The sequence below is a fragment of the Ranitomeya variabilis genome, chromosome 2 (assembly GCF_051348905.1).
Source record: "Ranitomeya variabilis isolate aRanVar5 chromosome 2, aRanVar5.hap1, whole genome shotgun sequence".
Taxonomy (NCBI): Eukaryota; Metazoa; Chordata; class Amphibia; order Anura; family Dendrobatidae; genus Ranitomeya; species Ranitomeya variabilis.
The window spans coordinates 1,087,066,228-1,087,210,406 of record NC_135233.1 but is presented as its reverse complement, the minus strand read 5'-3'; the positions used below and the strand labels follow the sequence as shown (position 1 = coordinate 1,087,210,406).

The 144,179-nt window shown below is 45.5% G+C and overlaps 1 protein-coding gene across 1 annotated transcript; it reads left to right on the top strand.

Annotated features, from left to right (window-relative positions):
* Positions 1-35,938: 35,938 nt before the first annotated feature.
* On the top strand, positions 35,939-100,556 carry BLK (BLK proto-oncogene, Src family tyrosine kinase). Its single transcript, XM_077291706.1, has 13 exons — positions 35,939-36,093; positions 71,866-71,968; positions 72,205-72,259; positions 76,635-76,728; positions 77,835-77,936; positions 78,954-79,057; positions 82,234-82,383; positions 84,231-84,380; positions 85,622-85,801; positions 87,296-87,372; positions 92,809-92,959; positions 96,844-96,975; positions 98,979-100,556. Exons 2-13 carry the CDS (start codon positions 71,867-71,869, stop codon positions 99,179-99,181), a joined length of 1,500 nt encoding a protein of 499 aa, XP_077147821.1. The 5' UTR covers positions 35,939-36,093; position 71,866; the 3' UTR covers positions 99,182-100,556.
* The last annotated feature ends 43,623 nt before the right edge of the window (positions 100,557-144,179 follow it).

Sequence of the window (144,179 nt, the reverse complement as noted above, 5' to 3'; positions counted from 1 at the left end):
TAACCCACAATTTTTTATTTTCCCAAGGGTAACAGGAGAAATTGGACCCCAAAAGTTGTTGTGCAGTTTCTCCTGAGTACGCTGATACCCCATGTGTGGGGGTAAACCACTGTTTTGGCACACGTCGGGGAGCGGAAGGGAAGTAGTGACGTTTTGAAATGCAGACTTTGATGGAATGGTCTGCGGGAATCATGTTACGTTTGCAGAGCCCCTAATGTGCCTAAACAGTAGAAACCCCCCACAAGTGACCCCATTTTGGAAACTAGACCCCCCAAGGAACTTATCTAGATGTGTGGTGAGCACGTTCAACCCCCAAGTGCTTCACAGAAGTTTACAACGCAGAGCCGTGAAAATAAAAAATAATTTTTCTTTCCTCAAAAAAGATGTTTTAGCAAGCAATTGTTTATTTTCACAAGGGTAACAGGAGAAATTGGACCCCAATATTTGTTGCCCAGTTTGTTGTGAGTACGCTGATACCTCATATGTGGGGGTAAACCACTGTTTGGGCGCACGTCAGCGCTCGGAAGGGAACTAGTGATATTTGAAATGCAGACTTTGATGGAATGGTCTGCGGGCGTCACGTTGCATTTGCAGAGCCCCTGATGTGCCTAAACAGTAGAAACACCCCACAAGTGACCCCATTTTGGAAACTAGACCCCAAAAGGATCTTATCTAGATGTGTGGTGAGCACTTTCAACCCCCAAGTGTTTCACATAAGTTTATAACGTAGAGCCGTGAAAATAAAAAATAATTGTTCTTTCCTCAAAATTATGTTTTAGCAAGTAATTTTTTATTTTTGCAAGGGTAACAGGAGAAATTGGACCCCAATAGCTGTTGCCCAGTTTGTCCTGAGTACGCTGGTATCCCATATGTGGGGGTAAACCACTGTTTGGGCGCACGTCGGGGCTTGGAAGGGAGGGCGCACCATTTGACTTTTTGAACGCAAGATTGGCTGGAATCAATGGTGGCGCCATGTTGCGTTTGGAGACCCCTGATGTGCCTAAACAGTGGAAACCCCTCAATTCTAACTTCAACACTAACCCCAACACACCCCTAACTCTAATCCCAACTGTAGCCATAACCCTAATCACATCCCTAACCCCAACACACCCCTAACCACAACCCTAACCCCAACACACCCGTAACCCTAAATCCAACCCTAATCCTAACCCTAATCCCAACCCTACCCACAACTGTAACCCCAACACAACCCTAACCCTATCCTTAACCCTAACCACAAGCCTAATCTTAACCCTATTTCCAACCCTAGCCCTAATTCCAACCCTAAGGGTACCGTCTCACATAACGATTTACCAACGATCACGACCAGCGATACGACCTGGCCGTGATCGTTGGAAAGTCATTGTGTGGTCGCTGGGGAGCTGTCACACAGACCGCTCTCCAGCGACCAACGATGCCAAGGTCCCGTGTAACCAGGGTAAACATCGGGTTACTAAGCGCAGGGCCGCGCTTAGTAACCCGATGTTTACCGTGGTTACCAGCGTAAAAGTAAAAAAAAAAACGTACATACTCACATTTCGGTGTCCTTCAGGTCCCTTGCCGTCTGCTTCCCGCTCTGACTGAGTGCCGCCGTACAGTGAGAGCAGAGCGCAGCGGTGACGTCACTGCTGTGCTGTGCTTTCACTTTCCGGCCGGCAGACAGTCAGAGCGGGAAGCAGACGGCAAGGGACCTGAAGGACACCGAAATGTGAGTACGTATGTTTTTTTTTTTCTTTTACGCTGGTAACCACGGTAAACATCGGGTTACTAAGCGCGGCCCTGCGCTTAGTAATCCGATGTTTACCCTGGTTACAAGTGAACGCATCGCTGGATAGCTGTCACACACAACGATCCAGCGATGACAGCGGGAGATCCAGCGACGAAAGAAAGTTCCAAACGATCTGCTACGACGTACGATTCTCAGCAGGGTCCCTGATCGCTGCTGCGTGTCAGACACAGCGATATCGTATGGATATCGCTGGAACGTCACCGATCGTACCGTCGTAGCGATCAAAGTGCCACTGTGAGACGGTACCCTAACTCTAATTCCATCCCTAACCCTAAGGCTATGTGCCCACTTTGCGGATTCGTGTGAGATTTTTCCGCACCATTTTTGAAAAATCCGCAGGTAAAAGGCACTGCGTTTTACCTACGGATTTACAGCGGATTTCCAGTGTTTTTTTGTGCGGATTTCACCTGCGGATTCCTATTGAGGAACAGGTGTAAAACGCTGCGGAATCCGCACAAAATTGACATGCTGCGGAAAATACACAGCGTTTCCGCACGGTATTTTCCGCACCATGGGCACAGCGGATTTGGTTTTCCATAGGTGTACATGGTACTGTAAACCTGATGGAAAACTGCTACGAATTCGCAGCGGCCAATCCGCTGCGGATCCGCGGCCGATCCGCTGCGGATCCGCGGCCGATCCGCTGCGGATCTGCGGCCGATCCGCTGCGGATCCATGGCCGATCCGCTGCGGATCCGCGGCCGATCCGCTGCGGATCCGCGGCCGATCCGCGGCAATCCGCTGCGGATTCGCAGCCAAATCCGCACTGTGTGCACATGCCCTAACCCTACCCCTAACCCTAACCCTAATTCTAACCCTAATTCTAACCCTAGTTCTAACCCTAACCCTAGCAGAAAAAAAACAAATAATATTTTATTTATTTTTATTATTGTCCCTATGGGGGTGATAAAGGGGGGGGTCATTTACTTATTTTTTTATTTTGATCACTGTGATAGGCTATATCGCAGTGATCAAAATACTTCTGAAATGAATCTGCCAGCCGGCAGATTCGGTGGGCGCAGTGCGCATGCGCCCGCCATATTGGAAAATGGCGGCGCCCATGGAGAAGCCGGACGGACACCGGGAGGCCCGGTAAGTATGAAGGGGGGGTGATCGGATCACGGGGGGGGGACCGGAACACAGGGAGGGGGCACCGGAGCACGGGGGCAGCGGACAGGAGGACGGAGGAGCGGACAGGACGAATTAGGGGGGCGGCCACGTAACGGAGCACTGGGGGGGCGATCGGTGGGGTGGGGGGGAGGCAGATTAGGTTTTCCAGCCATGGCCGATGATATTGCAGCATCGGCCATGGCTGGATTGTAATATTTCACCGTTTTTTTGGGTGAAATATTACAAATCGCTCTGATTGGCAGTTTCACTTTCAACAGCCAATCAGAGCGATCGTAGCCATGAGGGGGTGAAGCCACCCCCCCTGGGCTGAAGCACCACTCCCCCTGTTCCTGGAGATCGGGTGAAATTGGAGTTAACCCTTTCACCCGATCTGCAGGAGCGCGATCCCTCCATGACGCATACGCTGCGTCACAGGTCGGGAAGGCACCGACTTTCATGACGCAGCGTATGCGTCAAAGGTCGGGAAGGGGTTAAAAGGCAAACTGAAGAAAGTGAAAGGAAACTGGAGGGAAATGTGGGCTGAGCTACCATAATGCATTGCAAGGGAGGAGAATCAGACATGAATAATGCAAAACAGAAAAATAGAACTGTAAACATATCTCTGACCGCTAGAGGGAGCCAAAGCACTACAAATAAAGGTATGAATATATCAAGTCCTGTATACTGGATGAGAAACTGCAAATTATGCAAACAGATAATTGGAGGTAACAAATTAGATGGCGGAGACAGAACACTCCCCGTCTGACATCAACGGATGTCACTACTCCTTTCTTCCGAAGGCAACAATAGGACCAGTTCAGATACCGGTCTGGAAAATGTCTTAGGTTCATTCCCTTTGGTCATCCTTAGTTCAACTTTGCGGACGTTGCCGTCCTTGCTGGGGAACGTTGCGGTAACTCGCTCGACCAAGTGGCCACTGGTTCCGGTGAATTTGACAGTCTTTCACAAGAACAAGGTCACCTACATTCAGATTAGGTTTAGTAGATTGCCACTTCGTACGTGGCTGCAGGGTAGACAAATATTGTTTGCGCCACCTGTCCCAGAAAGTATTTGCAAGACTTTGTACCTGTCTCCATTGGCGCTTGTAGAGGTCCTTAGTGTCGAATCCTCCTGGAGGGGCACTGGACAGTCCCATTTTCTGGGAAGTAGAATAGCTGGAGTCAATAGCAAGGGCTCCTCAGGGTAGTTAGGAACTGGAACCAAGGGTCTGTAATGCCACTGCTTCGGATGAACTGATCTCCTGATACGTAGCACTCTGTTATTGACATAAAAGTAGAATCGCCTGGTTTCGTTGTGGATATATCCCAGGACTACTTTGCTGTCTGAGTAGAACTTGGTCTGTGTCAGGTCGATATCCATTTCGGATGTGATGAACTCCGCTAACTCAACAGCTAGGACTGCGGCACAAAGCTCTAACCTGGGTATAGTGTGCTCTGGTTGTGGTGCGAGTTTGGCCTTTCCCATAATGAAACCAATGTGGCACTGACATTTGGAGTCTACAGTTTTGAGGTAGGCAACAGCGGCAATTGCTTTGACGGAAGCATCTGCAAATACGTACAGTCTTTGGCTCTGTATCTCGGTAGATGGCACAGGGGCGTATGGTCTTGGCACATTCAGGTTGGAGAGTGCCGCTAACGAGTTCTTCCACTCTTCCCACTGGATCCTCTTATCAGGTGGCAGAGGTGCATCCCAGTCAGATGTTTCCCTAGTTAAGTCTCTTAGTAGGGCCTTGCCTTGTATAGTAACAGGAGCTGCGAAACCCAAGGGATCGTACAGACTGTTGATGGTAGACAGGACGCCTCTACGTGTGAAAGGCCTTTCTTCCTGGTTGACCTGAAAGGTGAAAGTGTCTGACTGTAGATTCCAGAGAAGCCCAAGGCTGCGTTGCATTGGTGTGGGGTCTGACCCCAGGTCCAGGTCTCTGAGACCATTACATAGGTCCTGAGAAGGGAACGCTTCCATGAGTTCTTGGCTGTTTGAGGCTATTTTATGAAGCCTAAGGTTCGAGCAGGCAAGCATGTCCTGGGCTCTCCTGAGAAGACTGATGGCAGTCTCATTTGAAGGCATGGCTTTCAGACAGTCGTCGACATAAAAGTCCTTTTCTATGAATCGTCTGACATCTGCTCCGTATTCTGCTTCTCCTTCCTGAGCCGACCTTTTGAGTCCATAAATGGCGACTGCAGGGGAAGGACTGTTGCCAAAGATGTGCACTCTCATGCGATACTCTGTGACTTCTTTAGTAGGATCATTGTCTCTGTACCAGAAGAATCTTAGGAAGTTCCTGTCTCTCTCTCTCACAAGGAAACAATGGAACATTTGCTGGATGTCAGCGATGAAGGCAATGGAATCCTTACGGAAGCGCATAAGTACTCCCAGCAGTTTGTTATTGAGGTCTGGTCCTGTCAGTAGAACGTCATTCAGGGAGACATCATTAAATTTAGCACTGGAATCAAACACGACTCTGATCTGGCCTGGTTTTTTAGGGTGGCATACTCCGAACATGGGTAGAAACCAGCATTCTTCAGAGTCTTTGAGAGTGGGAGCTAGTTCTGCGTGACAGTTTTCGAAAATCTTTGACATAAAGGAGAAAAAGTGATCTTTCATCTCTGGTTTCTTTTGCAGATTACGTTTGAGAGAGGAGAAACGTTGTAATGCCTGATTTCTGTTGTTCGGTAGACGTGGTCTGTGGGTTTTGAAGGGAAGAGGTGCGACCCAGCTGTTGGTCTGACATCTTTAACGAGTCCCTTGTCCATTACCTCTAAGAACAACTTGTCCTCTACCGACATTGCCACTTGGTTGTCCTGCTTAGTTCTCTGGAAGACTGTGCACCCTAACTGATCCTCATAGCTTCCCGACACTATGCTGCTGTCGTGAGTAAAGTCTATTAAATGGTTGGGCAGTTGGATGCTGTGTGGCAGTTCCCTGACATGGAACTCATTGTTACAAGGTTGAAACAGAGATGGTCGTCCTTTCTCCAATGTATTTGTCAGCATGCTTGTCACAGAAGATGGGGCGTGCATGCGTCCCAAGCATACGTTGCCAATTATGACCCATCCTAGGTCTAGCTTTTGGGCATAGGGAGCATTGTGGAGTCCATTGATATGACGTCTCACTTTATGAACCTGCAGGATATCTCTCCCCAATAGCAGAATTATCTGGGCCTGATGGTCGAGTTCTGGTATAAGGTGTGCTATTCGTTTTAAGTGAGCGTGATGGATTGCTACATCTGGCGTAGGGATTTCAGATCTGTTGTCTGGGATCTGGTTACATTCGATGATCATAGGTAGCGGTAGGCAGAATTGTCCGTCTAATGCCTCGATTTGGTAGTCAGTAGCTTTCCTGCCTGCTGTTGTCACAGTACCTGCACATGTCTTTAATGAGTAGGGAGTGCTTGGCCCTTTGATGTTGAATAGGTCAAAGAATGTTGATCTTGCCAAGGATCGATTACTTTGATCATCCAAGATAGCATACAGTCTTACAGCTTGGTCTCTATGGCCTTTTGGGTATACTCTGACAAGGCATATTTTTGAACAGGACCTACTGTCTATTGTCCCTTTGCAGACCTCGGTACATTGTGAAGTGATCTCTGGCGTAGCTGTATCAGTGTTCCTTTCCTCCCCGCCATGCTCACTGTCAGCTGGCGTGTTTTGTGCACTCCATGGAGCCGGGCCAGGGTGTAGAGCAGTGTTATGGTCTGTGGTGCCACATTCTGTGCATTTTACACTGACCTTGTGCAGCGCCCCAGAGTCCTGGTCGTTGCAGTACTGTGGCTCCGCCACTATGGGGAGCCATGGTGCGTCTGATGGCACTGAAGGAGTTCATCTGACCAGGTATCACAGACACCAATACATTTCACAGCCGGGCCTCCGGGGGGAGCTAAGGGTTCTATTCACTAGGCCACTCCCCACCATAGTGGGTAAACTGGGGGTCAGGCAGGAAGTGAGAAGAGAAGCTGACTGGGTTGGAACCAGGCAAAACCTTGTGGCAGAGGGTGTTGCGGGGGAAGATACAGTAGGGTCTCTGTCAGGGGTGGGATCCTGACAGAGGCTTGGCAACTTGAACGAACGTAACGGGACCGTGCCTGCTCAGGATAGCGGCGGTGCCCAAGAAAGGATCAGAAGCGAGATAGATTGTGCTGAGTGAGAAACGAGATCATAGCAATAGGAGAATACCAGTAGGAGTCGTGCTGTAAGACCAAAGCAACATCCTACTGAGGCGCACAGCCGGCGGCCGGAACGCCGAGAGAGTATCATAATATCCAGCTTCAAGCAATACTCTAAACAGCGGCAGGACAGTCAGTCTAAGGCGGGCTGTCTAACTCAAATCACCTATGCAGTCTTGGGGGGCAACTTGTGGAGAGGGGCGACTCTAGGGTCCCGGAAGAGCTCCGAGCCTACCCGTCAAACGGGTGCCGTCCCGACCAGAACATCAGGGAGGGACGGAGGATTAGCAGAACATCATCTAATCGAGTTGTGAGGGAACTTAAGAAACAGACACAACAGTTGTGGGGTACTTTCCGTAAGCACAGCAGGGAAGGACTACAACACATAGCGCTAGGGGGAAGGCACAGATTTCCACCTGCAAAGAGAACTCTGGAGGTGCCATTAGACCGGCCGGACTTGCGCAGCCTGGTGAACCGTATTCCGGACTGAGGACCCAGAGATCTTCAGTAAAGAGGTAAAGAGACTGCAACCTGGTGTCCTCGTTATTTACCGCGACCTGCACCCCACAACTGCACCATTACCGTCACCACCATCTACATCTACCTACCTATTCACTGTGCGCCCCACGGCAGGGTCACGGACCGGGGCCTAGCCGCCGTGACAACCCCAGAGCAGAGACTCAGAGGCCCGGTACCGGGTACCCCTCGGCCCTGCGGCGGTGGGGGCGCTACACTTGCAATCCTTGGCGAGATGAGTTGTGGACGAGCAGCACTTGTAGCAGATACCGTTCTCTTTCAGAAAGCTTCTGCGGTCTGGCATAGATTTTCCTCTGAAGGCTCTGCATTTCAGGAGAGGATGAGGCTTCTGATGAAGTGGGCACTGCTTGTCAGGGTCCTGCACCTTTGTCTCTGATTGGGAGCAGCCAGCAGACCTGTAATTAGAACCTGGAGAAGAAACATAAGTCTTGTGTACTGCCACAGATGTTCTGCGTGGATTTGCAGGTGGTGACGGTGTGGCATATGGCATCGCAAAGTCAAAGCTGGGATCGTTTCTAATTCTCGCTTGTTGGTGTATAAAGTCTACAAAAACGGAGAAGGGAGGAAATGGAACACTGTGTTTGTATTTGTACATGGAACCATGTGTGAGCCACCTCTCCTGTAGATTGTAGGGCAACTTCTGGACTATAGGGTTAACACCTCTGGCTGTGTCGAGAAATGCAAGTCCCTGTAGGTCGTCTTCATATTTGGCAACTTGGACTTCCTTTAGTAGGTCGCTTAGCTCTCTAAGTTTCTGGAGACCTTTGTTAGATATTTTAGGAAAGTCATCGATTCTTTTGAACAATGCTCTTTCTATTACTTCTGCTGAGCCGTAACACTCATCCAGCCTCTTCCAGATCTCTTTGAGGCCGGTCTCAGGGTGGTTTATATTAATGTCTCTGATTCTTACTGCGTGTTTGACTGACTCTTCTCCCAGGTATTTGACTAACAGGTCTATCTCTTCCCTGTGTTGTAGCCCCAAGTCTCTAATGACATTTTGGAAGGAAGCTTTCCAAGCTCTGTAACCTTCAGCTTGGTCAGTGAATTTCATGAGTCCCTTGGCAACCAGTTCACGTCGTGTGAAGAACTTGGCAAATTCTGTTGTGAACCGGTTGTCAGCAGAGTAAGCTGGTGATGGGTCGCCCTGATAGTGATGTGAGGTGCGTTCATACCTGTTAGTGTCCTCAGGGTGGCGCCAGCCGGTGTCGTATTGCTTCGGTCTGACGTACGGTGTGTCAGCAGGGTGATCCACATTGGTTACCTGGTGAGGGGCAAGGTAGTCATTAGCAGAGTTGTTTTGTCTCACGTTTTCGAGTTTGTTTCTGTCCTGGAGCTGAGCCTCGTGATGACTCTCGCTCACTTCGCTGGAGACGTCGTATTCTCGTTTTGGTGCTGGTTCAGGGTTATAGTTTGGATCGGGAAGTTCATTAACATACTGAGATGTGCGTTGTGTTGAGTCTTGTAGTGGAAACTCCAGACTCGACGTACTGCTTTGGCTATGCAGCTTGGGACTTTGCGCGGCTTCTAGCAATTCCGCTTCAGCGAGGGCTGCGGCAGCTTCCCTTTTTGCTGCTAGGCTTTCTAAGGCGGCATCCACGCGTGCCTTTTCTAACTGCGTCCTTCTCTCTTGGTCGGCTCTCTCATCATCTATGCGTGCCTTTTCTAATTTAAGTTGCATCTCTTGGTCAGCAAAGCTCGCTCGTATTTTGGCGGCTTCAGCATTTGCGCGGGCAATGGCGACCGCGCTGCTGATGGATGTTGTCTTTGAGGAGATGGAAGTAACAGATCTTGTTCTATGCGATTTGTGAGACATGGTGTCTTGGGAAAGTGCTTGGCTGTGCAGAGATTGCTGTAGCTGTATTTAGTCTCTGAGTAGCCGGTGACTTGAATCCCACTAGTTGGATGGCTGCCGTTTCACTGTTCTGTCCTCACTAAATGAGGCAGGCTCATTGTAGCTATCCAGTCAGCTAAACCGCTATACCGGGTCCAATAAGGAGACTGTGGTTGAGTCTGTGCTTTATTAAACGTAGTGGTATATTGATGCGGTGAAACTGATATACATGGAATCAGTACATGGTATAGAACGATACATACTACACATGATAAACGTTATGCATGACATTTAGAAGGCTAGTAACTGAACTAGGAGTACAACTGGTTAGGCTAGGCTAATATAGAGCAGGAATTATCTAGAGAAAAACATAAAGACATACCGGCAATGCAATCGCAAGGGGGATGAAGTGCAAGCATCCTTCCTTGAAAGGCAAACTGAAGAAAGTGAAAGGAAACTGGAGGGAAATGTGGGCTGAGCTACCATAATGCATTGCAAGGGAGGAGAATCAGACATGAATAATGCAAAACAGAAAAATAGAACTGTAAACATATCTCTGACCGCTAGAGGGAGCCAAAGCACTACAAATAAAGGTATGAATATATCAAGTCCTGTATACTGGATGAGAAACTGCAAATTATGCAAACAGATAATTGGAGGTAACAAATTAGATGGCGGAGACAGAACAATTTTGTTATTTTGACCTAGTGATCTAGTCAGTTGCTGATCCACTGAGTAAGTATCTAGCCAGTTGGTGGTCCACTGAGTAAGTATCTAGACAGTTGGTGGTCCACTCAGTAAGTATCTAGACAGTTGGTGGTCCACTGAGTAAGTATCTAGCCAGTTGGTGATCCACTGAGTAAGTATCTAGACAGTTGGTGGTCCACTGAGTAAGTATCTAGACAGTTGGTGGTCCAGTGAATACAGGAATCTATAGCTTGGAGAGTCTCCCTTGACAATGTCTAAAATATAACCTTTATTAATTCATTATAAAAAGTTTATCAACCCCAGACATAACATAAGAAAATGTGATACACAATTGCAGTAAACACATACATAAAGTGCTTGTGCTCAACCAGTGCTCAGTAAAAGAATGGTTTGGTCTCACCCATCCGTAGACTTCTGTTGGTAGAAGGATCACATGCAACAGGAGCAATTAATAGATGTGTATGGGGGAAAGTTTCCCATACTCCCTGTCGTGCCCCAGCATTGCTCCTGTCCTTACAAGGATGATACCCAAGTATAAACTGCTACTGATTCCTCACCATATATGTACAAATGGTTATTCTTCCTACGCGTTTCCTCCCCAATGGAAGGGATTCATCAGGGGAGCAAAAATAGAACATTTTTTAGTGGGTGTGGATGGACCCCGCAGTGGCAGGAGCCCTATCTATCAAATATGATCAGTTGTGTCACAACCCATTAGAGATAGATGGTACCATCTATCTGAATCCCTTCCATTGGGGAGGAAATGCAAGATGGGGGTCACAGGGGGTCGGTGCATCACTGAAATGGTGGAGGAGAAGAAAAGTAGAAAGGAGTGGGCGAAGGCCTGTAGCGATGCTCCGGAAGGGGGCAAAATGGAACACCAACTAACCTGTGGGATGGTTGTGTGGTTTTGATAAGGAGAGGGGGTATGACTTCAGAGAGGATGCACACACTAGGTATATTGTCTATGTGAACCACTGCTCTATCGGCAGACATTACCGGCCCTCTCACCTTCATAGTTTACAGGCCAGTGTGTGGGGGAGGTTTCCGAAAGAAGATGAGCCCAAAGGAAAGTATGGAATGGCTGTCTCTCTTGTGAAAATGGGGTCGGACAAAGAGGAGAAGACCCAGGAGGTGAAACCATTGCCGCCGTGAGAGGTGTTCCTTATTGCTGGTCCCCAGGATGGTGGACAACTGCCACTGTACCAGGTTGTATGCCCGGCTGAGTCCTCTGATGAAGGAAGGTCAGAATCCTGCTCCCCATCAAAGAATCAGGAGCCACAGGAGAAGTTACTCCAAGTCTGCCAGTCCCTGTGTCCAATCCTGTGGTTGTCTATGTGGCTCAGGGTGACCATTCAGCAATTTATGTCCGAGAGGAGTGGCCAAGGAGAACCTGGGTCTAAGAGGAGTTCTATGTGAGTCGGAAGCTGGAGAAGATAATGTTGTGCTTGTTGCACTCCCATTCCTGGGATAGTTCAAGGCTCCAGAGTAGCAACAACCAGCTGACCAGCAGTCCAATAGTCCGGGACTCTGCAAAAAAGAAGACTGCCTAGTGTCAGGACTCCTGGGTATAACTGCTGCGCACCAAAGCAAGGGAACTGAGAGCAGAGCGCCAGGGAACTCACCAGGTAGCAAACAGGACCTGAACCACGTGACAGGGAAGGAGGTGGTTGAGGGTGGGGCCAGACGCCAGAGTGCAGAGGAGACAATGTACACTGGAGAGTAGATAAATGTCCCAAGATCAAACCAGGAGATAATAGTAACCAAGGATGAGGCAGAGGAATAGTTGGAAAGGGAGGCAAAGGTCAGAAAACAGCAGAACAAACAAGCAGAGTAAAGCACGGAGCGCAAAGCAAACAAATGCAAACCGAGCACACACTCAAGGGGTCAGACACAGACTAAACAAAAGTATAGCTGACAGGGAATCCTAGCCTGGAGTGAGTATAAATACCCCTCCCAGATCCAAAGAGAGGCCAGCAATATTAACCAAGAGAGCAGGACATGAACCATGTCCTATACCATGACACCTAGCCTATGGCTGACTTGGCCCCTGTTCATTAAATTGTACATGTTCTAGATGGCCGAGGACAGCCTTCAGTTTACAATAGCCTGGGGATGAACTACTACTGCAGTGTTTTTTTATAGTGCCTACAGTGCTTTTTTTCTGCTGGATTACAAGGCGTTACAGTGGATGGAGGGTCCCACACCCTCAGTTATGGATTAAGCCACATCCAAAACTAACACTGCACTTTATGGCCTATACTCCTGTCCTAAGGACTGTTGATGAGCTAATGAACTGTATTTCTGTCTTATGGACTGTGTCTTCAAATTAAAGGACTGTGTTGCTATTGTTCCGGGTGCTTACCGAGAAGGACCAGATATACAGTCATATGAAAAAGTTTGGGCACCTTTATTAATCTTAAGCTTAATGTTTTATAAAAATTGTTTTTTTTGCAACAGCTATTTCAGTTTCATATATCTAATAACTGTTGGACACAGTAATGTTTCTGCCCTGAAATGAGGTTTATTGTACTAACAGAAAATCTGCAATCTGCATTCAAACAAAATTTGACAGGTGCATAAGTATGGGCACCCTTATCATTTTCTTGTTTTAAATACTCCTACCTACTTTTTACTGACTTACTAAAGCACTTTTTTTGTTTTGTAACCTCATTGAGCTTTGAACTTCATAGCCAGTTGTATGCAATCATGAGAAAAGCTACTTAAAGTGGCCACTTGCAAGTTGTTCTCCTGTTTGAATCTCCTCTGAAGAGTGGCATCATGGGCTCCTCAAAACAACTGTCAAATGATCTGAAAACAAAGATTATCCAACATAGTTGTTCAGGGGAAGGATACAAAAAGCTGTCTAAGAGATTTAACCTGTCAATTTCCACTATGAGGAACATAGTAAGGAAATGGAAGAACACAGGTACAGTTCTTGTTAAGGCCAGAAGTGGCAGGCCAAGAAAAATGTCAGAAAGGCAGAGAAGAAGAATGGTGAGATCAGTCAAGGACAATCCTCAGACCATCTCCAGAGAGCTGCAGCATCAACTTGCTGCAGATGGTGTCACTGTGCATCGGTCAACTATACAACACACTGTGTTTTTTTTGCCGCCATGCATAACGCCTTTTTGCATTACCAAACACCTCAATCTTGGTTTCATCAGTCCACAGGACCTTCTTCCAAAAAGAAATTGGCTTCTCCAAATGTGCTTTTGCATACCTCAGCCGACTCTGTTTGTGGCGTGCTTGCAGAAACGGCTTCTTTCGCATCACTCTCCCATACAGCTTCTCCTTGTGCAAAGTGCGTTGTATAGTTGACCGATGCACAGTGACACCATCTGCAGCAAGTTGATGCTGCAGATTTCTGGAGGTGGCCTGAGGATTGTCCTTGACTGATCTCACCATTCTTCTTCTCTGCCTTTCTGATGTTTTTCTTGGCCTGCCACTTCTGGCCTTAACAAGAACTGTACCTGTGTTCTTCCATTTCCTTACCATGTTCCTCACAGTGGAAATTGACAGGTTAAACCTCTGAGACAGCTTTTTGTATCCTTCCCCTGAACAACTATGTTGAATAATCTTTGTTTTCAGATCATTTGACAGTTGTTTTGAGGAGCCCATGATGCCACTCTTCAGAGGAGATTCAAACAGGAGAACAACTTGCAAGTGGCCACTTTAAGTAGCTTTTCTCATGATTGCATACACCTAGCTATGAAGTTCAAAGCTCAATGAGGTTACAAAACCAAAAAAAGTGCTTTAGTAAGTCAGTAAAAAGTAGGTAGGAGTATTTAAAACAAGAAAATGATAAGGGTGCCCATACTTATGCACCTGTCAAATGTTGTTTGAATGCAGATTGCACATTTTCTGTTAGTACAATAAACCTCATTTCAAGGCAGAAACATTACTGTGTCCAACAGTTATTAGATATATGAAACTGAAATAGCTGTTGCAAAAAAGACAATTTTTATAAAACATTAAGCTTAAGATTATTAGGGGTGCCCAAACTTTTTCATATGACTGTATCTTAGACTGTCACCAGATTAATGGACTTTGATGGGTGCTGTTCCAGGGTCCTTACTGAGAATGACTGGATCGGCTTAAGAGACCGTTGCAGCTTAAAGAAGAACATATTCCAGAATTTGCCAAGTTTAAGAAAGTATTATATATTCTGTGGTAGTGTGTTTGCCTTTGGTGTTTTACAGCTTCGGATGGCCTAGGACGACCATCATTAAAGAAGGGGGAAATGTAAGGAAGTGGACATGTGAGATTCTAGTGAGGAGTCTGACGTACCTCATGCAGTGAGGTCCTCATTAGTCAGTTAAGAACTGAAAGTAGCTGTGGTCGGCCGTAGTGTTACATCTTCTTGACCCGTGCGTCTCCCAAAATCGTTTGCTGGATTGTCATGAGATGCAAGAGTGTGAAGTGCAGGAGAAATGAAGTGTCATTAAATGTAACCGAGAAGTGCTGCTTAATGCAGGGGAAACCTTTTTAAATAAATGTGCCTATTATCTGGTGTACACAGTTGCTATCAAGTTCATGTTCAGTAAAAAGAAGTTTCTTGTTGGACTTTGGTCTCCCTTAGTTCGTTCTCTAACATCTGGTCCTGGCCTGCCTGATATAGCGGCACCGTGCAGTCTGCAGAGGGATATCGCCCATGTAAGAAGAGCACACACAGTCTGGACCCCCATTTTCATGTAGCATTCCAGGGCGTGGAAGGCGAGTACTTCGTCCACAGCTACCGCCGCATGCCGCGTTACAGTGGGTAAATATCCTGTCCTTTTCTCCAAGTGGTGTATTGTCTTGTCATGGAGAGCCAAGTGTAGTATTCTGTGTATCTAAAGGCCAAAATAAAGCAGTTGAGGGTGAGTGGGCAAAGCCGAAAAAAAACATTTTGGTGCACCCTCTGCTTCTTTATTGCAGAGAGAAAAGGAGAAAAGTGTAGAAAATGAGCAATTAGGATTGTTTTGTTGTTTTTATGGCGTTTTGCCTTTGGATCAAAGCTGCAGGATCATAGGGTGAACTCAATGCACCTGTGTAGTTTATCCTAATCAACTATGTAACCGTATATCATCACTAGGACTGCTTTTTAAGGTGGATTTCGCCCAGAATTTTGCCTGAAAAAGCACCAACAAACTGCTGCAAAAAATGAACATATTGCACATATTCCAGGTTTCCGAACCATGAAGCGGTTTAAAGGAGTAACATGTTCATTCATCAGGTTGCTTCCAGATATAAGGAAAAAGATGCCGCAAAACCGACAGCAAAAATTACAACAAAGCCGCTTAAGGAAAACCCCTTCTATCCACTGCATAATGGCTGGTGGAGGTCCTGGGACAGCTGCTCTTTCTTCTCTCATTTTTTATGTCCCTTTAGTTACTTCTTATTCTATAACCCACAGGCTCCCCCCCAATCACTGACATTTACAGCTACGTGATGAAAGCTCGCGCTTCTTCAGCTCCCATCATAGGATCAGTCGTCAGCAGGAATGTCCCTTCTTTACAATACATCTGTCGGATTACAATAATGACAGGTCTCCGAGTGCAGACGGAGGCAGATTTTCAAGTCTGACGAGTCATAAAACACAATTAGAAGGAAATGTTTTTTATGTGAAGAGCCTTTGATATTGAAATCTTTAAGCCCCATGCGCATGGGAGAATATAAATAATAGTCACCCTTTATGTCTTCACTAACAGGGATCTGCAAGCAGACCCCAAAACACTGTACATGCAATACTAATTATCACCACAAGAGGTCACTTGTTCCAAACAAACTTGTCACTTAGTTACAGTATAAATATACAAAGTAACAAACTGCTAACAAATATTACATGTTGTTAGTATTTAGCATACTGTGCTTCTTGCCAAAAGTGTGCCCTGGTGCGGAAAACCCATTTAATAAAAAAAATATTGCAGCTCAGTGACTTCTAACAAACTTTGCTTTATTGTTACATGCTGCTGCAGAACTTCTTGAAGAGTAAAACTAGCCATTAGTTCTTAGGATAGTGCATCAGTATATGTGAAGTTTTACTTGCTGCACTGTCAGATGACACAGGATTATGGAAACCATTTTGTAAAATGAACGGCAGGTATACTGTATAAAGTCAGTGAGAATGATTCATGCACATAGCTATGTAATAACATGCAAGAAACTGTCTCCTGATAGTCATAGGTTGGTACCAAGCGCCCTCTGCTGTTCATTTTGAAATTGGTTTGCTCAGGAATAGATTCCATGGCTTTAGTTAAAGTTTTCTTTTTTCGGTCAAAAATGAAATGAACCCAGCTGCTTCATACTTCTGAATGCTGGTCGAAAATAAAATGCTTTTCATTCGTATTCTCCATTCTGTCTGTTACACTGGTGGATTTGGACACACTGCGCCACCTTGGAGTGGTGTAACTAAGTGACTACCGGGTATTCACCAGAGCCTCTGATGGTGAGGATAGTCTTTGCCGCCGGCAGTCATCAGGTGCCACTCCAGGGTGATCCCCAGGTCTCCACCAGCTGACCAAAGAGTCAGAGACACGGGTACGAAGTGCAGGTGGTCGGCAGCAAAGACGTGGTCAGACAATACGGGGTCACGGCAGGCAGCACGGGTTCCATGTATGTAGCCGAGATCAAGAGCGGAGAGGTCAGGATAAGGGCTCGTTCACACTGGCGTATAAATCAGACGAGTGCAATGTGAGAAAACATCGTATTACACTCTGACCAATATTATACGGTGAGTCAGTGCTCATCTGCATGTCTTTTCTCGGCTAAGATCGGACTGAGAAAAAAGAATCGCACCTTGTCTGCAAGAATCGGATCACACTCACCAATGCAAGTCAATGGATGCGAGAAAAAAAAAATCACACGGTACACGGACCATGCATATTACATCTCAAATGAAACCTGACATTTCATCAGCCAAGTACAGTAAATTCGCAGCCCGAACTGTCAGAATAGAATAAATGAGATATAGAATAGATCGATAGATAAATAGATAATATGTCAGTGAGATATATAATCAGTGCTTTGCGTGTGTAGTTTTTTGTACTTGTATTCAGGTAATAATAATAAAGAAATAATTCAATTTAAAAAATGGTGTGGGGTCCCCCTTATTTTTAATAGCCAGCTAAGGGAAAGCAGACAGGTGCAAGCTGGTCTTATTAGTCTGTGAAGGGGCCAATAAACATGTAGCTTCCGTGGCTATTAATATCAGATCACAGCTGTCTGCTTAGCCTTCACTGGTTATTAAAATGGGGGATCCTAAAAAAATGATGTGGGTTCCCCCCTATTTTTATTAACAAAAGACAAACAGACAGCTGCAGGCTCATATTAATAGGTAGGGAAAGTCCATGGATAATTACCCCTTCCAATTGTAATAACACCAGCCCTCATCCTCCCCAGAAATGGTGCATCTATTATATGCTCAAATTATAACGCTTAGCCTCAGCTCTCCCTGATTGCCTTGGTGCATTGACAATTGGGGTAATGGTTTTGGTGTTGATGTCAGCTGTGTTATGTCCTCTGGCTGACATTAAGACCAGGGGTTAGTAATAGATAGGCGTCTGTCAGACACCCCCATTACAAGTCCAGTAGTCAAAAGAAACACACACACAAAGGTCCTTTATTTATAAAAATCACTCCTCGACAATTCCCCTCTTTCACCCATTTATTGCCATTAAAAAAATCAACACAGTCTGTCATAATCCAAGTGGAGGTTCCGTGACGATCTCTGTCTTCTTCGTCCAGTGTATGGAACCCTATTCAGAGAACGCAGCTCCACAGACTTGAGCAGCAGCCGCTGCCAGTTCTCACGATGCATAGAGTGAAAACCCGGCAGCTGTGAACTGAGGTGATGTCAGTAAGGTTATCGCAGTTCACAGCTGCTGAACTGCGATAACCTTACTGACGTCACCGCTCATCACAGCAGGTGAGTTCTTATGCTATACAGTGTGAGACCCGGTAGTGGCTGCTGTTCCAGCCTATGGAGCTGTGTACTCTGAACGGAACTCTATACACTAGATTTTATTATGGTAATAAATGGGTAAAAGGGTAATTGTCGGGGAGTGCTTTTTACAGAAAAAGGACTTTTGTGTGTGTTTCTTTCTTTTGACTATGGGGTTAGTAATGGGGGTGTCTGACAGACACCTCTCCATTACTAACCCCTGGGCTTGATGTCAGCTGACATTACACAGCTACCATCAACCCCAAACCATTACCTTAATTGCCAATGCACCATCAATTGGGGTAGAGCTGAGGCTATGCACCAGATTTATTAGGCTGGGAAGGGGACAATATCCATGGACCTTCACAGCCTATAAATATCAGCACGCAGCTGTCTGCTTAGCTTTTGCCTGTTATTAAAAATGGAGGGACCCCACGTCATTTTTTTAGGATCCCCCATTTTAATAATAGCTATCTGCTTAGCCTTTGCTTCTTATTAAACATAGGAGGGACCCCACTTAATTTTTTTTTCAAGGGTCCCCCTTTTTAATAACCAATAAAGGCTAAGCAGACTGCTGTGAGCTGATATTAATAGGCTGGAAAGCTCCATTGTTATTGTCCCCTTCTCAGACTAATAAGATCAGCTCGTAGCTGTCTGCTTTCCCTTAGCTGGTTATTAATAATAGGGGGGGGGACCCACAGAGCTTATTAAATATCTATCTCTTTGTCTCTATCTATTTATCTATCTAATGATCTATCTACATCTGTATGTAAGATTGCTCTATTAGGTTCATAAACTAGCTTGATGTTAAAAAAAAAAAATTGAGAAAAATTGCATTATACTCCCATGACACCTCACATGACACTCATCCTACTTTTCTAGAGCAACATTGGACCACTTTTTTATATGCTAGTGTGACTCCTGCCTAAATGTGTAAGCAGGAGAGACAATACAAGATCACACTTTATAGGAATCTAGACAGAGACTGAAAAAGAACCTTAGAGCAGGAGAGGAGTGGTGGGAGCCACCTATTAAACCCCCTGCTGCTTTGGGATTGGCCAGAGAATCTCACCTCTGGAGGACACGATGGGGTTAAATGCCTGCAGAAAGTGACTGTACCTCTCTATAGCCAGGAGGAGACTTACCAGCAACAAGAGGGTGCAGCATTGTTGGAAATGTTACAAGAAGCAGCTCAGCGAGACATCCCGCAACTGGGAAGAGCAGAACGTTGGCCACAGCGAGTAGCGCGAGTTGCCAGTGTGATACTGTGGTTCCGACAGTTTGTCACGTCAGATACAGTTTGACCATCAGATACAGTGTTCTCTTTATCCGGTCACTTAACAACTGATCTTGTCACTGTTCTATTTCTACATTGTCAACGGGTGAGTCATGTGAATATACAGTATAAGTGAGAACTTATAGGGGCCTGCACATATATTTTAGGTCAATATGATACGAGGAACATCTAAAACTAATGCATACAACCAGCCATTGTTTAGCAATTGCATGCATGAATCCAGCTTTATAAGGATATTGCCTGGATCACATGCAGCGCCCCAGAGTCCTGTTCGTTGCAGTAATGTTGCTCTTCCACCAGGGGGAGTTATATTACGTCTGATGGTACTAAAGGAGTTCACCTTGCCAGGTATCACAAGTCACACACTACACTTCACACTTCTGTCCACCAGGGGGAGCCATGCTCCTATCTATTAGGGCACTCTTCACAATAGGGTAAAACTGGTGGGTTGGATAGAAAGTGAGTGAGACACTGCCTGGGTCTTGACCCAGAGAGTTCCTGTCAGGCAGACAGGGGGAAAAGGAGGAACATCGGAGCTGCAGACAGAGGGTCCCTGTCAGGGGTGGGATCCTAACAGAGGCCTAGCACGAGACAGAAAGTCACGGAGCTGCGCCTGCCCCACGTGCGGCAGCATCCTAAGGAAGGACAAGAAAGGAATTGTGTTGTGGAGAGTGAGAAACGAAGTCACAGCACAAGGAGATAATACCGGGAGGAGTTCTGCCCCGAGATCGGCAGCCTCCTTCTGAGGCGCGTAGCCGGTGGCCGGAATACCGAGGAAGTAATAGACTCTACGCTTTACTTCAGAGACCGGCAGGACAGTCAATTCCAAGTTGGCTGCCCAACCTTAATACCTAAGAAGACACGGTGGCAAATTGTGGGAGAGGGGCGTCTCTAGGGTCCCTATAAACAAGCCTCAGGCCATCAGTCATACGGGTATGTCCTATCCATACCATCTGGGGGACCGAGAGGAAGAAATAACATCTAGAACATCTACAAAGGTTGTGAGGACTATCCCATGGTGCTCAGCAGGGAGGTACTACAACATACAGGCGCTAGTAGGAAGGCACAGATTTCCACCTGGATAAGGGAACTCTGGATTTGCCTTCGGACCCGCCGGACTCAGCCAGCCCTGTGAACAGTACCCTGGACTGTGGATGCTGAAGCCTTCAGTAAAAGGTAAAGAGACTGCAACCTTTGTGTCCTCGTTATTCACTGCGCCTTACATCGTCCATCACCAACACCTACACACCTGGGAATATACTTCACCTGTGGGAAGGTATACCATCTAGCTGCCATAACATCACCCCAGCGGACCCCTAAGCAGCGTCGGTCACCCTGACCGAGTACCACAGGTGGCGTCACGAACACCGTACAAACTACACCTTTAATTGGGCACCCCTCAAAAGGGCCACGGACCGGGTCGGGCCACCGTGACATACCCCGAACCGAAGGACCCGGTACCAAGTACCCCATTGCCCTTAGCGTGGGGGCGCTACACACACATAATACAGACCTATAGTCCACAAGCATGGCTGACTTTTGGGCATCACCTAACCATCATTACAGATGCACTCCTGCTCCTCCTCCTCACATCAAAGTCTGTATCCTCTTAATATATGGCAATCATCATATTATACAGCACTGCGTACTTACAATTGCTCATTTTGCCTTTCTACCCAGATTATTGTTCTTTTTTTCATTCGGTCTATGACATCATATGATTAAAACTGACGAGCTGAATCCTTCTTGGCTCTATGTAGATCAATTTTCCCTGCGCGACTCATCAGTCACTGCAAAATTCTCTGGAGGGGGGGAGGAATGGAGCAGCTTGGTCAAGAGCTGAAGAGGGAAATGACAAGTGCAGGGACAAGAAACAGACTTCCTGTTTCTACATAGAGCAGATTAAACAGAAGAATTATCTGGGTAGAAAGCAAAATGAGCAATTGTAAGTACACAGTGCTGTATAATATGATGCTTGCAATATATTAAGAGGATAAAACTTTGATGGGTGTGCTGTTTTAAGGGTAGCACTGATGCATAGTCATTACCTGAAATGTTAATTTCAATTATGTAACAGACTGATTTAGACACTGTACAACAGTATTAGTAGGTTACTATATGTATAGAGCGGCTATTCAATTACAGTACTATTGGCGCAATGTCTGGTGGCTTTTTGGCATTGCATGGCGCTGTTACTAATGCACAATACTGTATATTAATTTTGCAGTGTACTAGTGGAAGCATTTGATACTTGATATTTAGACATACCTTGGTTATTTGCACAATGCATCATATAATAATAATAATAATAATTTTTTATTTATATAGCGCCAACATATTCCGCAGCGATTTACAACTTATCATATGGAGAAAGGTCCTTCCGACGATTTAGCATAAGGCACCAACCTTTGCTCGGATTCCAAGATTTGCCATGTGTATGTAAACCTTGAAACTGTATGGATCAAAAGCTAAGAATGTACATATTCATAAGAAGTAAATGTGACACTGACACAGCCGTAAGACAGGAAGTCAGAAGTCAGATACCAGGAGGGCTCATAGTACAGAGGGGCAAGACAAAGACGTCGTCAAGTCAGAGTCCGGGGTCAAATGCCTGGAGTAGATAAAAGGATAAGAGAAATGGATAGTCAGAGGCCAAGTCCGGGGTAAAGAACCTGAGATCAGAGAGCGTCAAGAGCAAAAGGGATAGTACACACACAGTCAAGACAAATTCAAGATCCGGCAACAAAGATCAGGAAATCGGACATATAGTACAGAGCACACACCCCACTAGACAAAACCACAACTGACAATGGTCTGCTCATAGTCAGATGAAGCAAACAAGGTTCTACCCATGCCGGCAAAGTGGGCAGAACCAGCGTGCACCTTGGAGGTGCCAAACTATTTACAAGAAAAGTCTTTGGGCAAGCATTGTCCATTACCGCAATGTCCATTTTTAAACCTGTAACAAAGATAAGCAAACAATTCAAACATGTAACAGCAATTATTGACACTTTTAATCCCTGTAACGAGCTGGGATTTGACCTTCGGTACTACGAGTAAATCTGCGTAGTTCCTGATCTACCATGTCCGCTGTTACTGTAGTGGACCCACTAATGTGTGTACTATTTGTAGGTCTGCATTGTGTAGGTAGATTGGGCAAGAGTCTGCATCTTCTTAGATACACCATAGGTCTGACAGATTCACCAATAGCAGAGGGTGGATTCTCTGGTTCCACTGCTGGGGTGACATTTGCTGCGTGAACCTGTTAGTGCAGAGTCTCTTCTGGTTCAGGATGGTCTGGAATCACATTTTGTTCTGGTATTTCCAGCTGGGGAAACGTCAAGACAGGTATCACGATGGCCTGATGTACTTGAGTCCAAGACTGGGGAAAATCTCCAAAAACAGTGTGAATTCTCTTTTCTTCTTCTTCTATGGGTAGAAATGTTCCTGGATCTGTTTCTTTGTTCCTTGGTTTATCAGGGCATTTCTTGAGATGGTCTCTGGATACTGCCGTTGAAGTTTCTCCTCCATCTTTGCTGATAAGACAGACTTTAGTATTGTCAAAGTTAGACGGCAAGATGGTATATGCTTCTGTTTCCCACTGATCATCAAGTTTGTGCATTCTCCTTTTACGCTTTAACACTTGTTCACCTGGTGACAAGGGAATTACAGGGGCACGTTGGTTATAGTCTCTCTCTTGTTTTTGTCTGACTTGGGATAGACTTCTTTCGATGCACTCTTGTACTTGGCGGTACTTTTGCTGTCTTTCTGTATCCCAATCTGCATCAGTTGAGGTATTTTCTGGGATTAGGACTCCCATGTCTTGATCAACAGGTAGTTTGCTGGATCTTCCTCTCATCAGGTATGCTGGAGTACAGTTGGTGGAATTCACTGGAATGTGGTTGTACAAGTCTACCAAGTCTGGCAACTTTTCTGGCCATAAGTTCCTTTCCTGTATAGGTAAGCTTTTCAGTAGGTCAATCACTACTTGGTTCATCTTTTCGCACATTCCCTTGGTTCGTGGGTGATACGGAGTTGTTCTGATCTTTTTGCATCCGTACAGGTTGCAGAATTCTTGAAACACTTCCGCTTCAAAGGCTGGACCTTGATCAGTAAGGAACTTTGATGGGTATCCGTGTGGTCTACAGAAGTACCGTTTTAAGGCCTTGGCTGCTGTTCTTGCTGTCAGATCCTTGACAGGTACAACTACCAGGAATCTGGAGTAGTGATCCACGATGGTCAGAGCGTAGACATAGCCTGACCGGCTTGGTGTTAGCTTCACGTGGTCTAAGGCCACCAGTTGAAGTGGCTGTTTGGTGACTGTGGGCTGTAGGGGAGCCCTCTGGCTGTCACGGTCCCGTCTGCTCAGGCTACATGGGCCACACTCTCGACACCACTTTTCGATGGCTTTTCTCATGCCAACCCAGTAGAACCTTCCACGAAGTACACTCTCCAACTTCTTCCATCCGAAGTGTCCTGCTCCATCATGGTACACTTCCAGAACCATTGGCGCATCTTGTCTTGGGACTACTATCTGCCAAACTAACTTATGAGTGCGTGGGTCGAAGTTTCTTCGGCACAGCTTACCATCATAGATAAATAGTTTGCCTTTCTCCTTCCACAGTTGTTGCGCCTCTTGTGGATCATCTGGACCAAGGTGTGAACTGGCCTGTGTCAGTAGCTTTTTGACTAGACGGACCGCAGGGTCTCTGTCCTGTGTCTCTGCCCATCCATGGTGGGGCAATGGGTTCAGCGTGGCTTCTGGCTTGTTTCTGTGCCTGTTCCTCACATGATGAGAATACTGAGTTGCCTTGGGGCGATGGAAAGCTGGCCATTCTATTTCTTCGAGTGTTTCCGAATCTTCTCCCATCTCTGGCAAGTTGGGCATTCTGGACAATGCATCGGCATTTGCATTCTTCTGCCCTGCCCTGTACTTGATGGGGGAACTCCAGCTTAAAGGAATTGTAGTTTTCAGGGTTCCTTTCAGTGGGACGAAGTTTCCTGCTGGCGTAGGCGATTACCCTTTCTTTGCCTTTCTGGACCTGGGACAACACGGCTCCTAGTCCCATGTTGCTGGCGTCCATGTACAGCACAAACGGTTGGTCATATTCAGGGTAAGCCAGTACCTCATCTCCCGTCAGAGCCAACTTCAAACCAGTGAAGGATCTCTCCAGTCCATCGTCCCAGTCAAATGGGGTATTCTTACCCTTGGTTTTCTTGGATTGGCCCACTAGCAGGTCTTGTAGTGGCACAGCTTTCTTGGTGAAGTCTTTGATAAATCTTCTGTAGTAGCCTACCAACCCGAGGAACTGCCAAACTTCATGGAGATTGCTGGGCTTCGGCCAGTCTCTGATCACAGTCACCTTATCAGGATCTGGTGCCACCCCTTCGGCGCTTAACACATGGCCCAGGTACTGCACTTTGGGTTTCAACAGATGGCATTTGGATGGTTTTACCATTAGACCAAAGTTAGACAGAGCTTCGAACACCTCAGCCAGGTGCTCCAGATGGTCCTCATAAGTCTTGGAGAAAACGATGACATCATCCAGATACAGCAAGACGGTTTCAAAATTCTTGTGCCCAAGACAGCACTCCATCATCCTCTGAAACGTTCCTGGGGTGTTGCACAGTCCGAACGGCATGTAGTTGAATTCACAGAGACCCATCGGTGTGGTGAAGGCTGTCTTTTCCTTATCTGCCTCTGCTATGGGAACCTGCCAGTACCCACTGGTGAGATCCAAGGTAGAAAAGTAGTTAGCAGATTTTAAAGCAGCTAGTGACTCTTCTATCCTAGGCAAAGGGCATGCATCCTTGTGTGTAATGCGGTTTATCTGCCTATAATCTACACACATTCTTATGGTGCCGTCCTTTTTCCTGATGAGGACTAAGGGAGCTGCTCAGGGGCTACAACTATCTCTGACTACCCCAGCCTCCTTCATCTCTCGTAACATATCTTTGGCACACTGATAATGAGCTGGAGGTACGGGACGGTATCTCTCTTTAATGGGTGTATGATTTCCCGTGGGGATATGATGTTGAATCCCTTTTACCTGCCCAAAATCTAGGGGGTGCTTGCTGAATACCCGCTCATACTCATGGACCACCCTGTAAGCCCCTTGTTTTTAGTGTGATGGTGTAGAGTCAGTGCCCACGTGTAATTTCTGACACCAATCTTCCATTTGTCCTGCAGAGCCCTTGTCCTCCACCTGGTTGGACGGGACCAAGGGTTCTGTTGCCTGTATCACATTATTATCGACAGTAAACAGTTTGGCAATTGTAGCATATTTGGTTAGGTGCACCTCTTTCTCTCCACAGTTAAGGACACGTACTGGCACCCTCCCCTTGCGGACTTCAACCACCCCTCTGGCTCTCAGGATTGTGGGCCTACTATCTGAATACACCGGTTCTACCAGGGCCTGGTAGTCTTTACCTCTGAGGCCTATTGCTGCCCGACACCATATTAACATTTCACTCATGGGGGTATTGCGATGGGGATTGAATCACTCACTGTGACATGGCCAATTTCTCCACCAGATAGTTCTACCTGCTGTCTCTGTACCAGAGCTCTGATTTCTTTCTGCAAAACACGTTGCTCACTGGAACCAGCAGTTTCAGCCACCTGTTGTAATAAGACAATAACCTCTGCAAGACAATTTTCTATGACATTAGTACCAATGGTCATCATGGGGTTACGTTCACGTCGGTCAATATCAACAATCACCATTCGTTGGGCCTTCAATTCTACCCAACCCACCTTAATGGCGACCTCTTTGTATCCCACTTGTGGTAACGGCTGACCATTTCTGGCTACTATGGTGAAATCATCATCAGGGCCACGAGTAATGTCTGTGTCAGCCCAATAACATTTATATAGAATGTAAGGCATAGTTGTCACCTGAAAACCAGTGTCCAACAAAGCGTTCATGGGGATGCCGTCGATCACAATTGGGAGAACAGGCCGTCCTCCCACGTATTTGGCTCGCTAGTTGTTTGGGCCTGGTCGTCCTACTCCTGGGGATTGGCCCTCTGCGCCAGGGGCTGCTCGTTTAAATGACAGTATCTTGCAATGTGGCCTGCCTGATTGCAGCGGCAGCAGATGGGTCGTCCGTCCTGATGATAGCGATCGTCGTCTCTTCCTCTGGTCGGCGGGATCCTCTTCTGTCGTCGCCAGGGAACATCCTCCGGTCTGGAAGCCAGCTTGATCTTCACCTCGGAGGCCTCCTGTAGGGACTGCATGGTCTGGGCTAATGCAGCAAAGTTCTTGGTCAGTTCCTGCATCTGGAAGCGTAGTCCTGCGGGAGAATCATCATCAAGGACCTGGGCATCAGCCTCAGCAGGGACTTGAGGGTCTGGCGCCACCTCCTGGTGGTATCTGAGGGCTGGACGCCTAGGAGGTATTGCACAGCTGGTTGGAGATTCGTGCAACACCCAGATGATGTTGTCCTTAAATTGCGCAAAGTCTAGGTTAGGGTCCTGCAAAGCCAGGATACGTAATTGCGCCCTATGGGTGGGGGACAGGAGCCCCTCAATGAACTGCTCTTTCAAAAGTTTATCTGCATCCTGTACGCTGTTAGGGTCTACTTGATTAAAAGCCCAGAGTGCCTCTTGCAAATTAAGAGCATAATACTATACTATACTAATACTATACTGTCTTGGGCTTCTTGTTTACACCTGAAGAACTTCATTTTTATCTCTGCAGCGGTGTGGGTGTCAAAAGTAACTTTGAGCTTAGCAAAGATCTGCTGCACAGTCCCTTTATCCACCGCTGGCCAGGATTTCACCTCCCTCAGGGCTGCTCTGGACAGTTGGCCAGTTAAAATGTTAATCTTCTGATGTTCTGTCAAGGTATAAACTTCAAACAGGCTACAGAGTCTTTCTTTAAAGTCATCTAATGTATGCGATTCTCCAGAATATTGTGGGAGCCAGGCTGCTCCTAGTATGTATGACATGGACAAGGGCATGATGGCCGCTGTAGCTGTGGCGGTGTCTGGCCGGTCTATGGGAGCTGCGGCCTTGACTGACGGTAAGGGGACTGCTGCTGCATTCTCCGCGGGGCTCAGGGGCGTCACTGGGCCTGCGGGCACGTCCGCTGCGAGGCCAGGGGGTGCTATTAGGTCTGTGGCTGCGACCGCCGCCAACTCCCCTTCCGGATTAGACATGGCTCTTTCCCCTCGCTAACCTGATAGATGCCAGCGTCTCCTCTTGCGGCTCCGCTGTATGACGTCTTCACTTCCGGCGTTCCAGGCAGCAGGGCGGCACCCATTCTTCCTGCTTCACGCTCTTTTTGGCTAGCTCCGCCCATGAAGGTATGTCTCCTCCCCCTCGCGCTCCACGCGGCGTGGCAATGGCGGATTTTGGCTGCAATTTTTTGGCGGCAATGCGCAATGCACAGTTTTTTAGCACAAATCAGTTAGGCACAGTCTTTTAGGCGCACATGACCCGATTTATGGGGTTTAGTAGATCCTGTTCGTGATGCCAAAATTGGATCGCCCCCATGGGGCCATGGGGTACTCAGTACCGGGTCCTGCGGTTCACAGGGGGATGTCACGGTGGCTGACCCGGTCCGTGGCCCTAGGACGTCCCTGTAAAATGGAAAGGTCTTTAAAGGGAATGTTCGTGACGCCACCTGTGGTATTCGGTCAGGGTGACCAACGCTGTTTTAAGGGGTCCGCTGGGGTGATGTTATGGCAGTTAGATCGTATATCTTCCCACAGGTGAAGTATGTCCCCAGGGCTTCCCGGTGTGTAGATGGTGGAGGTGAGGGGCGCAGAGAAGAACGAGGACACAAGGTTGCAGTCTCTTTACCTTTACTGAAGACTTCAGCATCCACAGTCCAGGGCACCAGATCACAGGACAGGCAGAGTCCAGCCGGTTTGGAGACAAGTTCTTAGTCCCCTTGTCCAGGTGGAAATCAGTAGCCTTCCCTTGCGCTGTGGTGGTGTAGTCACTTACTGCCTATGGCTTCACATAAGGGTCTCACAGATGTAATGTCTCTTTCTCTGTCCCCCATAGTCGGATAGGACAATACCCGTATGACTGGTGGCTTGAGGCTGTCTGTAGGGACTCTAGCACACCGCGGCCTCTAAGGGGTGCCTCTGTGATTCCTGGGTGTAGGTGCGGACAGGTAACTTGCAATTAGCTGTCCTGCAGGTCTCTGGAGTAACACATAAAGGTCCTTACTCCCTCGGTGTTCCGGCTACCGGGATTCTGCACCTCAGAAGGAGGCAGCCTGTGCAGGGCTGGTCCCCCTCTGGTATCCTCTCCTTTGCTCTGACTTCCTTCACGCTCACTGCAATATGTTCGGCTTTCTGAGTGTCTCTTCCCAGGAGCTGTAGCACTTCAGGCTACTCGGCTCCTCGGCTTCCTTTCCCTCTCTCTCTGACAGGAACTGAACCTTTCCCTCCAGATCAGGATGTTCTTATAGGGGTGTTCACTAAAACAGGCTTAGAGCTCCCCCTTCTGGTCTGGAGTGTGAACATGTTGCATGCATTGTGTTACCTGGATGCAGTTATCCTTCATTGCCTCCAAACGTAGCATCACTCTCCCCGAGAGGAAAGCAATACCACTGCGACGACCGGAACATTGGGGCGCCGCATGAGCATGTATTCTTAACCGTGATTTTGTTCAGTTCTCGGAATTCGAGGCGAGGATGAGGACCCCATCTTTATTTATAACAAAGAAAAATCCAGCAGCCAAAGGGGAGGAGGAAAAGATGAATATGACCCTTCTGTAAACTTTCACTCACATAATTTTTCATGGCGGTACGTCCAGGCCCAGATAAATTATACAGTTGAGCTTTAGATAATTTGTCATTAGAGACAAAATTAATAGCACAGTCATAAGGATGATGGGGAGGTAATGTCTCCACCTCTTTTTCTGAAAATACATCTCCAAAGTATTTCAGGTACCCCAGCAGACCCTCCAGACTAGCAGAGTATACTTATACAGAACTCCGATATTTCTCATTACAATTGTGGCCCCACTTAACAATCTCCTCCTTCTTGCATCAATAACAGAATTGTAGATGAGCAGCCATGAAAGCCCCAGAACCACCCCAGCAGGTACTACCAAGACAAAACAGGAGATGTATTCTGAGTGAAGTGCTCCTACTTGAAGCGTGAATTCTACAGTTATCAACTTGACAAAGTTCTGAAGTAGCTGTGTCTTGTCAATCGCAAACATTTGAATGGGTTTTTCCAGACTAACTGTCCCTAATCCTAAACAGAGAATCAGTCCAGAATTAATAAAGTTATCTGCAGTCTTGCAGTCAATGAAATCCAATGCTGGCAATACCTGGTCATTGAAAGTTAAAACATTACTCTATCTGAGGAGAAAAGGGTACATGGAAGTCTGAGCAACCTCCTTGACTATCACCCAGACTTAGATGTTTCATGACTGCTTGCTTGCTTGAGGGCAAGTTGAAGCGTCCTTCAAAAAATGTCCTCCAAGACCACAGTAGAAGCAGAGTCCAAGATCCTGTCTACGTTTTTCCACATCAAACCTTTCCGCTGAACCTCCATTGGCTCACAGGTAAACGGGCCTGTGAATACAAGGCATCTCCCTGCCCACCATGCCTCTCACAAATTCTTTGGTCCATCTGTATGGCCTGGGTTATGGCCTCCACCAAAGAACAAAAGGGATCATGCAGAGCAAGTGTAAGAGTGGCGGACGAGACGTGGAACAAGAGTGGACCCTCTGGGTCACGGCACTGATGTTCCCACGGGGGAGCGGACCTGGAAGACCAAGCCCTATATAGAGATCATAAGGAGCAGGCCCGAGGGAGTCAGAAACGGCAACAGCTGGAACCAAGCGGGATGACTCAGGAAGAAGGGAACACAGGACAGAACTCTAGTGTAGACAGACAAACAGATCCGAACAAGAAAGTTAGGAAGAACCAATTAAACTGAATGGGTCAGATAATCAGGCGTCGCCAGAATGGTGGAGCCGCCTGATATACCCAGTGCTGCAACCTGATTGGGACGCAGGGGCTGCTGGGAGGAAGCAGAGAGGGTTAAAATGAGAGAGGAGCGTGCACCCGTGACCTATATGGAGCAGAAACAGGTCAGGAAAATGAATGAGAAAGAGCACCACGCTGAAGCCCCCTAGTGGCAGAACGAGGGGACGGGGGATCAGCGTGGCGCCTGGAGCGAGGAGGAGAAGGCAGGACAGGAAGCAGAGGAATCAGCGGCAAGATGAACAGTGCGGCGGGGAGGAAGCAGAGCAGCGGACCCAGGAGCGGAACCTGCAGCAGGCACGACCACAATGGAAGAGGAGACGGTGCGCCACGGGGGCGGTAAGTAGATACAACAGAAGGAGCAGCAGTCGTAACAGCAAGGGCATCTTTCATGGATTCAGACAGACCTCTATGAAATTGGCAATTAAGAGCCAAATCATTCCACTTCACATCAGTTGACCACTGTTGGAATTCAATACAATAGCCCTCAGTCTTCAGCGGTGCGGCTCCCCTGTGTCAGGTTCATGATCCCAGTCTCAGCGACCTGGATTCTGATGGGTTCGTCATAGATAACCTCTAAGGCATCAAAGAAGGCGTCAACCGAAGACCGTTCTGCAGCTTGTGAGGACAAAGCAAATATCCAAGTCTGAGGGCCGCCCTCGCATTAGAGACCTAACTATTCCCATTCGCTGGGACTCATCCCCTGAAGACAGGGGTGATAGGGTAAAAAATCACACTCTGAACTGGTATTTCTCACCGAAAATGTATAAGGAAGGGCCATTACAGGTTTGTTGGAGACCAACTGAACATCATAAGATGCAGACATCGTAGTCTCTACTGGCAGTGAAGAGCTGTGGGGAGTTTTCATAAAGCTAGCCATCTTCTTTTGCTACAGGGACTATGAAGATTCAAGGTTCTGGTGCTTTTCGACCAGATCTTGAATCACTAGCGTCAGATGGACAACATGATCACCAAGTGTGTGAATGGGATCCATGGTGGCAAAAAATAGTAAGGGTCAATTGTAATGTGATCCTCAGTCACTACTCACAGATAAGCCATGAGACAGGGTATTAAGGAGGTCCAAGGTCAGATAACAGGAGGGCTCGTAGTACAGAGGGATAAGACAAAGGCGTGGTCAAGTCACAGTCCAGGGTCAAGTGCCAGGAGGTTAAGTCACGGTAAAAGGATAAGAGAAACTGATAGATGATGATAGGTGTTGCTCAACTGTTAGTGATGGTGTGCTCAGAAGTATGACAAGAAGTCGCATTAAATAAAATAAAAACTTTGGCACCCCAAATTGCAAGTAAATGAAAGTTTATATGTAGACTTGTATTACAGACATTCAGATTAAGCCAACATTTCGGCCCATATGTGGCCTTTATCAAGGTAAGTCTGTATGGTAGAAACACAAAATACAAAAGAAAAAGTAAAATAAAGAAAACAAATCATATGGTTTAACTATACTGTAATTTGGTTTAACAGTAATTTAAATGGAAAATATGGAAACTGCTAAACATAAACATCATATCTAGATCAAATATGTACATGCCCAATACAAGAAGGTTGATGGAAGCATGGTAGTCATGAGTAGCTTAGAGAAGGAGGTGCTGGAGGGTATGCGGTGGGCTCCAAATAGAAGCCAAGGGGAGCGTTGTGTATTAAGGGGAAGATCAAGAATGAAAGAGGAAACAAAAAAAATGTGGAAGGGAAAACGACAAAAAATAAGGGCTATGTGTCCTTTTCCCTTCCACATTTTTTTTGTCCGGGCTCAGGTACCTAACGTCAGTAAGCGTCAAAAGCAAAAGGGAAAATACAAACATATAGTCAAAATACATCCAAGATTCGGCAACAAAAATCAGGAAATGAGACACAGAGCACATAGTCCACTGAGCAAAGCTACAACTGACAATGGTCTGCTCATAGCTAGTCAGTTAAATAGCTAGCAAAGTATTAAGGCCAAGAGACACCTGGAGGAAAGCCCGCAGGGTAGGCCGGATTCAGCAGCAAGGCTATCAATCAAAATACTGACAGCCCAACATGTCCCAGCCTCACATTGGATGACTGGGCTGTCACTCACCATAGTGACAGGCCGGACACTCCAGATCCTATAGGGCAGCTGAGCTGTCAATCTTACCGTCACTAGGACACAGTGAGTGATGACACTGTGACAGTAACCAAGGAGGTGTAGAAAAGCCAAAAAAAGGACTAATATAACTAAAATCAATGTGCAAGGAAGATACTGAACTTTGCTGGAAAAAGAAACTTAGCACCTTCCCTTTACCTGAAAACGCTGTAGGAAAGCAGAAGCGGTAACTACAAACTTTCTGTTCCTTGTTACCCATATAGGAACACATGGAAACTGGTTATGATTAGTGTATTTACATGTATAAAACATCTAAAAGACTCCCATGACACAATCATGGGGCATAAGTGGCTTAAAGGGAACCTGTCACCAGAAATAACTCTGTTAACCTGCTGATATATGGTTAATCCACATCCACAAGAAAGAAAAATGACCGGCACTGAAAAAGCTGTGTGATGAATGAAACAGTCTGTGTGTGATCTTAAATGGAGTGGACGAGCTTGGTTTCCCATGAGACCTGAGTGGTGCTCAGCATATGAAATCCATTATCCAACAATGTGAGTAGAAGAAAGAAGAAATGCAGCACTCACCATCGGTCTTCAGCAAAACTTGTGTCCTTTATTTAGCAAATACAGCCATCACGGACATAACGCGGCATCGGCAGGAGTGTGCAGGGGAGCGGGAGAGTGTAGAGACGGGACGACGGCAGTTTCGCGCACAAGCGCTTCTACGGGTCCATGTGTGGATATATGGTTAATCTGCAGGTTAACAGCGTTATTATTATTATTATTATTATTATTATTTATTGTTATAGCGCCATTTATTCCATGGCGCTTTACATGTGAGGAGGGGTATTCATAATAAAAACAAGTACAATAATCTTAAACAATACAAGTCATAACTGGTACAGGAGGAGAGAGGACCCTGCCCACGGGGGCTCACAATCTACAAGGGATGGGTGAAAATACAGTAGGTGAGGATAGAGCTGATCGTGCAGCGGTTGGTTGATCGGTGGTTACTGCAGGTTGTAGGCTTGTCGGAAGAGGTGGGTCTTCAGGCTCTTTTTGAAGGTTTCGATTGTTGGTGAGAGTCTGATGTGTTGTGGTAGAGAGTTCCAGAGTAGGGGTGATACGCGAGAGAAATCTTGTATGTGATTGTGGGAAGAGGAGATAAGAGGGGAGTAGAGAAGGAGATCTTGTGAGGATCGGAGGTTGCGTGCAGGTAAGTACCGGGAGACGAGGTCACAGATGTATGGAGGAGACAGGTTGTGGATGGCTTTGTTCGTCATGGTTAGGGTTTTGTACTGGAGTCTCTGTGCAATGGGGAGCCAGTGAAGGGATTGACAGAGGGGAGAGGCCGGGGAATAGCGGGGGGACAGGTGGATTAGTTGGGCAGCAGAGTTTAGAATAGATTGGAGGGGTGCGAGAGTGTTAGACGGGAGGCCACAGAGCAGGAGGTTGCAGTAGTCAAGGCGAGAGATGATGAGGGCATGGACTAGGGTTTTTGCAGATTCTTAGTTTAGGAATGTACGGATTTGTGAAATATTTTTGAGTTGAAGTCGGCAGGAAGTGGAAAGGGCTTGGATATGTGGTTTGAAGGAGAGATCAGTGTCAAGGATAACCCCGAGGCAGCGAGCTTGTGGGACTGGGGAGAGTGGGCAGCCATTTACTGTAATGGATAGGTTCATTGGGGGGGTCACGTGAGATGGGGGAAAGATGATGAATTCTGTTTTGTCCATGTTAAGTTTCAGAAATCTAGCGGAGAAGAAGGATGAAATAGTGGACAGACATTGAGGGATTATGATGCTGTCTGGCACATGCACGCAGCCGAATGCAGTTAGGAGAAAATTATCTTTATTCTCCATGCCAGCATTCGATATTCAGTCATTGGGGCGGGGACGGCGGCGGTTCAGTCAATGCTCTGAGTATACAGTGTGGCTGCTGTAACCGCGCTCACAGCTCTGATTGACAGCCAACCGCAATGTAGAGCCCAGTTACAGGAAATGTCCTCAGAAGCATTGTGGTACCGTGCTGGAAAGCATGGACCACTTCCTGCTTTGTTGCCCCTTCAATACAGAGGTGTACAACAGGATGGGCGCTTCCATTAGCCGGTCTCGGCTGGTCAGTCTCTCCTATGCGGAATGGGCCTATGGAGCTGGTGGGGTCTGGGAATGTGGGAGATCAGGACTCTGCCAAGGAATCTCCTTGACAATAGGGTTCTGTTGACCCATTTCCAGAGGCCTCTGGTGCTCAGGGACTGCCCAAGTCGGGATCTTGGGGTGGGTTTGCATCTTTTGAATTCTATCAGGATCTCCACAAAGTTTTCCGACTTGTCTTGGCGCTGCTTCCATGGGAAACTGTGTGTGAGGGACAATCTGAAGTGTAGGAGCTCTGAGGACAGGAATTGTCCTCAGGAGCATTGTGGTACCTTGCTGGAAAGCATGGACCACTTCCTGCTTCATTGTCCCTTCGACAAAGAGGTGTACAACAGGGTGAGCACCTTTATTGGCTGGTCTCGGCTGGCCGGTCTCTCCTATGCGGAATGGGCCTATGGAGCATTCGGAGACCTTGGTGGTCGGGACCGCTGCACCTTATTTCTAGTTAGCGCAGTGGTTAGGTATCACACGTGGAATGCACGGTGCTTAGTATCGACGCAATGAAAAATCCTCCCAGTGGACGATGTGTTTAGGACCATACTCGGTGGCCTGGTGAAGGTGCGCTCTCTGGAGTATGGGAGACTGGGCACACGGAGGGCCGCTCTCCTCTGGAGGGGTTTTTCTTTTAGTGTGCCCTAGTCTGGTCATCTCCTTTCCTGGTGGTGGGCTGCTGCTGACACTGTAGATTTTTGTTTTGTTTGATCGGTATACAGTGATGTAGGGCTGCAGGCGCCGAACTTGGGCTTTGTGATTTGTGGTTATTGTAGTGTTTGATTCTGCATATATTGTATATAAGGATCTATATTTGTGTGTAGGTGCTAGGTTGGGTGGTGGGACTGTGGGACACTGAGGCCTGATCTGGCCTATGGACATTGGAACTGGACTGAGGCATGAGACGCAGCTCTCAGGTCAGTGCGGTGGTTGGGAATGGTGGACTTGAGTGTGGGGTGCTAAACTTACTCTTGTATATATTTAAATAGTAAAAATTTGATAGGCTTATATTCATTAACTGTTCACTTTAAAACTATAATCCGTTGGTTCGTGTTGTTCAACATTTCTGGACTGATTCACACTGTAGTGGAAGTACAAAAATAAAATTCTAGATATGAAACCTGTAGACGTTTCCCTATTCTCTAAAACAATATTTTGCCGTCTGGTGGACTGATACACTGCCACCATCAGATGTTTCCTCTTTAGTTTATTATGTACAATTACAAGGGGCGAGAAAAACAGTAGATGTTCTGCGACGGATTGCGGTATTATAAAGTGGGAACGGCGATAACCAGTGACACCCTGGGGGGCTATTTTTGGTGTATGCGAACGTCACCGACAACAAATTTATCACAACAGGGCTGGCAGGAAACAGGGGTCGTGTCTTAGAGAAACTGGCAGATCACAAGCTACACGGCAGTGCGCGGTGCTGACCCGGCCGCGGAGGATAACCCACAGCAGCTTCTTCTGCATGACTGCTGTTTCCTATGGACTTTATGACTTCTATGAACTCAATAAACTGACCAGAGAGGTAAGCGACGCTCAGTTTATAAGGATTTTATAGGACATAAAGGCTCTGCAACAGCAAAAACTATGGGGCTGCATAAAGGGTCCACAAAGCAAGTGCGCTAACTAAATGTGGGAGCGATGTAAAAAAATGCATCAAATATTACAGAAAAGTATTTGTAAAAAACGCAAAAAAAAAAATTAAAAGCTATAAGTAAAACAAGTCATTTTTAGAAAATGGGCAGATGGGGCAAATGTTCTCAGAGAGGAGATTGGTAGCTTACTTGTATGTTTTAGGTTTATTTTTTTCTGTTCTTACTATTAATACAATTTTTTTTATTATATAAATTATTCTACTATTAAACAAAAATATTATTTTTAATTTTTTTATGATTTTATTTATTTCTTTTTTCATGTTATTATTAGATTTAAAAGCAAATTATAGAAAATGTACAGTACATGAATAAGGGAAAAAAATATAGAAAAAAATTGCCATGTTTCCCAAATATAGATTAGACCAAGTACTGGTAAATGAGGCTGTTTTTTTCTGTGGATGTTATTATTAAAAAAATCACTAAAAAAAAAGGCAGAGATACCTGCCTTTTTTTTTAGTGATTTTTGTATAATTTTGGAGGATTTTTAGTCCTTTTTGTGTCAGTGAGGTTTTGATGTTATTATTACCTTAGTATTAGTGTTGTATTATTATTATTATTATTATTTTATATTGTTATGTTTGCTATTTTATTACTATAATATTATTAAAATCATATTGTTATTGTTGTTCTTTATATTTTTATATTTTCTTATAATTAGTAGTAATAGTATTTTTGTATAAAATTATTAGGAATAGTTTGTTGGATAAAAAAAATCCCACCCTTGTTAAATGCTTTCTGTCATGTAAGAAAATTCATGGCAAAAATAATAATTTCAGAACTTTTTTACCCTTTTAATGCCGCCCATAATCTGTATATATTATAATCTGTACAAAAACAATCGAGAAACACACGGAAAACTTCTCAGGGGGGTAAAAGAAAAGAACCAAAATAATATGACTGCATAAATCTGCACACCCTTACACTAATACTTTGTTGAAGTCCCTTTTGAATTCCAGATACCATTTAGTCTTTTTGGGTCAGAGTCTATCACATCTAGTTTTGGCGATATTTGCCCACAGTAGCTCCACATCTGCCAGATTACGGAGCATCTCCAGTGTACAGCACCCTCTTCGGGTCACCCACAGATTGTCACTTGGATTCAAGTCTGAGCTCAAGTTGTGTCTTTCCAGAACTCTGATGTTCTTCTGGAGAAGGCATTCTTTTGGTGATTTGCAGGTCACTTAGGATAAGGAACCTGAAGATTTTGTTGCAAAATCGACTGATATTTGAAACTGTTCATAATTCCCTCCACTTTGACTAGAGCCTCAGGTCTAGCAGCTGAAAATGGCCCCAAAGCATTTTGCTGCCTCCACCATGCTTCACTGTGAGGATGGTGATCTTTTGGTGATGCGCAGTATTGTCTTTGCACCAAACAAACCTTTTGGAATTGTGGTCAAAAATTTCACCGCTGATGTCATCAGGCTATGACATGTTTCCTACTTCCTTTTCACAGACTGCATGTACATTTTGGCAAAAAATTGCCGGGCTTGGATATTTGTTTTCCATCTTACCACCCGTCCCTATATGCCAGACATATGAAGAATACATGAGATTGATGTCACACACAGTACACAATCAGTACTTGCCAGAAATTCCAGAAGCAACTTTAATGTTGCTGGTGGCCTCTAGACAGACTCCCAGATCAATTTTCTTCCATCATAGTCATCAATTTTTGAAGGATGTCCAGTCTTAGGTAATGCCACTGTTGTATCAAGTGTAAGCCACTTCTTCACAATGTTATATGATGTATCTAATGCCTTGGAAAAACTTTTATACGCATCAACTGACTGACAATTTCAATAATCACATCCCTTTGCTGTGTTGTTAGCTGTTTTGGAACCAGATGGGCCTAATCAGAATCAGTGTAAATGATGGCAGCTGTGTATTGACTGCTATGTAACATGAGTTTAAATATGATTGGTCAATTCTGGACACAACTACATCTCCTATAATAAGTGGGCTATCAAACAAAAGTGTAGAATACAAAGTACAGAATTTGGGGTCTTCATTTAATCCCTTGCATTAGGACTTGATTGGTCTGTGAAACCTACTGTATTTGGTTATTTTTTATTTTGGATGTTTGTTTTTATGTTTGTCTTTAGAATTTGGAACAAACTTTATGAAATTTTTAAATATTTTTCGAAGGGAAATTCCAACTAATTGTATTTTCTAATGCGTGTTTGTTTCTTGGCGTAGTGCCTATCTACAAATCAAAAGGCTCTGGGGTAAATAAAAGTGTTTCTTGACCAGTTCGGGGTTCCTTGGTCCCATCAAAGTTGATTCTGAGGTCCATTATTCAAATAGAAATGTGCACGTCCATCTTTACTTGGTTTGTCATCTCAAACACAGAGAGAAGTTCATCTTCAAGTAATTTTTCCCAAAAATTTGATTAGCTGTGAATCGAAAGTACTGCAAAACCCCCAATTGCAAACAAAGGACGTGCATGACACTCAGAGGTCTCATAGGACAGTATTCATCCCATTTCAAGCTCTTTAAAGAGCATTTCTCAGTGGAATCTTCCGTCCTAAATCGTCTGCTTAGACATGTAGGTTATGGAAAGCTGAATCAAATGATACCTTGATATCTGTGATCTGATGAACGGTTCTCAAGAAATTTACATTTTTCTTATATGCAAATGAGCTGAAAACATCTCTGGAGGCGGAGTAATCTAAAGAAAAGTGGATTTCTCCAGAATAAGACATCGGATCGCAGATATCAAGGTATCATTTTATTCAGCTTCCTATGACCTACATGCCCATATAGACAGCTTAGGAGAGTGGTTCCTACTGACAGATGCCCTTTAAGGCAAATACAGCCATTGGAGAGCACTGTTATTTGGGCATTATATGGCACTGCTACATGGATGTTGTATGAAAATATAATGATGGCTTTGTATAGTAGTGTAATGTGAGCACTATATGTCATTGTTATATGGGTGCTTTATGGAAGGTACCAGAACTCTACCAGAACTTTAACCAGAACCCCATAGAAGTCAATGGGGACCCAAACTTTGATGTTGTAAATTGGTCTCACTCTCTCTCTCTCACTTTAACTGCTGGTAATAAATAGACTGTTCCTCACACACTAACCTTCTTCACAGCTGAGCTGTCACACACAACCTTATAAACTCTCAGATATGCATGTCGGTTACATAATACTGGCATGTTGTAACATAGCAACTCGGAATGTCAGATAACAAGGAGAGAAAATGGAATCCTCAAGCTGTATAAAAATAAAAAAAATCTTTAATTCATTAAAAACATGATTATTAGTCAATATGTCATCAAGACAATATTAGTGGTTTCAGAGGACCACATCAGAACCATACGGTTAAAATAAGTATTGAGTACTAAATAATAAATATATTGTATCAAATACTTATATTTCCCATATATATATATATACATCCACAAATGAAGATGAAGATAAATATAATACTACAGTACCAGTGCTATGACAGGTACAGGGACTACATTGACGTTGCAGCCATATATGTATCTTTAGCGTCTATACACATTTGTCAGTACATACAGTATGTAAGTTGATAAAAATATCTGAAAATTGTGATGTGCATTTGTATTCATCCCCCCGTTTTAATACTTTTTAGGACCACCTTTCACTGTACTGTAATTACTGCTGTAGGTCTTTTGGGGACGTCTCTACCAGCTTTGCCCATCTATGAATTTAACAGAGCTTCATGACATGTTCAGAGCTTGGGCTTTTTTTTTTTTTTATAACCTAACCCTGCTTTCCTCTTCTCCACTACTTTATCCCTGACCTGTCTGGTGGGCTCCTTGGTTTCCATGATGCTGTTTGATCCCTAATGTTCTCACACAAACCTCTGAGGCCTTCACAGAACAGCTGTAGTTATACTGAGAAGAAATCGCACACAGGGGTACTCAACTTACTAATTATGTGACTTATGGAGATAATTAGACTCCCAAGAATTTATTTAGGGGTATCAGACTGCAGGGGGTGCTGAATACAAATGCACCTCACAATTTTCAGATTTTTTCAACTAATTAGAAAACCCTGTATCATTTCCTTTACACTTCACAAATACTTGTTACTTTGTGTTGGTATCAGATAAACTCCCAATAAACCACATGTAAGTTTGTGGGTGTGAGAAAATGTAATAAAAAGTTCACTGGTGTGAATACTCTTTTCAAGACAATGTATTAATGTATATATCACCAAGCATGTATAACAAAAAAAAATCAAACACCTAATTGTATTGTATAGTAATGAAATGCTAGTTCTAGATTTACTATCATGTTGATTTGTGCATTCTTTTATTATATATATATATAGTTATCACCTTATTATTAGCACACACAATCTGTACAGTTTCTACAGTTTATGACTTTCTCTCCCTATATCTATTTAAGCTGTTAGTGTTCACAAGTTCTCACTATCCAGATTCACCCCAAAATAGCTGCTGCGTTAACTGCCCCGGCTTTTATACTGGCTATGATAGCCTTTCCTGATTGGCTGTGCTATACCATAAGATGTGATAGCGGCAGGGCATTATGGGAAACCTCACTTGGCTGCATCCAATGTCATGTGATCCTTCTCAGGCTGATACAATTTTCTGCAATATGTAAAATGTTGCAAACCATTGTTAAAAGAATACTGTCACCAGGCTTTCCCAAAATAAACTACAGCCATCACTTTTAATGACTCAGTTTAGCAACCTGTATATAAGTTCCCAACCCACTTGCCTATGAGAGGGTTGATTTAATATATCCCACCGTTTGGTGTATGCAGCTCCAAGGCAGATTTATGTCCTTCTGTGACTGCAGTCTGCATACAAGTAATTAACCTTCTATTTTTCACAGCACAATAACCCAATATAAAGTAGGATTTCCCCTGTGGCCTCCATTGTAACCCTAAATACAATTTGTAGCCGATACATCTAGGTACTTAGAGCTGATGTTTTTAGTCTGGGAGGGGTCCAATATCCATGGCCACTTCCTAGCTTATTAATATCAGCCCACAGCTGTCTGTTTAGTCTTTGCTGGTTATTTATTATAGGGGGCCCACTTAATTTTTTTTGGGGGGTCCCCCATTCAAATAACCAGTAAAAGCTTAGTACACAGCTGTGAGCTGATATTAACCCCTTCATCCCCGTGCCATTTTCCGTCTCTGCGTTTCTGTTTTTTGCTCTAATTCTTCCCAGACCCATAACCTTTTTATTTTTCCTTCAATATGGCCATGTGATGGCTTGTTTCTTGTAAGATGAGTTGTACCTTTGAAGGACACCATTGGTTTTAACATATAATGTACTTTATTTTTACCATGGTCCCTAAATGCTAAAACTGACCTGCTATTATGATTCTCCAGGTCATTACGAGTTCGTAGACACCAAACATGTCTAGGGTCAGTTTTTTTTAAGTGGTGAAAAAAATCCGAAGATGGTTAAAAAAAAAATTGTGTAATTTTTCGAGACCCGTAGCGTCTCCATTTTTGGGGATCTGGGACTGGATGAGGGCTTATTTTTTTGTGTGCCAAGCTGATGCTTTTATTGATGTATTTTGGTGCAGATACAATGTTTTGATCGCCCATTATTGCATTTTAGCGCAATGTTGCGGTGACCAAATAAAACGTAATTCTGACGTTTTTACTTTTTTTTCTCGTTACGCCGTTTACCGATCAGATTAATTCTTTTTATAGCTTGATAGATCGGGCGATTTTGAATGCGGCGATACCAAATATGTGCATTTTTTTTGTTTGTTTTATTTTGAATGGAGCGATGGGGGGGTTGATTTGAACTTTTTTAATATTTCTAAAAACATTTTTTTCTTACTTTTCACTTGCTTCAGTAGTCTCTATGGGAGATTAGAAGCTGTGATCATCCGATCGCTTGTGCTACACAGAGCAAGGGTTTCAGCCCTGCTCTGTGTAGCTAAAATGATCACATGCTAAGAGCGCCAGCGGCTGGGCGGCACTCATAGCAATCCGAAAATGACAACCACAGGGGTCTCCTGTAGACCCCGGGTTGTCATGCCAACTGCTTAGCGACCCGCGGTCATGTGACATGGGTGCCGATGGGCAGGATTATTGATGCGCTTCCAGCGCGATCATGTTAAATGCCGACATTTAACAGCCGTGGATGGATCACGATTCCACCCGTGGCTGTTAGGGAATAATTAATAAATGATTTTCCCATAAATGATTTATTTGAATTTGTGATGGTTGAAGGGTCCATCCCCGACATCTTACTCCTCCTATGAAGCCAAGCCACCGCAGACCGTGATTTTTGCTAAATGCTGCAAAATAGAAGTATTGCCGACGATCACAGGTTCAAGTTTCCTACAGACCTAAAAGATAACATGAATTTAAAAAAATATATATTAAAATAATAAAAAAATTTAGACACTTGAATCACGACTCGTCTTCCCCTTTAAAAATAAAGAAAAAAAAAGAAACATATTCAGTATCATTGCATCAACAAAAGTCCATTGTATGAAAATATAAAATGATTTAAGTCGTACAGCAATCAGCGAAAAGAAAAAAAAATCAAAACGCCAATGTTTTTCCGTCACCGCATCTCCGCCAAAAAACAAAAAAAGCTGTAAAGACATCATCTATGTTCCTAGATTATATAAAAATATCCCCATACAGCGCACCATGCAAGAAGCAAGTGGTGGCACAGATCAAAATAGAAGAATGGAAACAAGGACGGGTCTCAGAAAGCAGCAACACTAACCAATTTTTTTATTTATTTATTTTTTACAAATGTCAGCATTTTTTTGCCACTGAAATAATAATAAAAAGTCTATACAAGTTTGGCATTGCTGTAATTGTGCTGACCCGGATAATCATATTATACCATGTTACTATTACTGCAAAATTAATGCAATAAAATAAAAAAATTAAAAAAAAACAATGGCAGAATTGTATTTTTTTCACTAATTCACTGCAATGAAATATTTTTCACACATTTAGGTCGGTTTCACACATCAGTGTCTCCGGTACGTGCGGTGACAGTTTTCTCACGTATCGGAGACACTGACATGCGTAGACCCATTCAAATGAATGGGTCTTTGAACATGTCACCGTGTTTTCACGGACCGTGTGTCCGTGTGCAAAACACAGAGACATGTCCGTTTTCACCCAAACACACGGGCCGCAAAATGGGCCACACACGTGCACACGGAGAACAGTGCACACTGTCCTCCGTGTACATGGACAGCCGCTGGGGAAGTAGCGCTATTGTAAGCCGCTGTTACCCAGCGGCTGGTGCTGTATGCGGCTTTCAGCCATTCTCCCCTGCTGTGCTGGCGAGCAGGGTGAGCAGGGGAGAATGAATGAATGAAAAAACTGACGTGGGGTCCCCATATGCTGTTAAACCAACCTGGCAAAACTCAGGTGTGGGCTGCTATTCTCAGGCTGGTAAGGGACCATGGATATTGGCCCCCTCAGCCTAAAAACATCAGCCCACAGCTGCCCAGAAAAGGCACATCTATTAGACGCACCAATTCTGGAGCCTTGCCCGGTTCTTCCCACTTGTCCTATAGCGGTAGCAAGTGGGGTAATGGGGGGGTTAATGTCACCTTCCTATTGAAAGGTGACATTAAGCCCGGTTTAGTAATGGAGAGGTGTCAATAAGACACCTCTCCGTTACTAATGTTATAGTTGGTAAATGGTTAAATAAACACCACACAGTCAGAATAAAGTATTTTAATGAAATCAGACACCACACAGTTTTGCCATCTTTATCATACTGGTAATCCAAGTGACGCCCTCGATCTCCTGTAAAAAAAATAAAAATAACAAACCAACAATATACCCATACCTGTGCGGCATTCAGTCAGTCCCACGCCGTAATCTATATCTGGGGAATGAACAGTTTACAACCGGGAGCGATGCTAAAGCGACCAGCCCGGCTGTAAACTACTGGGGAATGAATGATACGCAGCGGGCGGAGACTCAGAAAGTAGTGGTGACGTCACTGAGTCTGTGCTCGCTTGCTGGCATGAACTCCTGTGACTTCAGGACCATGGGAGAATGCAAGCGATGAGGTCACGGCAGTTCAAGCTCTGTCACAGTGACCTCATCACTTGCATTCTCCCACGGTCCTGAGGTCACACGAGTTCATGCCAGCAAGGGAGCACAGACTCAGTGACATCAGCGCTAGTAACTGAACCTGTGCCCGCTGCGTATCATTCATTCATTCTCCCCTGCTCGCGCTGCTCGCAGGCAGAGCAGGGGGGAATAGTGACAGCCGGCTTCAGCACCACATGCAGGGGAACAGCGCTTACAGTAGCGCTACTTCTCCGGCGGCCATCCATGTGGTACTGATGCGGGACACGGTTGCCATGCGTGTGCCGCACGTAGTACACACACGGACACTGATATCTCCGGTACCATTTTTTCCGGTACTGCAAAATTGTAAAATGAATGCTATAAAACTTCAACTAGTGCCGCAATAAAAAAAGTTATGACTGAAAAAAAGGAAGGAAGGAACAAAATCGCAAATGCGAAAATTGGCCTCAGCAGTGAAGGTTAATGCTCCCTTATTTGGGTAGATTAGTTTATAAGTCGTTTCCTTCACTGGAGGTAAAAGGTTTTGTACACTGCCCTAGTTCTGTAAGTGTCCTGCTCGCAGTTACTGAAATGGACTTTTTATTTTTCAATTCTAGAGAATGAAATGATTTTGTGGTCACATAATGCTCACACACAGCTGCAGGGTTTGTTACAGTTGATTTGTTTTAAAAAAAACCGATATAATCATGATGTCACCAGGACAGATATTTATTATTTACCCATGAAAATGACAAAAAAGAGGACTAAAAGCAGAGATTCACATAATTTTTGCATCTTTTTTTTTACTGTACATTGGGTTTCATTTTTATGTTATCAATTATCATTAGATTGCATTTTTTACTGTTTTTTTTTTTTTTTTAAATAGAAAAAAAAATAGAAAACACGTGTTCATCGTCCACATTGTTTTAAGACCACAAAGGCTTGCTAAGAAACATTTCATCCTAAATTGTGTTCCCTTTTACAAATAAATAATTTTTCTATATTTTACATTTTTTTTACTGGGATGGGGCTAGAAACAACGATTCTCATTTTGTTTATCTTTGTTTTATTTCTTTATTGTTTCAAACACTCTGCCCCCTCATCCCTCAATTTCCTATAAAGGTCTTAAAAGACCTTTAAGGAGGGCATTTTAACATATTAATACTGTCAAGAGTGGGTCAGATCCTCCTGGGAGACCTGAGGTTAGAAGATCACTACATATTGTGAATCACAGACCTTCCATTTAGCCGGTGTGTTTGTGTCTCATCTTAAAATGTTTTCATTTGCAAAAACCCTAGTCCATGCCCTCATCATCTCTCGCCTTGACTACTGCAACCTTCTGCTCTGTGGCCTCCCCTCAAACACTCTCGCACCCCTCCAATCTATTCTAAACTCTGCTGCCCGACTAATCCACCTGTCCCCCCGCTATTCTCCGGCCTCTCCCCTCTGTCAATCCCTTCACTGGCTCCCCATTGCCCAGAGACTCCAGTACAAAACCCTAACCATGACGTACAAAGCCATCCACAACCTGTCTCCTCCTTACATCTGTGACCTCATCTCCCGGTACTTTCCTACACGCAACCTCCGATCCTCACAAGATCTCCTTCTCTACTCCCCTCTTATCTCCTCTTCCCACAATCGCATACAAGATTTCTCTCGCGTATCACCCCTACTCTGGAACCCTCTACCACAACACATCAGACTCTCGCCCACCATCGAAACCTTCAAAAAGAATCTGAAGACCCACCTCTTCCGACAAGCCTACAACCTGCAGTAACCACCGATCGACCAAACCGCTGCATGACCAGCTCTACCCTCACCTACTGTATTCTCACCCATCCCTTGTAGATTGTGAGCCTTCGCGGGCAGGGTCCTCTCTCCTACTGTACCAGTTATGACTTGTATTGTTCAAGATTATTGTACTTGTTATTATGTATACCCCTCCTCACTTGTAAAGCGCCATGGAATAAATGGCGCTATAACAATAAATAATAATAATAATAATAATTTCCTTTGGTGCAAAAGAGGTAAACGACTCTTTCTATGCTGGTCAGAAACTTGCAGCTCCATCTCTCAGCTGTTTCTGACCTGGTCATTTCCTCTCCCTATAAAATCTGGCCAGACCTTCTCTTCCTTGCTAGTGAAAGTTTTTCTTTCTAGCTCCTTGGAGACGCTGTGCTGAAGTTGCAGATCATTGTTGCTACTGGAGATTGTTGCTCGTTTTGGTGTATGCTTTCCTCATTGTCCTAGTCCCATGTGGTTGTTACATTCATACCCTTCCCTATATTCTTCTCTACCATTGGATGAGTGTTTTGCATGTTTGTTGATTTCTCTTATCCCTGTTTGCCTTATGTGTTTATACACTAGCCTTTCTGTCCAAGGCCTCCAGGAAGGGAGGTGATGGCACAGCTTAGGGTATAACAGGAGAACAGTAAGACTGATGGCCCAAACCTCCTCACCATTAGAGGTACCTTTGGTAGCAGGGATAGTTAGGGTCCCAGCCCTAGGGACAGTGCAGGGCTACTTTCCCTATTTATGTACAGTCACAACGTAACAAATTTTTGAATGTCAGTACAAAGTAAAGAGTGGACCACCCAGAGGTATAAAGTCTATGGACCATCTGTAACTGTTTAAACAGCTGAAATTGGAGATTACACTGATCCTAGTTGTTGCAGTTTGGATGTTGGCTGAATATCACTAGACTTAATCTTATAATCTATTTAAATAAATGCTAACAATGTGATTACTTTTTATATCTTTCTCTAATTGGATTTTTTTTTGTAAAACAATATAAAAACGGATTATAGAGAACATACAAACTCCCTGCAGATGTCGTCCTTGATGGGATTTGAACCCAGGATCCCAGTGCTAACCACTGAGCCAACATGCTGACCACTGAGCCACTTGTCTTCTGCAGTGCAACCAGGAGGAGTGTGTCTGGCCATGGCAGGGGCTGGCTGGCAAATTTTGGGCACACAGCAGTGGCCTATGAGGAACGGCCCATCCTTGTGTTCACCTCTGGCTGCTTCATAAAGGGATAAATCCAGGTGTAATGATGGGATAGCGGTGGTCACATGCCAACTAGATTCTCATCCGCGTCCCTCAGTGTGCTGAGACTCTAGTCGGCACTATGTAAATGCAGTCACTACGCTGGGAATCGAGAGGAATGGTGACAGTGTGATCATGGCACATGACGATTGAGCAGTCTGCAGTCACCGAGGGTGTAACTATAGGAAATTGTCTAGAGCCTGGAAAACCCCTTTAATCTATAGATGTGACAGAGCAGAACCAAGTTTACAACTTATAGATACTGTAACTGAGCCAACAATACTGCAAAGGTAGGGGGAAAGTGTTGGAGGAAAAAGTGTGTGTTTTGGAAATTACATGTTTTCCTTAAAGGGATATTCCCATCTCCAAGATCCTATCCCAATATGTAGTAGGTGTATTTATAATAATATTAGCAAATACGTCCAATTAGAAATGTAGTATAGTTGTTCTGATTGGCTATGTCTCTTTCCTCATGTGCAGACATTGCAGGACCTTAGGTATCCATGGTTACGACCACTAGCTGCTAGCTAACAGTCATTATATCAGTGGTCACTGCCCTCTTTGTGACACGGCGGGTCTGACTGGTAACGTTACTGACGTCACCGCTCTTTAGAGCCGCTGAGTCTCGCGTGATTTGGGATTGGCTGCTGCTGGAGACTATGGAGCCTCAGAACGAGTCTCCATAGGGTTTGAATGACAGAATCGGGGACATTGTGGGAATTCTGGGGTGGCATTTGTACTTAAATGCACCGGTCTTCGAAAGCAGCGGATGACCCAAAACATCTGCTGGGGGACCTGGTTGTGGGTAATATTTGAGGTTAATTGGAGAAAAGATTATCTCTGTGACTTTCCAAGGTGAAGAAAATTGTACCAGCTCGTTAGGAAAGGAGGATAATTACCACCATAGCAAAGAGTCATCCCATAGTGATAAAAAAAAAGTTTGGGGCTGTCACGAACCCCTGACTGCTTCCACCAGTATGTCAGTGATCCACACCGTGACCGTCACCCCTACGTCACGGATCGGGGTGACTTTAGGCCAACAGACGGCTATCACATGTGCAGGGGGCTTATCTTTGTTATCCCTCCACTCCACACTGTGATAAAAAGACACACACGAGGCTATTGACCTCTTAGTTTACAGCAGGGGCTTATTCTAGGTATCCCACTGCTCTTCAATATACCATGAACTGCAGGGACTTATGTATCCCGCTTACAGTTCCACTTAACCCTTGCAGCTCTCTGGCGCCCCCCTTACTCTCAGGTCAGATTAGGTACTGCACCTAGGGTAATTGGTCGCCAGAAAGGCTGCCTGCTATGTACTGGCTATTGGGCACGCTGCAGCGATGTGATAAACTACTCCCGCTCAGGCAGGAACAATAATTATAAACGCCGCAGTCGCTACACATCACCCAAAAGCCTGCACACTATCGCTGCCACCAGCTCCGATTAAACGGGTCCGAAGCTAACCCAACACAGTAGCGTAATTCCCTTCAGGAGACAGGGTACGTTCAGAGCATGGAGAATGAACTAGTATTAAATATTATACTCCGTAAAGTTTAGGCAGTGCTTTATAAAAATATTTTACAAAGATGTTACAAATGAGACAATTGCAAATATGTACAAGGTAATTATAACATAAAGAGGATTAAAGGAGAAAAGATAACACTCACATGTTCTTAGTTCATATCAGTTCAGGCAAAAACCATGCTGGTGGGCGGAGCTCCCAAAAATCCCAATGCATGAGGTACAGCTCTTCAGATCAGACTCACATGTTCTTCAGGCAGCAGACTCCTTGAATCTGGCCAAAACAGTTATAGCTCAGCTTGGTGACATCACCAAAAAGGGCTGGCTATCCCAGACCCTCCTACCTTTTCAGTCTAAGTAAATGTAAGCTAAATTAGTCTAAGACTTGTAATTCCGCTACAAAATATGTCATAGTCCTAACAAACCCAGCATTCATCTCGTGTTATCGCTGGCATTCTAGTGAGATCAAATATGTCCTATTTGGGATGTATATTTACAGAGAAATCCCTACTTCTTTACCTGATGGAGTTAGAAGCTCATGTTTAGAGTGCTGGATAGATGCTCCGATGGAGATTAAGAATATATATTTTCGTGTTCTTAACTTAAATGATTTACCTAATATCTTACAAAAACAGAACAAAGGACTTTCATGATTCTGGAAGTTTCTAATCCAGTTAAAGCTGGTCACTTTCCACTACAGGAAATGCCGGTCGTAAATACCTTGGCGAGGGGGATGAAGGCTTGTGAGCTGAAAGTCAGGAATTTGCAGCTTCAAGCTGCAGAATCACTCCAAGAAGGGGGGCTTAGCCCACAGCATGCTAGCAAGAGAACTAAACTTATATGATATTTCATACCATATCGTAACAGGGGCAGAGAAATGAGGGCAGGCGAGGAGAATTTGATCCTTGTAGAGACATGGAGGTGCAGTCACCAAGCGGGAGGTTGGCATCTGAAGAACTCACAAGCCAAAAGTCCAGGTGGCAAAAGACCAGGTGAGCAGAACCGAAACCCAAGAGTGACCTTACTGAGGTATGAGATTGAGATAGTTGCTGGGAGTAAAAGTCAGCCATGCCTCGGAGCATCCAGACATGTGGGAGAGTGTTGGCCATAGATTACTAGGAAGACAGTCCTGATGTAGCATCTGTGATGGAAACTCTGGAGGACAGATGGAGCCTGAAGTAAGTGGAGAAAGACACCAGACACGACCCTACATCCTTTGATGAGAAGACGGAGACCCTATTTTAATTCTCATCTCAGATAGCAGAAAAGCTAGAATCCTCCCTGCCCCTAAACTAAAAAGAACTGAACAATTACAGCATCCATCCAGACCCCTAAAACCAGTATATACATATCAATTTAGATCCTCGTGTGTGCTTCTGTGCTGCCCCAAAACGGGCAGCACAGATTCATTATGCAAAGTGCACTGTAAGTGTAGTTTCTTGTACTAGATGATCAGAGATGGAAACACTGATTTTCTCTGAGGAGCCTTTGCAACTTGTGGTGAAGCTCTCATGAACAGTCGGTTTGGGTTGGGTCTTTCACACTCATCCGGTGCACTTCTTACAAGTAGTAGGATAACTATAATGGGTACAAAGATGCCTGAGAGGTGCCAGAGGCTCCTCAGTCCTGTAAATGGTGCATGGTAGGTTACAAGCATTAGACTATTCTACCCCTTGTTTCCCCTTCTGAAACTTACTATACCCCTCACCAATTTATGTAACGTACTATACTGAATTTTCTCTTAGAAATAGAAACCAATACATAGCTGTGAACTGCCAGATCCCTAAACTAATATACACCCCTGACCAAACCCCCTAAACAAACATCGACCCTGGACCAGAGATTTAACAGCCCCAAATAATACAGAACCCAAACTAAAACCCCTAAACTAATAGAGACACCGAACGAGACACTTTATAACCAGGGGTGGGGAACCTTTTTTTTCTGCCAATCGCCTTTTGGATATTTATACCATCATTTGCGGCTGTACAAAATTATCAACTTGTCATTTATCCTGCTATATATGGTTTAACAATTAATTAACGACCTCCCTTAATGTGATGGCTGCAGCTGCTTCTCTTAGGTGCCGCTGTGATGTTAGGTGGTATGGATGATGTTGTTACTTGTAACTGCTTTCCCAGGTTTACATCAGTCTGGAGCACAGTCAATTCTTTGTGTTGATACATTTTGTAAAGAACTTGCAGTAGAAAGTTCTGAACACAGATGTATATTATACTGCAGGTCTCCTCACAGTGGGAAATCCATCACTGCTCATGTTACATTTATAGAACTCAAGCAGTGGGAGATCTGCCATTTATACATCACATAGGAGACACTGAGACAGCTGTATATAAATCACATAGGAGACACAGACTACTGGATATACATCGTATATTAGATACCTGAGGCTGCTGTATACATCACATAGGAGACACAGAGACTGCTGTCTAAATCACATAGGAGACACTGAGACAGCTGTGTATACATCACGTAGGAGACACTGAGACTGCTATATATACACATAGGAGACACAGACTACTGGATTTACATCGTATATCAGATACCTGAGGCTGCTGTATACATCACATAGGAGACACAGAGACTGCTGTCTAAATCACATAGGAGACACTGAGACAGCTGTGTATACATCACGTAGGAGACACTGAGACTGCAATATATATACACATAGGAGAAACTGCGACTGCTGTATACATCACATAGAATACACATACTGCTGTATACATCAAATAGGAGACACCAAGACTGATGGCTATACATCACATAGGAGACATGGACTCTGCTGTATATACATCACATGGTATATACCAAGACTGCTGTCTGTACATCACATAGGAAACAGCAAGACTACTGTTTATACATCACATAGGAGACACAAAGGCTGCTGTATATACATCACATAGGATATACCAAGACTGTGATATATAAATCACCTAGGAGGCACTGAGGCTGCTGTATATACATCACATAGGAGACACTGGTACTGCTATATATATATATATATATATATATATATATATATATATATATACTCTCACTGGCCACTTTATTAGGTACACCTGTCCAACTTCTTGTTAACACTTAATTTCTAATCAGCCAATCACATGGCGGCAACTCAGTGCATTTAGGCATGTAGACATGGTCAAGACAATCTCCTGCAGTTCAAACCGAGCATCAGTATGGGGAAGAAAGGTGATTTGAGTGCCTTTGAACGTGGCAAGGTTGTTGGTGCCAGAAGGGCTGGTCTGAGTATTTCAGAAACTGCTGATCTACTGGGATTTTCACGCACAACCATCTCTAGGGTTTACAGAGAATGGTCCGAAAAAGAAAAAAAATCCAGTGAGCGGCAGTTCTGTGGGCGGAAATGCCTTGTTGATGCCAGAGGTCAGAGGAGAATGGGCAGACTGGTTCGAGCTGATAGAAAGGCAACAGTGACTCAAATCGCCACCCGTTACAACCAAGGTAGGCCTAAGAGCATCTCTGAACGCACAGTGCGTCAAACTTTGAGGCAGATGGGCTACAGCAGCAGAAGACCACACCGGGTACCACTCCTTTCAGCTAAGAACAGGAAACTGAGGCTACAATTTGCACAAGCTCATCGAAATTGGACAGTAGAAGATTGGAAAAACGTTGCTTGGTCTGATGAGTCTCGATTTCTGCTGCGACATTCGGATGGTAGGGTCAGAATTTGGCGTAAACAACATGAAAGCATGGATCCATCCTGCCTTGTATCAACGGTTCAGGCTGGTGGTGGTGATGTGCAGCCGACAAATCTGCGGCAACTGTGTGATGCCATCATGTCAATATGGACCAAAATCTCTGAGGAATGCTTCCAGCACCTTGTTGAATCTATGCCACGAAGAATTGAGGCAGTTCTGAAGGCAAAAGGGGGTCCAACCCGTTACTAGCATGGTGTACCTAATAAAGTGGCCGGTGAGTGTATATCACATATGAGAAACTGAGACTGCTGAAGGATACACGGGGACTGCTGTGTATATACAGTATCTAATATATAAAGCTGAATGTGTGTGTGTGTGTATGTATGTATGTATGTATGTATGTCCGGGATTGGCATCTGAACCGTAGCAGCTACAGCCACAAAATTTTGCACAGTCACACGTCTGGACCCCGAGAGCGTCATAGGCTATGTTGTGAGGTGAAATTTTAACCCCGCGCTTTCCAATTCACCAAACAATTTTGCCCCTATCTACATAATGGGGAAAAAGTGAAAGGAAAAGTGTTGGAGGCGTCGCAGCTACAGGCACAAAATTTTGCACAGTCACACGTCTGGACCCTGAGAGCGTCAAAGCTATATTGTGAGGTGAAATTTTAACCCCGCGCTTTCCAAGTCACCAAACAATTTTGCCCCTATCTACATAATGGGGAAAAAATGAAAGGAAAAGTGTTGGAGGCAAATTAACAGCTGCCAGATGTGAACAAGGGGGACTTAAAGAATGACAGCGATGGCACCAAAGAGTATATACTGTACAGTTGCTAAGGTGGGGCCCCAACATGGGATAATCACACCACCACGGGGATATGAACACACACACAAAATGCGCCACACACTACCACGTGCTCGAACACATATACCACCCTCAGTGCACATTTCACCACACATACACCAACCTCGCCACATAAAAGTAGAAACACAAAAGTCGCCGCTCAAAACTCGCCACGCGCAAAACTCTCCACATGCAAAACTCGCCACACGTGCAAAACTCGCCACACGCAAAACTTGCACACGCAGAAAAATTGCCACACGCAGAAAAATTGCCACATGCACAAAAGTTGCAACACATGCAAAAGTTGCCTCACACAAAACTTGCACATACTCAAAAGGCACCACACATAAAACTCGCCACGCGCAAAACTCGCCATGCGCAAAACTTGCTGCACACAACTTGCTACACTAACCTGTCACATGCAACTCGACACACAAAAAGTTGCTACACGCATGTCGCCACACAAAACTCATCTCACAAAAGTCCCTACATGCATGTCGCCACACGCAACTCAACACACACAACTTGACACACGAAACTCGCCCTAAAACACACACAAGTCTGGTATCCTTCAAAAATAAAAATCTGATTAATAAGCAGACAAACTACAAGAGCAACAAATGTACCATATAGGAATCCGGCAGCTGTCAGTCACATGACCAGTCTATTATGTGTATGTGTGAGCTAATATATACTGCCAGGGGGTGGGCTTACTGTTGGCTGGGGATTTATCAGGCTGCCATTTTAGCTTACAAATACTGAGGTAAAAATACTGACCAAATAACGTGTGAACGAGGGCTAATACAGGAGGAGATGGCATACAGCTATATACTATATACAGGAGATGACACACAGGTATATACTATTTACAGGGGAGATGACACACAGGTATATACTATATACAGGAGGAGATGACACACAGATATATACTATATACAGGAGAGATGACACACAGGTATATACTATATAGAGGAGGAGATGACATACAGGTACATACTACATACAGGAGGAGATGACATACAGGTATATACTATATACAGGAGGAGATGACACACAGGTATATACTATATACAGGAGCAGATTACCTACAGGTATATAGTATATACAGGAGGAGATGACACAGGTATATGCTATGTATAGGAGGAGATGACATACAGGTATATACTATATACAGGAGATGACACACAGATATATACTATATATAGGTGAGATGACACACAGGCATATACTATATACAGGAGATTACATACAGGTATATCTAATATATAAAGCTGAATGTGTGTATGTATGTATGTGTGTATGTCCGGGATTGGCATCTGTACCGTCGCAGCTACAGCCACAAAATTTTGCACAGTCACACGTCTGGACCCCGAGAGCGTCATAGGCTATGTTGTGAGGTGAAATTTTAACCCCGCGCGTTCCAATTCACCAAACAATTTTGCTCCTATCTACATAATGGGGAAAAAGTGAAGGGAAAAGTGTTGGAGGAAAATTGACAGCTGCCAGATGTGAACAATGAGGACTTAAAGAATGAGAGCGATGGCGACAAAGAGTATATACCGTACAGTTGCTAAGGTGGGGCCCCGACATGGGATACTCACCACACACGGGGATATGAACACAAACACAAAATGCGCCACACACTACCACGTGCTTGAACACATATACCACCCTCAGCACACATTTCACCACACACACACACCAACCTCGCCACATAAAAGTCGAAACACAAAAGTCACCACTCAAAACTCGCTACATGCAAAACTCGCCATATGCAAAACTAGGCTCACGCAAAACTCGCCACACGTGCAAAACTCACCTCATGGAAAACTCACCTCATGCAAAACTTGCACACACAGAAAAATTGCCACATGTACAAAAGTTGCACCACATGCAAAAGTTGCCTCACACAAAACTTGCACATACTCAAAATGCACCACACATAAAACTCGCCACGCGCAAAACTCGCCATGCACAAATCTTGCTGCACACAACTTGCTACACTAACCTGTCACATGCAACTCAACACACAAAATGTTGCTACACGCATGTCGCCACACAAAACTCATCTCACAAAAGTCGCTACATGCATGTCGCCACACGCAACTCAACACACACAACTTGACACATAAAACTCGCCCTAAAACACACACAAGTCTGGTATTGTCCTTCAAAAATAAAAATCTGATTAATAAGCAAACTACAAGAGCAACAAATGTACCATATAGGAAATACGGCAGCTGTCAGTCACATGACCTGTCTATTATGTGTATGTGTGAGCTAATATATACTGCCAGGGGGGAGGGCTTCCTGTTGGCTGGGGATTTATCAGGCTGCCAATAGCAACCAATCACAGCTCAGCTTCTATTTTGCTACAGTTAATTAACCTGAGCTCTGATTGGTTAATATAGGCAACAAAGACATTCTCAGTATAACAAAGCTAATATATGTTGTGAAATGCTTCTATTTGCTTAGTTTTTGCCTTTTAATAATTACATTTCTATCTATTTGTTTTGTGGTTTTTGTGTGCAGAATAAATTTTTGTTAACACATTCTATTTTGCTAACAGCAGTCATTAACCCGGGCGAAGCCGGGTAGTACAGCTAGTCTAATATATAAAGCTGAATGTGTGTGTGTGTGTATGTATGTATGTATGTATGTATGTCCGGGATTGGCATCTGAACCGTAGCAGCTACAGCCACAAAATTTTGCACAGTCACACGTCTGGACCCCGAGAGCGTCATAGGCTATGTTGTGAGGTGAAATTTTAACCCCGCGCTTTCCAATTCACCAAACAATTTTGCCCCTATCTACATAATGGGGAAAAAGTGAAAGGAAAAGTGTTGGAGGCGTCGCAGCTACAGGCACAAAATTTTGCACAGTCACACGTCTGGACCCTGAGAGCGTCAAAGCTATATTGTGAGGTGAAATTTTAACCCCGCGCTTTCCAAGTCACCAAACAATTTTGCCCCTATCTACATAATGGGGAAAAAATGAAAGGAAAAGTGTTGGAGGCAAATTAACAGCTGCCAGATGTGAACAAGGGGGACTTAAAGAATGACAGCGATGGCACCAAAGAGTATATACTGTACAGTTGCTAAGGTGGGGCCCCAACATGGGATAATCACACCACCACGGGGATATGAACACACACACAAAATGCGCCACACACTACCACGTGCTCGAACACATATACCACCCTCAGTGCACATTTCACCACACATACACCAACCTCGCCACATAAAAGTAGAAACACAAAAGTCGCCGCTCAAAACTCGCCACGCGCAAAACTCTCCACATGCAAAACTCGCCACACGTGCAAAACTCGCCACACGCAAAACTTGCACACGCAGAAAAATTGCCACACGCAGAAAAATTGCCACATGCACAAAAGTTGCAACACATGCAAAAGTTGCCTCACACAAAACTTGCACATACTCAAAAGGCACCACACATAAAACTCGCCACGCGCAAAACTCGCCATGCGCAAAACTTGCTGCACACAACTTGCTACACTAACCTGTCACATGCAACTCGACACACAAAAAGTTGCTACACGCATGTCGCCACACAAAACTCATCTCACAAAAGTCCCTACATGCATGTCGCCACACGCAACTCAACACACACAACTTGACACACGAAACTCGCCCTAAAACACACACAAGTCTGGTATCCTTCAAAAATAAAAATCTGATTAATAAGCAGACAAACTACAAGAGCAACAAATGTACCATATAGGAATCCGGCAGCTGTCAGTCACATGACCAGTCTATTATGTGTATGTGTGAGCTAATATATACTGCCAGGGGGTGGGCTTACTGTTGGCTGGGGATTTATCAGGCTGCCATTTTAGCTTACAAATACTGAGGTAAAAATACTGACCAAATAACGTGTGAACGAGGGCTAATACAGGAGGAGATGGCATACAGCTATATACTATATACAGGAGATGACACACAGGTATATACTATTTACAGGGGAGATGACACACAGGTATATACTATATACAGGAGGAGATGACACACAGATATATACTATATACAGGAGAGATGACACACAGGTATATACTATATAGAGGAGGAGATGACATACAGGTACATACTACATACAGGAGGAGATGACATACAGGTATATACTATATACAGGAGGAGATGACACACAGGTATATACTATATACAGGAGCAGATTACCTACAGGTATATAGTATATACAGGAGGAGATGACACAGGTATATGCTATGTATAGGAGGAGATGACATACAGGTATATACTATATACAGGAGATGACACACAGATATATACTATATATAGGTGAGATGACACACAGGTATATACTATATACAGGAGATTACATACAGGTATATCTAATATATAAAGCTGAATGTGTGTATGTATGTATGTGTGTATGTCCGGGATTGGCATCTGTACCGTCGCAGCTACAGCCACAAAATTTTGCACAGTCACACGTCTGGACCCCGAGAGCGTCATAGGCTATGTTGTGAGGTGAAATTTTAACCCCGCGCGTTCCAATTCACCAAACAATTTTGCTCCTATCTACATAATGGGGAAAAAGTGAAGGGAAAAGTGTTGGAGGAAAATTGACAGCTGCCAGATGTGAACAATGAGGACTTAAAGAATGAGAGCGATGGCGACAAAGAGTATATACCGTACAGTTGCTAAGGTGGGGCCCCGACATGGGATACTCACCACACACGGGGATATGAACACAAACACAAAATGCGCCACACACTACCACGTGCTTGAACACATATACCACCCTCAGCACACATTTCACCACACACACACACCAACCTCGCCACATAAAAGTCGAAACACAAAAGTCACCACTCAAAACTCGCTACATGCAAAACTCGCCATATGCAAAACTAGGCTCACGCAAAACTCGCCACACGTGCAAAACTCACCTCATGGAAAACTCACCTCATGCAAAACTTGCACACACAGAAAAATTGCCACATGTACAAAAGTTGCACCACATGCAAAAGTTGCCTCACACAAAACTTGCACATACTCAAAATGCACCACACATAAAACTCGCCACGCGCAAAACTCGCCATGCACAAATCTTGCTGCACACAACTTGCTACACTAACCTGTCACATGCAACTCAACACACAAAATGTTGCTACACGCATGTCGCCACACAAAACTCATCTCACAAAAGTCGCTACATGCATGTCGCCACACGCAACTCAACACACACAACTTGACACATAAAACTCGCCCTAAAACACACACAAGTCTGGTATTGTCCTTCAAAAATAAAAATCTGATTAATAAGCAAACTACAAGAGCAACAAATGTACCATATAGGAAATACGGCAGCTGTCAGTCACATGACCTGTCTATTATGTGTATGTGTGAGCTAATATATACTGCCAGGGGGGAGGGCTTCCTGTTGGCTGGGGATTTATCAGGCTGCCAATAGCAACCAATCACAGCTCAGCTTCTATTTTGCTACAGTTAATTAACCTGAGCTCTGATTGGTTAATATAGGCAACAAAGACATTCTCAGTATAACAAAGCTAATATATGTTGTGAAATGCTTCTATTTGCTTAGTTTTTGCCTTTTAATAATTACATTTCTATCTATTTGTTTTGTGGTTTTTGTGTGCAGAATAAATTTTTGTTAACACATTCTATTTTGCTAACAGCAGTCATTAACCCGGGCGAAGCCGGGTAGTACAGCTAGTATATATATATATCACATAGGAGACACTAGGACTGGTGTATATACATCCCATAGGATGCATTGGGATTGCTGTATATACATCACATATTATACACTAGGACTAGTGCCTAAATATCATATAAGAGACATTTGAAGCTAGTGCATAAGCATCACTCACATAGGACACATTAAGTCTGCTGCATAAACATCACATAAGTGACAATGGAGCACATGAATCACAGGAGACACTTGGGCTGAAGCATATACATCAAATAGGAGACTTTGGGCTGTTGTATATATGTCAGATAGGAGACAATGGAGCATATACACCATATTGGAGAAACGGACTGGAGCATACACATCACATAGGAAACACTGGAGCTAGAGCATATACATCACATTGAAGACACTAGTGCTAGAGCATATATATCACATAGGATAAACTATGGCTGACACATATACATCATGTAGGATTAAATAGGGCTCAAGCATCTTCATCACTGAGGAGACAATAGGGTTAGAGCATATACATCACATATGAGACACGGGGACTGGTATAAATACATGACATAGAAGACTGGGGCTGGATCATATACATCACATAGGAGACCCTGCGACTGCTGCTTATTAATAGGGAAGGAAAACGCAGAGTGCTCTAACGCCAGCTGCTAAGAACTTCCTGACTCTGACACTGGCCAGCATTAGGACATAATGCTTCATTGTGCTCAATAGTACATGCTGCTTATACATGCTTAATGAGGAATTAAAGTGTAGACATCTGGCAAAACAAGGCCACCAGCCCAAGCACTGCAGTCCCCGGGAATCTGAACAGGGGCAGGAAGAAATGAAATTGCGGGCTGTAAATGAGTCAGGGCTGTGGGGTACCCGGTACCGGGTCCGGTGGTGTTCACAGGGGGATGTCACAGTGTGACCTGGTCCGTGGCCCTGGGCGCCCATGTAAAAGGGGAAAGTCTTTAAAGGGATTTGGTGAATAGCGTTTATGTTCGTGACGCCACCTGTGGCATTCGGTCAGTGGGGACCGACGCTGCTTTAAATGGTCCTCTGGGGTGATGTTATGGCAGCCAGATGGTATACCTTCCCACAGGTGAAGTATGTCCCCAGGGCTTCCGGTGTGTAGATGAAAGATGGTGAATGGCACAGTATAGAACGAGGACACGAGGTTGCAGTCTCTTTACCTGGTTTACTGAAGACTTCAGGCAGCCACAGTCCAGAGCACCAGATCACAGGATAGGCAGGGTCCCGCCGGTTTGGAAGCGAATACAGAGTCCCCTTTACCAGGTGGAGTTGAAAGCCTTCCTCTAGCGCGATTGTGTTGTAGTCCCTTACTGCCTATGGCTTCAGATAAGGTCCTCACAGTTCTTCCCTCTGTCACCCATATAGGCTAGGACAACCCGTATGACTGGTGACTTGAGCCTTTTTACAGGGACTCTAGCATGCTCCGGGCTCTATATGTGTCACCATGCCTCCTGGGTATTAAGGCGGACAGGTAACTTGCAGTTCAGCTGTCCTGCCGGTCTCTGATGTAAGTCGTAGAGTTCCTTACAACCTTGGTGGTTCGGCTACCGGTTATCTGCACCTCAGAAGGAGGCAGCCTGCTCTTAGCTGGTCTTCCCTGATGTTACTCTCCTGTGCTTCGCTCTCCTGCACGCTCACTAAACAATGTTCGGCTTTCTGTATGTCTCTTTCCAGGAGCTGTAGTGCTTCGGACTACACGGCCCCTTCACACCTTCTGACACTCTATGTCGGTGTGCTCTCTTCTGTCTCTCTCATGATCTAATTGAAACTGTACTCCCTTTCCCTCCAAACCACAATATATATAGGGGAGTCACCTAGAAATAGGATCAAAAGCTCCCCCTTGCGGCCTGGAGTGTGAACATGTTGTGTGTATGGTGGTTACCTGATAAAAGATATCCTTCATCGCTTCCAAACGTAACATCACTCTCCCCGTGAGGAAAGCAATGCTACTGTGACGACCAGGACCCTGGGGCACCACATAAGCAGACTACAGGCTGGAGGTTTCCCATCACTACTGTAAACTAATACATACTCTAAGCCAAACTCCTAAAATAATATGGACCCCAGACCAGACCCCCTAACTTTGACCAAACTCCTAGAGAAATTAAGACTCCAGACCAGACCTCTGAACCATATACAGAGTCCAAATCAGAACACCTAAACTAACACAGTGCCAAGACCAGAAGCCCCAAACTGTTACTGATCCAAAACCAGAACTAATACAGAGCCACTAGACAAATACAGAGCCCAGGTCAGAAGCCTTACATGTTTACAGAACTAAAATCAAACCCCCTTAAAATATACAGACCCTAATTCAGAACCCCCAAATAGTAAACCCAAATATAGACCTCTATAGTTTATACAATTGGCCTCAGGACCTGCACCCATATGTTCATTTGACCTTATCTAGGGTCCTTCTTCAGGTCCCGCACAGATTTGTGTCAGGGACCACAGTACAAAAAAAATTACTGATTTGCTTTGATTTGCGGCATAAACTGCCACAAATTCCAAAAACTAAAAAAAACTCAACATGTATTAAGTCCCAGTGTATCGCCCCCTTCCCTCAATACTAGCTGTGCCTTGGGGTCAGGGGCGGATTAACAGTAGCCAGGCCCCGGGGCAGTTTAGAAGGCATGGGCCCATCCCTCAATGTGTTACGTGACATGTCCCATGACCCCCTTTGATAGATCATGTGATAAGTCATGTGATTAACACAGGTGCACTCGTGCACATCTGTAGATGCAAAACAAACAGCGCCGCACAAAGTTTTTCCCCCTATGTAGAGCGCTATACATAACATAGCACTATACACTGTGTTCCAAATTATTATGCAGATAATATTTCCTCCTATTTTCTCTAAATTACCTATCTGAATTGCAGTCATTGTTATTTTCCAGTCATCTACTATTCTAGTATAATTGCAATGTTTTGGAACAAACTGCCTATGAAAACAGTATGTTTAAAAAAAAAATAAACACTCAGAATGCATGTTCCAAATTATTATGCACAGCAGAGTTTTCAACCTTTTTTTTTTATTTTGAACAAAAAATGGTCAATTGTGAAGTTCTAAGCATTATCAGCTTATTACATAATGAAATCAAACAGCTTTCAAGTGAAAACTTTATTCTAGGTGATGTTACATTTGCACCTAGGACCCCTTGTTGGAAAGAAGCTTCTGAACTCTCTCGTCCATTGAATTTGTCAGTTTTTGGATGGTTTCTGCTTCAATTGTTTTGCATGTGGACAGAATACCCTCCCAGAGCTGTTGCTTAGATGTGAACTGCCTCCCGCCATCATAGACACTCCTTTTGATGATGCTCCAGAGGTTCTCAATGGGGTTGAGGTCAGGGGAAGATGGTGGCCACACCATAAGTTTGTCCTCTTTTATGCCCATAGCAGCCAGAGATGCAGATGAGTTTTTTGCAGCATGAGACGGTGCATTATCAGGCATGAAAATGATCTTGCTGCGGAAAGCACGGTTCTTCCTCTTGAACCGTGACAGGAAGTGTTGTTTTAGAAACTCCACATAGATTATGGAGTTCATCTTTACCCCTTCAGGGATCATAAAGGGGCCGACAATCTCTCTCCCCATGATTCCAGCCCAAAACATTACTCCACCTGCTCCTTGTTGGTGCCTTAGCCGTGTTTTCATAGGGTGTCCATCAACCAGCCATCCTCCACTCCATCCATCTGGACCGTCGAGCGTTGCACGGCACTCATCGGTGAACAAAACAGTTTGGAAGTCAGTCTTCATGTATCGTTTGGTCCACTGGAGCCGTTTCTGCTTGTGTGCAGTGGATAGAGGTGGTCGACAGGATGGCTTACGCACAGCTGCAAACCTCTGAAGGACCCTGCATCTTGTTGTTCTGGGGACGTTGGAGGCACCAGCAGCTTCAAAAACTTGTCTGCTGCTATGACCAGGCATTTTTGCAGCTGCTCTTTTAACCTTACGCAATTGCCTATTGGAAAGGGTCCTCAATTTTTCCTTATCAGTACGCACACGTGTGTGCTGGGAATCAGCTACATACTTCTTGATTGTGCGATGATCACGATGAAGTGTCTTGGCAATGTTGATTGTAGTCATGCCTTGACCTAAATACTCCACAATTTGTTGCTTCTCAGCAGCCAACACATCCTTTTTCTTTCCCATTTTGGCAAAAAATGTAGGCTGCTTAATAATGTGGAACAGCCTTCTTAAGTAGTCTTGCCTTTATTTGGACACACCGGCCAAACTAATGTGCACAGGTCTCTGCAATTGCTTTCAGTGATATAAAGAGCCCTGACACACATCACCATCAATGAGTTTAAATGACAAACAAAAAAATTCTAACCTTATCACGCCTAAACTCTATGTGCATAATAATTTGGAACACAGTGTACATAAGACAGCAGGGGTGGGCAATACATTTTCCCAAGGGGCCATATAAGAGACCGTGACTGTTGTGGAGGCCGAACCAAAAGGCTCCATATTAATATTAACATAATAATTATAATTATTTTATATTAATATTAACTCAATCACTTAATATTGAGCAGAATTAAGTATTCTAACATCCACCTATATACCATATAATCCCATACACAGCCTCCTATATACCATAACAGCCCACATACAGCCCCTATATGCAGTAGGAGACCCCACATAGACTCTTTTTTACAGCATGAGCTCCACAAAGCCTCCTATATACAGCATAAGCCCCACATAGCCTTCCTATATACAGCATAAGGCGACATAGCCCCTATATAAAGCGTGAGTCCCCACATAGCCCACCTATTCACATCATGAGCCAAAACTTAGCTGCCTATATACAGAATGAGCCTCTATATAGCCTGAAATACACAGTATGAGCCCCCACATAGCCTCTCTATATACAGTATGAGACCCCACATGGCCTCCAATATACAGTATGAGCCCCCACATAGCATCCCATATATAGTACGAGACCCCGCATGAGCCCTCAGATTACCTCAGAAATACAGTATAAGTCCCACATATCCTCATATATACAGTATGAGCCCTCACATAGCCTCCTATATACAGCAAAAGCCAGCACATTGCCTTTTCAATACAGTATGAGCCCCACATATCCTCATACATACAGTATGAGCCCCAACATAGGCTCCTATATACAGTATGAGCCCCCACACAGCCTCTCTATATACAGTATGAGACTGCACATAGCCTCCTATATACAGTTTGAGCCCCCACATAGCCTCCATATATACAGTGTGAGCCCTCATATAGCCTCTCTATACACAGTATGAGACCACACATAGGCTCCTATATACAGTATAAGCCCCCACATATCCTCATATATACAGTTTGAGCCACCTTATAGCCTCCTATATACAGTGTGAGCCCCACATAGCCTCCTATATACAGTATAAACCCCATATAGCCTCCTATATACAGTTTGAGCCCCACATAGCCTCCATATATACAGTGTGAGCCCCACATAGCGTTCTATATACAGTATGAGCCCCCACACAGCCTCCTATATACAGTATGAGCCCCCACACAGCCTCCTATATACAGTTTGAGCCTCACATAGCCTCCTATATACTGGCACTCATCCCATACACATATTTTAAAAAAGCAACAGCACATACCTCATTCCCGTTCCCCCGGCGCTCTGCCCTGGTCGGTCCATAAGGCTCCACCTTTTCTAGCCAGAGCGTGTATGCTGGCTCAATGTTGTCATCATGCTGGCACATCACAGAAAGGGTGAAGGGAGCTCCCATGGCGCTGCACTGCCATTCTGTATTGCTAGTAGTGATGCTTCAGGAACGCTCACTGCCCAAAATGCGTGCCGCCGATGGTGGGCACAAATCATTATAATGGGGGCATTCTTGGCATTCAGAGCGTCAAGCCCCAGAAGACCCAGGTTGCCCTAATTTTAATACAGCTATGCTTTGGGACGGGTGCATGGTCCCTGCCACAAATTTCACATTGGGGCGAAGTTCTAGTTATGCTTTTGAGCAGAGTATTATGTGCACCATCGAGGCAAAGTGTACGAGTTACTGTGACTTACTACACAGAAGCAGGGCGACAGCTGGTAATATCAATAATCACTTTTACAATAACCAGAGGGGTGGTCACCGTTTTCCAAAGACCCCGAATAACAAAAATTTGCTGCCACGTAAACTGATATACCCCTGACTCCTTCTCTTTTATTCTATCCTTTTCTTGTGTTATATTTCTTTCCAACAATAGTTGTTTTCTCTGCCTCCATCGCCTCCATTTTTCATCATGCTTTTTGAGTCACACGTCACGACCGTTTTGGGGAACGTATAACTATTGATGTTTCTATTAACTATTTTTGGCTGGGATGGAAAAAAAATTTCTCTACTTTGTAATTTTTTATTTTATGGTTTGATTCGATTACAGTGGTACCAAGTTTCTATAGTTTTCTTTTGTGTTTTTATTACTTTTGCACAATATATTTTTTTTTTCTTTGTTATATTCTTCTAACACCAACACCCATACCTTTTTTTTTTTAGTAATTTGTTGACAAGAAGTCTATTGTTTTTGTGTTTTTTTTTTCTATGTGGATGTGTTGCTGTTTTCATTGGTGCCATTTTGTAGTATTATGTAATACAAAGGAATATTTTAGTATTTTTGGTCTATTATACGTGTTAAACAGGGCCAGGGTCTAATGCTGCAAGTATAAACGAGCTGGCAGACCAGGGGGCCCTCATTAGATCGCTGGCTGCCATTACAACCCATCGATTCCTCTTTCTGATCCTGCCATTGATTGCGGCATCTAAGGGGGTTTATCGACCAGGAGTGGAATGACCTCTGATCCCCATTGTTGCAGTATGGCACAGAAGGGGAAGGGATTAAGGGCTCTGTACCACCTCCGAACCATATTTCGATGCCCATTGAATGCCCTACTGAGGACATTGCATCTAAGGGGAAATATCTCTTCAATGAGTTCGCGATTAGGGGAATGCCAAGTGCTCTTTGCGCCATAGGGCGGTGTAAGGCGACTTTTTGTGCCTGAGCACCGGACACTTTACGCCATTGAGTATTTAGCATTTTTTTCTTTTCTTGATGTTTTTATTCATTATTTGCATAACAAGAGTAAGAGTCGAGCCTGCGGCCAGCCCGGACCATAACCAGCGCAGCAAAAATAGAACGGCTTCCTGTCCACACCAATTATCAGGAAGTGCTGACATTAGTTGCCTGTAAATAGTGCAGGGTGGCCTGATGTGTGCGGCTCTCGTTACGGTATGTGTCATTAGCAGAAGATGACGGTGTGAGATCGTGAGATTTACAGAATGTTATAGCACCCAGGTCTTCCATTAATACAGGGTGCGACACCAAAAAATAGGACTGAAAGAAACTATCCCAAAGCTGGTGATCACGTAACTGTGAGAGATGATTGATCTAATTTTATGTGAATCGATACTGAATTTTATGAAATTGCACGACTCAGTGAGTCTGCACAATTTTCAGTTCAATTTGAGAGAATTGTCAAAAAAAATACCACCATCTTTTGACACATTGCAGAGGATTACATCAGAAGCACCAAAAGTGCAGTTGCAATAAGGAGGGACTATAATAGCCTGTATAAAAGTCAAATCAGGGAATGCAGCAGCTGTTTTAGGGTCATTGAGGATAATGAGAAGACAACACAGTTCAGTAGGAAAATAAATTCCTAAAATATTGGACAAATGCTCCATGCAGTCATGTGGTATATACAGTTGTGCTCAAAAGTTTACATACCCCGGCAGAAATTTTGCTTTCTTGGCCTTTTTTCAGAGCATATGAATGATAACACCAAAACTTTCTCTCCACTCATGGTTAGAGGTTGGGTGAAGCCATTCATTGTCAAACTACTGTGTTTTCTCTTTTTAAATCATAATGACAACCCAAAACATCCAAATGACCCTGATCAAAAGTTCACATACCCCATTTCTTAATACTGTGTATTGCCCACTGAAAGCTTGAAGTCTTTTGTGGTAGTTGTGGATGAGGTTTTTTATTTTCTCAGATGGTAAAGCTGCCCACACTTCTTGGCAAAAAGCCTCCAGTTTTTGTAAATTCCTGGGCTGTCTAGCATGAACTGCGCACTTGAGATCTCCCCAGAGTGGCTCAATGATATTGAGGTCAGGAGACTGAGATGGCCACTCCAGAACCTTCACTTTGTTCTACTGTAGCCAATGACAGGTTGACTTGGCCTTGTGTTTTGGATCATTGTCATGTTTGAGCGTGCAAGAACGTCCCGTGCGCAGCTTCCTGGCTGATGAGTGCAAATTTGCCTCCAGTATTTGCGGATAACATGCTGCATTCATCTTTCCTTCAACTTTGACCAAGTTTCCTGTGCCTTTGTAGCTCACACATCCCCAAAACATCAGTGATCCACCTCCGTGCTTTACAGTAGGAATGGTGTTCCTTTCATCATAGGCCTTGTTGACCTCTCTACAAATGTAACGTTTATGGTTGTGGCCAAAAAGTTCAATTTTGGTCTCATCACTCCAAATTACCTTGTTCCAGAAGTTTTGAGGCTTGTCTCTGTGCTGTTTTGTGTATTGTAGGTGAGATACTTTGTGGCATTTGTGCAGTAATGGCTTTCTTCTGGCGACTCGACCATGCAGCCCATTTTTCTTCAAGTGCCTCCTTATTGTGCATCTTGAAACAGCCACACAGCTAGTTTTCAGAGAGTCCAGTATTTCAGCTGATGTTATTTGTGGGTTTTTCTTTGTATCCTGAACAATTTTCCTGGCAGTTGTGGATGACATTTTTGTTGGTCTACCTGACCGTGGTTTTGTTTTTACAAAGCTCCTGAATTTCCATTTGTTAATCACAGTTTGTACACTGCTGACTGGCATTATCAATTCCTTGGATATCTTTTTGTATCCCTTTCCTGTTTTATACAGTTCAACTACCTTTTCCCATAGATCCATTGACAATTCTTTTGCTTTCCCCATGACTCACAATCCAGAAACGTCAGTGGCTGGATGAAAGATGCAAGAGTCTGTCTGGATCCCAGAAACTCACTCAGCTTTTATGCACACACTGATTACAAGCAAACAGGTCACAGGTGAGGATGTTACCTTTAGTAGCCATTCACACCCATTTGTGTCAACTTATGTGTATGTTATCAGGCCAAAATCACCAGGGTATGTGAACTTTTGATCAGGGTCATTTGGGTATTTTGGGTTGTCATTATGATTTAAAAAGAGAAAACACAGTAGTTTGACAATAAATGGCTTCACCCAACCACTAACCATGAGTGGAGAAAACGTTTTGGTGTTATCATTCATATTCTCTGACAAAAGGCCAAGAAAACAAAAATTCTGCCGGGGTATGTAAACTTTTGAGCATAACTGTAACTGCAGCAGTGAAGAAGATTAGTGTAATTGTCTGTGAACAGAGATTCAATCGAAGGAGAGAGATAGGAGAGTTGGAAGCAGTGGAAGTGACCCAGAATGATTGATCAGTAATATGGTGGAGCTAAAATCTGTCTTGCTGTACTTGAATAGCAAATATTTTTTTGTACTTAATCCACTAGAACGCAGCAGCAAGCATGTACAATATTTTTATGGAAAAAAGAAACAAAGCTGAAATCAGTGTCTGAGATGGTATGCTTGCTTGTCACAATCGACTATACTGAGATTTTGCATTTCTTGTATAAATGTTTTTGTGGATGAATAATTGTCTTTTAAAAAATATAAAATATAAACTGTTGTGACTGTTGTTTGCCAACCTCGATTTTGTGACTTCTGGTTAAAACACTTTGATGAATCCTTAAATCTTGCATTTGATAATAAGAGGCTGATACTTCCAGTTCTGTAGAGATCACTTCTCAGCGTATCATCACAAGCAGGATTATAATGAAAAGTGACACCTGTATATACACTGTACATCACATAGGATCCACCTGTCACAAAAATTACTAGTTACAGCTCACCTCCTCCTCCTACGTGCACAATGACCTCAGCACAGAGCATGTCCACAACACTCTCACACAAAGCATGCCCACAACACTCTCATCCAGAGCATGCCTACAACACTCTCACATAGAGCATGCCTACAACACTCACACAAAGCATGCCTACAACACTCTCACATAGAGCATGCCTACAACACTCACACAAAGCATGCCTACAACACTCTCACATAGAGCATGCTAACAACACTCTCACACAAAGCATGCCCACAACACTCTCACACAAGGCAAGTCTACAACACTCTCACACAAAGCATGCCCACAACACTCTAACACAAGGCAAGTCTACAACACTCTCACAGAAAGCATGCCCACAACACTCTCACACAAAGCATGCCCACAACACTCTCATCCAGAGCATGCCTACAACACTCTCACATAGAGCATGCCTACAACACTCACACAAAGCATGCCTACAACACTCTCACATAGAGCATGCCTACAACACTCACACAAAGCATGCCTACAACACTCTCACATAGAGCATGCTAACAACACTCTCACACAAAGCATGCCCACAACACTCTCACACAAGGCAAGTCTACAACACTCTCACACAAAGCATGCCCACAACACTCTAACACAAGGCAAGTCTACAACACTCTCACAGAAAGCATGCCCACAACACTCTCACACAAGGCATGCCTACAACACTCACATAGAGCATGCCTACAACACTCTCACACTAAGCATGCCCACAAACTCACACAAAGCATGCCTACAACACTCTCACATAGAGCATGCCCATTATGCTTCCACACAGAGCATATTATCAGCACTCATACACAGCAGAACAACTATTCAACCACAGTTTGCCTGCTACACTCTGTAATGGGCATGCTCTATGTGAGTGTTGCAGACTTTCTCTGAGAGTGTTGCAATCATATGCTGTGTGTAGGGGGCATGCTCTGTGTGTACATACAGAGCATGTACCCTACACTCTCACACAGAATATGCCCATATCACTCTCATACAGAGCATGCCTGCAACACTCTCACACAGAGCATGTCCTGTTGTGAATTTGGATTCTGGGCTCCCCCGGTGGCTACTGGTGGAATTGAACTGGTGTCTTCATCTTCTCTGTTCACCTGTTTCCATCAAGATGTGGGAGTCGCTATATAACCTTGCTTCTCTGTTAGTTGCTTGCCGGTCAACAATGTTATCAGAAGCCTCTCTGTGCTTGTTCCTGCTCCTAGACAACTACTAGATAAGTTGGACTCTTGTCCATGTTTGTTTTTGCATTTTTGTTCCAGTTCACAGCTGTAGTTTCGTTACTGTGTCTGGAAAGCTCTTGGAAGATGGGAACTGAGCTGACCATGAACTAAACCTAACGCACAACTAGCAGTGGCCGGGTAGCATGCCTACGTTGATTCTAGATGCCCAGCACCAGCCGGAGGACTAAATAATGCTAGCAGAGGAAAATATTAGTCCTAGCTCACCTCTAGAGAAATACCCCGAAAGGAGACAGAGGCCCCCCACATGTATTGGCGGTGAATTAAGATGAAATAACAAACGTAGTATGAAAATAGGTTTAGCAAATTTGAGGTCCACTTACTACATAGCAGAAGACAGAAAGGACACTTTCATGGTCAGCTGAAAACCCTATCAAAACACCATCCAGAAATTACTTTAAAACTCTGGCATTAACTCATAACACCAGAGTGGCAATTCCTGTTCACAAGAGCTTTCCGGACACAGTAACGAAACTACAGCTGTGAACTGGAACAAAAATGCAAAAACAAACATGGACAAGAGTCCAACTTATCTAGTAGTTGTCTAGGAGCAGGAACAAGCACAGAGAGGCTTCTGATAACATTGTTGACCGGCAAGCAACTAACAGAGAAGCAAGGTTATATAGCGACTCCCACATCTTGATGGAAACAGGTGAACAGAGAAGATGAAGACACCAGTTCAATTCCACCAGTAGCCACCGGGGGAGCCCAGAATCCAAATTCACAACAGTAGCATTCCAGACACAGTAACGAAACTACAGCTGTGAACTGGAACAAAAATGCAAAAACAAACATGGACAAGAGTCCAACTTATCTAGTAGTTGTCTAGGAGCAGGAACAAGCACAGAGAGGCTTCTGATAACATTGTTGACCGGCAAGCAACTAACAGAGAAGCAAGGTTATATAGCGACTCCCACATCTTGATGGAAACAGGTGAACAGAGAAGATGAAGACACCAGTTCAATTCCACCAGTAGCCACCGGGGGAGCCCAGAATCCAAATTCACAACAATGTCCGCAGACAGCAACACTCACACAGAGCATTTTCACTACACTCCCACACAAAGCATGCACACTACACTCCCACACAGAGCACACAACCTGTACTCTCGCTATACTCTTTCTATACTCTCACACAGAGTATGCCCACTACACTCACACAGAGTACGCTCCCTACACTCACACAGAGCATGCTCGCTGTACTATCACACAGAGCATGCTCACAATACTCTACACAGGGCATGACTGTAACACTCCCGCACACAGCATGCCAACAAATCTCTTCCACAGAGCATTCTTGCTACAGTCCTCCATAGTACATGCTTATTACACTCCTACACAAGCATGCCCACAACAATCTCCCATAAAATTCAATAGAGCATTTCCTGAGTGATGTTTCTTACGACCATTTGGCTGCTATGAAGTCATCTCTGCTATTCACAGCTCAGCAACACAAGATTAGATAAATGCCGTCCATATATTCCCTTACAGGAGCCATTTCAGCACAGTGTTCCCTCTACAGAGAAAGGAGGACTACAAGGACTTTTCCCATGAAATTGGCGACATTCTTTACCATTGTCTTATGTTTTCTTTTGCCTCAAGGATGGGGGTGATTGGCAGTAAGAAGCTTCCTTGGAAGAAAGACGACCATGTTAATCTGAGTTCTCCTGCCGGTCAGTTTTACAAGCCCTCGCATCCGCCAATAGTAAGTTGTGTATGGAGTATCCTGGGCTTTATGTGCCATATTGTATGACTGTAGCAAAGACAGATCTGGAGAAGGGGTGAATGTGCCTCTGATCCAAGAGCAGAGTCTCCATAGCGTAACGGGCCTCGATCACTTCTGGGGAAATCTCCAGGGCTGCGGAGGTGTAACACAGTATTGGCAGTGAAGGAGACTCGATCATTGTCTCGGGGTAATCTCATCCTCCATTCTGATTCCAGGTCCCAGCAACACGGCCGCAGAATTTTACCGCTCAATGCAAAGTATCCCAAAAAGGTGAGAAATGCTTCATAGCCTCATAAACTGAGAAGACTTTCATCTTTAGTAATGTGTCTATGTAAAGGGTGTACCGGGACCGTGTGATGCTCCACTCCCTTTCTTCACATATTGGCTTGTATGTATTATTGTATATTTATTTCTGTTAGAGGGGTTTTCCTGTTTATAGCAGTAGGGCCTTAGAGCCCGTACAGTGCGGTTACCTCCGCAACGTTCGAAGCAAGAAGCCCAGCCGTCCAGGGCCAGTGGGCCAGAAGGGCAGCAGTGACAGCAGCAGTGAGAACAGAAGCTGCAGCCAAAGTCACAACAGTACCGGGATGTAGGTCGCTCAACTTGCGGCAGCTTACTTCATGGGCAGATGCCCTCTTGTCTAGTGCGAAGCGGACGCAGGAACCCCTGAACGTTGTAAATCTGAACAGGGAGGACGCTGCCTTACCGGATGATCCGGGCACCCACTGAAAGGCGTAGGGAAGAGTACAGGGAAAGTGAATGTTGTGAATTGCATGGAACCCTACACTGATGCTGTATCTGATATGGACGTGCTGCGAAAGTAAAAAAGTAAAGTTATTCGTTTACAGTTGAAATTGGACTGTGTCTCTGTTTGTGCACAATTGTATGGAGGGGGTCTTTAGCAACTCACAGGAGATGCTGAAGGTGCAGAGAGCAGACAGGCAAGTTCATTGACAAAAGGACAATGTTTGTATGTGACGAGAGACCAGGGTGCGCAAGAGCCATTAGTCTCAGCCACGGCTACGGCCTCTCACATCCCCTCACATCTGTTATGATCTGGTGGCCTAAGAGCAGCATGAGACGTACTCTGGAGAAGGTGGTACCTGTACTGACCGCAGACCCTGAACCTAACACCGCAACTAGAAGTAGCCGTGGAATGTACCTAGCACTCCCTAGACATCTCGACAAGGCCGGAGGACTAATTACCCCTAGAGATAGAAAAGGGAAAACTATCTTGCCTCAAAGAAAATCCCCAAAGGATAGGCAGACCCCCACAAATATTGACTGTGAGAGGAGAGGGAAAAAACATACACAGACTGAAATGAGAATTTAGCAAAGGAGGCCACTTCTAGCTAAATAGAAAGGATAGGACAGAGTACTATGCGGTCAGTAAAAAAACACTAGAAAATATCCACCACAGAAAATACAAAAAGCTCCACAGCTAACTAAAGATATGGAGGGTATATCTGCATCTCCAGAGAAACCAGCTTGGCTAAAAAAATCCTTATACTGACCAAGCTGGACAAGACAAAACATAGAAAAGAACTGAACAATAAGGCCACAGTATGTGGACAGCAATATCAAGGCCAGAACTTATGTTTGTTGAAAAGAACTGCAAAGCAGAAGAGACCAGGCAGGGATGTGAATCCTCCAGGAACAATGGACAAATGGCATTGACTAAAGGGTGAAGCAAGACTAAATAGCCCAGTCCAAATTGCAAGAAGTGAACACACCTGATAAATGCTGTGATTCAGAGACAGCAGCGCTACCACTTACAACCACCGGAGGGAGCCCAAGAGCAGAATTCACAACACACATCTAAGAAACCCAAATTATACCATGGTGCGCGAACCAAGTGTGTTGTATTTTATTGCTACTTTAACATGTGGAAAAGATTCAAATGTCTAGAAAGTTACACCAATTATACAGTATATGGAGAAAAGTATTGGGCCTTACATCTTAACATTCACATTCCATTGCCCCAGTGTATAACCTTCATCACCTCGCCCCCGTGTATAACATCTGGCCCCTCACCCCCGGTGTATAACATTCGGCCCCTTGCCCCCGGTGTATAACATCTGGCCCTTTGCCCTCGTTGTATAACATCCGGCCCCTCGCCCCCGGTGTATAACATCTGGCCCTTTGCCCCAGTGTATAACATCTGGCCCCTCACCCCTGGTGTATAACATACTGCCCCTCGCCCCTGTTGTATAACATTCCAGCCCCTCGCCCCCAGTGAATAGCATCCTGCCTCTAGCTCTTGGTGTATACCATCTGGCCCCTCGTCCCAGTTGTATAAGATCCGGCCCCTCATCCCCAGTGTATAACATCCGGCCCCTTTCCCAAGTTGTATAACATCCAGCCCCTCGCCCCCAGTGTATAACATTCTGCCCCTAGCTCCTGGTGTATACCATCCTGCCCCTCGATCCTGGCGTATACCATCCTGCCCCTCGATCCTGGTGTATACCATCCGGCACCTCGTCCCAGTTGTATCCAGTCCCTCATCTCCCAGTGTATAACATCCTGCCCCTCGCTCCTGGTGTATAACATCCTGCCCCTCGCTCCTGGTGTATAACATCCGGCCCCTCATCTCCCAGTGTATAACATCCGGCCCCTCGACCCCAGTGTATAATATTCTGCCCCTCGCTCCTGGTGTATACTATCCAGCCCCTCGCTCCTGGTGTATACCATCCGGCCCCTCATCTCCCAGTGTACAACATCCGGCCCCTCACCCCTAGTGTATAACATTCTGCCCCTCGCTTCTGGTGTATACCATCCAGCCCCTCACTCCTGGTGTATACCATCTGGCCTCTCGTCCCAGTTGTATAACATCCAGCCCCTCATCTCCCAGTGTATAACATCCGACCCCCCCATGCAGTCTACCTTTACTAACAAATGACAGAGCGGTCAGTGATGCAGAGCTCAATGATACCAGTGCAGTACTGTAATAGGAGTCACCGGGGTAACAAGTCTGTTCATGACATTACTCCTCCTGAATCTTCTCCCATCACCTGTGAGTGATATTATTGAGATGTGGAAGGAACCGCAGCAACTCAGCGACAAAGTGGAGACCCTGTAATGCTACAGAGCGGGAGGGCCGATGGGCCGAGTCCAGACATTGTCTGGTATTAACAACCGGGAGCTTCATGGCCGAGCAGCTGCATGCAGCCGTACATCACCAAGCACAATGACGAGCGTCAGATGGAGTGGTGTAAAGCCGTCACCTCTGGACTCTGGAGTAGACATGTTCTGTGCAATGATGGATCGCACTTCTCTATCTGGCGTCTGATGGAGGAGTCTGGGTTTGGTGATTCCAGGAGAACATTACCCCCTGACTGCATTGTGCCCCATGTACAGATGCTGGAGGGGGATAATTCTATGGGCTGTTATCAGGGGTCGGTATTGGGCTGTTATCAGGGGTTGGCATTGGGCCCTCAGCATCAGTGATAGGAATTCTTAATCTTCAGTACAAGACATGGTGGATAATCGTTGCTTCAGCTTTGTGGGATCAGTTTGGGGAAGACTCTTATCTGTTCTCCATGACTGTGCTCTGTGTACAAGGTCCATACAGACATTGATGGGGGGAGAATATGAGCGGCCGCACAGATCCCGGACCTCAACCCCATCCAACATCTAAAATGGAGATTGTGAGCCCGTTCTTCCCCCAACATCAGGGTCTCACCCAACAAATGCTCTTCTGTGTGAAGGGTCAAAAATTCCCAAAATCTTGTAGAAATCCTTCCCAGAAGAGCAGGAGCCATTATATCTGCAGAGGAGCGACTCCATATTAATGTCTATGGGTGTAGAATGGGATCTCCTGTTGGAGTCCATATAGTGTATCTTGCCTTATTTTGAGACATTTTCTACACTTGTGAATTCAGGCTTGCTACAACACTATTGAGTATTGACATCTGTCATATTATTTCTTTTTTCCATGCAGTATATTCAGAGGCCGTTTACCCATCCTGGTCATGTGCAGCTTGTACCAGCGCTTACCCCATGATCAGGTCTGCAGAGTGTGCACCCCCATTAAAAAGGGACGGCTGAAAATTCTATTTTTTCATGATATTGTCCCACAAATCCTCTACATCTGCAAATAGTTTTTGGTGGGATTCCTGAGTAGACTTGAATGGGGGGATGTTCATAACAGATAATCATTGAGTGATGGGAGAGTTTGGAACCATTTTATTTTTTCTGATCTCGCCTGTGTTGGTTTTCTTGACGCAGACCACATCAAAGTGAAGCTGAACTCTGATGTGGTCATTAGAAACAGATACAATACAGATACGATCTACAAGCTCAGAACAAGCTCACTGAGGGATTCTCTGGTTTCTCATTCTGCAGCCAACAATGTGCAGGGAAATATGAAGCCAAAATCTTAAAAAAAAATCAAATGCAAAAATAGTTTTTAGCCAAAACTACATTAATTTAAGTAATAAAAACAGAAACATATCCATAGCCTTTAATATAGTTAAATAAATAAATTAGGATCCAGAATACCGTGTCCATCTAGAGTGGCCGTACGTACAGCAATATGGCGGCACGGGGAGATGGATTTTATTTTAGAAGCTTCTCCTTGCACATAGTGAACATCGAGCTGCTCGATTCACCTTATAATGTCTGTAAATCTTTCCTTTATGCCCAGAAAAGAAATTCATTGCTGCGATATATGATTACACTCCTATAAATAATGGAGATCTGGAACTACAGAAGGGAGAGAAGCTCGAGCTGCTGTCAGTGTAAGTGCCTGCGTGTTCCTGGGGTTACTGGGGTTTTTACTACAGGATCAGTCTGCTCTCGGGCCGGACTTGCTGGATCACCCATGTTAAGCTGACAATAATCACAGTGCACTCGTCGTATGACGCTCGTCCGACTGTTCTGGATCAACACCAGAGCGATGTTTTATACACTGACGAGTGCGAGCCCTAGGAGTTACTCTACCCCTTCCAAAGAATTGATAATCACCCTCCTTCCTCCCGCAAGTCACACACGTTTTCATTTTTTGCTCCCCTTCTTCCCAGAGCCATAACTTTTTTATTCAATATGGCCATGTGAGGGCTTGTTTTTTGCAGGACGAGTTGTAGTTTTGAACGGCACCATTGGTTTTAACATATCATGTACTGGAAATCGGGAGAAAAATTCAAAGTGCGGTGAGATTGCAACAAAAAAGTGCTACCATTTTGGTGCAGATACAATCCTTTCATCTTTTGTTTTAATGCAATGTTGCGGCAACCAAAAAAACGTAATTCTGGCGTTTTGACTTTTTTCTCATTATGCCATTTAGCGATCAGGTTAATTCTTTTTTTTTTATTGCTAGATCGGGTGATTCTGAATGCGGCGATACCAAATATGTGTATGTTTGATTTTTTATTGTTTTATTTTGAATGGGGCGACAGGGGGGGGGTGATTTCAACTTTTAAAAACATTTTTTTTTACTTTAAGCATACTTCAATAGTCTCCTTAGGAGACTCGAAGCTGGCACAACTTGATCAGCTCTGCTACATACAGGCGATGATCAGATCGCCTGTATGTAGCAGAATTGCTGACTCGCTATGAGCGCCAACCACCAATTATGTTGTGCACGGTGGACAAAGGAACATCAGTTCTCTGGAGATGGACTTGTCCGGCCCATTTTTAGGGTTTTGTGTAAAATTATGTCAAATTTGCCTTTTTTTTCATTTTTCTATTGTTGCAAAACACAACAAGGAAATAAACATATGTATAACAAAAGGAGTAATTGCAATAGTTTTCTGGGAGGAATACTTCATTTTCTAGAACAATTTCAAGGGTGCCAACACTTTCGGCCATGACTGTATCTAACATATTTTTACAATTTTCTCCTCAGCTCCAGTGGAGATTGGTGGCTGGCAAAGTCTGAACGTTCTGGTAAAGAAGGCTACATCCCCAGTAACTTTGTTACTATTGTAAATGTCTTGGAAATGGAAAAGTGAGTAAATCTTTTGCCATGTGGGAAATTTGGAATTTGATAAAATAAAGTAAAATTAATAAATTTACATTTAGTAAATTCTAATAAGTAGAGATCGTTCAGAGCTGAGACCACCTTGAACACCTTCCCAACATATCAGTTTTCCATTCTTTTCACTTTAGTTTGTTCCTTCTTTTATTCTATGACCCATAACTATTTTATTTCTCCACCCACATAGCTGTATGAGAGCTTGTTTTTATCTTTCTGGCGTGAGTTGTATTTTTGAATGACACGATTCATTTTATCATATGATATAGAGGAAGGTCGAAATAAATTACAACTGCAGCAAAATTGGTAAAAAAAAGAGTAATTCCACAATTGTTTTGGGGGATTTTTTTTATTTATAGTGTTCACTATACGGTAAAAATTATCTGGCAATATGATTCTGCAGGTCAGTACGATTACGCGGATACCAAATATGCAAACTTTTATTTTTATTTACTCGGTGAAAAAATTCTGAAATTTATATAAAAAAAAGAAAAATAGCTTGTTTCTCTATTTTCCAGGACCCATTAATTTTCGGGATATGGGACTGTGTGAGGGCTTTTTTCTAGAATTCTGAGCTGACATTATTATTGACACCATTTTGTATACAATATTTGATCGCCTCTTATTTCATTTTTTTTTTTTTTGCGCTGTTGCGGCTGCCGAAAAAAAAAATTCTGGCAGTTTTCTTTTTTTTTTCTAGCATTACGCCACTTATCAATAGGGTTAATTAATTTTGGGCATTTACAAAAGCGCATTCCTGGGGCACAGGCTGTAAAATGCCTTTGTCACAGATTGACAGCAGCATTTAGCAAGTTAACAGCTTCTCTCCACTTGCAGCTGTTAGAGGCAGATGATGGCTGGATAACACAGGCATCATCTGCCGGTTGACAGTCGTGCTTGACTCCTGTAGTACGTCACATGTCAGTATGCGGTAAATGTTATACAGTCTGTGGAATACGAATCAAGATATAACATGTCTGTTTTGCTCAGGTTCTTTTTCAATAACATCACTCGTAAAGATGCTGAAAGACAGCTGTTGGCTCCAGACAACATCCCTGGAACATTCCTTATCCGCGAGAGTGAAACCAGCCTAGGTATGGTCATATTGCATCCGGAATCAGAAATCTATGCTTATGATTTGGTTACTAGGTGTTTTTTTTAAGCAAATATTTTATTATTGTAACAGCTCATAATAATAACTTTCATCTTGGAGCAAATTATGGAAGCGCCGCCTCCTCCTGCTCCTTTCCCTGAAATCACACTGCATAGAGGCTGTCAGTGATGCAAGAGGAGGCAGCACAGGGTGGGGAATAGACCTGGAGTGATAGAAGCTTCAGATCTACCATAGCTCTTAAGCCTCATTTACATATTATTTTAAACCCTGATTATTCAGTAGTGGAAAATGGACCGGCGATGTGAAGGTATTGCTGGACTTGTCTTTGATATAGCTACATGTGCATATAAATATCCTTACGACAGATTCCCTATAATGAAAGAAAAAAGCAGAAATACCTTTCCGTTGACTGTGCAGCGTATGGCAGACATTATAGCAGTTTGTCTCCACCAGCTCAGAGTCAACTGCAAGTTAAGAGATAGAGGCTGCCGAGGTCACAACTGCTAAAAATGTCGAATACAAGTCACATAGTCCCTAGAAATGGTGTTATCCCCATAAATACACAGGACAGGTTATTCTGAAAACTTATATGAAAGTATATTTAGTTACTTTTTATTTCCCTGCTGCTGACATTCAGCACATTTACAACATCTTGCCCGCATCTTACACCCAATGTAAGGTTTTAGAAGGGACTGACCAATTCCCACACATATTACTATCGTATTTGTAATCTAGAGGAGTTTTTCTAGTCAGATGAATATTTACTTATCTATATATATAATTGTCTAAGGGTTTTTCTGTCTGTCTGTCTGTCTTTCTGTCTGTCTGTCCTGGAAATCCCGCGTCTCTGATTGGTTGAGGCCGCCAGGCCTCGACCAATCAGCGACGGGCACAGTATCGACGTAGATGTCATAATGGTTGCCATGGCGACGATGATGTCATAAAGGTTGCCTCGACCAATCAGCGACGGGCACAGTCTGCCGCGAATTCTGGAATCATCATTGTCCATATACTACGGGGACATGCATATTCTAGAATACCCGATGCATTAGAATCAGGCCACAATCTAGTTTTCTAATAACAGCTGTAGTGACACATAGTATTATTTCCTGAGGAAAGGGATGTCCCGATCTTATCACCACTAACAATCTGTGGCCGACAGCACGCAGGGTGCAGTTACAGTACAGAAGGTGGTTTTCCACTCGTGCCCCTCACACCCCACCCGTACATTACACTGCTGCTTGTTTCCATTCACAGAAGATTTGGACAAAAAAAAATCTCAGATTTAGGCTATTTTTGTACGAAATTAATTTCCAAGTTCCTTTCTTGGAATCCTGTCTATTAGTCATAGAGAGGTTGCACAAATCATCTCTCTCCCTGAAGACCTGACACACCTATACATTACATAGATAGCCCATTTATTGTAACCTGTGATTGACTTAATTAATTGACTCCCTTCTAACAAAAAGGTGAAAAAACACTTTCAGGAGTTTGCTTCAAAAAGAGTATGTGAGACAGATTAGCCCAGAGACAGTCATAGCCAAAAGTTTTAAAACTGACTAAAATTTTGCTTGTAACATTTTATGCTTTGGTGTTTTTAGCTCCCCCTAGTGGTGGCTGCAGACAGAATCTTATCATGTATCTCTGTATACAGGGAGCTCCCCCTAGTGGTGGCTGCAGAGATCTTATCATGTATCTCTGTATACAGGGAGCTCCCCCTAGTGGTGACTGCAGACAGAATCTTATCATGTATCTCTGTATACAGGGAGCTCCCCCTAGTGGTGGCTGCAGACAGAATCTTATCATGTATCCCTGTATTTAGGGAGCTCCCTCTAGTGGTGACTGCAGACAGGATCTTATGTATCTCTGTATATAGGGAGCTCCCTCTAGTGGTGGCTGTAGACAGAATCTTATCATGTATCTCTGCATACAGGGAGCTCCCCCTAGTGGTGGCTGCAGACAGGATCTTATCATGTATCTCTGTGTACAGGGAGCTCCCCCTAGTGGTGGCTGCAGACAGAATCTTATCATGTATCCCTGTATTTAGGGAGCTCCCTCTAGTGGTGACTGCAGACAGGATCTTATGTATCTCTGTATATAGGGAGCTCCCCCTAGTGGTGGCTGCAGACAGGATCTTATCATGTATCTCTGTATACAGGGAGCTCCCCCTAGTGGTGGCTGCAGACAGGATCTTATCATGTATCTCTGTATACAGGGAGCTCCCCCTAGTGGTGGCTGCAGACAGAATCTTATCATGTATCTCTGTATACAGGGAGCTCCCCCTTGTGGTGGCTGCAGACAGAATCTTATCATGTATCTTTGTATACAGGGAGCTCCCCCTAGTGGTGGCTGCAGACAGGATCTTATCATGTATCTCTGTATACAGGGAGCTCCCCCTAGTGGTGACTGCAGACAGATTCTCATGTATCTCTGTATACAGGGAGCTCCTCCTAGTGGTGGCTGCAGACAGGATCTTATCATGTATCTCTGTATACAGGGAGCTCCCCCTAGTGGTGACTGCAGACAGATTCTCATGTATCTCTGTATACAGGGAGCTCCCCCTAGTGGTGGCTGCAGACAGGATCTTATCATGTATCTCTGTATACAGGGAACTCCCCCTAGTGGTGGCTGCAGACAGGATCTCACCATGTATCTCTGTATACAGGGAGCTCCCCCTAGTGGTGGCTGCAGACAGGATCTTACCATGTGTCTCTGTATACAGGGAGCTCCCCCTAGTGGTGGCTGCAGACAGGATCTTATCATGTATCTCTGTATACAGGGAGCTCCCCCTAGTGGTGACTGCAGACAGAATCTTATCATGTATCTCTGTATACAGGGAGCTCCCCCTAGTGGTGACTGCAGACAGAATCTTATCATGTATCTCTGTATACAGGGAGCTCCCCCTAGTGGTGGCTGCAGACAGAATCTTATCATGTATCTCTGTATTCAGGGAGCTCCCCCTAGTGGTGGCTGCAGAAAGAATCTTATCATGTATTTCTATGCAGGGAGCCCATCCTCTAATGTAATAATTTTAGTGTCCTTGGGTTTCTGCCTTACTGGAAAGTTTCTACCCATAATAAATTTCCTTCCAGCGGCTGAACCATTATGGACTGTATATGAAATAATAGGAATGTAATGTACTTCATTTTCCACCAGGAACCTATTCACTTTCTGTTCGGGATAAAGATGCTTCAAAAGGAGATTTAATCAAACACTATAAGATCAGGATGCTCGACAATGGTGGATATTATATCTCCCCGACTTACACTTTTTCCTCACTACAAGAACTTGTCAAACATTATTCCGGTAAGTGTATGATATATTATTTATATTACAAGACATTTTGTTATATTATTATTTATTTAAGGTGAAGGCCAGAGGAGGCCAGACTTCAGCTTTCTAATATGTTTTTTATTTCATTTTCTTACAATTTCCTAAGATCTCTGCATGCTGTCAATGTATAGGAATATTTTCTGCTTCGTGTTCAGAATGCAGACCCATTATTCTTGACCTAAAACTAAAATCTACTAAAAATTTGCATAAATTATATTGTCTAGAAAATCCTCTGTGTGCTAAATAGATTGGACTGCAGGCTGACATATATTGCTTGCACTAATACATTGCAACAAAGTATCAGGACGGAAAAAAGATCTGTGCAGATGATATATTCAGTACTGCTGCATAATGTCCTCCATGCTGCTACATAATGTCCTCCACGCTACTGCATAATGTCCTCCACGCTGCTACATAATATCCTCCATGCTGCTATATAATGTCCTTCACGCTGCTGTATAATGTCCTCTGCGCTGCTGCATAATGTCCTCCACGCTGCGACATAAAATCCTCCATGCTGCTATATAATGTCCTCCACTCTGCTTCATAATGTCCTCCACGCTGCTGTATGTCCTCCACGCTGCTGTATAATGTCCTCTGCGCTGCTGCATAATGTCCTCCACGCTGCGACATAAAATCCTCCATGCTGCTATATAATGTCCTCCACTCTGCTTCATAATGTCCTCCACGCTGCTGTATAATGTCCTCCACGCTGCTGTATAATGTCCTCCACGCTGCTGTATAACGTCCTCCGCGCTGCTGTATAACGTCCTCCACGCTGCTGTATAACATCCTCCGCGCTGCTGCATAATGTCCTTCATGCTGCTGTATAATGTCCTCTGCGCTGCTGCATGTCCTTCACGCTGCTGTATAATGTCCTCCACGCTGCTGTATAATGTCCTCCGCGCTGCTGTATAACATCCTCCACGCTGCTGTATAACATCCTCCGCGCTGCTGCATAATGTCCTTCACGCTGCTGTATAATGTCCTCTGCGCTGCTGCATAATGTCCTTCACGCTGCTGTATAATGTCCTCCACTCTGCTTCATAATGTCCTCCATGCTGCTGTATAACGTCCTCCGTGCTGCTGTATAACGTCCTCCGTGCTGCTGTATAACGTCCTCCGCGCTGCTGCATAATGTACTGTGTGCTGCTGCATAATATCCTCCATGCTGCTATAAAATGTCCTTCACGCTACTGCATAATGTCCTCCATGCTGCTATATAATGTCCTCCACGCTGCTACATAATATCCTCCATGCTGCTATATAATGTCCTCCACGCTGCTACACAATATCCTCCATGCTGCTATAAAATGTCCTTCATGCTACTGCATAAGGTCTTCCAGGCTGCTGTATAACGTCCTCCACACTGCTATATAATGTCCTTTACGCTGCTGTATAATGTCCTCCGCGCTGCTGCATAATGTCCTCCACGCTGCTTCATAATGTCCTCCAGGCTGCTGTATAACGTCCTCCACACTGCTGCATAACGTCCTCCACACTGCTGCATAACGTCCTCCACGCTGCTACATAATGTCCTCCACGATGCTGCATAATGTCCTCCACGATGCTGCATAATGTCCTCCACGCTGCTGTATAATGTCCTCCACGCTGCTGTATAATGTCCTCCATGCTGCTGTAGATCGTCCTCTACGCTGCTGTATAACATCCTCCAGGCTGCTGCAGAACGTCCTCCATGCTGCTGTATAATGTCCTCCACGCTGCTGTATAATGTTCTCCGGATCTGGATCTGGATTGAAGATCCACCATGTGGGCATACCCTAAACCCCTGACTGTTTTTCCTCCTGTGACATTCACAGCCAGGGCAGATGGTTTGTGCCGCAAACTAGAGAAGCCCTGCCCAGCAATTATCAGGAGCAAGTGGGAGGTTGACATCTGGGAAATCCCGCGTGAGTCGGTTCGACTAGTGAAGAAACTTGGAGCCGGACAATTTGGAGAAGTGTGGATGGGTACGTATGTATTTATATAAATCCACACCCACATAAAAAGTATGTGCACCCCTGTCACATGTTACGTAAACATTCCATATTCTATTAGAACTGCAAATCAATCAAAATAGAAACAACCAATGTATCCATTTATTGTATTTGCAAAACTGCAAGAATTTGTGCATCTCCTTCAATGTCTTAAAAAAGTACCAGAAGATGGAGTGCTAATTTTTTGCTATTTCTTTGTATTCATGGCTGGCAAATGACTTGGGACTTTCCTAAGGAGGTGGTGCTTACTTTTCTTGGTCTTCTATAAATGTTAATTGGGTAGGTTGCATGAGTAAAGAGAGTAGGTAGCTGATGGCACCGTTGTATGGATTTATAAAATATATTCTAAGTACCCTAAGAGTCCTAAGGTGGAAGAAATTGGAAAATAGGCATTTGAATTAAAACTCTATGGTTTCTAACACCTGAGAAACACCAGATGCTTGTAATACATAGCAGCTTTACATTTGAGGATTTAGGAATTATCCCTTGCACTCAAGACTTTGTGTACCACCAACTATTCCAGATTTTAGCAGGAGATGTGGCTTTCAATACCTATTTAAGGTATTTTTTGCATTTCTGGCTGGCAGATGACTTGGGGTTTTTCTAAAGAAGTGGAGGTTAATGTTCTTGGTTTTATATAGATGTCAATGGTGTTAATTTCCACATTTTAGGAGACTAGATGGCGCTAATGTATGGATTTATAAAACATATCCTAAGTACCCTAAGAGTCCTAAGATGGAAGAAATTGGAAAGTATTTATTTGAAATAAAACACCATGGTTTCTAGCAGCTGAGTAACATCAGACACTTGTTATACACAGCAGCCTTGCATTTGAGGTTTTTGGAACTATCCCTTGCTCTCCAGGCTTTGTGGTCCCACCAACTGTTTCAGATTTTAGCAGGAGATGTGGCATTCAACCCCACCTGATCGTGAAGGGGGTGGATTATAAAACCCCGGCCTTGGTTACCAAAATAACATGTTTTGACCATGATAGGTATGTGAACCTTGGCATTGTCTCTAGGTTGTATCACATTGACGAGGGTCTATATATGTGGCCTTTAGGGCAGTGATCACCAGCTTGAATCTCCTCAATGGGGGCAGAACTTCACTACAGGCTAGGAGTTGTAGTTTTTCATCAAGAACCACAGATTGGACACCACTGGTATAAATGGTCACAGATGATGACGTTTCATCTTTTCATCATCTAATCTCAGGTTTTTACAACAACAATGTAAAAGTGGCCATCAAGACACTGAAGGAGGGCAGCATGTCACCCCTGGCTTTTCTGGAAGAAGCAAACTTAATGAAAACGCTCCGACATAACAAGCTAGTGCAGTTATTCGCTGTGGTCACCAAAGAGCCCATATACATTGTGACGGAATATATGAGTAAAGGTAAGTGCCACAAAGTAATACATAGGGGTGGGGTATTTGTCATCCTTTCTACAACAGTTTTCTGGCATTAAAAAGCCATGTAACTTGCCATAGGTGGCATTTGGCCCAAATGTTGTGACTTTTTGGGCATGTTTAAAAAAAGGTGGGTGTGGCTTAGCAAAAAGGGGTATTTAGTTTTAAATGTTTCTGTCACTTGGTTATTATCTTAAAGGGGTATTCCCTTCATTCAGTGTTATGGCGTACTATGGTGCGGGTATATGAGAGATACTGGCCTTGGAAATCTTTAAAAAAAAGTACTGGCTTATCCTATTAATTACTGCTGTAGCCTCTTTATTCTGGAGATCAGTGGGGGGCACAAGCGGAAACCCCCCAACGATAAGTACCATAAGTTGTAGAAGATGCCAGTGATTTACCATGACCTTAGTGGTGATTACGCTGTTAACATTATGCAAGATACACACAACAGCCATAACATGTCACCAGTATGCAGAGATTAGTACTCAAGGAAGCACAACCGGTGAATTCGAGACAGGATCATGGACGGCCAAGGATCATTGAAGCAGGTGGAGAATGAAAGTTGGCTCCGATCCTTTAGAAAAGTGACTGTAGAGCAAACCCCTTGTAAACCACCAAAAATGTCTACAATGGACACGTGACCATCAGAACTGGACCATGAAGCAACGAAAGAGGGCAAATTGGTCTGATAAATGACATTTTTGCTTCACGTGGATAACCACTTACCTGAAGAAGAGATGACACCAGGATGCATTACGGAAAGAGGTCAAACAATGTGTGATGGGGCAACGTCCTTCTTGAAAATCTTGGTTCCAATCCTAACATTCATGTGGATGTGAAACGAAACGTCTACCGAAATATTGTACAGACCAAATACTCCTTTCATATCAGATGGATTCCCTAATGGAAACGCTTCTTCCACCAAAATAATGGTCAGTCAAGAATGGTTTGAGGAACATGGTAAAGAGTTTGAGGTGGTGAATTGTCTCCAGATTCCATGAATCTCAATACGATTGGTCATAAGTACTGAAAAGCAAATCCGAGCCATGGAGACCGAACTGAGGAAATTTGGGGACTGAAACGATCTGATGCTAAAGTCTTGTGCCAGATATCACAGGACACTTTCAGAGGATTGGTGTAGTCTATTTCTCGATAGGTCAGAGCACGAGGTGTCCTACACAACATTGGTCAAGGGGTTTTAATGTTTTTACTGATAGGTGTATGACAAATAGAAGTCTTATACATGTTCTTATGTCAGTTGAGGTTCAGAAAAGGGAAACGTCTGAAATGTTTAATCTTTCATATATTTAAGACCAATAGTCCATACGAAAACTCATTTTTAGGTTTTGCTAAGACTATTGAGATTAAGGTCCCATAGGATGCTTACATACCACAGACGAAAGGCTTCGGGCTGCTATGGACCCCAAACTGCAGAAATGAAAATAATTTAATAATGTAAAAACAATGCTATCGTTGTAGGAAGTCTAGTGGATTTTTTGAAGACAGAGGAAGGATCAAAACTACGCTTTTTCAAACTGGTAGACATGGCGGCACAGGTACGTAACGGGGACCGAACCCATAACTGTATTACTCTCTCTGTGCAACAAGTTATTAATTATCTATCTGATGTCTAACGCTTCAATGTATATCACAATAACTCACGTTTTACAGTAAAGTGCCCAAATGGCTGATTTTGACTAAAAGATTTTGATTAAAAGACGACCTGTCACTTATAAATATGTATTCGTTTTAACCTGATGTAATTGCCGCTGTTCTCCTGAATCCGGCGATGTTTTTCTTTTGTTACTGCGTATTTCTGTCCCTGAGATATGAGCCTGTTTTGATTGTATGTAAATCTAGCTTTATTAGCCAACTAGGCATGATCTTCAACTCTTCTCTGATTGCCACACCCACTTGGCTTAAAGACTAGATTTTTATACAGGGAAGAGGAGGTCATATCTCTGGAACAGAGAGGCGTAGGAAGAAAAGAAACACATCGCCGGATTCAAGAGAACAGCGGTAATTACACCAGGTAATAAAATTACCATATTATTCTCAAGTGACAGGTCCTTTTTATGCTGCTGTATGAAAATATTATGCAATTATGCATGGAAGTCAGTCGTGTTAAATGGTAAATGTATGGTGTAAGATACAGTATAAATCAGTAGTATATGTAATTTAATGAAAGTATCATCCTCCACACTTTCCTTCAGCCTATACCTTGCCTTTCCCTGCCTGTAGGCTCTTTGAAAATGTTCAGTAACCCCCTCAGCCCCTATAAATCCATCTACAGTAATAGGTAGGGTGGGGAGAGGAGATGCAGCTGCAGTATTTATCACTGTGAGAGTGTATGCTGTGAGAGGGGAGAAAGAGCAGCCAGAGAGAGACTTTTTATTGGCTCAGAGAGTGGCTGATAGATCCTATGAAAATAGTAAGCGCATGATCACTAGAGAGAAAATATGCATTATGAAAAGACAACTCCCCCTCCAATTATTAGAAAAGAAGCGTCGTGCTCCCACAACTTCTCTCAGAAAATTCCGTGACTGATTTTATTAGGTGAACATTCAGCTTCACTTGAAAACATGGCAATCTTCAAGACAAGTTACCAGAAACCATACGGCACTCTGCTCCCCAACACATCAGCTCCTCTATCGTGGGCATCAGTGGGGGTCTCCGTGATTAACAGCGATCACTTGTCCCATCATCTGCAAATACTCTGTTAGGCTACGTTCACATTTGCGTTGTGCGCCGCAGCGCACAACGCAAACAAAAACGCAGCAAAACGCATGCACAACGCTGCGTTTTGCGCCGCATGCGTCCTTTTTTAAATTGATTTTGGACGCAGCAAAAATGCAACTTGCTGCGTCCTCTGCGCCCAGACGCGGGCGCCGCAGCGACGCATGCGGTGCAAAACGCAAGTGCGACGCATGACCATGCGCCCCCATGTTAAATATAGGGGCGCATGACGCATGCGGAGACGCTGCGGCGCCCGACGCTGCGGCGCACACCGCAAATGTGAACGTAGCATAATGTGATACAACTTAAAGTGCCTTGAAGAGGCCAGAATAGAAAAAAGAGCGCCACCCTCGTTGACAGGTTACATATGGTATTGCAGCTTACCCTGAAATTAACATTACAGTACTAGACGGTGGCCACTTTAAAAAAAAAAAAGAAATATCTGACTTTTTTTACTTTTTAAACTTATCAATTAACATCATAAATTTTGTATTTACGCTATAAAGAACTAATATAACACAATAATAAAAGAGAAACAGCATTTCATGTGGTTAATTTTAGACAGTCCGGGTGTAATTTTAGCTCGCGGTCACATCTCGATCGGCGGCAGGAAGAGGACACTCGTTATATTTTCCACTGCACCATGTGAAATTTCAGTCTAAGCTTTTTACAGAAACTTCTCTAAGATACCAAAAAGCCACAAGTTCGTCTTGCGACTGATACAGATCTCCTTCTCCTCTCTGAAGCCTCTGATGGCCGCCGATTAGCAGTCGTGTCATGTACATTTCTGTTACTCAGTCATTTTCATGCGCTGTGTGATGAACCCTCGGGAGCCCGAATGCTCTGTTATGAGTCCTTGTGTCCATCACGGTCTACCGATCAGACGACCACAGAAGTCAAAAACATCACCAAAAGGCTCGACAAAAACTGTTTTTGTGGCCACATGGTCGTGCAAAAAAACATCCTCCCGATAACGGTGACTACCTGCCGAGCGTGACAGTGGTGACTGTTATTACCGGAGGGTCTAGAACGGAACATTGAGGTCCTCATGAGACTCGCAGGCCCAATGTTACAGTGTTTTTGTAAACCTTTTTACAAGAACAGCAAACTGTAGTTTGCAAACGTAAAACTGAATTTTTGCAGTATATCTTCATTCACATTAATAGGACTGAATTTTCTCTGCGGAGGGAACGGAAAAAACTCCATCTCTTAAAAGTAAAAACTTATGATTTTTGAACTCCTTGTCGTTTTTGTAGAGTTTCTGCTCAAAAAACTCAGCAAAAAAAACCCTGACACCTTTAGATGCCACGTACAATGCTGACTGCGGATTCTAAGGCCGGCGTCACACTCAGCGTATGAAAATACGGTCCGTATTTTACGGCCGTAATACGCAGAAATGTTCCCAAAATAGTGATCCGTATGTCATCCGTAGTCAGGGTGTGTCAGCGTATTTTGCGCATATAAACCTCCGTATGTAATCCGTATGGCATCCGTACTGCGATATTTTCTCGCAGGCTTGCAAAACCGACATCTAATGGATTTATGTGCTCAAATATTCGTTAAAACATATATATACGGTATATGTCATTGAGACACATATATATATACTGTATTTATATTTAATTCAGCGCGAGATATGTGAAAAGCCGGTAATTCAATTGCCGGCTTTTGCTATCTCCTTCACAAACCCGACATGATATGAGACATGATTACATACAGTAAACCATCTCATATCCCCTTTTTTTTTGCATATTCCACACTACTAATGTTAGTAGTGTGTATGTGCAAAATTTGGGCGCTGTAGCTTGTAAAATAAAGGGTTAAATGGCGGAAACAATTGGCGTGGTCTCCCGCGCAATTTTCTCCGCCAGAGTGGTAAAGCCAGTGACTGAGGGCAGATATTAATAGCCAGGAGAGGGTCCATGGTTATTGGCCCCCCCGTGGCTAAAAACATCTGCCCCCAGCCACCCCAGAAAAGGCACATCTGGAAGATGCGCCTATTCTGGCACTTGGCCACTCTCTTCCCACTCCCGTGTAGCGGTGGGATATGGGGTAATGAAGGGTTAATGTCACCTTGCTATTGTAAGGTGACATTAAGCCAGATTAATAATGGAGAGGCGTCAATTATGACACCTATCCATTATTAATCCAATTCTATGAAATGGTTAAGAAAACACACACACATTATTAAAAAGTATTTTAATGAAATAAAGACACATGTTGTTGTAATATTTTATTAGACTCTTAATCCACCTGAAGACCCTTGTCACCTGAAACGAAGTTAAAAAAACCAACAATATTCCATATCTTCCGTCGTTCTGTCCCACGTTGTAAATCCATCTGAAAGGGTTAACTGATTTTACAAGCAGCCGCCCCTGCCTGTAAAAACCCGGGGAATGAATGGAAAGCAGGGTGACCTGTAGTTACCTTGAGTTGCAGGGATGCGCCCTCTGCTGGATGTCCTCATATGAACTTGAGCGTGGGAACTTTTCCCAACTGGGAACTTTTTGATATGTAAACCATGTCTCATATCATGTCAGTGGCTCCGGTACGTGAGGTGACAGTTTCCTCACGTACCGGAGACACTGACACACGTAGACCCATAAAAATCAATGCATCTGTTCAGATGTCATTGATTTTTTGCGGACCGTGTCTCCGTGTGCCAAACACGGAGACATGTCAGTGTTCGTGGGAGCGCACGTATTACACGGACCCAATAGAGTCAATGGGTCCGTGTAAAACACGGACCTCACACGGACATTCTCCGTCTGGGGTCCGTGTGCGTGCAGGAGACAGCGCTACAGTAATCGCTGTCCCCCCCACATGGTGCTGAAGCCGCGATTCATATGTTCCCTGCAGCAGCGTTTGCTGCAGAGAAAATATGAATAATAGTGTTTAAAAGAAAGATCTATGTGTCCGCCGCCCTCCCACCCCCTGTGCGCCCCCCCGCTGGTCAGAAAATACTTACCCAGGTCCCCCGTCGGCTGTAGCTCCTTCCTGGTCTGGCCGTGGCTTACTGTATGCGGTCACGTGGGGCCGCTCATTTACAATCATGAATAGTCAGCTCCGCCCCTATTGGAGGTGGAGCCACATATTCATGAGTGTAATCGACCGCATACAGTAGAGAAGCCGTGGCCAGACCAGGAAGGAGCGACAGCCGACGGGGGACCCGGGTAAGTATTTTCTGACCAGCGGGGGGGCGCACAGGGGGTGGGGGGGCGGCGGACACATAGATCTTTATTTTAAACACTATTATTCATATTTTCTCTGCAGCAAACGCTGCTGCAGGGAACATATGAATCGCGGCTTCAGCACGATGCAGAGTGGGTACCACACGCTCCGTGTGGTACCCACTCGCCATACGGGCGGCACACGTGTGCCGCACGTATGGCCTACGTGAGTTCCCAGGCACACGGACACGGATAACTCCGGTACCGATTTATTCCGGTACCGGAATTATCTGGACGTGTGGGACAGCCCTTATGGGTTAACTATTTTTCTATTTTGATAGATTGGAATTTTACATCCTCGCCAATATTGAATATACATTTTTTGTACTTTTTTATTCTGATTATTTAAATAATTATTTTTTTAAAATATTGTAAAATTTAATTTTTTAAATTTTGACTTAATTTATTAGTTTCCGTCGGGTATTTGAACCCACCATAGTTTGATCGCTTATACTGTATACAGCAATAATTCAATACATAGTAAAAATCACAGTCTCTTATGAAGTTTCTCCTGCGGCTGAGCGTCACAGGACCAGCATGTAGTCGCCAGGGCCCCTGGATATCATAGCGACCCACAATTGCATTCCGAATGGACGCTCCACCTAGATACTGCCACTTAATTGCTCCTGTTAACAATGGTATTTAAGGAGTTAAACAATAGCAGTTGGACCTAGCTCCAGTCGCTGCTGTTGAAGTCAGAGGCTGGCTGTATAACACAGCCCATACCTGCCCTGTGTGGAGCAAGGAGCGCGCTCAGCTCCTGAGCCTGCTCCGTGCACTGGTAGTAGGTGGAACAGGAAGGGGTTAAAATCTACCACCGTTGTGTGTATACAGCTTCTGTGCAGAGCTGTGGCATGGGGATTTAATGGGGATTTGCCCACAACACATTGGTAAAAGGTCCCACTGTTGATTTATAGAATGGCAATTTATCTTTTTGCTGGATGACATCGTAAAGCTGCGATCAGGATACATCGCTAACATTTTGCAATAAGCCAATTAGTAGTGACCATATTGCTCCGATTTCAGGTGGCAGAGGGCATGGCGTACATTGAAAAGAAGAATTACATCCACAGAGACCTGAGAGCCGCCAACGTCCTGGTGTCTGAAATCTTGTGCTGCAAAATAGGAGATTTTGGGCTGGCAAGAATCATTGATACTGAGTACATAGCTAAAGAGGGTGAGTAACAGACGATCGGGTGTTGTCCTCTTTCTGATTCTCTGTAACTGTCACATCTCCTCCAGTGAGATAAAGACTAGTGATAAGTGATTGTTCTGGGATAAGGTGTTATCTGAGCATGCTCGTGCGCTAACCAAGTGTCTTCTGTGTGCTCGAAAAATATGTTTGAGTCCCTGTGCCTGCATGATCGCGGCTGTTTGACAGCCACAACACATGTAGGGATTGCCTATCAATTAGACAATCCCTGCATGTGTTGTGGCTGTTGAACAGCTGCAAGACATGCAGCCACGGGGACTCGAACATATTTTTTGAGCACGCCAAAAATGCTTGATGAGCACACGAGCATGCTCGGATAACACCTTATCCGTGCATGTTCGCTCATCACTAATAAAGATTCATCCCCCACTTTCTGTGGAAAGTCAAATACCCGCCCCACCACTTCCTATACAAAGTCACACTGCCACCTCCTATAGAAAGTCAAAGCCTCATCCCCACTTTATGTAGAAAGGCAAAGTCACACCCTACTTCCTGTGTAAAGATAAAGACCTGCCCCACCACTTCCTGTACAGAGACAAAGTCACACCTTACTTCCTGTAGAGAGATAAAGTCTTGCCCCACCACTTCCTGTATAGACAGTCACACCCTACTTCCTGTAGAGAGATAAAGACCCGCCCCACCACTTCCTGTACAGAGACAAAGTCACACCCTACTTCCTGTAGATAAAGACCCGCCCCACCACTTCCTGTATAGAGACAGTCACACCCTACTTCCTGTAGATAAAGACCCGCCCCACCACTTCCTGTATAGAGACAGTCACACCCTACTTCCTGTAGATAAAGACCCGCCCCACCACTTCCTGTATAGAGACAGTCACACCCTACTTCCTGTAGAGAGACAAAGACCAGTCCACTTTCAGTAATGTGTCTCTCATTTTGACACCAGTCAGTATAAACCAATTTAGATAGAGAGGTGCCATCTAGCAGAAAACACTTTGAAGCAATTTTTCAGGATGACACAAGATAATTTTTAATTAAGTAATTTACAGACTTTTTATTTAGCACATTATCCAATGAGATCAAGTTGTCCAAAAGTATCAGAGACCTTTCAAAGCTTCTTAAAGTAACTATGACTGTGTTCACAAGTTGTGTTTTGCTGCTTTTTTCTGCAGGCAAAACCTACTATTTTGGCAGGAAAGAAGCTGTTTACAAATGCAGGTTTTTCTTTGTTGTTTTTTTTTTTTGCTGCATTTTGGTTGTCTTTTGTGCATGCTGATAAAGTTTACTGCCTCCCACAAAAAAATCATGATGCAACTTCCTTAAGGTTTTTGCACCAAAAACACAGCAAAACCTGATACCTGCATTTTTTACTGCATTTTTGCACTTACTCATTGATTTCTTTGGGTGAGAAAACACTGAAAAAAAGCTGAAAGAAGTGACATGCTGCAGTTTGCAAAAACCGCAGCAGTTTTCCAAATCAGCCTGGAAAAGAAAAAAACATTATGTGTGCATGAGATTTCTGAAATCTCATAGCCTTTGGTGGTACTGTAAAGCGCAGCTTAAAATATGCAGCAAAAAACACAACGTGTGAACAGAGCCTAACACTCACCTGAGAAGTCTTCCATATACTTTTCTGGGCATCTTTTCCATTTCACCTCTTTTTTACTAGATTTGCTAAATCTGGTTTTAATAGTGGATCATAGAGTGCTCAGAAATTGGGACAACATTTAGGGTAAGTTCACACTAGGCATTTTTTCAGCTTTTTTGTAGCAAAACCTGATCTCTTGGCAGGAAAAAAGCTGCAGAAAAAAAAAGCATTTCTTTGTTTTTTATTGCGTTTTTTGTTCAGTTTTTGCTGCTGTTTTGGCTTGTTAGATTTGTCTCTTGTGCATGCTGATACAGTTTAGTGTTGAAAAAAAAGTCCTACACTATAGAATCAGGTTTTGGCACAAAAACACAGAGAAACCTGATACCTGCGTTTTTGGCGCATTTTTTCACCACCCATTCATTTCAATGGGTGAAGAACGCTGAAACAACGCTGAAAGATGTGACATTGTGCAAAAAAACATGCAAAGCACAAAATCTTGATGACAAAAAACAAGCTGTGTGCATGAGATTTCTGAAATTTCAGACTTTGCTGGTACTGTAAAACACAGCTGAAAATTTGCGTTAAAAAATGCAGAAAAAAAAGCCCAGTGTGAACTTGGCCTACATGGGGTCACAGATGTCATCTTCTGTCTTCAGGAGCGCACTGCTCTCCTGCCTAATGGCTTCCTGGTTTTTACAAGAGGCAAATTGCAAAGTTGTTCATTTTCAGAAGCACTTTGCAATTTTACCCATTTGAGAACTTGAGAAACAGATAGTAATGGAATAATATCACCACTCAGTTCCCGTCGATCTTTCCACTTCTCCTTTAGATTGTGAGCCCTTGAGTCTCAAATATCCACTGAAATGATCAGGGTGTACTATATTAGTGTCAGATCCTCTTCTTTCAACCTATAGCGGAAAACTAATCTTCCTGATGGTGTTTGTTAGGTCTGGGTTTATGTAGGTGAAAGCAGAAGTCGTATACTCGCCTTATCATAGTGATACTGGCAGTTTGATGATCAGTTCTACTTTCACATGTGAGGAGCAGTAGAAAAACATTTGCTTTTCTGGACTCTGGAAAAGGCGGAGAGATCAGTCACTATGTGAGAAATCAAATCAGAACATTTACATTTCATATCTTCAATGTTTGCATCTATCTTAGCGCAAGCAACGGCTTCTGCGGCACTCTATGGAATACATACATACTGGAGTAACATCAGCTTGTACCTGTTCAAGCTTCATTCTGCTAGCTTGTGCCGGTCAGTCGTTGCTTTTTTTTGCTCCCATCAGTCTAAGGCTGTTTTTTATTAGTGCCCTTTAAATTTGTAGGTTTTTAGCCTAGAAGAGGCATATTTGGTAAATATTAGGTTTAGGGTCCAATCAAAGAAAGTTATCCTTGTTGTGGCTGGTGGGCACATACGAAATGGCCAATTTGTCCACTAAGTAGATCACATTTCATATAGTCAATATTAAAGGGAACCTGTCACCCCCAAAATGGCTGGTGAGGTAAGCTCACCATCATCAGGGGCTTATCTACAGCATTCTGTAATGCTGTAGATAAGCCGCCGATGTTACCTGAAAGAGGAGAAAAAGATGTTAGATTATACTCACCCAGGGGCGGTCCCGCTGCGATGGGCGTCTCAGGTCCAGTACAGCGCCTTCCATCTTCATTCCATGACGTCCTCTTCTGGTCTTCACGCCGCGGCTCCGGCACAGGCGTACTTTGTCTGCCCTGTTGAGGGCAGAGCAAAGTACTGCAGTGCGCAGGCGCCGGAAAGGTTTTGATTGAAAGTTTTAACATTGCAAACTTTTCAAACTTTTTGTCAAATGTTCGATATTTTCATAGATAAACGCAACTCATATCAACCAGATTTACCAATAACATGAAGTGCAATGTATCAAGAAAAAACAGTCTGAGAATCAGTGGGATCCGTTAAGGCGTACCAGAGTTATAACCTCATAAAGTTACACTGGTCAGAATTGAAAAAATGACCTGGTCAGAAAGGTGAAAATTTAAAAAAAATGTTGACCCAAAGGTCAGCTCATCTCTGTAGGTCTGGATTCTGAAACCTCTCGTGATCAGTTCTGTTTTCCCATGAAAGTGGCATCTAGCCTTACATTTCTTCTGAGACAGCTGTAACATAAGAAATGCAATAGATGGACAGATCTTGTCCACCACAGTGAGAGCCACGGAGACTGTGTGACCCAAGTGGGAAACCACGCCAAGATATCTTTCCATAAATCTTCATTCAGCAGCTAAAGATGATGTTATTGTAAAATGTATTTAATTTCCAATTACAGGTACAAAATTTCCCATCAAATGGACAGCCCCAGAATCCATCAACTTCGGAGTCTTCACCATTAAGTCAGATATGTGGTCTTTTGGGATCCTTCTCACCGAAATTGTGACATATGGTCGAATTCCATACCCAGGTAATCTGCTCTGTAGTCTTGATAAAACATTCAAGAATTTGCTATGTAACTTTTCGTAACTCATAAATCTGTCATCTCATCTTCCATCAATCGGAGTCCAAGGATCCTTGTTTTTGACAGATTTGATTAATTTATCATGATGAGATCTCGTCAAACCCCAAAGCATAATAAACAGAGCGCCTTGAAGGGGTTAAAAGTAATAAATGATTATGCTCAACTGGTCCTAGGTCTGCTACTTACCAGTCTTCTGCTGAAGTTGCCCACCCTGTCCTCCTCACTTTGAAATTGAGGCTTTTAGACCTTAGTTTTCTCGTCTTTGCTATTCTCGCCATCAGTCTTCTCGACTTCAGCCTTCTGTCTTCTGTCCATGATCTTCTGGCACTGACTAGGCCTCATGACATGGTCACGCTGGACAAAATACAAGACGTGGTGTGTAATGAGCCCAACATGACCACATTGTGAGGCCTAATGAACACAAAAAGAAAAAACCCAGTTGCATATTAAATGCCAAAAGTGGGGGTACTAAGTAGTATCAACCCACACTTATAAGATTATATAAACTCCAATAAGATAATTTTATAAGCAGGAGAAAGATTGGAGTAACCAATTAAATAGTAAAAAAGTGCAAAATTTATTAAAGATCATCAAAGAGCACATTATAAAATTGTCAAACAGGACGGACACATAGGAATGTACATAATAGTAAAGTGCACATAATAATAGGTCATAGGGTACTGCATCTGCCCAGGATTTAAACTGGATACTAGCAGATTAAGAGATAAGTCAAGCCCGGTAAGGTGTACTAACATAATTGTCCCTAAAACAAAGAGGACTATCAAGTAGATTAAAGTCAGGACTTACCAAAGCTTTGTGCACAAAACCTACAGGGTGGCAATCGGCCCCAAAAGATGGCGGGTAATGTGTTCTTTGATGATCTTTAATAAATTTTGCACTTTTTTCACTATTTAATTGGTTACTCCAATCTTTCTCCTGCTTATAACATTGTGAGGCCTAATCAGCGCGAGAAGATGAAAAAGGTGGAAGACCGAAGAAAAGAAGGCCAAAGATCTAAAGAAGTTGGATGACAGGGCCGGTGGAAAGACTGACGAGGGATAGACCTAGAAAAGGTGAATACAGTAATTTATTGTTTTTTTCAACTCTTCCCAGCCTTATGAAGAACCCAGAAAAAAAATTGGGTGGTAAGACACCATTTCACTATAATTGTACGCAACGAATCCTGAAAAATTTGGGTTCTCAGATCCAAGTTTTTCTGAAAATTTTGAATGGATTTGATTCATTATGAATCAATTCGCTCATCTCCCAATTGTGTTAAATACAATATGACATCCATTGGCATATGTACAGAATATGTGTGACAAAAACCTATGTGTTAAATCAGAGGCATAGGGCAGTCCATAGTTGCCGACGGGTGCACATTTTTCAGGACTGTTCTCATTTTTTGTAAACAATCCATGCAAGTTCTGGCAAGTCCTGGACCAGCTCAAAACTGGACAGTCCCTTCCTATTTGGGGCATTTCTAGAAGGGATTAGAAGCATTTCCTGAAGGGTTTGGGGTAGGTACTCAAATATCCTTGTTTACAAATAGCAACGTTGGAAAGCTAGATGGTCCAAGGTCAGGACGATCATCAGATCTTTACGGTGTCTGACAATGTCTAATTAGTATCCCAATTCCACCAGATATGTTATAGTGCCACACCACGCCCATATAACCACCACCATACAGTGCTCAAATACTGTCCAAATAATAGTTCCATACATCTAATGAAACAATGCAGCTGCGAGCTTTAGAGGCCAGGCCATTAGTGACAGGGTTGGGTGACATGCTTGGCCACCATGAAGGTCAGCCCTGTCCATGCTCAAATTTTTATGGATCTGTAAATCAAAGATCTGCAATACCGCTATGTGCACGGCCTGTTCCATGAACATAAAGCTTAAAAAAATGTTGTAATGGATGCTAATGATGTGTATATTACCTCCTTCAGGTATGACCAACCCTGAGGTTATCCAACTCCTAGATGAAGGCTATCGCATGCCCTGCCCAGAAAATTGCTCAGCAGAACTGTATGACATCATGTTAAAATGCTGGCAAGATAAGCCAGAGGACAGGCCAACCTTCGAGTATCTACAATCTGTTTTAGAAGATTTTGGCACCGCCACCGAGAAACAGTACGAGGATGAACCCTGAGGTTCTACGTCAAGTCTTCGATGAAGCTGATAAAGGATGAGGACTAATCATTGCCAATGACTTCTATAATATTTGACGGAGATGAGGTCAAGTGCTCCAGGATGAAAAATTATTCCTTTTTTTTACAAATATTCCATAGATGACTGGACAAGACTTCCTCCACCCAATGGCCACCAACATAAGTCAAATATGTCTTCTTTATATTTTTTCAATTGTACCATGTGGTTGGCAGTGAAATTGGACAGTGCCAAAAGTCCACAGACTCCCAAGAAGAGAGTAAAGTATTGGATATTCACCTGAAGGAGTTTACATGTCCCCTTGACAACTTTTTGTGCCAAAAGAAGTTGTAAACGAAGGAATGGTGTCACCATCCTACGTGCAAGTGCACCAGAGACCGGCTGACTTCTATCTGTAACCATTGACACAAATAGTAACTTCAGTTTCAGCACAGAAAAATGAGCACCTCCTTGTACCCAATTGTGTCCATAAATAAGAGCCTTCATCTTTGGCATCAGTGGTGGAGAACACAGTGTACACCAGGGTACACCCAGGGCATATATATGGCAGACAGGACACTGGACCCCCTAAATCCTAACTTTTCTATTTGCACGGGGCTGCAGTGCACTATGTGTCTTTTTGACTCCCAGGTGCTTATATTCATCTGTGGGGGGCTCATTCTATATGAACTTTGCGGTAGTTGCTCCCCAAAATGGCACTTTCACATGCGTTACTCCTTAAAGGGGGTCAGACACCCCTAAAACTCAAATTAAAGTGTTTTATTACACATGTAAATCAGGGGTCCTTGGTGTGTCCGTGACGTGGCCAATGACTCAGAGCATCGTTAGCTCTTCACACATTGACACTGCAGCAGCCAATAGCACACAGTGTCAGACTGCAGTGGTTGCTCCCTGCACACACTGACACTGCAAGAGCCAATAGCATACACAGTGTCAGACTGCAGTGGTCACTTCCTGCACACACTGACACTGCAAGAGCCAATAGCATACACAGTGTCAGACTGCAGTGGTTGCTCCCTGCACACACTGACACTGCAAGAGCCAATAGCACACACAGTGTTAGACTGCAGTGGTCACTTCCTGCACACACTGACACTTGTGGGCTATCAGTTGCTGCAGTGTTAGTGCGCGCACTGCTGAGGATTCAATTCAGGCAGCACTACAGAGCGAGCGCTGTCAATCAACATAAGTGCATAATTTTTATAGGGGCTAAATCCTCTATATGACGGTATAAGTGGTTTACTGCACATTTTGGGGTGACAAATTTACCATCAAAGCAACATTTAGTTTTATTAAATTGCTGTACAATAATTATTTTTGCTGCATCAGACTAGAAATACATTTACAGTTTATTTGTGCTTTTTGTCTTGTGTGAACTTTATTTACTGCTGTGACCAAACTCTTTGCCCCTTTCTAAATCTATGAGTGGATGCAATAATAGTTTAGCAATATCACATTCTGAATGCAGCTCCGAAGTATAATATTAGCTGCAACTCAGCACAAGATAAGAAATGTTGTTTAAAAAAAATGATCCCACCATCAAAATTGTGAGTGCAGCTCTGGGGTATAATGCAGGATGTAACTCAGGATCGGTAATGTAATGTATGTACGCAGTGACTGCACCAGCAGAATAGTGAGTGCAGCTCTGGGGTATAATACAGGATGTAACTCAGGATCAGTAATGTAATGTATGTACACAGTGACTGCACCAGCAGAATAGTGAGTGCAGCTCTGGAGTATAATACAGGATGTAACTCAGGATCGGTAATGTAATGTATGTACGCAGTGACTGCACCAGCAGAATAGTGAGTGCAGCTCTGGAGTATAATGCAGGATGTAACTCAGGATCAGTAATGTAATGTATGTACACAGTGACTGCACCAGCAGAATAGTGAGTGCAGCTCTGGGGTATAATACAGGATGTAACTCAGGATCAGTAATGTAATGTATGTACACAGTGACTGCACCAGCAGAATAGTGAGTGCAGCTCTGGGGTATAATACAGGATGTAACTCAGGATCAGTAATGTAATGTATGTACTCAGTGACTGCACCAGCAGAATAGTGAGTGCAGCTCTGGAGTATAATACAGGATGTAACTCAGGATCAGTAATGTATGTACACAGTGACTGTACCAGCAGAATAGTGAGTGCAGCTCTGGAGTATAATACAGGATGTAACTCAGGATCAGTAATGTAATGTATGTACACAGTGACTGTACCAGCAGAATAGTGAGTGCAGCTCTGGGGTATAATACAGGAGGTAACTCAGGATCAGTAATGTAATGTATGTACACAGTGACTGTACCAGCAGAATAGTGAGTGCAGCTCTGGGGTATAATACAGGAGGTAACTCAGGATCAGTAATGTAATGTATGTACACAGTGACTGCACCAGCAGAATAGTGAGTGCAGCTCTGGGGTATAATACAGGATGTAACTCAGGATCAGTACAGGATCAGTAATGTAATGTATGTACACAGTGACTGTACCAGCAGAATAGTGAGTGCAGCTCTGGGGTATAATACAGGAGGTAACTCAGGATCAGTAATGTAATGTATGTACACAGTGACTGTGCCAGCAGAATAGTGAGTGCAGCTCTGGAGTATAAGGCTACTTTCACACTAGCGTTAACTGCATTACGTCTCAAAACGTCTTTTTTTCGAAAAAACGCATCCAGCAAAAGTTTTTGCTGGATGCGTTTTTTCCCCATAGACTTGTATTGGCGACGTATTGCGACGGATTGACATACGTCGTGTACGTTTTACGACGGATGCGTCGAAATTTGGCGATACGTCGTCGGCAAAAAACGTTGCTTGTAGCGTTTTTTGTCTCCGCCTAAAAAACGTGTCGCGACGCATCCTGCGGCATGCGTCGTTGGCTACAATGGAAGCCTATGAGCGACGGATGCGTCGGGACACGTCGTACGACGCAATGCAGCGCTGCAATACGTTTTTTTACACTGAGCATGCTCAGAAGCTGGATTTTGTTGCCAATTGGCCAGACACCCCCAAATCTATATAAACCTGGCCTGGGCCTTCAACCCCACATATATGGCCACGTATATAAGTGTCACGTATTTAAGTGCCACGTATATAAGTGCCACGTATTTCAGTGCCACGTATTTAAGTGCCACGTATTTAAGTTCCACGATATTTCTATGACTGTCAGAAAATGTTCATTAAACGGTTAGGTGTGAGGTTAGGGGTAGGGTTAGGGTTTGGATCCCTTTATCATCATCCGTAGTTCATTAATCGGATGAATCCACAGTCGTCTCCGTCTCCGTTGCTGCAGAAGCATCCTACGTCTTTCCGCTGCCGCCTCCTTCTCCCGCACTATGATATCCAGGCGATTCGTCTCAAAGATAACGTCGGTAACCAAACTAGCAATCCTCCCAAGAACACCTTCCATCGCTGCCACAAAACTAAAACCCTCAAAGATGGGCTGTAAAAACAGTAACTATATAGTTTTCCATATTTTCCAGTAGCCAATCAAATTTGGGAGCCTCCCATTTTAAAAACGGATCCGTCGTAAAAACGGATGCAACGGATGGTAAAAACGTATGCAACGTATGCAACGCATCCAGTATTTTCGACGGAAACGTTTAGCGGATTTGCGACGGATCCGTCGAAATGCTGTATGCGTTGCATACGTTTTTCACTTTTTTTGACGCATCCGTTTTTTCGGCAAAAAACGGATTTGCGACGTAATGCAGTTAACGCTAGTGTGAAAGTAGCCTAAGACAGGATGTAACTCAGGATCACTACAGGCTCAGTAATGTAATGTATGTACACAGTGACTGTGTAACAAGGTGGCACAGGGTGGTAGTCCTAGCAGAGTTACTTAAGGCAGCAGTCCACGAACAGAGTCCACTGAGCAAACAGTCAGTGAGCACCCCGGCCCTTTGCACATGAAGCGGACAGGACAGATATAACCCAGATGAATTACCTCTTCTCCGCAGTCGCTGCAGCACAGGCAAACAGGATCCAGGGACTCAGTTAAAACCCTGCTGTTCTGTTTAGATTTCACATACACTTGTACTGTTCCCGGTCATTTTTGACCATCCTTATAAAATAATCATTTTTAGCTAATCTAAGTGGTTTTTTTAAACAGTTTTTGCACTATTATATTGCTTGTGAAGATGGTTGTTCAAATACCAGAAAAAAAAATAAATACAAAGCTTGTTTTATATTTTTTTTATATCCAAAAGGGAACATGGTATTTTTTCGATTTTTGTAAAAATTGATTATTTTTGCAGATAAAAAAAAAAATCTTGATCTAAATGTTAACTATAAGTAATAATATCAAACATTATGTAGATATACTTTTTTCAAAGGCAAAAAAAGAAAAGCTTTTTTCTCTATAAAATGGCAAAAAACGTTGTTTTTTATACACTTATACTGTTCCCGGTCATTTTTGACCGGACCTAACAAAGTTGTGATTTGTACCTAATTCAAGTGTTATTTGATTACCTGTTGCATTGTTTTACTGTATGTGAACATGGTTTTCAATAATCAGATGAAAAATTAAATCAAAAACTTTTATTTTTTGAATCAAATAAATTAACATTTATGTACAGTGTAATACTGTACAACCAGCAAACACATGGAAAATCAGAAAATCATGATTTACAATATGAAATGTTGACAACTGAATGGAACTAGATCTATATGAACAGCAGGGTAAATAAAAACCAGTGAAATAAATTGCGCATAGCTATACTGGAAGCGAATCCGTCGGCTGTATCGCAACTTGAAAATGTTGGTATGTGTAAATCTGTTCTGACCAAAAGTAGTCAGATACATTGATAAATAGTAGTAGATGCAATATATAGTTCAAAATGAGGTGATAGCACCTTTATTTTTGTCAAAAATTGTCTGGAGAGCTGAATAAAGGCCTATCGGTCATTTTTGACCGAACAGTACAAGTGTAAAAAAAATTGTACCAAATAAAGTAAACAAAAATTAAAAAAAAGAAAAATTCCCACAGAGAGTACCCCCCTAATGACGAAAAGTCAGGGAGCCTCAAGTCTCAGAATCACACGCTGTATTTTTATAACATTATAGAATTTCAAAAACGGTCATTTTTGACCTAACAGAACAGCAGGGTTATCCAACAGGGATAGCTTTTTATTGAATGCGTAGAAGAGGTAGTAATAAGTAGAAGAATGAAGAAAAATGTAATTGCTGCAAATCAATTAACTTTCCTGCTCTCTCGCTAACTACGTCCATGGCCGTACCCACAGCAGCCACGGCGGCCCAAAGATGAGGTATTCCATATGACGGAATATGGACAGTTAAAGTCCCTTCGGAGGGGCACCTCCGTAGTCCTGGTGCCCATTTCACTGCCCAGGAGTCCGGGGCTGCACACGCTCTCCTCCATGGGTCTGGCCAGCTTAAATTTCCCCCAGCCGAGAGTCTTTGCTGTCCCGAACGGGGACAGGCATCTTACCTCAGCCATGTTGTCTGGGCTCTGACTTGCAGACAGGGACTTCCTATCTGTCTGCTTGGAGCTGCTGGCTCAGCCCCTTAAATTAACCCTAGACTAACCCTACACTACAGACATCATACCTTACAATGGTATAACATTTGAACAAGGCAAACACAGCACATACATTACAATGATGCAGTATAAATACATTATAAGCACAGTACATGAACACAACAAGACATTAATAAACAGGTACCGCATAAGGTGCACGGGGAGAGAGGGAACAGATGATGGTCCCCGCCACCTCCTTACACCCCTCCCCCCTAAAACATGGCCGTCCCCGGCCATGATGACCTCTAGATAGGTAAAACAGTAATAAAACATCAGGGTAACAAATTTCAGTTACAACAAACGTAAGAGTACCAGTCTCTCGCTCAAAACGGGTCTGTCAGATCAAGCTCTCCCCCCTTCCCCTTTTGACCATACCACGGGCTTATCGGCAAACATGTGCACTGGAATTCAACAGGGAGCTAGTCCAAGGTAAAAACAAGGGACACAGTTCTAGGTGAAGAGAGTCTCTGCCACAGCCGTGCATACACAGTCAGTTAACCCTCATAGAGTCACCAGGCATGTGGTCCAGCAAGGATACGCAAACCTTGCTGGACCACTATAACTTGGAGGAGGGGAGAACAAACAGTATTCAGTCCTTCAATGGTGACCTTGGTGGTCACTCCTGACACCTCAGTCTTTTGGGCTCCGAACAGGGCCCACTGCCCTCTTAGGAATGCGGAACAGTCCCTGGTACTTTGCACGGGTGCAACTGGCACTGTTCAAACACAGTACTTAAAGGGGCCACATCAGTCTATGCACTGCCGCTGATTACTGTAGTGGGTTGCATGCGGACCCTGCACAATAATGTACGTGTGGGACGAGGGTCTGCTGGAGGAGGAGTCCACACTGTTCCTTCTGCTCCGTGTCCCCTCCAGCGGCAGTCCCACAGCTCCCAGACCTGTCACATTTGCAGAAACTGCAGCCGTGGCATCCGGCCGTTCAACATGCTGAGCCTCCTGCGGTGGGCTTGCCTCTGGACAGGTCGAGGTGACGGACCACACCGCTGGTCATCCGGCCTGCTGCAGTTCCCCCGCAGGGGCGCTGTAATTCTTTAACAATGCGGCGCTCTCGCCGCTTCTTCTCACGGATCATGCTCTGGATCCACTGGGCCTCACCTGCGACGGGCATTCCAGGATCCTCCACATATGCAGCACAGGCGCTGGCCAGGACAAGTGTGGGCCAGGAGGTCGCTGGTGCTGCTGACACTGGGGACAATGGTGGAGACGGGGTCAGGGCGCAACCAGAGATGTTGGAGGGATCACAGGAGGAGAAACAGCAGCAGCCAGGGCGGTAGCTAGTTCTGACGGACAATTCCTACTCACCGCCGCTGCGTCCAGAGACAGTCCTCCTGCGCGGCCTCGGAAACCAGGGATGGCGGCCGCAACAATTCCCCTCAGTACAGCCTCTAATGTCCTCTGTGCTCCTTCCAGTTCCGGCTCCTTCAGGCTCGAGGGTTCCTCAGTCTCCACTGGCTGCCTGTCTGACCGCCGGAACGGATGCCACTCCACATCAGCAAGTAATGGCATCTCTCTTGCAAGCGTGCTGCTGGTCTCTTCGGGTTCCACCTATTCGTGGGCGGGACCACACTTGGCTGTTCCACCCATTTCCTTGGGTTCTGCTGTACGGGAGGGAACTTCTTCTTCATCCGCACCCATTTAGAGCAGGCCTTCTTCACAGGGGGGCACAACCCCCTGCCTTTTGGCGCCAAATCTTCTCCATGATGCCCACAAAAGGCGGCAACATCTCTCATTTTCACGCCAACAGCCGCCATTTATTCAGCAACAGTTAGCGCCATCTTTGTTCCCTTTTCCATAGTCACTGATCCATAAATTCCAAAAGTCCTTGCCTGCAGTCTTGCAATCACGAGGCTGCGGAGGTCCATCCTGCCAACTACGCCAAATGAAACAGAGTCCACTGAGCAAATAGTCAGTGAGCACTCCGGCCCCTTGCACATGAAACGGACAGATATAACCCAGATGAATTACCTCTTCTCCGCAGTCGCTGCAGCACAGGCAAACAGAATCCAGGGACTCAGTTAAAATCCAACAGGGATAACTTTTTATTGAATGCATAGAGGAGGTAGTAATAAGTAGAAGAAGGAAGAAAAATGTAATTGCAGCAAATCAATCAACCTTCCTGCTCTCTCCCTAATGATATCCACGGCTGTACCCACAGCAGCCATGGCAGCCGAAAGCTCACTCTCTCTTCCAAGGGTCTGGCCAAGTTAGATTTCCCCCAGCCGGGGGTCCTTGCTGTCTCGAACGGGGACAAGCATCTTGCCTCAGGCCATGTTGCCTGGCCTCTGACTTGCAGACAGGGACTTGATGTCTGCTTGGAGCTGCTGACTCAGCCGCCTAAATTATCCCTAGACTAACCCTACGCTGCAGACATCATACCTTACAATGGTAGAACATTTGAACAAGGCAAACACAGCACATACATTACAATGATGCAGCATAAATACATTCGAAGCACAGTTAATGAACACAACAAGACATTAATAAACAGGTACACCATCCGAGTACCGCATAAGGGGCACGGGCCCAGCACACAGGAGAGAGGGGGCAGACGAGGGTCCTCACCACCTCCTTACTCCTGCACCAGCAGAATAGTGAGAAAAGTATAAAATGATGCAGCATTCTATGAAGAAAATTGTCACGGAAAAGAGGCTTCAAGTGTGGACAAATACTGAAATCACATGAGTTAGATCATTTCTTGTTTTTAAAGGGAAGCTGTCACCCCAAAAATCGTAGATGAGCTAAGCCCACCGGCATCAGGGGCTTATCTACAGCATTCTGTAATGCATTCTGTAATGCTGTAGATAAGCCCCAGATGTATCCCGAAAGATGAGAAAAAGAGGTTAGATTATACTCACCCAGGGGCGTTCCCGCTGCGGTCCGGTCCTATGGGTGTCGCGGTCCGGTCCGGGGCCTGCTATCTTCATAGGATGACGTCCTCTTCTTATCTTCATGCTGCTGCTCCGGCTTGTCTTCATTGTAAGAAGATGGGAGGCCCCGGACCGGACCGCGATGCCCATCGTATCGGGACCGCCCCTGGGTGAGTATAATCTAACCTCTTTTTCTCATCTCTCAGGATACATTGGGGGCTTATCTACAGCATTACAGAATGCTGTAAATAAGCCCCTGATGCTGGTGGGCTTAGCTCACCTTTGATTTTGGGGGTGACAGGTTCCCTTTAATAATAGTAATTTTTATTGAAAGATTTTCATTTCTGACACTGAAAATAATGATTCTTTACCTTATTGATTTACATTCTGCATTTTTTCAAATTCTAATAATGTAGAGAGTTTTACTTTATGTAGGTGATCCAGTAGCATAGCTACCGGGGGGGCAGAGGGGGCGGTAACCCAGGGCCCCGCGCTCTGAGGGGGCCCACCCAGAGCTACGCTACTGTACAGTTACATTCTGTGGCAGAGCAGGGAGAATCGATCTCCCTGCTCTTTTGCCCGGCTGCTATGGGGCCCCTGAACAGGCGGGGGGGCCCTGAGCCAGCAGTGGGCCCCCCGCCCGTCATCGGAAGATCAGCTGTACAGGCATTTAGCCGATACAGCTGATCGCATTGATGGGAGAAGGAGTGCTACGCTCCTTCACCCATCATCCCCCTCTCAGCGTCTGACGTCACTGATGCAGACACTGACAGGGGGAGCGATGACGTCACTGCCCGGCGCCCGCTGTCAGGAGATGAGCGAGCGCGCAGAGCTGCGGAGGAAGAGAGGTGAATATTTATATATTTTTTTACGGGTGCTGCCTTATACTACAGGTGCTGCCTTATACTACAGAACCTGCCTATAGGGGTGCTACCTTATATTACAGGGTCTGCCTATAGGGGTGCTGCCTTATACTACAGGGTCTGCCTATAGGGGTGCTGCCTTATACTACAGGGTCTGCCCATAGGGGTGCTGCCTTATATTACAGGGTCTGCCTATAGGGGTGCTGCCTTATATTACAGGGTCTGCCTATAGGGGTGCTGCTATATATTACAGGATCTGCCTGTGGGGGTGCTGCCTTATATTACAGGGTCTGCCTATGGGGGTGCTGTCATACTACAGGGTCTGCCTATGGGGTGCTGCCTTATATTACAGGGTCTGCCTATGGGGGTGCTGCCTGATACTACAGAGTCTGCCTATGGGTGCTGCCTTGTGCAATAGAGTCTGCCTATGGGGGATGCATTATACAGTATAGAGTTTGCCTATGGGGGCTGCCTTGTGCTATAGAGTCTGCCTATGGGGGGTGCATTATACAATATATAGTAGGCCTATGGGGAGTGCATTATACTATATGGAGGCTTATGGGGAGTGCATTATACTACATTTAGGACTATCTAGTGCATTATGCTATATGGAGGCTATCTAGGGGGCCACCATACAGTGTGGAGATTACAGTGAGGGGGCCATCGTACAGTGTGGGGATTACAGTGAAGGACGCCGCAGGATCCGTCGCTGTACGTTTTTTCGACGCAGACAAAAAACATTACATTGAACATTTTTTCAAGACGACGGTCTGCCAAAACACGACGGATTTGTCGCACGACGGATGCGACGTGTGGCCATCCATCGTGATCCGTCGCTAATACAAGTCTATGGGAAAAAAACGGATCTTGCGGGCACATTTTCAGGATCCCTTTTTTTCCCAAAATGACGCATTGCAACGGATCTGAAAAGACGGAAGTGTAAAAGTAGCCTAAGGCTACTTTCACACTAACGTTTTTCGGCGGACTTCGCAATGCGTCGCAAAGTTGTCTGCAGGATGCGTTTTTTCCCCATAGACTTACATTACTGACGCATTGCGACGTATCGCCACACGTCGCAACCGTCGTGCGACGGTTGCGTCGTGTTTTGGCAGACCGCCAGCACAAAAAAAGTTACATGTAACGTTTTTTTGTGCGTGTAGTCTCCCCTCTCCTCCCCGGACCTTACAATGGGGCAGCGGAAGCATCGTAAGACTGCTTCCGCTCCCCCCGTTGTTCTTTTCTTTCACAGCATGAGTCGGTACGTCGGCCAGGCGCACTGCGACGGGCCCGTACCGATGCTAGTGTGAAAGCAGCCTAAGATGCAAGCTCATTAAGCCAGAGCTCTAAAAGTCTGGCAGGATTATGAATGCAGCTCTGGAGCACTGGACATGAAATCAGGCAGTAAATACATGACAGTGCGTATTCTTGGCTGCGTGATTGAAGCTGAGATAATTGCAGTAATGATTCCGATAGACAGTCAGCGTGACGTTACAGAATATGGTCAGAAAAAAAAAGGATGTGGGAGACAGAAGGAGATGTGAAACGCAGGAGAGGAAGGATGAGGAGTAACAACAGGTGCTGCAATGTGGACGCTGTCCTGTATTTCAAGTGACTCTCTACCTTTCATTTATTATCCGCTCTTTAACTCTTTGCATCTCATGATCAAAGCTGATTGTGGAATATTAAAAGGGGTGCCTAAGGGGAAGCTAAACCCCCACGCACAAAAATAGGTGTCAGCAGAACCATCATTTGGGCAACAAACTATTTGATATTTCATGAGGTTCTTGGCTTCTTACAGATATTACTAGACAGAAAAGAAGAATCACAAGACCTTGGGAGCAGTCTGGCTTTCCCATATTGCTTTCCCGGGGGCTACTTTGGTTATTGGGTCCCAGGAAAGACCTGGCTTTCACTCTATAAGCACTGTACAAGGATGTGTACTTACACAGGGACCTTGGTTGAGTCCTCGGAGCAGCTGCTGGCCAGTGGTGAAGGTTGGCAGAAAGAATGGTGCAGTAGCTGAGCCAAAACCAGGAAGTTGGTGTAGAAACAGAATTGTCAAGCAAGAGAAGCTTGAGGAGCTTGAAGAGGAGCTAGACAGTTGGTCCCAGGAGACCAGTGAGAGCAGGTTAGTCTGCAGCAGACAGTGAAGGGAAAGGAGCAGAGGAGAGATTGAGAGTTCAGGGAGGCTACAATAGAGCCTCCCAGGAGCCATAGTGCAGAAAACGGGTGCCGGGAGCCTGAGGCTGTGGGGAGCTGTAAGCCCCATAGCAGAACCAGAGGGCATAGGACTGCATGTAAATTGCCCACACCACGCCTGAGGCACAGCAGCAATTTAGAGCCTGGAGTCACCGTGTAAGAGACCCCAAGAGTACAACTCAAGCTGCCTGCCGTGCAGGTTCTGTCCCCAGACAGGAGAGGGAGAAAGGAGTACTTGGCCAGCAAACTACAGGTAGCAAGGTACCAGAAATCCAGCGCATAGTGGAAGGCTCCCAACCTGACCTGCCAAGGGGATTTCGCTTGTTTCTGGGCTGCCTGGACTCCTTCTGTACCTGTTGCCGGTACCCTGGACTGTGGATTACCACCTTCAGTAAACCAGGTAAAGATTTTACCACACTGTGTCCTCTACTTATTCGACAGCTTATACCATCTGGCCCATATGCCTTGGGAGCCCTGGGGACCCCGCTTCACCTGTGGGAAGTGTCACCAAATCCTTTTAATTGAGTCCCAGGGCCACGGACCGGTCGCAGCCACCGTGACATCCCCTTTAAGACTGGATCCGGTACCGAGTACCCCACTGCCCTGCTGGGGCAACTCATTTTTGGCGTTACGAACAGGATTTCGTGCCCTGGCATCGCCGGGTACTGTGTGCCAGAGACTGTGACAGTTTGTTTGAAAAACGCCATTGTCGCGCTGCATGGAGCGCGAGGGGGAGGAGACATACCTTTGTGGGTGGAGCCAGCCGAAAAGAGCGCGAAGGAGAAATGGGTGCCGCACTGAGAGGAACGCCGGAAGTGAAGACGCCGTGCAGCAGAGCCAGAAGTGGAGACACCGCAAAGTGCTGGATGGAAGACCCGAAGGAACCGCTGCAGACCGCACACGCCGAGGAGCCACTACAGACTGCAGAGGAGAGAGATATCGGGCCTCTACCAGGTTAGCAAGGGGAAAAAGCCATGTCAGACCTGGGAGGAGGGTTGGCGGCGGTCACAGCCGCAGGCCCCATGGTGCCCCCAGGCCCCGCAGCAGACGTAGACGCAGGCCCAGTGATGCCCCCAGACCCCATGGTGGTCGCAGCCACAGGCCTCATACCGCTACCAGGTCCCGCAATGCCCGCAGCTCCAACAAACTGGCCGGACCCCGCTGCAGCTACCGCACCCATAATGCCGCTGTCCATGCCATATATTCCTGGAGTGGCCTGGCTACCCCAATATTCTGGAGAGTCCCATACATTAAGTGACTTTAAGGAAAGGCTCTGCAGCCTATTTAAAGTTTATCCCCTGACAGAGCACCAAAAAGTCAGTATTCTAACTGGCCAACTGATTGGCGCCACCCTAAGAGAGGTAAAATCCTGGCCGGATATAGAAAAAGGGAATGTGCAGCAGATCTTTGCCAAACTCAAAATCACCTTTGACACCCGCACTGCTGCAGAAATAAAAATGAAGTTTTTCGGGTGTAAGCAAAGAGCACAGGATAGCATAGGGATATGCCCTTAATCTACAGGAGGCACTGCGGGCCATCAAACAAGTTGACTCTAACAGCGTAAAGGATGGAGACAAGCTCTTAAAGGAGCAGTTTATTGAGGGACTCCTGTCTAGCACCCACAGGACCCAGCTACGCATCCTGGCCTTGCAAAACCCTGAACTGGACTTTGCACAATTTAAAGACAGGGCTCTCCGGGTGCTGCACGAACCTCAGCCCAGCCGCACAGTACCCCCTCGGCGTCCAGCCCTCACGTACCACCAGGAGGTGGCATCATATCCTCAGGTCCCCATTGAGGCCAACGCACAGATCCTAGATGATGATCCTTCCACAGGACTACGTCTTCAGGTGCAGGAACTGACGAAAAGAATAGCTGCATTCGCCAGGACCGTGCAGTCCCTACAGGAACCTCCAAAGGAGAAGATCAAACTGGCTGCCAGCCCAGAGGACGTCCCCTGGCGAAGACCGAAGAGGATCCCGCTGACCAGAGGAAGATTCAACGACTGCTATCATCAGGACGGACGACCTATCTGCCGCCGCTGCAACCAGGCAGGACATATTGCTAGGTACTGTCATTTAAATGAGCAACCCCTGGGGCAGAGGGCCAACCCCCAGGAATAGGACAACCAGGCCCACAAAATTGGCGAGCCAAGTCCAAGTACGTCGTGTTGATCGACGGCATCCCGATGAACGCTTTGTTGGACACCGGTTCTCAGGTGACGACTATGCTGTACATCCTCTATAAATGTTATTGGGCTGACACGGACATTACCCGTGGCCCAGATAGTGATTTAACAATAGTCGCCAGTAATGGTCAGCCTTTGCCACATGTGGGGTACAAAGAGGTCACCATTAAGGTGGGGCGGGTAGAATTAAAGGCCCAAGGAATGGTGATTGTTGATATTGACCAACGTGAACCTATGATGATGTAACCCTATGATGACCATTGGTACTAATGTTATTGAGAATTGTCTTGCCAAGGTTATTGTCTTGTTACAACGGGTGGCCGAAACTGCTGGTTGAGCAACGTGTCCTACAAAAAGAAATCAGAGCTCTGGTGCAGAGATAGGTAGAAATGTCTGGTGAAGAAATTGGCAGAGTCACAGTGAGTGATCCGATCCCCATTGCAATACCCCCCAGGAGTGAAATGTTAATATGGTGTCGGGCGGCAATAGGCCTCAGAGGTAAAGACTACCAGGCCCTGGTAGAACCTGTGTATTCAGATAATAGGCCCACAATCCTGACAGCCAGAGGGGTGGTTGAAGTCCGCAAGGGGAGGGTACCAGTACGTGTCCATAAACTGTGGAGAGAAAGAGGTCCACTTAACCAGATATGCTACACTTGCCAAACTGTTTACTGTTGATAATAATGTGATACAGGCAACAGAACCCTTGGTCCCTTCCAACCACGCAGAGGACAATGGCTCTGCAGGACAAATGGAGGATTGGTGTCAGAAATTACACATGGGCACAGATTCTACCCCATCACACCAGAAACATGGGGCTTACCGGGTAGTCCATGAGTATGAACTGGTATTCAGCAAACACCCACTAGATTTTGGGCAGGTAAAAGGGGTTCAACATCATATCCCCACAGGAAGTCATCCACCCATTAAGGAGAGGTACCGGCCTGTACCTCCAGCTCACTATCAGTGTGCCAAAAGTATGTTGTGAGAGATGAAGGAGGCTGGGGTAATCTGAGATAGTTGTAGCCCCTGGGCAGCTCCATCAGTCCTTGTCAGGAAAAAGGATGGCACAATGAGAATGTGTGTTGATTACAGGCAGATAACCCGCATAACACACAAGGATGCATACCCGTTGCCCAGAATCGAAGAATCCTTAGCTGCTTTAAAATCTGCTAACTACTTTTTCACCTTGGATCTCACCAGTGGGTACTGGTAGGTTCCCGTGGCAGAGGCACATAAGGAGAAGACGGCCTTCACAACACCGATGGGCCTCTCTGAATTTAACTACATGCCATTCGGACTGTGCAACGCACCAGGAACATTCCAATGGATGATGGAGTGCTGTCTCGGGTACAAGAATTTTGAAACCGTCTTGTTGTACCTGGACGATGTCATTGTCTTCTCCAAGACATGTGAAGACCACCTGAAACAGCTGGCCGAGGTGTTTGAAGCCTTGTCCTACTTTGGCCTAACGGTAAAACCATCTAAATGTCACCTGTTGAAATCCAAGGTACAGTACCTGGGCCATGTGGTAAGCTCTGAAGGAGTGGCACCAGACCCAGACACGGTCACCGTGATCAGGGACTGGCTGAAGCCCAGTAACATCCATGAAGTCCGACAGTTCCTCGGGTTGGAGGCTACTACAGAAGATTTATCAAAGACTTCACTTAAGGCCCCGTCTCACATAGCAAGATCGCTAGCGAGATCGCTGCTGAGTCACAAGTTTTGTGACGCAACAGCGACCTCAGTAGCGATCTCGCTATGTGTGACACGTACCAGCGATCAGGCCCCTGCTGCGAGATCGCTGGTCGTGTCGGAATGTCCTGGACCTTTTTTTGGTCGTTGAGGTCCCGCTGACATCGCTGAATCGGTGTGTGTGACACCGATCCAGCGATGTCTTCACTGGTAACCAGGGTAAACATCGGGTTACTAAGCGCAGGGCCGCGCTTAGTAACCCGATGTTTACCCTGGTTACCAAAAAAAACAAACAGTACATACTCACCATCTGTTGCCCGTCAGGTCCCTTGGCGTCTGCTTCCTGCTCTGACTGACTGCCGGCCGTACAGTGAGAGCACAGCAGTGACGTCACCGCTGCGCTCTGCTCTCACTGTACAGCGGCACACAGTCAGAGCGGGAAGCAGACGGCAAGGGACCTGACGGGCAACAGATGGTGAGTATGTACTGTTTGTTTTTTTGGTAACCAGGGTAAACATCGGGTTACTAAGCGCGGCCCTGCGCTTAGTAACCCGATGTTTACCCTGGTTACCCTGGTGCTGCAGGGGGACTTCGGCATCGTTGAAGACAGTTTCAACGATGCCGAAGTTGTTCCCCTGATCGTTGGTCGCTGGAGAGAGCTGTCTGTGTGACAGCTCCCCAGCGACCACACAGCGACAAAACAGCGACGCTGCAGCGATCAGCATCGTTGTCTGTATCGCTGCAGCGTCGCTGTGTGAGACGGGGCCTTAAGATAGCTGCACCACTGCAAGACCTGTTAGTGGGCCAATCTAAGAAAATCAAGGGTAAGAATACTCCATTTGACTGGAACGACAGGCTGGAGGGATCCTTTGCTCGGTTGAAGATGGCTCTCGGAGATGAGGTACTGGCCTACCCTGAATATGACCAACCGTTTGTGCTGTACACGGATGCCAGCAACGTGGGATTGGGAGCAGTACTGTCCCAGGTACAGAAAGGCAAGGAAAGGGTAATTGCCAGTGCAGCGCCCCAGAGTCCTGGTCGTTGCAGTAGCATGGTTCAGCCACTAAGGGGGGCCATGCTGCGTTCGATGGCACGGAAGGAGTTCTCTGAGCAGGTATCACAGTCACCAATACATTTCACAGCTGGGCCTCCGGGGGGAGCTAAGGGTGCTATTCATTAGGCCACTCCCCACCATAGTGGGTAAACTGGGGGTCAGGCAGGAAGTTAGAGAGAACGCTGACGGGATTGAACGGAGCAACACCTGGTGGCAGAGGGTGTTGTGAAGGGAGAGACTGTAGGGTCTCTGCCAGGGGTGGGATCCTGGCAGAGGCTTGGCATGGAAAGAACGTAAAGGGACCGTGCCTGCTCAGCATAGCGGCGGTGCCCAAGGAAGGACTAAGAAGCGAGATAGATTGTGCTGAGTGAGAAACGAAATCAAGCGAAAGGAGATACCAGTGAGGGTTGTGCTGAAAGAGGCAGCACCTTACTGAGGCGCACTACCGGTGGCCGGAACGCCGAGGAGGTAAAGAGTTTCAAGCCATACCTCAGACCTACGGCAGGGCAGTTAGCTTGAGGCGGACTGTCTCACGCATCACCCAGGAAGGCAAAGGGGGGTACCAACAGGAGAGGGGCGCAGATAGAGTCCCGGAAGATCTCCGAGCCTCCCCGTCATACGGGTGCGTTCCTACCATAGTATCTGGAGGGACGAGGAAGATCATTGCGAATTAAGTTGTTGTGAGGGAACACGAGAAACAGACACAACAGTTGTGGGGTACTTTCCGTAAGCACAGCAGGGAAGGACTGCAACACATAGCGCTAGAAGGAAGGCACCGATTTCCACCTGCAAGGAGAGCTCTGGAAGTGCCATTGGACCGGTCGGACTTGCGCAGCCTGGTGAGCCGTATTCCGGACTGAGGACCCAGAGAGCTTCAGTAAAGAGGTAAAGAGACTGCAACCTGGTGTCCTCGTTATTTACCGCGACCTGCACCCCACAACTGCACTGCTACAACATCACTTATTGCACCGGACGTCCCCCACTGACAGACAGGGCCACGGACCGGGTCTAGCCACCGTGACAACCCCAGGACTGAGACCTAGAGGCCCGGCTCCGGGTACCCCTCGGCCCTGCGGCGGTGTGGGGGCGCTCCAACTTGGCGTCACGAACAGGATCTACTTAAGCCTGAAGAATCAGGTCATGTGTGCCTAGAGACTGTGATTTACTGTACTTTATTGCAAGATTGTGCTGCGCCATTGGCCGCCAGAAGTTCCCGCCAAAAGGCGCCGCCATTGCTACACCCCAGGAGAAGGAGGGTGTGTTATGGGCGGAGACTCTCAGTGTGGCGCGAGAAATGGCTACCGCCCCCTGCACTTCTGGCTGCAAAGAGATGACCTGCCCCAAAACAGAAGACAACCCCCTGAGATGCAACGGCGGGAAGCGGGTGATGGAGAAGCCCGACCTCAGAGAAATGGCGGAGTTAGGTGCATGCACTGCCAGCGACTATCAGGCGGCGATGATGAACGGCGAGTGCCTGAGCGAGGAAGAAGCAGTTCCGGCCTGCCCTTCTTCACCGGAGATGGACCGGAAGCCTGCGGACCCGACAGCGGAGTTACGTTCACCAATCCCGACCTCGGAGTTAGAGGAGGAGGAACCACAGCCAGCGGAGCCGAATCCGAGCATCCCATTGGAGGAGCCCCGGTCCGGGCTGCAGCAGATTCCAGCGTCTTTGTTAACGGACCGGAGCGGCACCGATGGAACCACATCAGGCGCAGGTATGGGCGGCGCCCCTACTCCCCTGGACGGTTCTGCTCTCCCGACCGATCCTCCCCACAACAGTAACCCCGCGTTTACAATCGACCGAGCGGTTCTCACCCCCGGTGCGTTGGGGAAGTTGTTACCACCATTGCCAACCAGGTGGGGAGAGCCCATAGAAATGGACCCAGGAGGGGTGATGTTCCGATGGGATGTTCCCTGGGTCGAGCAGGATGGGATTCCAATGGAAGGTCTCACTATTGCGATACTTACCTGGGACCAATACAAACAATGCGTGCTCCAGCATTGGGGACAGCGCACCGAAGTTGAAAGACGGGAACTGCAGAGCAAAAAAATGATCTATGATGGGACGGATGCTGTCAGGCGAGGGACGGTGGCGGCATTCCACCCAAAGAAGGGGTGGGGTTCCATTTGGGAGTCGGGTCTACCTACTGGCATCTTCGTTGCCGGCTACGATGTGGAGACCCCCTGCTGTGATCGAGAAGGTGAACCACTCCGGGAGGGGGATCAGGTGACATATACCCGCCACTGGAACACACAAGGGTGGCGTGCCCGGAAAGTTCAGCGATGCGAGTCTGAGAGAATGGCACCTGCGGCCCCAACTGTGGTCAATCCAGGGCTGCCAGATCTTGTTACTGTTTCTACTGTACGCTTTGTAGCAGCTCCTGAACTTGCCGACAGAGTTAAGGTACCGTCACACTAGGCGATATCGCCAGCGATCCGTGACGTTGCAGCGACCTGGATAGCGATATCGCTGTATTTGACACGCAGCAGCGATCTGGATCCCGCTGTGAAATTGCTGGTCGCTGCTAGAAGGTCTGCACTTTATTTGGTCGCTAGGTCGCTGTGTATCGCCGTGTTTGACAGCAAAAGCAAGGATACCAGCGATATTTTACACTGGTAACCAGGGTAAACATCGGGTTACTAAGCGCAAGGCCGCGCTTAGTAACCCGATGTTTACCCTGGTTACCAGCGTAAAAGTTAAAAAAACAAACAGCACATACTCACCAGCGCGTCCCCCAGCCTCTGCTTCCTGACACTGACTGAGCGCCGGCCCTAAACTGAAAGTGAAAGCACAGCGGTGACGTCACCGCTGTGCTGTTAGGGCCGGAGCTCAGTCAGTGTCAGGAAGCAGAGGCTGGGGGACGCGCTGGTGAGTATGTACTGTTTGTTTTTTTAACTTTTACGCTGGTAACCAGGGTAAACATCGCGTTACTAAGCGCGGCCCTGCGCTTAGCAACCCGATGCTTACCCTGGTTACCCGGGGACCTCGGCATCGTTGGTCGCTGGAGAGCGGTCTGTGTGACAGCTCTCCAGCGACCAAACAGCGACGCTGCAGCGATCGGCATCGCTGTCGCTATCGCTGCAGCGTCGCTTAATGTGACGGTACCTTAAGGCTTCAAATTCAGACAGCAGGTGACCAGGTGGTCCCTGCGGAGCTTGCCGCTGGTGTCCGTGCTACAGTGGCCGGGGTTCAGGAGCCCGAGCCACCAGAAAAAGAATAGACCTCGATACCATGGAAAATGTAAATAGTTACTGTTTGTCTTTTATTCCTTTAAGTTGCTGCTAAAACCGCCCAGGGTTAATGGATCCCTCTGTTCACCCGGGATCCTCTTTGTTTGTTTTCCTTTCCTAAAATTTTTGCACAAGTTTAAAGAACTGCAGAAATCATGGACTGTGCATGATTCGAACTTCCCTTGTAAATAGTTTGCACCTTCTTAAAGGTGCTCCCTACTGGTTTTAGCCAAAGACACTTTGCGAAGATATTTGCCCTATTTGTTTGAGCCAAAGACACTTTGCGAAGATACCATGCCGGAACCTTTGCATGGGCCGGTAGGCTGAGGAGACGAGCTACCTTAGAAAGACTTGGTCTCCTCTTAAAGGGGATGTGAGAAACTGAACTTGAGAGAGATACTGTTGCAGAACAGTAATGCCATAATGATGCCTTGAAAAGAAATGTAACTGTTTTACATGCTAAGTTATATGTGTTGAATTTGTTAAAATGTGAAATTTGAATAATGTTTGGAAGACAGGAAAGATGCAGAGAGCCCGCAGGGGTAGAAGTAGAGGTCTGCACAGTTGAAAGTAAGAGAAGTAATAATGAGGGTGAGGATAGAAGGTAAACCCTGCGTCCCCATTGAAAAGTTACTTTATTGCTAAGGACAGAGAGTGAACCCGTAGGGGTTAGAGAGTGAGTCCTTAAAGGGGCCGAGTAGAGCTGGCTCAGAGTTCTTCAATCGAAAGGAATGTTATGTCTATACTGTGTATAGTAGCGAAAGGCAGTAGGCCCTGGCTGAACAGGGCGGTCCTGTAGAAGAAAGGAGAGGCAGTAGGCCTGGTGCCGTAGGGACAGGCGGTCCTGCAGGTTCACAAGAAGGAGAATGTAAAGTTGAAATGCCTTATAATGTGATTATAGGAAGGCCTTTGATAGACTAAGAGTGTGAGTTTCTTAAAGGCAATGTTAAGTTATTATTTCAAAAATTGCACTAAATAGAATACCCGGTTGGGTAACAGAAGTTATTTATACTCTGTAAATTATAAGGTTAGTTATGTTTGTAACGTTACAAGTGTCCTCACCTCCCATAAAGGGAAGCATACTTAAGTATACTTATTGTTATTTGCACTCAACAAAATTGTATGTCTTTTTGCTAACCTGTATTGTTGTTTTTCTTCCCAGTCCCGGAGTACTGTGTTTAACCAGGGGGGAGTGCAGCGCCCCAGAGTCCTGGTCGTTGCAGTAGCATGGTTCAGCCACTAAGGGGGGCCATGCTGCGTTCGATGGCACGGAAGGAGTTCTCTGAGCAGGTATCACAGTCACCAATACATTTCACAGCTGGGCCTCCGGGGGGAGCTAAGGGTGCTATTCATTAGGCCACTCCCCACCATAGTGGGTAAACTGGGGGTCAGGCAGGAAGTTAGAGAGAACGCTGACGGGATTGAACGGAGCAACACCTGGTGGCAGAGGGTGTTGTGAAGGGAGAGACTGTAGGGTCTCTGCCAGGGGTGGGATCCTGGCAGAGGCTTGGCATGGAAAGAACGTAAAGGGACCGTGCCTGCTCAGCATAGCGGCGGTGCCCAAGGAAGGACTAAGAAGCGAGATAGATTGTGCTGAGTGAGAAACGAAATCAAGCGAAAGGAGATACCAGTGAGGGTTGTGCTGAAAGAGGCAGCACCTTACTGAGGCGCACTACCGGTGGCCGGAACGCCGAGGAGGTAAAGAGTTTCAAGCCATACCTCAGACCTACGGCAGGGCAGTTAGCTTGAGGCGGACTGTCTCACGCATCACCCAGGAAGGCAAAGGGGGGTACCAACAGGAGAGGGGCGCAGATAGAGTCCCGGAAGATCTCCGAGCCTCCCCGTCATACGGGTGCGTTCCTACCATAGTATCTGGAGGGACGAGGAAGATCATTGCGAATTAAGTTGTTGTGAGGGAACACGAGAAACAGACACAACAGTTGTGGGGTACTTTCCGTAAGCACAGCAGGGAAGGACTGCAACACATAGCGCTAGAAGGAAGGCACCGATTTCCACCTGCAAGGAGAGCTCTGGAAGTGCCATTGGACCGGTCGGACTTGCGCAGCCTGGTGAGCCGTATTCCGGACTGAGGACCCAGAGAGCTTCAGTAAAGAGGTAAAGAGACTGCAACCTGGTGTCCTCGTTATTTACCGCGACCTGCACCCCACAACTGCACTGCTACAACATCACTTATTGCACCGGACGTCCCCCACTGACAGACAGGGCCACGGACCGGGTCTAGCCACCGTGACAACCCCAGGACTGAGACCTAGAGGCCCGGCTCCGGGTACCCCTCGGCCCTGCGGCGGTGTGGGGGCGCTCCACCTACACCAGCAGGAAGCTTCGTCCCTTGGAAAGGAACCCCGAAAATTACATTTCCTTTAAGCTGGAGTTCCTCGCCATCATCTGGGTGGTAACAGAGAGGTTCAAGCACTACCTGGCTTCAGCAAGATTCACAGTTTACACAGACAACAATCCGCTGACACACCCGGAGATAGCAAAACTAGGTGCCTTGGAGCAGCAATGGATGGCCCGGTTGTCCAACTATGAAGTCACCATCAAATACCATGCAGGACACAAGAATGCCAATGCCGATGCGCTGTCCAGGATGCCCAACTTACCAGAGGTGGGAGAAGACCCGGAAGCACTTGAAGAGGTAGAGTTACCTGCTTTCCATTGCCCCGGGGCGACTCAGTACTCCCATTATGTGAGGAACAGGCGTAATGACAAACAAGAAGCCACGCTGAACCCATTGCCCCGCCATGGATGGGCAGAGATACAGGACAGTGACCCCGTGGTCCGTCTGGTCAAAGAGCTGCTGATGCAAGCAGATTCACACCCTGGCCAGATGATCCACAAGAGACTCGACAGTTGTGGAAGGAGAAAGGTAAATTGTTTATCTACGACGATTAGCTGTGCCAGAGAAATGTTGACCCACGCACTCACGAGCTGGTCTGGCAGATAGTGGTCCCAAGCAACACAAGATGCGCCAATGGTTCTGGAAGCGTACCACGATGGAGCAGGACACTTCAGATGGAAGAAGTTAGAGATCCTACTTTGTTGAAGGTTCTACTGGATTGGCATGAGAAAAGCCATCGAAAAGTGGTGCAGAGAGTGTGTCCCATGTAACCTGCGCAGAAAGGACTGTGACAGCCAGAGGGCTCCCCTACAGCCCATAGTCACCAAACATCCACTTGAACTGGTGGCCTTAGACCATGAGAAGTTAACTCCAAGCCGGTCATGGTATGTCTATGCTCTGACCATTGTGGATCATTACTCCAGATTCCTGGTAGTAGTACCTGTCAAAGATCAGACAGCGAAGACAGCAGCTAAAGCCTTCCAACAGCACTTATGTCGACCACATGGTTACCCAGAGAAAGTACTTACCGACCAAGGCCCAGCCTTTGAAGCGGAAGTGTTTCAAGAGTTCTGCAACCTGTATGGATGCAAGAAAATAAGAACAACCCCGTACCACCCACAAATGAATGTTATGTGTGAAAAGATGAACCAGGTGGTAATCGATCTGTTAAAAACCTTGCCTGTATATGAAAGAAACTTATGGCCAGAGAAGTTGCCAGACTTGGTAGATTTGTACAATCACATCCTAGTGAATTCCACCAATTGCACTCTAGCATACCTGATGAGAGGAAGAAACTGCCTCACCAGATACAGATTGGGATAATGAGCGACAACAGAAATACCGCCAAGTACAAGAGTGTGTAGAAAGAAGCTTGTCCCAAGCAAGACAAAAACAAGAGAGAGACTACAACCAATGTGCCCCTGCAATTCCCTTGTCACCAGGTGAACAAGTGCTAAAGCGTAAAAGAAGAATGCATAAACTTGATAACCAGTGGGAAGCAGAACCATATACTATCATACCATCAAACTTTGACAATACAAAAGTCTGTCTAATCAGCAAACAGGGAGGAGACACCTCGACTTCGGTATCCAGAGATCACCTCAAAGTATGCCCTGACAAATTGAGAGACAAAGAAAAAGAACCAAGTACTACTCAACCCATGGTAGAAGAAGAAGAAAAGAAAATTCATATTGTTCTTGTAGAGTTTCCCCAGTATTGGACTCAAGTATATCAGGCCATAGTGATACCTGTCTTAACTTTTCCCCAGTTGGAAATACCAGAGGAAAATGTGACTCAGAACCATACTGAAACAGAAGAGACTTTACACCAGCGGGCTCATGCAGCAAACGTCACCAAAGCAGTGGAACCAGAGAATCCACCCTCTGCTATCAGTTACCTAGTATACCAACACAATGCAGGCCTACAAGTAGTACAGACACCAGTAGGTAGACAACAGCAACAGCAGACATGTTAGACCAGGAACTGCGTAGATCTACCCATAGTACAAAAGGTCAAATCCCATTCGGTTACAGGGACTAAAACAATGTCAATAATTGCTGTTACCTGTTTGAACTGTTTGTTTATATTTGTTACAGGTTTTAAATGGACAATGGGGTAATGGGCAGTGAATTAACCAAAAACTGTCTTTGTACATAATTGGCACCCTCAAGGTGCACCCTGTTTCTACCCACTTTGCCGACGTGGGTGGGGCCTTGTTTCTTCAGACCTGAAGCCAAAACCATCTGGTGCGGCCGAACCCCGGGTCTGGATACGCCTTGTAGCCCGCCCAAGACCCACTTTTGGGGTTTATGTCGGGTCCCTCAGTTTGGTACTGTTATATTTATAGACAAGGGCACCCTGGTATAAGACCAGATGTACATTTATAAACTTGTTTTTCAATGTTTAAAGTCAAAAGTGCCTCCCGTAAGGGATGAAAAAGTTGAACCTGTTCAAATGTTTTACAAAAATGTCTTATCTAACCTGTTGTTGTTATGTTTCCTTTTCCCAGTCCGGGAGTACTGGATTTAACGGGGGGGAAGTGGCACCCCAGGAGTTCAGGTACCACAGTAGTGCTGCCTTCTTCTCGGGTAGAGTAGTGCTATGCCTGGAAACAAGAGGGATCTCTTTGGCAGGTAATTTTCACACACAACACCTTCTGAATCCAGGCCAGGAGTGGGAGCTCAAAAAACTGTTTTAGGGCAGCTTCCCTGGATAAAGATCCTGGTTTAGAGGAGGAGCTAGACAGCTGGTCTCAGGAGGCCAGCAAGAGCAGGTTAGTCTGGAGCAGACAGTGAAGGGAAAGGAGCAAAGGAGAGATTGAGAGCTCAAGGAGGCTACAATAGAGCCTCCTGGGAGCCACAGTGCAGAAACCGGGTGCCGGGAGCCCGAGGCTGTGGGGAGCTGTAAGCCCCATAGCAGAATCGGAGAGCATAGGACTGCATGTAAGTTGCCCACACAACACCTGAGGCACAGCAGCAACTTAGAGCCTGGAGTCACCGTGTAAGTGACCCCAAGAGTACAGTTCAAGCTGCCTGCCGTGAAGGTTCTGTCCCAGGACAGGAGAGAGAGAAAGGAGTACTTCGCCAGCAAACTACAGGTAGCAAGGTACCAGAAATCCAGCGCATAGTGGAAGGCTCCCAACCTGACCTGCCAAGGGGATTTCACTTGTTTCTTGGCTGCCTGGACTCCTTCTATACCTGTTGCCGGTACCCTGGACTGTGGATTAATAGCTTCAGTAAACCAGGTAAAGACTTTACCACACTGTGTCCTCTACTTATTCGACGGCTTATACCATCTGGCCCATATACCTTGGGAGCCCTGGGGACCCTGCTTCAGCTGTGGGAAGCATCACCATCACGGCTGCATCAACATCCCCCAGAGGACCGCTTTAAAGCAGCGTCGGTCACCCTGACTGAAAATCACAGGTGTCGTCACAAATAGACTACATCATACCAAATCCCTTTAGTTGATTCCCAGGGCCACAGACCGGGTCACAGCCACCGTGACATCCCCTTTAAGACCTGACCTGGTACCGAGTACCCCACTGCCCTGCCGGGGCGACTCACTGGAATTCACAATCAGAAGCTGTCAATCATATAAACCTACAAAAAGTCTAAGAGAAGAGACAATTTATTATGGCATGGCTCTCGTATTTGACTTTTCTATTTTTTTTGTCAAACTATCAGCTTGAAATATCACTGATAATTTAATTTCTGTTTCAAAACTTACATTCCATTGCACTCATTTTTTGCACGTGTATATTAGCAAATGGAGACCCACTATCTGACCAGCCAGGTTTTGTTGTACCTGTGCCGTGCGCTTTCTCAGGCTGATACCCTGATCTCTGATCCCATGGACATCTGGATCAGCAGATTGGACCAATGGCAGGAACTGACCCAGTTTGCCATTGGTGTACTGTCTTGTCCGGCATTTGGTGTACTGTTAGACTAGGTCCTTAGCACGGCAAGTGACGTCTTCACATTGACGAGGACAATACTGTCCTCCAACAGCGTGGAAAACATTACATTTGTGAAGACGAATGAGGCATGGATCAGTGACGATTTTCATTCACCTCTTCTTGATGCCAATGAACAGATCTACCGTTGTTGACAGTTGGGGAGGGCTATTGATCACCGGCTACATGAAGTCACTGCCACTGCCTGGCTGTCCATCATGTTCCAAACTGTACTGCTGCTGTTGCCAGTGAAACTGGCCCATACACAGTCATACATCTCCCACCAGTCCATACACAGTCATCCATCTCCCACCAGTCCATACACAGCCATCCATCTCCCACCAGTCCATACACAGCCATCCATCTCCCACCAGTCCATACACAGCCATCCATCTCCCACCGGTCCATACACGGCCATCCATCTCCCACCAGTCCATACACAACCATACATTTCCCATCTGTCCATACACAGCCATACATCTCCCATCTGTCCATACACAGCGATCCATCTCCCACCAGTCCATACACAGCCATACACCTCCCATCTGTCCATACACAGCCATCCATCTCCCACCAGTCCATACACAGCCATCCATCTCCCACCAGTCCATACACAGCCATACATCTCCCACCAGTCCATACACAGTCATACATCTCCCATCTGTCCATACAAAGCCATCCATCTCCCACCAGTCCATACACAGCCATCCATCTCCCACCAGTCCATACACAGTCATCCATCTCCCACCAGTCCATACACAGCCATCCATCTCCCACCAGTCCATACACAGCCATCCATCTCCCACCAGTCCATACACAGCCATCCATCTCCCACCAGTCCATACACAGTCATCCATCTCCCACCAGTCCATACACAGCGATCCATCTCCCACCAGTCCATACACAGCCATACACCTCCCATCTGTCCATACACAGCCATCCATCTCCCACCAGTCCATACACAGCCATCCATCTCCCACCAGTCCATACACTGCCATCCATCTCCCACCAGTCCATACACAGTCATCCATCTCCCACCAGTCCATACACAGTCATACATCTCCCATCTGTCCATACAAAGCCATACATCTCCCACCAGTTCATACACAGCCATACATCTCCCACCAGTCCATACACAGCCATACATCTCCCACCAGTCCATACACAGCCATCCATCTCCCACCTGTCCATACACAGCCATCCATCTCCCACCAGTCCATACACAGCCATACACCTCCCATCTGTCCATACACAGCCATCCATCTCCCACCAGTCCATACACAGCCATCCATCTCCCACCAGTCCATACACAGTCATACATCTCCCATCTGTCCATACATAGCCATACATCTCCCACCAGTTCATACACAGCCATACATCTCCCACCAGTCCATACACAGCCATACATCTCCCATCAGTCCATACACAGCCATCCATCTCCCACCAGTCCATACACAGCCATCCATCTCCCACCAGTCCATACACAGCCATCCATCTCCCACCTGTCCATACACAGCCATCCATCATCCACCAGTTCATACACAGCCATCCATCTCCCACCAGTCCATACACAGCCATCCATCTCCCACCAGTCCATACACAGCCATCCATCTCCCACCAGTCCATACACAACCATACATCTCCCACCAGTCCATACACAGCCATCCATCTCTCACCAGTCCATACACAACCATACATCTCCCACCAGTCCATACACAGCCATACATCTCCCACCAGTCCATACACAGTCATACATCTCCCACCAGTCCATACACAGCCATCCATCTCCCACCAGTCCATACACAGCCATACATCTCCCATCAGTCCATACACAGCCACACATCTCCCACCAGTCCATACACAGCCATCCATCTCCCACCTGTCCATACACAGCCATCCATCTCCCACCAGTCCATACACAGCCATCCATCTCCCACCAGTCCATACACAGCCATCCATCTCCCACCTGTCCATACACAGCCATCCATCTCCCACCAGTCCATACACAGCCATCCATCTCCCACCAGTCCATACACAGCCATCCATCTCCCACCAGTCCATACACAGTCATCCATCTCCCACCAGTCCATACACAGCCATCCATCTCCCACCAGTCCATACACAGCCATCCATCTCCCACCAGTCCATACACAGCCATCCATCTCCCACCAGTCCATACACAGTCATCCATCTCCCACCAGTCCATACACAGCCATCCATCTCCCACCAGTCCATACACAGCCATCCATCTCCCACCAATCCATACACAGCCATCCATCTCCCACCAGTCCATACACAGCCATACATCTCCCATCAGTCCATACACAGTCATACATCTCCCACCAGTCCATACACAGCCATCCATCTCCCACCAGTCCATACACAGCCATACATCTCCCATCAGTCCATACACAGCCATACATCTCCCACCAGTCCATACACAGCCATACATCTTCCACCAGTCCATACATAGCCATACATCTCCCACCAGTCCATACACAGCCATACATCTCCCACCAGTCCATACACAGTCATACATCTCCCATCTGTCCATACAAAGCCATACATCTCCCACCAGTCCATACACAGCCATCCATCTCCCACCTGTCCATACACAGCCATCCATCTCCCACCAGTCCATACACAGCCATCCATCTCCCACCAGTCCATACACAGCCATCCATCTCCCACCAGTCCATACACAGTCATCCATCTCCCACCAGTCCATACACAGCCATCCATCTCCCACCAGTCCATACACAGCCATCCATCTCCCACCAGTCCATACACAGCCATCCATCTCCCACCAGTCCATACACAGTCATCCATCTCCCACCAGTCCATACACAGCGATCCATCTCCCACCAGTCCATACACAGCCATACACCTCCCATCTGTCCATACACAGCCATCCATCTCCCACCAGTCCATACACAGCCATCCATCTCCCACCAGTCCATACACAGCCATCCATCTCCCACCTGTCCATACACAGCCATCCATCATCCACCAGTTCATACACAGCCATCCATCTCCCACCAGTCCATACACAGCCATCCATCTCCCACCAGTCCATACACAGCCATCCATCTCCCACCAGTCCATACACAACCATACATCTCCCACCAGTCCATACACAGCCATCCATCTCTCACCAGTCCATACACAACCATACATCTCCCACCAGTCCATACACAGCCATACATCTCCCACCAGTCCATACACAGTCATACATCTCCCACCAGTCCATACACAGCCATCCATCTCCCACCAGTCCATACACAGCCATCCATCTCCCACCAGTCCATACACAGCCATACATCTCCCACCAGTCCATACACAGCCATACATCTCCCATCAGTCCATACACAGCCATACATCTCCCACCAGTCCATACACAGCCATCCATCTCCCACCTGTCCATACACAGCCATCCATCTCCCACCAGTCCATACACAGCCATCCATCTCCCACCAGTCCATACACAGCATCCATCTCCCACCAGTCCATACATAGCCATCCATCTCCCACCAGTCCATACACAGCCATCCATCTCCCACCGGTCCATACATAGCCATACATCTCCCACCAGTCCATACACAACCATCCATCTCCCACCAGTCCATACACAACCATACATCTCCCACCAGTCCATACATAGCCATCCATCTCCCACCAGTCCATACACAGCCATCCATCTCCCACCAGTCCATACACAACCATACATCTCCCACCAGTCCATACACAGCCATCCATCTCCCACAGAACTATACATGTCCCATCAGTCCATACAGAGGCACAGATCTCCCACCAGTCCATACATAGCCATACATCTCCCATCAGCCCACACACAGCCATCCATCTGCCACCAGTCCATACACAGCCATACGTCTCCCACAGAACTATACATCTCCCACCAGTCCATACAGAGGCACAGATCTCCCACGCACCATGTGTCAGGCATTGAGCACAACCAGGTTTGTTTGAAATGATGTGACATTTTTTAGAAAGACCTGCTTTAAATATCCTCTGTGGACCGAGACTAGTTGGACTGGCGGGTCCCCGGCAGCATTTCCCCGCCCGCTGCCCTAGAGTGACAGGTCTCTGCCTACGTGCACATATATGCAGAGACCTGTCCTTCCACGGCAGCGGGCAGGGAGAAGCCAACTAGTCTGTAACGCGGTCTAGATTTTTGGGGCCAAATCAGATGAACTGAACATCAAACGAATTTCTGGAAATTTTATTGGTTTTATTCAGGGGTCTTACTATGGATGGAAAGCACAAGGTCCGTCTATAGCTATTCCATCTATATTTTAGTACGCAGGCTAATGCTATGGAATATAGTAAGACCATGATAATGCAAGAAGGCAAAATGAAAAGAAAAATTGTTCATGTTCTCAAAGATAATTCTGGACCAGTCCGCAAGAATTTAAAGAGATAAAACATCAAACCAAATGGTAGCAACATGGAGTCGGTCTGCCCAACCAAAGTGCATCTTTTACCTTGCAAGCTTTTTTTTTGGTTTTAGTCGCACATGTCATTCCTCCCTATTCCAGATGGGGGCAGTAGAACTCCACTTATGTTTGTACTATAAAAACTTGGGCTTATCCTAGAGAGCTGCAGATTGGAGATATTGACCGTATGCATAATGCATCATTGGATATAAAGAAATAATAAAAATAATCTCACAAAATAATAATAATAATCTTTATTTATATAGCGCCAACATATTCCGCAGCGCTTTACAGTTAAACTCCTTACATCTCAACCCTCTCGAGTACAAGGGGAGACCACACTTTATTGCTATCCCATAGCACTGGTGGCCCCTGTAATCCTCCATGTAGAGCAGAGGACTCACTAAAAAAGCAATGTGAGGGCAATCAGGGAAACTGTGAATGTTACACTGGCGCCCCCAAGTGGTTCTTCTGATTAAGACATAGCACAAAAAAATAAACTACTAGGAAAACAGAGAGACAGCTGGAATACTGCCGCTTACAGGGAGAAATAAAGTCTGGGTTTTAGTAGATAGATAGAGTGAGTCGTGGCCAAAAGTGCTGGCACCCTTGAAATTGTTCCAGAAAATTAAATATTTCTCCCAGAGAATTATTGCAATTACACACGTTTTGTTATACACACGTTTATTTCCTTTGTGTGTATTGGAACAACACAAAAAAAAACAGAGGAAAAAAAGGCAAATTGGACATAATTTTACACAAAACCCCAAAACGGATTGGACAAAATTGTTGACGCCCTCAACCTAATATTTGGTTGCACTCTTTGGAATAAATAACTGCAATGAATCGCTTCCTATAACCATCAAAAAGCTTCTTTCACCTCTAACCTGGAATTTTGGGCCACTCTTCATGTGCAAACTTCTCCAGGTCTCTCATATGTGAAGGTGTCTTCTCCCAACAATTGTATGATCTCTCCATAGGTGATCAATGGGATTTAGATCTGGATTCATTGCTGCCACTTTAGAACTTTCGCTTTGTTTCCATCCATTTCTGGGTGCTTCTTGAAGTATGTTTGGGGTCATTCTCTTGCCGGAAGACCCATGACCTAGGACGTAAACCCAAACTACTCTAAGTAATCTTCAGATTTCATGATGCCCTGCACAGTCAAGGCACCTAGCGCTGGAGGCAGCAAAACAAACCAAACTATCTTTAAACCTCCACCATATTTGACTGTAGGTAGTGTTTTCTTTGTAAACAGTAGAATGATGTGCTTTTTGGAAGAAATACGTCACTTTCTGGAACAATTTCAAGGGTGCCAACACTTTTGGCCATGACTGTAGATGATATATAGATATATAGACATATATATTACATAGACCATCTAAGTCAAGATGTATCCACTAATTTACCAATCTGTGTGTCATATAAAGGTACAATGTGAAGCATTACATGACAGCAACCTGGCAAAATATTTACACCGGCAGCCCGCGCTTAGATGCACATTGAACGATCTATAGTAGATTGCTTAGGCTGCCATCATTCTCGACAGCACGATTTCTGTTTAAAAAAAGAGGATGTGCCACCGAGAACAATTATATTTTGGATAACACAAAATTACTTCATCTGATAAACAAGTTTTGCTCATTTGTTGGGTGATTGGCAGCATGTTCACACTTCAGGGTTATCGTGACCGAGTGGTCCTAAGTGTGCAATGTAAATGGACCTTCAGTCATTGGGAGTCATCTGTTAATGTTACATATTTTATATTTTTATATCTACCCATCTTGTGATTTCCATCACAGGCCGGAGATGCTGAGGTCAGTCTAATCATTGGCAAAGCATGAAAATCAGCACTGACCATCTTCTAGTAAGGCTGAGTGCACTCCATCATTTCTCGAAACCCAACAAGGATATTAAAGTTTCGACTCTTTCTGGGTCTTTTCACAACATCATTGGAGGAGAAAGAAAACGCATACAAAATGAAGACGAACACACACCGGTATACCATCAGCCAAAGCATTGTTCGGCCATCAGCCATCTAATGTGTCTTCGTGTCTGTTGATCCACCAATCTTTGTACAATCCAAAAGGATCGGGACACCGGAAATCCAACAGGCCGGATTCTTTTCTCCTCTGACATTACCGGTCGGGAAAAAAATGGGAGGCCACCATACACAATAAATTGTCAGCCCATCCTGATGATATCTTGTAGGACAAGAAGATTAACAGATGTGTAACATTCTTCTGTCCTCCATTGCCATCTCTTGGGAGAAAGTCGAGAGGACTCTATACTAGTGACGTCTTATCCGACCACGCTTGGGTGTTAGCCGAGTATCTTGGGCGTGCTCGTATATTATGTTCGAATCCCCATGGCTGTATGATTTTTGGCTGTTAGGCAATCCCCAAATGTGTCATGGCTGTCTAACAAACCACAAATCATTCAGCCATAGGGACCCGAACATAATATACGAGCACGTCCAAGATACTCTGATAACACCCGAGCGTGGTGGGACAAGACTTTATCCGAGGACGTTCGCCCATCACTACTCTATTCCCATTAGACTGTTGGCCGAATCCCTTGACGTTTGGTCGAGCACTCATGTGTCTTTTGAGAAAGCCTGATATATCGGCCAGCGGCTTATCAATATGATCGGCAGTCCAAGTCAGACAAGTCAGATGGACGTCTCTCTTGACCACTGAACTTGCTTTTGGCGGAATCAGTAGACGTCCTACTAATGTGTATGGAGACCTTAAAGGCCCCGTCTCACTTAGCGATTTACCAACGATCACGACCAGCGATATGACCTGGCCGTGATCGTTGGTAAGTCGCTGTGTGGTCGCTGGGGAGCTGTCACACAGACCGCTCTCCCCAGCGACCAACGATCAGGGGAACGAGTTCGGCATCGTTGAAACTGTCTTCAACGATGCCGAAGTCCCCCTGCAGCACCCGGGTAACCAGGGTAAACATCGGGTTACTAAGCGCAGGGCCGCGCTTAGTAACCCGATGTTTACCCTGGTTACCAAAAAAAACAAACAGTACATACTCGCCTTTCGGTGTCCAGGTCCCTTGCCGTCTGCTTCCTGCTCTGACTGAGCCGCCGTACACTGAGAGCAGAGCGCAGCGGTGACGTCACTGCTGTGCTGTGCTCTCACTTCTCACTGTACGGCCGGCAGTCAGTGAGAGCAGGAAGCAGACGGCAAGGGACCTGACGGACATCAGAAGGCGAGTATGTATTGTTTGTTTTTTTTTACATTTACGCTGGTAACCAGGGTAAACATCGGGTTACTAAGCGCGGCCCTGCGCTTAGTAACCCGATGTTTACCCTGGTTACCAGTGAAGACATCGCTGGATCGGTGTCACACACACCGATTCAGCAATGTCAGCGGGGCCTCAACGACCAAAAAAAGGTCCAGGCCATTCCGACACGACCAGCGATCTCGCAGCAGGGGCCTGATCGCTGGTACGTGTCACACATAGCGAGATCGCTATGGAGGTCGTTGTTGCGTCACAAAACTTGTGACTCAGCAGCGATCTCGCTAGCGATCTCGCTATGTGAGACGGGGCCTTAAGGCTAGGTGTATCCACCAATCTACCAATGTCTGAACAGGTACATGCTGTTTCACGAACAGATATCTGACCAATTAGTGGCAAATCAAATTTGAAGCCATTTGATCAGATTGGAACCGGTCTCATCTACAATCTTACCTCCAGACATGTTCACCGATCATCCAATGTCTGTAGGGCGCAGGGCCTGCCTCTAGTGATTGCTGTGTCATATTTAGACTTAACATTTCTCACTTGTAAGTGTTGTTCTGAGATGGAATTTGCTCTACAAGGTCCAAGGATCCTACTTGTACCAGTCCACGCACACACTCAGAGCCATGAGCAGCATTGATTTTTCTGCTCTCTATCTAAAAAGCTGCTGTTGTTTTATTTTTCTAATGGTTTGTCTATGAAGGGGTTATCTTAATTGCTAAAAAAACGGCTTTTACTGCAGCTTTCATGTCGTTTTATAAGCAATGGTTGAAGGTTGCGTGGACTATAATAGGTGCTATTGAGACTACACTTAATGATGTACGATTGTAAAACCACAAAAAGAAGATAATTATCTCAAAAACTAAGTAACATCTTACAAACAAAGAGAATATATAGTGTGAACCAACAACATATCTCCTATAAAAGTACAACCATAGGATTATACCCTAGAACAGACCATAACGTAAATCTCAAATGCACCAGATTTAACAACAAACTAAGAGGGTAGTATTATAGTAGTTATATTCTTGTATATAGCGGCAGTATTATAGTAGTTATATTCTTATACATAGGAGCAGTATTATAGTAGTTATATTCTTGTATATAGGGAGCAGTATTATAGTAGTTATATTCTTGTACATAGGAGCAGTATTATAGTAGTTATATTCTTGTACATAGGAGCAGTATTATAGTAGTTATATTCTTGTACATAGGAGCAGTATTATAGTAGTTATGTTCTTGTACATAGGGGCAGTATTATAGTAGTTATATTCTTGTATATAGGGGCAGTATTATAGTAGTTATATTCTTGTACATAGGGGCAGTATTATAGTAGTTATATTCTTGTATATAGGGGCAGTATTATAGTAGTTATATTCTTGTACACAGGGGCAGTATTATAGTAGTTATATTCTTGTACATTGGGGCAATATTATAGTAGTTATATTCTTTTTCATAGGAGCAGTATTATAGTAGCTATTTTCTGTACATAGGAGCAGTATTATAGTAGCTATATTCTTGTACATAGGGGCAGTATTATAGTAGTTATATTCTTGTACATAGGAGCAGTATTATAGTAGTTATATTCCTGTACATAGGGGCAGTATTATAGTAGTTATATTCTTGTACATGGGGCAGTATTATTCTAGTTATATTCTTATACAAAGGGGCAGTATTATGTTAGTTATATTCTTTATTATAGGAGCAGTATTATAGTAGTTATATTCTTGTACATAGAAGCAGTATTATAGTAGTTATATTCTTGTACATTGGGGCAGTATTATATTAGTTATATTCTTTTACATAGGGGCAGTATTATAGTAGCTATATGTAACGGGTTCTACCGTGCTGGAGTACCTCTTTCAGTACCACCCCGTGTTTCAGGAGGTCCACTCTGTTTTGGCTGGAGTCTGAATGAAGGACGCTGGCTGGAATTGCTTGGTTACATGGGCTCATATAAAAGATCACTGCTTCTCAACGTATTTCCAGTGTGACAACACTTTATTCACAGGACACAGAATATATCACACAGATACAGAGGGCAGGCCAATTGAAAAGCGGCAGGCCAGACATACATTACAATAGCCGCAGGTGGCCGGAGCCTGCTGATATTTACTGTGGGAATTACAAAGGTGGGGGAGGTCAGAAGGGGGATATATTGTCCCCTCTGCCCAGGTGCGCTGTTTTGGATGGACTGGTAATTTAGGAGCGACATGCAACTAGCTCTGAGCAGGTGGCAACTATACAGACCGCAGTTCCTGATCTTAACACAACACTAGAAGTAGCCGTGGGATGTTCCTGTCACTCCCTGGACACCTCGTCACAGCTGGCGAACTAGCTACTCCTAAAGGTAGAAACAGGAAAGCTATCTTGCCTCAGAGAAAATCCCCAAAGGATAGGACAGCCCCCCACAAATAATGACTGTGAGAGGAGAAGGAAATGACATACGTAGTATGAAACAAGATTTAGCAAAGGAGGCCACTTCTAGCTATATACATAGTAAGGAAAGAACACTGTGCAGTCAGTAATAAAAACTAGAAAAAGTCCACCGCAGAGATATGCAAAAATCTCCACACCTGACTAAAGGTGTGGAGGGCAAAATCTGCAGCCCAGAGCTTCCAGCTTAGCCAAATAGATCCATACTGATAAGCTGGACAAATGAGCAAAACATAGAATGTGCTGAACAATAAAGTCCACAACAAATGGACTGCAAAAGGACAAGCAAGGACTTATCTTTGCTGAACTGGACAGAGTGTCAGGGAAATCCAAAAGAGCAGTGGCTCCAGGCAGGAACAATTGACAACTGGCATTGATTGAGGGCTAAGGCCAGACTAAAATAGCCGAGCCAGAAAGACGATCAGTGGAAGCAGCTGCTAATGCTAAATCCAAGAAGCAGCTATACCACTCAAAACCACAGGAGGGAGCCCAAGAGCAGAACTCACAAAAGTGCTACTCACAACCACCGGAGGGAGCCCAAGAGCGGAATTCACAACAGTACCCCCCCCTTGAGGAGGGGTCACCGAACCCTCACCAGAGCCCCCAGGCCGATCAGGACGAGCCAAGTGAAAAGCACGAACCAAATCGGCAGCATGGACATCGGAGGCAAAAACCCAAGAATTATCCTCCTGGCCATAACCCTTCCACTTAACAAGATACTGAAGCCTCCGCCTCGAAAAACGAGAATCCAAAATTTTCTCAACCACATATTCCAACTCCCCCTCAACCAACATCGGGGCAGGAGGATCAACAGAGGGAACAACGGGCACCACATATCTCCGCAACAAAGATCTATGGAAAACATTGTGGATGGCAAAAGAGGCTGGAAGGGCCAAACGAAAAGACACTGGATTGATAATCTCAGAGATCTTATAAGGACCAATAAACCGAGGCTTGAACTTAGGGAAAGAAACCTTCATAGGAACATGACGAGAAGATAACCAGACTAAATCCCCCACACGAAGCCGAGGACCAACACACCGACGGCGGTTAGCAAAACGCTGAGCCTTTTCCTGAGACAACGTCAAATTGTCTACCACATGGGTCCAAATCTGCTGTAACCTGTCCATCACAGAATCTACACCAGGACAATCAGAAGGCTCAACCTGCCCTGAAGAAAAACGAGGATGGAAACCAAAATTACAAAAAAAAGGCGAAACCAAAGTAGCCGAACTGGCCCGATTATTAAGGGCAAACTCGGCAAACGGCAAGAAAGCCACCCAATCATCCTGATCAGCAGACACAAAGCATCTCAAATAGGTTTCCAAGGTTTGATTAGTTCGCTCAGTTTGGCCATTTGTCTGAGGATGGAACGCCGAAGAAAAAGACAAATTAATGCCCATCCTAGCACAAAAGGCCTGCCAAAACCTGGAAACAAACTGGGAACCTCTGTCAGACATAATATTTTCCAGAATGCCATGCAAACGAACCACATGCTGAAAAAACAATGGAACCAAATCAGAGGAGGAAGGCAATTTAGGCAAAGGTACCAAATGGACCATTTTAGAGAACCGGTCACAAACCACCCAGATAACAGACATCCTCTGGGACACAGGAAGATCCGAAATAAAATCCATGGAAATATGCGTCCAGGGCCTCTCAGGGACAGGCAAAGGCAAAAGCAACCCACTAGCGTGGGAACAGCAAGGCTTAGCCCAGGCACAAGTCCCACAGGACTGCACAAAAGAACGCACATCCCGCGACAAGGAAGGCCACCAAAAGGACCTAGCCACCAAATCTCTGGTACCAAAAATCCCAGGATGACCGGCCAACACCGAACAATGGACCTCAGAAATTACCTTACTTGTCCATCTATCAGGAACAAACAGCTTCCCTACAGGACAGCGGTCAGGTTTATCAGCCTGAAATTCCTGAAGCACCCGCCGTAAATCAGGGGAGATGGCAGAAAGAATCACCCCTTCCCTAAGAATGCCAACCGGCTCAAGGACTCCAGGAGAATCAGGCAAAAAACTCCTAGAGAGGGCATCCGCTTTAACATTCTTAGATCCCGGAAGATATGAAACCACAAAATCGAAACGGGAGAAAAACAGGGACCATCGAGCCTGTCTAGGGTTCAGCCGCTTGGCCGACTCGAGGTAAATCAGATTCTTATGATCGGTCAAGACCACAATGCGGTGCTTGGCCCCAGGGCCGTATTTGCCACTAGGCACTTGAGGGCACGTGCCTAGGGCGGGGACAGGCGGGGGGGCGGCACCTGAGCAAGTGTATTTTTTTTTTTTTTCGTTTTTTTTTTTTTTTTTAAATACTAGTTCTGTGGGTCCCTTCCTGAAGACAGGGGGCGGCAGCCAGAACATGTGGTGCTGGTGCCGACTCTCCCTACTCCCCCTCACAGTGACCTCACTGACCCCATGCTCACAGCCTCACTGGTGGTGCCGGCCGGAATGTGACTGCTGAGGTGGAGCGGCGGCGCCCTGTGTGCCGACCCTGTGTCCTGTCCTGGACTCGCACATTGCTGGCCAGGAGCTGGAGGACTCGCAGACAGTAGAGCAGTACATGCACAGTAAGTAGTGTACTGTCTCTGTGACTCTGTCTGTAACGATCTCCCTCCTGGCTCCTGCCCGCGCGCTGCCTGCTGCACGGCTGTCTGTGACTCACCTCACGGTGCTCACTTCTTCCCTCACATTCCTCCTCAGCCTCATTTCTTCCTGTGGTGCCTGAGGCTGGAGGAGCCGTGCAAACACAGCAGCCCTGAATGGATGATATCTGTTTGATCTTTCCTCCCGGCAGACGGACCCAGAGAGTGAGTGGTGGGGGTGGGGTATAATACACCCTCACTCACTATCTGGGTCCTGGGAGCAATCATTGCCACTGCTGGTGTGCAGAGCTGTGTGTGTGTGTGTAGCTCTGTGTGTGCGGAGCTGTATGTGTGCGGAGCTCTGTGTGTGCGGAGCTCTGTGTGCGCAGAGCTGTCTGTGTGTGCGGAGCTCTGTGTGTGCAGAGCTGTCTGTGTGTGCGGAGCTCTGTGTGTGCAGAGCTGTCTGTGTGTGCGGAGCTCTGTGTGCGCGGAGCTGTCTGTGTGCGCGGAGCTGTATGTGTGTGTCTGTGTGTGCGGAGCTCTGTGTGTGCGGAGCTGTCTGTGTGTGCGGAGCTCTGTGTGCGCGGAGCTGTATGTGTGTGTCTGTGTGTGCGGAGCTCTGTGTGTGCGGAGCTGTCTGTGTGTGCAGAGCTCTGTGTGCGCGGAGCTGTATGTATGTGTCTGTGTGTGCGGAGCTCTGTGTGTGCGGAGCTGTCTGTGTGTGCGGAGCTCTGTGTGTGCGGAGCTGTCTGTGTGTGCGGAGCTCTGTGTGCGCGGAGCTGTCTGTGTGTGCGGAGCTCTGTGTGCGCGGAGCTGTCTGTGTGTGCGGAGCTCTGTGTGCGCGGAGCTGTCTGTGTGTGCGGAGCTCTGTGTGCGCGGAGCTGTATGTATGTGTCTGTGTGTGCGGAGCTGTCTGTGTGTGCGGAGCTCTGTGTGCGCGGAGCTGTCTGTGTGTGCGGAGCTCTGTGTGCGCGGAGCTGTATGTATGTGTCTGTGTGTGCGGAGCTGTCTGTGTGTGCGGAGCTCTGTGTGCGCGGAGCTGTCTGTGTGTGCGGAGCTCTGTGTGCGCGGAGCTGTCTGTGTGTGCGGAGCTCTGTGTGCGCGGAGCTGTCTGTGTGTGCGGAGCTCTGTGTGCGCGGAGCTGTCTGTGTGTGCGGAGCTCTGTGTGCGCGGAGCTGTATGTATGTGTCTGTGTGTGCGGAGCTCTGTGTGTGCGGAGCTGTCTGTGTGTGCGGAGCTCTGTGTGCGCGGAGCTGTATGTGTGTGTCTGTGTGTGCGGAGCTCTGTGTGTGCGGAGCTGTCTGTGTGTGCGGAGCTCTGTGTGCGCGGAGCTGTATGTGTGTGTCTGTGTGTGCGGAGCTCTGTGTGTGCGGAGCTCTGTGTGCGCGGAGCTGTCTGTGTGTGCGGAGCTCTGTGTGCGCGGAGCTGTATGTATGTGTCTGTGTGCGCGGAGCTGTCTGTGTGTGCGGAGCTCTGTGTGCGCGGAGCTGTCTGTGTGTGTCTGTGTGCGCGGAGCTCTGTGTGCGGAGCTGTATGTATGTGTGTCTGTGCGGTGCTGTATGTGTGTGTGTGTGTGTGCGGAGCTGTCTGTGTGTGCGGAGCTCTGTGTGCGCGGAGCTGTCTGTGTGTGCGGAGCTGTATGTATGTGTCTGTGTGTGCGGAGCTCTGTGTGCGGAGCTGTATGTATGTGTGTCTGTGCGGTGCTGTATGTGTGTGTGTGTGTGTGCGGAGCTCTGTGTGTGCGGAGCTGTATGTGTGTGTCTGTGTGTGCGGAGCTCTGTGTGCGGAGCTGTATGTATGTGTGTCTGCGGTGCTGTATGTGTGTGTGTGTGTGTGTGCGGAGCTCTGTGTGTGCGGAGCTGTATGTGTGTGTCTGTGTGTGCGGAGCTGTATGTATGTGTGTCTGTGCGGTGCTGTATGTGTGTGTGTGTGTGCGGAGCTCTGTGTGTGCGGAGCTGTATGTATGTGTCTGTGTGCGGAGCTGTATGTATGTATGTGTGTGTGTGCGGAGCTCTGTGTGCGCGGAGCTGTCTGTGTATGCGGAGCTCTGTGTGTGCAGAGCTGTCTGTGTGTGCGGAGCTCTGTGTGTGCGGAGCTCTGTGTGTGCGGAGCTGTATGTGTGTGTCTGTGTGTGGAGCTCTGTGTGTGCGGAGCTGTATGTATGTGTGTCTGCGGTGCTGTATGTGTGTGTGTGGAGCTCTGTGTGTGCGGAGCTGTGTGTGTGTGCGGAGCTGTATGTATGTGTGTGTCTGTGCGGTGCTGTATGTGTGTGTGTGCGGGCAGCGGAGCTGTATGTGTGTGTGTGCGGGCAGCAGAGCTTTATGTGTGTGTTGGCTGGCAGCGGAGCTGGCTATGTGTCTGTGCGGTGCTGTATGTATGTGGGGCTGTATGTGTGTGTGCAAGCAGCGGAGCTGTATGTGTGTGTGGGGCTGTGTGTGTGGAGCTGTATGTGTGTGGAGCTGTATGTGTGTGGAGCTGTATGTGTGTGTCTGTGCGGTGCTGTGTGTGTCTGTGCGGTGCTGTATGTGTGTGTGCAAGGAGCGGAGCTGTTTGTGTGTGTGCGCAGAGCTGTATGTGTGTGTGGGGCTGTGTGTGTGTGGAGCTGTATGTATGTGTGTGTCTGTGTGGAGCTGTACGTATGTGCGGAGCTGTCAGTGCCAGTGTGTCGCCCCATCCCGGACCAACTTTTTACTATTGATGCTGCCTATGCAGCGTCAATAATAAAAAGATATAATGTTAAAAATAAGTAAAAAATTAAAAAATTGTGCTATTCTCACCTTCCGCCGTCCACCGATGCGCACGATGCTGCCGCCAGCTTCCGTTCCCAGTGATGCATTGCAAAATTACCCAGATGACTAAGTCATCTGGGTAATTTCGCAATGCATCACTGGGAACAGAAGCTGGCGGCAGCATCACGCGCATCGGGACAGCTTCGGTGGACGCCGGAGGGTGAGTATATAACTTTTTTATTTTAATTCTTTTTTTAACAGGGATATGGTGCCTATACTGCTATATATTACGTGGGCTGTTATATTCTACGTGGGCTGTGTTATACACTGCGTGGGCTGTGTTACACACTGCGTGGGCTGTGTTACACACTGCGTGGGCTGTGTTATACACTGCGTGGGCTGTGTTATATACTGTGTGGGCTGTGCTATATACTACGTGGCTCTTATATACTATGTGGCTGTGTTATATACTATATAATACAGCACTGAGGGGGTATAGAGCTGGAGTAACAGATCTACTCCCTCATTTGCATATGTATGCAAACTGATTTCAGATGAATGGACTGAACATGTAAAAATATTGCTGGAATTGTCTTTGAAAGAGCTACATGGGCATATACATAGATTTTGGACCCCTTACTGATTCCCTATGGGACTTGCGAACATGTGCAGCACTTGCGGTTTTACACTTACGATGAGACAAAAAAACACTGCTAGCAGCGTTTTTTTCCATTGCTGCAAGTACCGCATTTATCGGATCGCGGCAAAACTGCAAGTGCGGCACATGTCCGCAAGTCCCACAGGGAATGAATGAGACCGAACGCAGTGTTGCCGTAAGTGATGCGTTACGTGGCAGATGCAGAAAAACTGCCGGATCGGCCACGAATGGTAAAAAACGCTGATGTGAAAGTAGCCCAAGTCACTGCCGACAGTGTCTGCATTAGTCATACTGACCAGTGGGGGAGGCAGCACGAAAAGTGCCTAGGGCAGCAGAAACTCTAAATACGGCCCTGCTTGGCCCCCTCAAGCCAATGTCGCCACTCCTCAAATGCCCACTTCATAGCCAACAACTCCCGATTGCCGACATCATAATTGCGTTCCGCAGGCGAAAACTTTCGGGAAAAGAAGGCACATAGTTTCATCAAGGAACCATCAGAATTCCTCTGTGACAAAACGGCCCCCTGCCCCAATCTCAGAAGCGTCAACCTCAACCTGAAAAGGAAGAGAAACATCCGGCTGACGCAAGACAGGGGCAGAAGTAAATCAGCGCTTAAGCTCCTGAAAGGCCTCAACAGCATCAGAGGACCAATTTGTCACATCAGCGCCTTTCTTCGTCAAATCGGTCAGGGGCTTAACCACACTAGAGAAGTTGGCAATGAAACGGCGATAAAAATTAGCAAAGCCCAAAAATTTCTGAAGGCTCTTCACAGATGTGGGTTGAATCCAGTCATGAATGGCTTGGACCTTAACAGGATCCATTTCTATAGACGAAGGAGAAAAAATAAACCCCAAAAAAGAGACCTTCTGAACTCCAAATAGGCACTTAGACCCCTTCACAAATAGAGCATTATCACGAAGGATCTGGAATACCATCCTGACCTGCTTCACATGAGACTCCCAATCATTGGAAAAAATCAAAATATCATCCAAATACACAATCAAGAATTTATCAAGATAATTGTGGAAAATGTCATGCATGAAGGACTGAAATACAGAAGGAGCATTAGAAAGCCCAAAAGGCATCACCATGTATTCAAAATGGCCTTCGGGCATATTAAATGCAGCTTTCCATTCGTCACCCTGTTTAATACGAACAAGATTATATGCCCCTCGAAGGTCAATCTTGGTAAACCAACTAGCCCCCTTAATCCGAGCAAACAAATCAGAGAGCAAAGGTAAACGGTATTGGAATTTGACCGTGATCTTATTAAGAAGGCGATAATCAATACAGGGTCTCAAGGAGCCATCCTTCTTGGCAACAAAAAAGAATCCTGCTCCCAATGGTGAGGAAGACGGACGAATATGCCCCTTCTCCAAGGACTCCTTAACATAGCTCCGCATAGCAGTATGTTCTGGCACAGACAGGTTGAAAAGTCGGCCCTTAGGGAACTTAGAGCCTGGAATCAAGTCAATAGCACAATCACAGTCCCTATGTGGAGGAAGGGAACTGGACTTGGGCTCATCGAATACATCCTGGAAATCTGACAAAAATTCAGGAACATCAGAAGAGGGGGAAGAGGAAGATGACATTAAAGGAACGTCACTATGTACCACTTGACAACCCCAACTAGTCACAGACATCGATTTCCAATCCAACACTGGATTGTGTACTTGTAACCATGGAAAACCCAGTACAACAACATCATGTAAATTATGCAACACCAGAAAACGACAATCTTCCTGATGTGCTGGAGCCATGCACATAGTCAACTGAGTCCAATACTGAGGTTTATTCTTGGCCAACGATGTAGCATCAATACCCCTCAAAGGAATAGGGCTCTGCAAAGGTTGCAAAGAAAAACCACAGCGCCTGGCAAATTCTAAGTCCATTAAGTTCAGGGCAGCGCCTGAATCCACAAATGCCATGACAGAGAAAGATGACAATGAGCAAATCAGGGTCACAGACAGGAGAAACTTAGGCTGTACAGTACTAATGGTAACAGATCTAGCGACCCTCTTAATACGCTTAGGGCAATCAGAGATAGTATGAGCTGAATCACCACAGTAAAAACACAGCCCATTCTGACGTCTGTATCCCCTCTGTTCCACTCTAGTCAGAATCCTATCACATTGCATAGGCTCAGGACTCCGCTCAGAGGATGCTGCCATATGGTGCACCACTTTGCGCTCACGCAGGCGCCGATCGATCTGAATGGCTAGAGACATAGATTCGCTCAGACCAACAGGCGTGGGGAACCCCACCGTAACATCTTTAAGGGCTTCAGAAAGACCCTTTCTGAAAATTGCTGCCAGAGCGTCCTCATTCCATTTAGTGAGCACAGACCATTTTCTAAATTTCTGGCAGTATAATTCTGCCGCTTCCTGACCCTGGCACAGAGCCAACAAGGTTTTTTCCGCATGATCCACAGAGTTAGGTTCGTCATACAATAATCCGAGCGATTGAAAAAATGCATCTACATTAAGCAATGCCGGATCCCCTGACTCAAGGGAGAATGCCCAGTCCTGAGGGTCACCACGCAGCAGAGAAATAACTATTTTAACTTGCTGAGTGGGGTCACCAGAGGAATGGGGTTTCAGAGCAAAAAACAATTTGCAGTTATTTTTAACGTTCAAAAACTTAGATCTATCCCCGTAAAACAAATCTGGAGTAGGAATTCTAGGCTCTAAGGCTGGAGTCTGAACAACATAATCTTGGATACTCTGAACTCTTGCAGCAAGCTGATCCACACGAGAAAACAGACCCTGAACATCCATGTCTGCGCCCAAATCCACCCAGAGATTAAGAGGAAGGAAAAAGACAAAACAGACTAAAGAAAAAAAAAATGGCTCAGAACTCTTTTTCTTTTCCTTCTTTTGAGATGCAT

Coding starts and splice junctions, on each gene's coding strand:
- BLK (XM_077291706.1), top strand. CDS start 71,867: ATGGGGGTGATTGGCAGTAAGAAGCTTCCTTGGAAGAAAGACGACCAT. Junction 72,260..76,634: donor ATGCAAAGTATCCCAAAAAG/GTGAGAAATGCT, acceptor CTTTATGCCCAG/AAAAGAAATTCATTGCTGCG. Junction 92,960..96,843: donor TGAGTACATAGCTAAAGAGG/GTGAGTAACAGA, acceptor TTCCAATTACAG/GTACAAAATTTCCCATCAAA.